Source organism: Oryctolagus cuniculus, chromosome 1 (genome assembly GCF_051225735.1).
Source record: "Oryctolagus cuniculus isolate XC-2025 breed Fujian yellow rabbit chromosome 1, ASM5122573v1, whole genome shotgun sequence".
NCBI classification, from domain to species: Eukaryota; Metazoa; Chordata; class Mammalia; order Lagomorpha; family Leporidae; genus Oryctolagus; species Oryctolagus cuniculus.
In genome coordinates this window covers 157,944,591-158,088,769 of record NC_142867.1, presented here as the reverse complement: position 1 = coordinate 158,088,769, position 144,179 = coordinate 157,944,591, and the positions used below count along the sequence as shown (strand labels likewise).

Below are 144,179 nucleotides of genomic sequence, written 5' to 3'. Positions count from 1 at the left end.
AGGAGACATTTTTCATGAAAGAACTCACAGTATAGTACTGAAAGTCTGAATCTTAGCATCAGGTATCACCCAGACAGCTTTCAAAATGTGAGTATTATGAGTTTAAACTCTCTACTTCCACCGAGAAACCACTGGTATGGTGAGACTGACACGTGTGAGCAGATGTTTAGGTTTGGTGTTCTGTGGTGGAAGTGGCTATACGGTTGTGGGAATAGCAAGGCAGGCACTCAATCCGGCTTGAGGCTGGGAAGAAGATTCACAAAGAATCTTGTGTGAGTCAAGCCAAGCAGGGTATTGAGTTCAGTGTTCCAGGTAGATAAGAGCACCTGGGAAAATGCTCAGAAGTTTCCTTTATTTTTTTTTCTTTTCATCTGCCATCCTCCTCATTTCCTATCACCATTGGTAACATGACCTTAACACATACCCGCTACGCTAATTTGAACATGGTTTGGGTTCCCAACTGATGCAGACATTTAAACTCCAAAGTCTTATGTTAATAGTTAATGGATTTGTTGTGAATGGTTGATGGCTTCAGGGTGGAGGCTTGGTCCAGTTATGGTATCTGGAAGGTGGGCCCAGTAGGAGGTCCTCGAGTCACTAGTAGTTGAAGGACAGTTCTTGAGGGCAGTTCTCATGAGAGGGTTTGCTATATGAGCCTTCAGCCCAGGCATTCTCTTCTCTACTTGCTGGCTCACCATGTGATCCTCCCTCTGCATATATTCTGCCATCCACCACCCTCATCAGATGCCAGACCAATGGGGCCTTCTGGACTTGGACTGTGAACCTCCAAAACTGTGAGCTGAAATAGACCTTCCTTCTTTAGTAGTTAAAGTAATGAAAAGTTGACTAATGCAACCCGCAACTCACTGCATCCATGGCTTAATGAACTGTGTGTTGTAGCTTTGTTAATCCACTTACCATTCCTAACTTCATCATGTATGTCTCTGCTATTATGAATTTATTAATGCATTTCCCTTTGCTGAAATTCCCTTCATATATAGCTCTAATAAGATCTTATTCACCCTTAGAGGCCTATCTCTATTTGTACACTTTAAACCAGGAGTCAGAAAATTATGGTCTATGAGGCAAAGCTGACTCACTATGCTTTCATAAACAAAATTTTATTGGAAAATAGCCAGGATCATTAACTTAAGTACTTTCTATGGTTACTTTCACAGCTAAAATGAGTTGTTTCAGTGATTACACGGCTTTCAAAACTGTGTGTCCTTGAGATAATAGCTATTTGACCCCTTTATACTTCAGTTTCCTTATGAGAAGCCTGGTAATAGTGTAAAAGCTGCAGCATGTGTTTATACTTAGTAACTGAGATATTGTGTATTTGATCAATGTCATGATGTGCCATGCTGGTCCCTCTTCAGAATGACGTTTTATTCCCTAAGTAGTCAAAAGATAATGCTTAGCTGTCAGCCTTCTGATTTGTTGGGAGACAACTTTACCTCTGGTCACAGCTCTTTCCTCGGGCATCCCCCATTTGAGGACTAATTACCCTGAAGTGTGAATAGACCAGACTCCTGACCCTCAGCTTGGGTCTACTCCACAGCATCCTCTGAGCACCAAGGCTCCCAGCAATCAGGCAACCCAGGCTTCTTCTGTGCTCACTCATGCCTCGCTCCCCATCCTTCCACAGAGCACTCCCTGGTAAATGACCTGCGCAGTCAACTTCTTCTCAGGGTCTGTATCTAACAGTCTTCACCTGTTGATAGTAGCCGTCAGGATTGTGGACACTAAGATGGGAATTCAGAGTTGATCTTCATCCTTTGGCTACCAACAAGGATTCTATTGCCAGTAGGTGGAAAACAGAAAGCCCAAGCATCTGTGCAATTGTTAACACTTTCAACAGTGTGGCCTGGATGGGATGAAATGTTCTAGCTGTTGCCATGTGCCAGGCATTTAAGAAACAAGAGGACAATAGTAATCACAAGGACAGTGGAGCTGGTTGGCTATTGATGCTTTTTGAGAAAAGGTATCAAAGCATTGAGGTTTATTAATCAGCAATTAAATAATCAGGCGTGATAGCTGAAGGGCTTGCCTGGAAACATACCAAAAGGCTTTCATCTCTTGAATTGGGAATAGAAGTTCTGATGTGAGGATAAAGGCTAAATTTAATTGTAACAGTAGCTGAAATAGGTCTGCTATTCAAAGATTGCAAAAAATGGATGCTATGAGCCAGTGTCTTGGTGTAGCAGGTAAAGCCACCACCTGTAACTCCTGGCATCTCATATGGCACCAGTTCAAGTCCCAGCTTTTCTACTTCTGATCCAACTCCCTGCTAATGTGCCTGGGAAAGTAGCAGAAGATGGCCAAAGTCCTTGGGCCCCAGCAACCCACATGGGAGACCCAGAATAAGTTCCAGCTCTTGATTTTGGACTGGCCTAGCTCCAGCCATTGTGGCCATTTAGGAAGTGAACCAGTAGATGGAAGATTGACCTCTCTCTCTCTGACTTTCAAATAAATGCATAAATATTAAAAATGGATTCTAGACACAAAGGATGAGTACATCTATGTTGATTCACCACCCACCCTCCCAGGAATCTTGAATTTCCAGATTACCCTGGACCCTCATGCATGATCCACTCCTCTTCTCTAATGAGGGATAAGTTTCTCTCTCTCTCTCTCTCACACACACACACACGCACATTAGTGCAGTGGTCTCTTGTTTAAAAATATCATGCACTCACTTCAGAATTTTCCCCATTTTCCTACCCAACCACCAGGCCAACAACTAGGGTTAACAGAATAACTCTGCCAAAGATATGTAGAAATTTCTAAGAGAGGCAAATAAATATGCCCCTGTTGTAAAATTTCAATACAAGCCAACTGGGAAAATATTCATTGGAATGGATTCTGAGATTGCCTCCAATGTAGGTGGAAGATAAATTTGGATACAAGAGAGTCTATGATATGAAACTCTCTTCTACCACACAGGATGTAATCACACTCTGGCAGGGACCTGAGAGAAGGTGTGAGCATACTGCTGGTTGGCTCCTAGAAGCATGGAGAAACCAACGCCTCATACAAAGTGATGTAGAAATGACAAAATTGCTGTGACAGACAGCATTACACAATAGAGAGAGAGAAGAGTATGTTTGGCATCTTTTCTTTGTCCAATTTGATAGTAAATGATAAGTGCAGCAATCTTGGCCTATTTTATTATTGATTTATTCTGAAAATCTCCAGGTCAGTCAAGAGGATGCACATCTGCGTCAATACTAATCCTCTAGGCTGGCGCCACGGCTCACTAGGCTAATCTTCCACCTAGTGGCGCCGGCACACTGGGTTCTAGTCCTGGTCGGGGCTCCGGATTCTGTCCCAGTTGCCCCTCTTCCAGGCCAGCTCTCTGCTGTGGCCCAGGAAGGCAGTGGAGGATGGCCCAAGTGCTTGGGCCCTGCACCCCATGGGAGACCAGGAGAAGCACCTGGCTCCTGCCTTCGGATCAGCGCGGTGCGCCAGCCGCAGCACGACAGCCATGGCGGCCATTGGAGGGTGAACCAACGGCAAAGGAAGACCTTTCTCTCTGTCTCTCTCTCTCACTATCCACTATGCCTGTCAAAAAAAAAATACTAATCCTCTAATATTGACCCACAGGGCACTAGAAAAGAATTCCAGAGGCACTTAGAGACTTCCATCTAGAATGTTACAGTTCTTGTGTATCCCTCACCTAGCACTGTCAAAACCCCAGTTGAAACAACATCTCTGTACCCAACTGAGTTGTCCAGATCTGTGGCTGACTTTCAGGAGACCCATTGTGTGGGCAGCTTGTATATTTGTAGCTGACTGTGAGATGGATTCACTTATCTCCGAGGATAAGCGAGGAGAAGGCAAGGAGGAAGCTAGCTACCCTCTCCCACTCCCTGTGGTAATCAACTTCAGGAGAATTATTCTCCAAAAACAAGAAGTGATTTTTGCTTAGGAAGCAATCTCTGAGCTTTCATTTTTGGCTTCCATCTATGTTATCTATTGATTTGTAGGCTCCAGCATATTGGCTATTGTATTACACGTTCCATTTTAAAAAATCAGCAATGTGTATTGTTTTGATTCTACTTGGACTTCCCTTGTCTGTGTGAACGTTGTTCTTTGGGAGCATTAAGCTGAGAGTGTCTGCTTTTAGATTAGTGGACTGACCTTAACCTATATGGGAATTACTTGCTGATCATTTAGCTTTTTTGTTTGTTTCTTTTTTCCCCCAGAAACCCTTTATTTAAGGAATACAAACTTTATACATTTCATAAATGCAACTGTAAAACATGTTTCATATTATTTTTTAACTGTTTACATAGTATAATCATATGTGTATAAAGTTAATTGAAGTTAAATTGACACTTTGAGATACAATGACTTAGAACAGCTGTTGTCTCACTTCTTTAGATTACCATTTAGGTGCTCTTATTTATCACAGATCAGAGAGAACATATGGTATTTGTCCTTTAGGACTGACTTATTTCACTAAGTATGATGTTTTCCAGTTTCATCCATTTTGTTGCAAATGACCAGGCTTCATTTTTTTACTGCTATGTAGTATTCCATGGAGTACATATCCCATAATTTCTTTATCCAGTCTTGAGTTGACAGGCATTTGGGTTGATTCTATATCTTTGCTATTGTGAATTGAGCTGAAATAAACATAGGGGTACATTTAGTTTTCATTCATTTCCAGAATTTTTTTTTCTCTTGATTTCTTAAATGACCCAGTGTTCATTCAGGAGCTTCTTGTTCAGTCTCCATGTGTTTGCATATGTTCTAGAGATTCTTGAGTTGTTGATTTCCAGCTTCATTCCATGATGGTCACAGAAGATGCATGGTATGATTTTGATTTTTTTTTAAATTTGATGAGAGTTGCTTTATGGCCTATCATGTGGTCCATCCTAGAGAAAGTTCCAAGCACTGATGAAAAGCATGTGTATTCTGCAACTGTAGGATGAAAAGTTCTGTAGCAATCTGCCTCACTAGGTCTGTTAAGGCTGTCCACTAAATTCTTAATTGACCTATTGAATTTCCAATATTTCATTTTGATTTTTATTTTTTAAAATATTTATTTATTTATTTGAAAGTCAGAGTTACACAGAGAGAGAAGGAGAGGCAGAGAGAGAGAGAGGTCGTCCATCTGCTGGTTCACTCCTCAATTGGCCGCAATGGCCAGAGCTGCACCAATCCGAAGCCAGGAGCGAGGAGCTTCTTCTGGGTCTCCCACATGGGTGCAGGGATCCAAGGAGTTGGGCCATCCTCTTCTGCTTTCCCAGGCCAAAGCAGGGAGCTGGGTTGGAAGTAGAGCAGCCAGGTCTCAAACTGGCGCCCATATGGGATGCCAGCACTGCTCTGCCACAGCACCGGCCCCTGATTTTTCTTTAAGATCTCAAGTTTATGGGAAAAATTTGCATTCATGTCATGCATTGATTTCTTTAATTTGTGGATTTTCTTCTGATTACTTCTAAGTAGTCCTATGATCAATTTTTGAATTCCATTTTCAGCATTTCTTCAATTTCTTCATCTTCACATTCTAGTGTTGAAGAGTTGTGTTCTTTTGGGGCACCATGTTGTCTCCCTTTTTCTTGTTTCTTGAATTGCTGCATTTATTTTTAGGCATTTCTGGAAATACTTATTTTTTTTTTTCCCTGTGTTGGCTTTTATCTTTGGACTATGCCTCTGTAGCTTAGTGCGGTGTCTTCTCTTTCAGTGAATACCCAGAGGTGTGTGCTGGGTGTAGCCAGAGAGTTTTGTTCAGTGCTCCAGGGTGAAGGGAGTGTACAAGGTGACACCCAGGTTAGGAGTGGTAAATCTCTCTCTCTCTCTTTTTTTTTTAATCAGAGGGGAGGATTTGATCAGCTCTGTTGGTGTGGTCTCACACTCACCTCATTTCCTCCAGGGAGACCAATGGCCAGGTGCTAGCCTCAGTGGGTACAGTATTCATCTGAGTTGCCACAGAACCATACAAAGGATCTGTCCATTCCTCAGTGAGAATATGGATCACATAGCAGTGACCCTTACCAGGGAATCAGGGAGCCCTGAGCATGTAGAGTCACCTGCAGTGACTGCTCAGAGAGCTGGCTATACCGTACGCCCTCCCATGCAGCCACAGTGTTTTCACAGTTCCAGCATACAAGCCTTCCACATCCAGGAGCACCCAGCAGCCTGTCAGTTCTCCCAGCCAGATTCAGGTGTCTCCCTCAGGTGGTTGCTGTGCACACCACCACAAGCTGAAGCAGCTGTTACATATGTCCAAAATGGTGCCCGCCCTCTCTCAGCTTGATGCTAGTGCTCAGGGAGAGAGAAATGTGCGCCTTTTTTCCCTATAGGTTGGCTGGTACACTGTCCCCCACAGAGCTCCAATCCAGACTCAGGCCAGGCTCTTTCCATGGCTTTATCATCAGTGACGTGGGCTGTTGCAGTCTGGTCTCACCTCACTCTCCAGAGCTGGTGCTGAGGCTCTCAGCTGCTGGTGTCCTGACTTGCGTGAGTCCACAGCCTCCATGTAGATCTACGACATTCCTCTAATTTGTGTGGTGCTTCATTTGCAGTTTTCTCTCTAACTCTTTCCTGAGATTGCACTTTCTCCACTTTTTTTTTAAACTATCTTCCCCTAGACTAGAGCAGTAAGCTCTCTCTCTATTCTACCATCTTGGAATCTCCTGATCATTTGTTTTTAAACTCTGTGGCCTTCTAACATCCTAATTTTCCATGGGCAGAATAGATGTTCATTCTGGTTACAATTTAAGAGGAATTAGGAATGTTCCCTCATTTTTTTAATACTGGTCCCTTAAAGACATTATCCCAAATGATGCCAGAATTCTGCTATAATAAAACAGTGCTGTAATACTGTAAGTGAGGTCCAAACTACTCTAACACAATGCTGCTTTAGTAAAAGATTCTAGAGTGAGCTGAGAGAGCCTGCTGTAAGGACTGAAGCCAGCCTTCAATCCCATTATAGTAATTTGAGCTATCACAGAGTGTTCTGTTATCTACTTGCAGTGTTTGGTAATCCAGCTCTTTGTATTACAAATTGTTTTTCAGTTACTGCGTAAGAATCTAATATATTCCCTATTTCTTGTCAAAGGAGTGGAAACCATTTGTATAGCACAAAGCAGGAAGACCATGAATAAAAGAATAAGTGGAGGAATGAATATCAGTTTGGAGTTGAAACAGTTTTATCAAACAGAAAATCAAGTCTGGTAGTGAAAAGAACCTTCCACTACTTGGCAAAGGTTGGTGGATTTTAGAGAATTTGTATTTTGATCTTGGAGATGGCATTTAATGTTTGTTTACCTAAATCACTTCTTTTGTAAAGTGCAATGTATTATGACTACCCCGCCTGGCTCTCTGAGTATATATGAGGCTTAAATTTATATTTCTGAAGGTTTTCTTTGGAAACCCTTGGTTGTTGTTACGGTATTGTAAGCATTTCTATAATCCTGCCTTATACGATAGAGTTGGTAGAATGGAATTCACATTTATGAGTCATACCAAGAAGCAGAAGAGCTTCCACTTGACTATTTTGTCCAGTAGCAATCCTGGCCCTGTTATTTTTGTGCTGAAGATATCATAATCAACCAGACTCCTGTGGGGACCATAGGACTGGACAAGGAGGTGGTTGGTACAGATCATATCTGCATATGATGTACAGTAACTCTTGAACTTACTATTGGTTACTTCTCTGTTAGCAATACTTCTTTATAACCACACATTCTGCAGTTCAGGGAAGACAGTGTCAGGTAAATACAGCCTTCTCCACTCATTTTATTTTTTCCTACATCAATATCCACAGTTAGCCTTTCACTGGCAAAACTAATCCACCATAAAAATACTCTTTCAAATAAGTACTTTATTTTTTAGCCAAGAATGAATTAAGGTATGGTCCTGGACATCCTGACCTGTGTGTGTGTGTGCTTGTTTTCAAATTTAGTAAGCAAAAGTAATCATATGGAGGACCGGCTCTGTGGCATACTGGGTAAGGGACCACCTGTGGCACTGGCATCCCATATGGATACCAGTTCATGTCCCAGCTGCTCTATTCCTATCCAGTCCTTGTTAACGCACCTGGGAAAGCAGTGGAAGATGTCCCAGGTCTCTGGGCCCCTGCAACTCACATAGACCCAAAAGAAGCTCCTGGTTCCTGGCTTCAGACCAACGCAGCTCCGGCCGATGTGAACCAGCAGATGGAAGATCTCTCTCTCTCTCTCTCTCTCTCTCTCTCTCTCTCTCCTCTCTCTATAACTCTGCCTTTCAAAAAAATAAAAATAAATCTTTATTTAAAAAGTTATCATATGACCAAATAATGAAAATAGCAATGATGTGAGAATTTTCTATACTTCAAACACTATGCTGAAATTATATGTGTATTATTTCACCTAATTTTGATAGTGAAATAGAGTAGATATTTGCATTCCCATTTTGAGAAAATGAGGTTTAAGATGAAACCACCTGACAAGATTGCATGATCAGAAATGGAAGATCCAGGATTCAACCATCATTGTCTGATTCTGAATCCCAGGCTTTTAATTGCTTTGATCTCCAATCCTCACCTTAAGGGCATCTACTTTGAAGGAGATGTACTGTGTACAGCAATAGAAGGATGTATAAATTAGTATTCCTGTCCTGCCAGCTGGACCTCCATTTAACATTTAGATGAGCATTATAAAAGCTTTTATTAAGAGGCACACAAGAACAAAACTAAATGTATACTATGGCTTTATCATAGAAATAATAAATTCTGCAATTTCAAAGGAATGCTATTTTTAAAACATTATTTATTTATTTGTTTGAAAGTAAGAGTTACAGAGAGAGAACGAGAGAGAGAGAGAGAGAGAGAGAGAGAGATCTTCCATCTGCTTGTTCACTCCCCAACCAGTCGCAATGGCTGGAGCTGGGCTAATCTGAAGCCAGGAGCCAGGAGATTCTTCTGGGTCTCCCACATGGGTGGCAGGAGCCCAAGCACTTGGGCCATCTTCTGATGCTTTTCCCAGGCCATTACCAGGGAGCTAGATTGGAAGTGGAGCAACTGGGATGTGAATGGTGTTGATATGGGATACTAGCATTGCAGGCAGCAGCTTTATCTGCTATGCTCAAACATTGGTCCCAAAATACTATTTTAAGTGATGAAAATGATAACAGAATGCATGATATATCTTGATTTCTGCAAGGCATCAGTTTCATAAAATCTTTGAGGGAGCATTATAAAAATATCATGCAAATGATAATAACTCTTGGGGAATTCAGAGCTGATCAACTCCCCCTATCAAAATATGTGGACTAAAAGTCAAAATCAGGATGGAATGAGGTATCTACAAGTGAGCTGTTGGGCTCTGTCTCAGCCCCTGGACTCTTTTAACAATGTCTTCAGTCATTAATTTTTTTAGCATAGAGCACATCTGTGAATGGAATAAAACTTTCACATAGGAAAATCACATACCTGACATAGGATTTGAAACTAGCAAGGTGATCATCACTAAAAATAAAGTAAAGCTTTGGATTTAGGCTCAATAAGTCATTTAAATTCGCATAGAATTTATATAATAGCAGTTTATATAAGAAAAAATCATTTAACAATACAGTTGTCCAAATAACATGGTATGGCTACTAATGGAGCAGATGTAGTATTAGGCTGCATTAACAGAAGCATGTTGTCATAATAAGGAAGACAAACCCCATTACATTCAGCATGGGTTGTACTTAAAAAAAAAAAAATCCAACATTTCCAGGTGTCTTCCTTTAAATGAGATACTGACCAAGCAATGATAGTCAACAGAGACAATATTCATTGAGGATCTATTTTATGTGCTAGGCAATTTCACATATAAGTCATCCAAATCTCATACTTGCAACAATTAAAATCCAAAGAGGTTAAGAAGTTGGATGTGGGCCTCAGAATCAGCCCTTAAGGCATTCGGATCTGGATAAAATACCCATGAGAGTTTCACAGACATGGAAAGCCAAGACACTGTGGCAAAAACGGCCTGAATGAAAGATCTCGGTGAGTGAGATCCCAGCGGAAAGAACGGGCCATCGGAGGAGGTACCTTTCTCTGAAGGGAGGAGAGAACTTCCACTTTGATATGGCCTTGTCTAAATAAGATCAGAGTTGGTGAACTCAAAAGGCTCCCATAGCCTTGGCAACTCATGACAAGAGCCTCAGGTGATTACTGAGTGTCAATTGTTAAATCAACAACAGGAGTCCCTGTGCACTTGCTCCCCATGTAGGATCTCTGTCCTTAATGTGTTGTACTATGAGAATTAACGGTAAAGCTACTACTTGAACAGTACTTTATATTTTGTGTGGCTGTGTGGGTGCAGTCTGTTGAAAACTTTACTTAGTATATACTAAGTTGATCTTCTGTATATAAAGATAATAGAAAATGAATTGATGTGAATGGGATGGGAGATGGAGTGGGGGATAGGATGGTTGTGGGTGGGAGGGAGGTTATGGAGGAAAAAGCTGCAACAATTCAAAAGTTGTACTTTGGAAATTTATATTTATTAAATAAAAAAAGAAGATGGATGTGATGAAACTGCTATTCCATCTCCAGTTACCGTAACATCCAGGTTTATGGTCATGTCACTACATCAGGCCCCAGAGAGCACTAAACACTGAAGGGAATGATCTGCAGGTGAAGAGTGGGGAAGAAGTGACCTGACATCTATGAGGTGTTTGCTATTTACTAGATATTTTATATACATAGTTGTAGTTAATACAACAAATTAGTGAAATAGGTAATATCAACATACCCATTTTAATAGGAGAAAACTGAGGTTCGAAGTGCAAATAACTGACCTGAGATACCACCAATAAATTTTGGAATCAGGATCAACTACTCATCTGACTCTATGAACACGTTCTGCCATTATTTTCGGAGCATGGCACCTATGTTAATTTTGCCCTTTCTCTAAATTTGTACTAGTTTGTCTTTAAATATTACATTTGGAAACTTAAACTCAATTATTTAAGTTAAAAACTAAACAAAACCATAAATGAGAAACCATTTCTGCCAAATTTATAAAAAGGCAAGCTAGTGCCCCTTGCCATAAATAGAAAAGAATCACACACATAAATATGTTATACACAAAACAACATTACTCTAGCCAGAGACTGTTGCCTACAGAAGACTCCAACTATGAATCTTCAGTCTTAAATAGGGAAATTAACAAGGTTACAGAACTGTCAAAGACATTTTAGTACCCTAACTGAGCCAGTGTCTTTGATTTAAGTATTTAAATATTTAAATGGAAATAATGTTTACCATATGATTATATATAATTCCATGTGGCTTAATGTGTAGTCTGTATGATAGCTAAAATCATCTCCCAAACCACCTAAAGTCATCTGACAATCCACTATTCACAGCCAATCATTTGTTTTTCTTTTTTTAAATATTTATTTGAAAGGCAGAGCTACAGAGACAGAGGGAGAGACAGACAGAAAAAGATCTTCTATCTGTTTGCTCATTCCCCAAAAGGCCACAACAGCCAGGGATGGGCCAGACTGAAGCCAGGAGCCAGGAGCTTCTTCTAGGTCTCTCACATGGGTGCAGGGGCACTAGTACTTAGGCCATCCTCTGCTGCTTTCCCAAGCGTATTAGCATGGAGCTGTATTGGAAGTGGAGCAGCCAGGACTCGAAGTGGCATCCACATGGTATGTTGGCATCATAGACAGCGGTTTTACCTGCTCTGCCACAGCACTAGACCCCACAGCCAATCATTTCTTTTATTTTTTTATTTGGCAGGTAGAGTTATAGACAGTGAGAGAGAGAGAGAGAGAGAGAAAGGTCTTCCTTCCGTTGGTTTACTCCCCAAATGGCCGCTACGGCCGGCGCTACGCCGATCTGAAGCCAGGAGCCAGGTGCTTCTTCCTGGTCTCCCATGTGGGTGCAGGGGCCCAAGCACTTGGGCCATCCTCCACTGCCCTCCCGGGCCACAGCAGGGAGCTGGACTGGAAGAGGAGCAACCGGGACTAGAACTTGATGCCCATATGGGATGCTGGTGCTGCAGGCAGAGGATTAATCAAGTGAGCCATGGCGCCGGCCCCCACAGCCAATCATTTCTAATATACTATGTACCATTATTTTTAGTGCTCTTGAAGAATGGTGGGAGGGTGAGTATGCTGGGGGATAAAAGACTTAGGGCAATTATCATTTTCGAGTTCTGAAAGACATATTAAAACAAAGCCCCTATCCCTACTGCATTGAAGCAGATTTTATCAGGTCCAAGTTTCTCTCCCTCAGTTCATGGGTCTTCTGCCTTCATTTTGACAATTACAAGTCAGCTCCGCACTAAAGACTAACTCACTAAATTAAGGGAATGGCACAAGGTTAAGGCAGTCTTCATGAGATCTGGAATCACATATACTCAGAATTCAATTATCACCTCTAAAGTTAACATTCCCAACGCTAGACTATTTTGAGAGCTTCACAGTAACTCCAAGCCTTGATAAAGCAAAGTTAATATTTGACCTACCATGAAGCCCAGACAGACTGCAGCCCACTTTGCCATCACGAAGGGAGATCCTAACCTCTTATCACTGACCAATCAAAGGAAGCCCACAAGCACTGTGGGACAACCAGAAACCCGGACACAAGCTGATCACACATTGTACAACTCCAACTTTAATGTATCAGACTCACCACCTTTAATTCCTTGAGGAGTTTGGGAATTGAGTAATAGTCACTGAACTCCTTATTCTGTGCATTGCAAATAAACTCCTACTTTCTTCCACCACTCTAGTGCCACTAACTTGCTTATTGTGCATCAGGTAATCAAAACTAGATTTATCAGGGTTCTATAACAATATGATAAAAATACTGACTTATTCTTTTTTGCTGAAGAATGTCAAACTAGGACAAATTATGTGACATTTTGAAATACAGCTTTCAGCTGAATATAATATATAATATAAATATTAAAACTAAGAAAATTGTTATTGCTCAAAGAGCTGAGTTCTCTGCCCCGGAAAATTAATCATCTTCCAAGAATAATATAAAAGAAATGAACTTATTAGTTGAAGGATTGGAGTCAATTTAAGACCCTTAAATATTTTGAGATCTTTTTCAACTCTGTACTTCTCTAAGACTATGCTACTTCTAGTAACTCAAATATTTGTGAGGGGCCGACACTGTGGCGCAGTGGGTTAACGCCCTGGCCTAAAGCGCCAGCATCCCATATGGGCGACGGTTCAAGACCTGGCTGCTTCACTTCCCATCCAGCTCTCTGTTATGGCCTGGGAAAGCAGTAAGAAGATAGCCCAAATCCTTGGGCCCCTGCACCCACGTGGGAAACCTAGAAGAAGCTCCTGGCTCCTGGCTTCGGATTGGCGCAGCTCCGGCCATTGTGGCCAATTTGGGGAGTGAACCATCGGATGGAAGACCTCTCTCTCTCTCTGCTTTTCCTCTCTCTGTGTAACTCTGACTTTCAAATAAATAAATAAATAAATAAATAAATCTTTTTAAAAAAGATTTATGAATGTTTAAGACCCTGTAAATGAAGATCTAACTCCATACAAAAGTTTTTCAACCTCAAATCTCAGCTCTACTAATACTTTGGACTGGATAACTCTTGGTTGAGGGGATGGTGTTGTGCATCACAGATGTTAAGCAGCATCCTGGCCTACTCACTAGGTACCAGTTATCTTATTGAGTAGTGACAACCAAAAATAATTTCAGATATTGTCAGTGTCTCCTTGGGAGCAAAACCACTCTTAATTATGAATCACTGCCCTGGACCCACTTTTCTCTCTGCTTCTCTTCCAAGGCAGGAATCAGCCTGCCTTTCTTCTGAGGCGGGAATCAGCAAGATGTTTCTTTTGTTTTTCAAATATTTTTGCTTATTTTATTTGAGAGGCAGAGGAGGAAGAGAGATATGGAGAGGGGACTGGTGGAGAGAGAGAGAGAGAGAGAGAGAGAGATAATCTTCCATCTAATTCACCTCTCAAATGCCCACAACAGCTGGGACTGGGCCAGGTTGAAGCAAGGTGCTGAGAACTCGGTCTGGATCTCCAGTGTAGGTGGCAGGGACCCAGCTACTGGACCCATCACTGTTGTCTCGCAGGGTACACATTAGCAGGAAGCTGGAACCAGGAACAGAGCTAGGACTGGAACTCAGGAACCCTGATAGGCGATGTCAGCATCCCAAGTAGCACACATGCCACATCACCACTCCCCAGGTCAATAACTTTGAATCAAGAGATCTGTACACTGTCTTCTCATTTGTGCAGGGAACCACCCTTTCCCCACTGTGAGCGCCTGTGCTTCAGCCCTCAGCCACACCCATTCCAGATTAAGAGGTGGAAAGTGTGAACCAGGTCAGGGTATCACATTTCACTCTGCCCCAACTGTAATGATTTTTATTTTTTGGACTGGGCATATGGTCCAACAAGAGCAAATAAGGTGACAGTCTTTTTGTTCTTGTTTTTCCTGGAACTGTTGAGAAGGCCCAGAACAATAGTTGTTTCATTTTTCCTTCAGTAGAACTCGAGATAGTATAAAATGACCTTTCTTTGTGACCATGAAGAGAGAGATGCCAGAAAAAACAGGCCACGTGGAGAGATGAAAAGAGAGAAGAGAGGGAAGAAAGAGGGGAGAAGAAGGAAGAAGGAAGAGGGAAGGAGAAGGGCACAGGGAGAGAGAAGCCAGGTGCTGCAGACGTTGACTGAACCTGCAGCAAACCTGTGCTGCCAGAAGACAATGTGATCACAGCTAATTATCTGAGACAGCATATTCACATTACATTTGGCCTAAGAGTTTGGGTTGATTTTTTTTATTACTTATGGCTCCTAGTGCATACTTAGACATTCCTAAAACCCAGTTATGCGTTCTCAATCTCATAGCATATTGTGGTATTATATATACCATGACAATGTTAATGCTCTGGAGGGGGGATTATGAATAATTCTCAATTGGAATTTTACTGTATATAACATAACATGAATACATGTTAAGTTTCACTGAATTCATATTCCACAAAGAATTTTGAAAATACAAACTTATAAAGGCAACAACAAAAATTCCTTATCAGAATTGTTTTTTTTCCATTCTATTAGTGTTAGATTTTTGGTCACAAATGTAATTATTGGCTTTTGCATTTCATATGGAAACCTTACATAAATGGTAAATTCCTTCACTTGTACATAATAATAAAATAATCCCTTTAGAAATATGAGAGTACTTTAAAAAGTTCATGGAAAATGGAATTAGAAATAAGTTTATTTTGGTGCAAAAAATTTTGGAAATCCATGCATAATTTTTGTGTAATGTTCATTTTCCATGAACTCTTTGAAGGCTCCTTGTATTCAGAAAGGAAGAGAATTTTGACATTCATCTTTAGATCTCCTTGTGACTGTGAGAATTCTTCAAAATTGTTTCTTTAAAAACATTGTTTTGTCATTTAACTTTAATTTCAATTGGTCTTTACTCTCTATATGAAATTTATACCTATTCAAAAGTGGCATTAGTTATGTAGTCTCAAGATACTGATAATGTTTGTTTTCTGCTAAGGTAGAGTGCAACTTGGCATATTTTTAGAAGCGTGGAATCTGGAAACATGCATGCTTTAAGCATGTCAACCACCATGTGTTGTTTGCTGGGGTAAACATCTGTCCACTGTCATCTCAAACCAATTGGGCTGTGATTGATATCCTTGAACAAATCAACCCTTCACTGTGGTCTCAGGAACTATCCACCTAATAGGATTCATTTCCACCTCTAGGTCTTAGTTGTCAATATGGTGTGTTAGAGATGAGTAAATTCTAGTTCAAAGCAGAAAAATTGATTACTAGTTCCCCAGAATGTATAAAATTTTGGCTTCCCTACCTACCTCAATATTTATCATCCTAGAGTACCAGATGCCAAGGGGGATTTTTGAACACATTCAAGTTCAATATTCCAATTTATTTTTTATTTATATTTTTTGACAGGCAGAGTTAGACAGTGAGAGAGAGAGACAGAGAGAAAGGTCTTCCTTCCGTTGGTTCACCCCCTAAATGGCCGCTACGGCTAATGCGCTGCCCCGATCCGAGGCCAGGAGCCAGGTGCTTCCTCCTGGTCTCCCATGTGGGTGCAGGGCCCAAGCACTTGGGCCACCCTCCACTGCCTTCCCAGGCCACAGCAGAGAGCTGGACTGGAAGAGGAGTAACCGGGACAAAACCGGCGCCCCAACCGGGACTAGAACCTGGAATGCTGGTGCCGCAGGCAGAGGATTAGCCTAGTGAGCCGCGGCGCCGGCCTCAATATTCCAATTTAAATTATATATATATATATATATATTTTTTTTTTTTGACAGGCTGAGTGGACAGTGAAAGAGAGAGACAGAGAGAAAGGTCTTCCTTTTGCCGTTGGTTCACCCTCCAATGGCCGCCGTGGCCGGCGCACCACGCTGATACGAAGGCAGGAGCCAGGTGCTTCTCCTGGTCTCCCATGGGGTGCAGGGCCCAAGCACTTGGGCCATCCTCCACTGCACTCCTGGGCCACAGCAGAGAGTTGGCCTGGAAGAGGAGCAACGGGGACAGAATCCGGCGCCCCGACCGGGACTAGAACCCGGTGTGCCGGCGCCGCTAGGTGGAGGATTAGCCTATTGAGCCGCGGCACCGACCTTAAATTATATTTCTTAAACTACTATTAACATTCCACAAAGCATTAATAGAAGTTGTCCAACTTGAGATAGATTGGGTGGGCTAAATAAATTGTTAGATCTGCTTTTGATTTGAATTGTATGAATACAATGTGATTACACTAGATAGTTCATGATGACAGTTTATGTGTGGTTGGTAGCTATTTTGGTCTTTAATGAAAAATAGGAAAATCATTCATTCAACTGATTTGTCAAATGCCTATTTTGTACTAGTTTCCTTGGGAGAGAAAATGTTTAAAACTTAAGATCTAAGCAGGAGAAATAAGAAAATGAGTCACTGGACATAGCGTATGGAACTGGTGATAGCATGTGACCTCTCATCTTAAAGATGAGGAAACTGGAGTCTGAAGATTTATTTTTCCAAGGTTTCATTGGTTAGAGGCTGAGCTAGAATGGGGACTCAAATACCGATTCTGTCTATTGCTTGTCCTCAGATAGTAAAAGTATAGTGTCTTTATAATTAATGTTAGGGCAGAAAGATAACCTAAGTAGCACCAGGACAATAGTATTTGTCTTGAGCTTGCTGTCATGCTGGAAAAGTGACCTAAGCTGAACTCCACTAAGGAGCCATCTGATTCTAGGGATTAGTAATATGAGTAGATGATGGAGACAGCTGCTTGCATGGTACTTAAAACCTTCAGCCAGGGAAAAATTATCTCCTTGTACCTGTCTAGCATAAAACATAATTTAAGCTGCAGTTTAGCTCTCTCATTTTGAAGTTTTTCTTTCTTCATTAAAAATTCAGATAAAAACATGTATTTTCCCAAATGGAATTGCTGTTCTACACATTAGAGGTAACTTTTCTCTAGCTTAATTTCCCCTTCTGCAAACATGTAGAACTGTTTATTATCGTTTGTGTTTTCCAGATTCAGACTTTCCTAAGAGAACCATAGGTGCTAATGGTAATGATGTATCTGGACATTGAGACAGTAGGCTTTTTTTAAAAAAAGATTTATTTATTTATTCAAAACTCAGAGTTACACAGAGAGAGGAGAGGCAGAGAGAGAGAGAGAGAGAGAAAGAAGAGAAAGAGAAAGAGGTCTTCCGTCCAATGGTTCACTCCCCAATTGGCCACTATGGCCGGAGCTGCGCCGATCCGAAGCCAGGAGCCAGGAGCTTCTTCTGGGTCTCCCACAAGGGTGCAGGGGCCCAAGGACTTGGGCCATCTTCTACTGCTTCCCCAGGCCACATCAGAGAGCCGATTGGAAGTGGGTCGTGAATGGGCACCCATATGGGAATGCCAGCGCTTCAGGCCAGGGCATTAACCTGCTGCACCACAGCGCCAGTCCCGATAGTAAGTTTTAAAAAATGTATAAATTAACACCTATCAATTTTACAAAAGCAATAAGATAATTAAAAATAACAGACTATCTAAAAGCAGTAATGTTTAAAAATAATAGTCTATATCATTATTAACAAGTATCATTTCATTATCAGTCTTAAATGCATTTTTGCATTTCTTATTTAAAATTGGATATGTTATATATATGATAATGCACCATTCTCCAAACATGCTAGGGAGGTGCTATGGTACTACCATGAAAGCTATTAATCCCCACTCCTAGAAGTTGCAGAGAGAAAGATTAGTGTAAGTTCCATATGGGCAGAGAACAGTATCTGTTTCATACAGAGTCACATGCACAATATTTAGCATAGTGCCTATTAAAATGCAGATGTCCAATAAATACTTGCTGATTGAACAGAAGAACACTACATAGAGGGACTAATGTTATATTCCCATAAAATTTGACAATTAGAGTTTGTATTCCTTTTGCTTCTTTGGGCTGTCTCCCTCCACTTTTCCACCTGTCATGGATCTGCATTGCTCAAGCTCTTTGTTTTGCCTTCGGCACACTTGGACCATTTCACACTGAACCTGCTTCATTTTCCCAGGCACTCCCCTGGCCTAAATCTCATGTGAACCACCCACTACACCCTAAGCTTCATCCAGGAAATATTTACACTTCTGCTGTCTCTTAGGTATTAAGTTTGACAGTTAATTTGATTAGTAGAGTCATTCCTCTATTGTCTCACAGAAGTGAGTTAGCCAGAGACATGACTACTGCCACACAGGTCAAGTAATTTATGGGGTCCAAGGGTGCTACTCTGATGGATAGACAAGCCTGTGTTCTCACTAAAGCACTGCAAATTGAGCTTATCATGATTTGCTATCCCTCAAGGCTTCCCACTCAGGAGAACACAGTTTTAAAAGGAATGCGTTTATCCCATCTCAAATTTTTCCCCCTTAAAGCATAACGAGCTTGTCAGAGTTTCCATGGTGAACACGGGGCACCATGGAAACTGATAGATTTAGCTGCACAAAAAGAATAAATAAAATAGGCAGGCATTTATTTCACAGTGCAATGACAACTGCTCTCCTAGGTATGAGAGGAGAAGTGGTTTCTCATTTAACCTGCTTGCCCTTCAATCTCTGTGCCTCATGAAAAACATGTTCCATTCTACTGACCTGTGCCAACTGGATCGTTCTTCTCAAGATCCAAGGAAGGCCACTGAACCAAGATCCATTATTCCCTTTGGTTTCACTATAGACTAGATTCATGGATCACCAGGAACTGTTGGAGAACCATGAACAATGTAAAAGTTGTAGATGACTATGACTATGACAGTGACCAAGTGAGTTATGGCAAAAATTGAGTGGACAATTCCTTACAGTCAACTGTGTTGAGACAATGTTGGAGGATAACTGGAATCAAGACCGAGGTCCATCCTATATGAACTAGGTAGGCAAACCAACCTCCATGAACCCCAGTTTCTCCATGAACCCCAGTTTCTCCATTTGTGAAATGGTTAACCTACCACCTTGTCTTCCTGTTTCATATGGTTGTTATGATGCACAAAATGAGATTGTAAAAAAGAAAGCTTTTTTAAATAGGGTCTTTCTAGCAGGAGGGATTGATTAACTGCAGGTCCAATTACACTAATTGTACAAAATGTCAAAACTGATCATGCTATGGAGCAATCCATTGCCTCAGGCAATTAGATGTTTAGAAATCCTGGTTCTATCCAATAACTAGGGAATTTGGGGAACATTTAGCTCCATCTGAAATAGGAAAAAAAATGTGATATTGAGAAACAGAGCATTATATTTAAAATTTTTCATAATGCGGCGCCGGCACACGGGGTTCTAGTCCCAGTTGGGGCGCCGGATTCTGTCCCGGTTGCCCCACTTCCAGGCCAGCTCTCTGCTGTGGCCAGGGAGTGCAGTGGAGGATGGCCCAAGTGCTTGGGCCCTGCACCCCATGGGAGACCAGGAAGAAGCACCTGGCTCCTGCCATCGGATCAGCGCGGTGCGCCGGCCATAGCGTGCTGGCCGTGGCGGCCATTGGAGGGTGAACCAACAGCAAAAAGGAAGACCTTTCTCTCTGTCTCTCTCTCTCACTGTCCACTCTGCCTGTCAAAAAAAAAAAAAAAGATAAAATATTGGAAAACTAAATAAATGAAAAAATGTGCCTTAAGTTCTAGTCTCATTGAATTGCTCACCATTAGCAAACCCACTATAGCCTCTTGGTTTTAGCACTAAAACACAGGCAATATAGTCATCTTTCACAATTCAGTATTCCTACAGTGAGCAGCTGGTATTGACCAGGCATTGTGTAAAGGAGATATACAGAAAGGCAGGAGAGAGGAAGACAAGGTTCTTTGGGAGACACAATCTTCTGGAGGAGACAGACAAGCAAAGAAGCAATTGGAGCACTCTGTGAACTCAGAGGAGGAACATCTAACACCAGGGAGAGGGCAGAGGTATAAAGATTTCCTTGTTGAAGCTCAGGGTATAGTGGGTGATTCAGTTGAGGTTTTAGCCAGAGGAGTGGCTGGGAAAATGAGACAGGTGTGGTGTGAATAGGTCAAAGTGGGCTACAGGCAAAGTGAAGAGCTGGAGCAAAGCAGATCCATGGCATGTGGAAGAGAAACAGCCCAAAGAAGGAGGCAGCAGCTACCTCAGGAACACTCGCTGCCCAAGAAGGACTCTCTTCGCCTGAAGGAGGTGACAGTGGATGTAGGGCACTGAAGGTGTTGGGGCTATATTTTGAAGATAATTTTGAGAGCTTTGTACTCCTTTTGCTATACTTTGAAAACGATTCATTCCTTCTCCCATCCCAACTCATACAGATCTTTAAGATCTAAAGTCATGGATTGATGGTACTTAGAGTGGAGCCTTGATCCAATTGTGGTGCTTGGGGGTGGGGCTTTTAGAATGTGATCGGAGTCGTCGCCGCGGCTCAATAGGCTAATCCTCCACCTAGCGGCGCCGGCACACAGGGTTCTAGTCCCAGTCGGGGTGCCGGATTCTGTCCTGGTTGCCCCACTTCCAGGCCAGCTCTCTGCTGTGGCCAGGGAGTGCAGTGGAGGATGGCCCAAGTGCTTGGGCCCTGCACCCCATGGGAGACCAGGAGAAGCACCTGGCTCCTGCTATCGGATCAGCGCGGTGTGCTGGCCGCGGCGGCCAATGGAGGATGAACCAATGGCAAAGGAAGACCTTTCTCTCTGTCTCTCTCTCTCTCTCACTGTCCACTCTGCCTGTAAAAAAAAAAATGTGATTGGATTGGATTGGGTTCCTAACTTTAGAAGAAGATATTGTTCTCCCTGTTCCTCTGCTTCCTGGGAGACCCTGAGATTCTCCCTTCACACAAGCCCTGCCATTGGTAGCCTCTGCCTCATCAGATGCCAGACCAGAGGTGCCCCGATCTTGGGCTGTGAACCCCCAAAACCATGAGATGAAATAACATTTCTTCCTTTGTAATTCCTCTCAGTTGTTTGTTTTAGTAATGAAAGGCTTACTAAAACATCTTTCTTTATTCAAAACTCATAGTCTGAAGAACATTTTATAGGGGATATGAGGATGAGACTCAAAATTGCAAGTTGAAGGGGTTACCAAATCTGCCAGGAGAGAACTGGCTGGAATAGTACAAGACTTCCTGACTGTAGCTGAGCTGGGCTGCCAGGCAACACTGCCCCTGGGGTTCGGGATCCTGAACTCAGGTGTCTTCAACTGAACTGGAGCTGGTTCTGAAGCTGTATATTGCTCAAAAGAGCTAGCACTTGCCTAAGGAGTGCTAATACCTGCAGCCATTCATGTGTTTAAGATTAAGTTTATCTGCCATTCTATGAGTCTGCTGTTCATAGAATGGCAGATGTCCTAAACAGCTCTCTGGCCTCAGAATCAGCCCTTAAGGCATGCGGATCTGGCTGAAGAGCCCATGAGAGTATTTTAGGCATGGAAAGCCAAGACACTCTGGCAAAAGAAAAAAAAAAAAACAACAGCAACAACAACAACAACCCTAAATGAAAGATCTCTGCAAGTGAGATCCCAGTAGAAACAATGGGCCATCAAAGAAGGGGGTACCTTTCTCTGAAGGGAGGAGAGAACTTGCACTTTGACTATGTTTTTTTTTTAATTTTTTGACAGGCAGAGTGGACAGTGAGAGAGAGAGAGAGAGAGAGAGAAAGAAAGAGAGAGAGAAAGGTCTTCCTTTGCTGTTGGTTCACCCTCCAATGGCCACCGCGGCCGGTACACCGCGCTGATCCGATGGCAGGAGCCAGGTGCTTCTCCTGGTCTCCCATGGGGTGCGGGGCCCAAGCACTTGGGCCATCCTCCACTGCCTTCCCAGGCCACAGCAGAGAGCTGGCCTGGAAGAGGGGCAACTGGGACAGAATCCGGTGCGCAGACCGGGACTAGAACCTGGTGTGCCGGCGCCGCAAGGCAGAGGATTAGCCTAGTGAGCCGCGGCACCGGCCTTGACTATGACCTTGTCGAAATAAGATCGAAGTCAGCGAACTCAAAAGGCTTCCATAGCCTTGGCAACTCATGACTAGAGCCTAGGGAGATTACTGACGCCATAAACAAGAGTGTCAAATTGTTAAGTCAACAACAGGAGTCACTGTGTACTTACTCCTCATGTAGGATCTCTGTCCTTAATGTGTTGTCCAATGTGAATTAATGCTATAACTAGTACTGAAACAGTATTTTACACTTTATGTTCTGTGTGGGTGCAAACTGATGAAATCTTTACTTAATATATACTAAATTGATCTTCTGTATATAAAGATAATTGAAAATGAGAAAAAAAGATTAAGTTTATCTAAAATTACATACTTGTAAAGCAAGTAGTAACAATGTTTATAAACATCAAACCCAAATTCTGTAGCAATTCCACTATCTCAGCACAGCAATATTCATTTAGTGCATATTTTTAATTCTAGTCAGTATGCTATAACTTTTTATTTCTGGAAGCATGGCTTACCCAGCTGTAGTGGGGGCCCCAACCTCTGTAGGTTCATCTGGACTCCAAAATTGTTCTTTTTATGCTGAAGCCAGTGTTTTGGTTCTTGTGTCTATGCACAAGCAATTACAATACCACTTTTTCTCATACTTAAAAATAAGTGAATCTCTTTGATTTGCTTCTAGTTCTGGTTTATTCTACAAATGTGTGCAATAGCCAGGGCTGGGTCAGGCTGAAGCCAAGAGCCTGAAATTCAGTGCAGGTCTCTCAGACAGATGGCAGGGACCCAAGTACTTGAACCATTGCTGCTACCTCCCAGGGTGTGCAGTAGCAGGAAGCTGGGTTGGAAGTGCAGATGGGAGTTGAACCCAGGCACTCAGAAATAAGATGGAGACATCCCAAATCGGTGGCTTAGCTACTGTGCCAAATGCCTGCCCCATCACTTAGGGGTTTTAATAACTATTAGTCTACTAGGTAGATATATTCTGATTCACAAAACTAGTCTCAATTGTGGGATATTTATGTTGTTTTCATTAAACAAACTGATTAGCTGTAGCTGTATCTACTTTAGAGAGTCCATATATATGTTTTCTCCACCTTTCTTTCTGAGCTTTGAGCGGGTACAAGCGCAGGTGAACAGAATGTCTTCATTGTCCTGGCTGTTGGGACTGTGTGCAAGGAATGTAGTCTGCAGAGTCAGGAGAAAGTAGACTGGAGAAAGGGCTGAAGTCTGTGAGAGGTAAGAGTGTAAAAACCTCAGCTTCAGGGAATCCTAATTCAAAGTCCTTGGGGGGATAACCAACCACCTCCTTGAGCCTGGAGCTTTGGATTTCTTGGATAGCCAGACTTCCAGAAAATTCCACAGGAAGCAGTATGAGTTGGTCACTGGAGACTTTGGGATTGGACAGGTGAAGGAACCAAGAAGGGAATGAATTACTTACATAAGCCAGCTGTGTGTCATAAAAGCAACAGTTCAGAGACCGTCTGCTCACACACTGCAATGAGACCCTCACCCTTTATGGAGGAGTCATAGTAGGTATATATCTCAGGTTATTGCTTTGCTTACAGAAAAACAAGTCATTCATTTATTTAACAAATATGTATGGAACATCAAGCCCTGTTCTAGGCATAAAACATGTTCCATTCTCTTACTGTTACTGGTGAGTGTGTGTGTTTGGGGGGAAAGGAAGCAGGAATAAATGAATAAAGGCAAAATGAGTAAGGATGAATAGGATACAGTGGCAGAAGCGAAACAGGTTAATGGAATAAAAATGTAATTTGGTGGTCTCAGAGGTTACTCCAAAGAGCTGGCTTTGAGGTGACCGAGTGATGAGAAGAGAGCAATGTCGAGCCACAGGAAACATCAGGGAATCTGTTGGTTTTCCTGCAGGAACTTAGTAAGGGAGCCAGGAGCAGTTTTTGTAGAGGGGATTCTGAGCTAGAAGTAGCAACCCAGTCTCAGCTCCATTTCCACAAAGGAGATCAATGAAGATGCCAAGACCCACCTGCCTTGTCCCTAGTCTCAACTGAATCCAGGCCTCCACACCCAGCGATCATTCCCAGCGATGTAAGAATTTAATTTTCTCTCCTTGAACACCTGGAAGCAAATCAAAGAGAGTCATTTATTTTAAGCATGAGAAAAACTAACATTGAAATTGTTTGTGGACAGGCACAAAACACTGGCTTTAAGGTAAAAAGAACAGCTTTGGGGTCCAAATGAATCCCCAGTTCATTTCCATTAAGGTTGGGAAAGCTACTCTCCCAGAACCTCAGGTGGGGACGGAGACATATTCCGCAGCCCCCAAGAGCTGAAAACGAAACTGGTCAGCCCTAGCTGACTTTCCTGGATGCCGCAGGTGGAAGAAATAAGTGACCCTTAAGAGTTTAGGGGGCAGAAAAGGCGGGCAGACGCAACTCTACAGGTGCCAATTAAAGAAAGGTAGACGAGGTTGATTTTGATAACTCAAAGAGTTAACACATCACAAACTAACGCAGAGGTGGGGAGAAAACCACACCCCACAGGAGCGAGGAGCCAACTCGCTGGAGAAAAATCCTATTGGCATTGAGGCGGCAGGGAGCCAGCCCCTGGGCGCGGCCTGCAGGGGGCAGGCGATCGCCGGGGGAAGCGGGGGTAGTACGAGGCCGGAGTGCGCGCCGGCTCCGCAGCCACCCGCAGCCGCAGGGAACCCCGGCCGCGCCTCTGCCCGGTGCGCCCTGCTTGGCCCGCGGACCCCGCGCTGCGTTGCGCTGCCGACATGTGTGCCGCCCGGATGCCGCCGCTGGCGCACATCTTCCGAGGGACTTTCGTCCACTCCACCTGGACCTGCCCCATGGAGGTGCTGCGGGACCACCTCCTCGGCGTGAGTGACAGCGGCAAAGTAAGTGGGCACGGGGTCTTGTGTCCCCGGACGCGCGGGCAGAAAGGTGGACGGAACCTGGCGCTTTGCAGAGCGAGCGCCCTGGCCCCGGAGTTGAACTTGAATGTTTGGCTGTTGGAGAATGCAGAGAACCCTGGCTGGCGCCAGGCTCCTGGGCTGATGGGCGTATGGTGCTCCCAGAGCCGGCAGCAGCGAGGGTATCCACACCACTCCTGGTCTGACAGCCCCCCTACCCCAAATTTTGAGAGAGATTCCTAACAAACCAGAACGTGGCTTCATTCATCTTGGTGTCTCTGGCGCCTGGCAGTGCCTGGCACAGGATAGCGCTCCATAAATTTGGTTGAATTTATTGTGAAAGAACTAAAAAGGGAGTATTTGAACCATGCTGTTTAGTCCATTCCACACACAGAATAAACAATTGCTTTCATTTATCTGATCATTCAACAGAGATAATGTACTAATGATTCAGGCTAGACAACTTGTAATATTAGAAAGGATGGTCCCGAGAAATTCTCTGTCTCTATTTCTTTCTCTCTCTCTCTCTCTCTCTCTCTCTCTCTCTCTCACACACACACACACACACACACACACACACACGTTTGCATCAAAACGAACAGTTCCATTTTAAGGTTCAAAATGTCTTCTATGAGTGTGTCCTCTACACTTTTCTTCTCACCAGGTTTTCTACAAACCATACAGATGACTATGACTAGTGTGCACTGCTTCATACACACGGATGGTGACTGTATTGGCAATAGTCTGGGCAGTTTGATAGTAAAGCCATTTGATTTCTAAAAGAAAAAAAAATGAATAAAATAAATACGGCAATGGGGTATTTTTGAGCTATTTCCCACTGCCATGTGGTTAGCAAAAGCCCTGTATTTGTAACTTCTCTAGTGAAAGGTAACTATCCTTAATGAAAGCTGCTATCCAATCAGTCGCAGTTTTATAACACATTTCTTATATTTAGGGGTAACTAAGCTCTGTTTTCCTATGGTGCTTAAAAAATACTCTTTGTGCATATTCAAGGAGCCTGTTTTCATGTTTCCAAGGTGATTAAAAACTCTCAGAGATCACCTGAATGTAGACTCCAGTAAAACCCCAAGACTGATGAACAATCTCATGGGGATTTGGCCCACAAGTTTCAGGAAGCAAAGGTGCAGGAGCTGCAGTTGGTGGACTAATTGTGGTGTCAGTGCAGCTCTCAGGTTTCGTTTTAAAATTAATTTCCCATATCCAGACTTTTAAGGGTAGCAGGCAAGGTGATGGATTTGAGGACCTGCTTTGACAATGGAAAGGAGTAAGAAAAGGAAGTAATTTATCTTTAAAAAAAAAAAAAAAGAAAAGAAAAAAAAGAAAGAAGGCCTTTTCTGGAGGTTTGGAGAAGAATGAAAGAGTGACCTGAATTTGCAATTAGGAGTTGAGTCAGAGAATCTATCCCTAAGTAAGGAACATGCTGAGATTATAAAGTTAGAAAATGTGCCCTTCCCTCACCAGGTGGGATTAACTTGGAGTTGAATACAAAGATGTGCCAACTGAGTGGTTCTGAGACACAATACAAAACTTCTCATCAAGGATTTAGTGACTGGGACTCCCCACCTGGGTGAACGAGTTGATTCCTGACTGGATTTAAAGAAGGGCGTGCATATGTTTTTCAAGATGTTATTTCCCCCATTTTGAAATGGAGACTGTCTCATCTTAAGGGCTGATGGGATGTTTTAGTTAATCCCATATTCATTTAAAAAGTTTCGTAGTTTACTGGGAGGTAGGGATGCTGATTGCCTGGCCTGATGAGTTCACACTGTCCATCTGTTGAAATGTTTTGCTGGGCCCCACAAAGATGTACAGGTATTACATGTTAATAAAAAATTTAGAAAAATAAAAAATTAAATAGCACACTAAGAATGTTTCAAGGTTCAGAAAAAATAAAATCTCCTTGAAGTAAATAAATATGCCAAATCATCACAATCATAATTTTACAGATCTTCTAACGCTGTTCTCCTGCTTGGGATGAGTCAGAAGTGTCTAGGGATGCTTGTTAAAATGCTGATTCCTGGGCACCATTCTCAGAGAATGGTGGGCCCTGGGAAGTAGGATTCCAACAGGTATTCCAGGATATTGCAACACAGGCAGTGGGTGGATTTGGGTATCTGGTGTGTCAGTTGTTTGAGATGTCAGAAGCCCAGTTCTCCATCTCAAACCTGGAGCTGGGGCATCATCTCAGAGACAGAGGACACAGCTTTCTTTGCCATTGTCCTCCTCTCTTCAAGACCTCATCCCTAATTCTGTGTAACTTCATTTAGGCCCATAGAATGGTGATGATGAAGTGCCCACTTAATTTTAACTCACTAAATGAAAGCTAATTCAAGATTAGATGAGTTAAAAATTCACTAGCCAATATTTTGGCATTAGGCAATTTTTAATTCAGAATTGGTTTTCTACCCCAGTGGCAGGCAGCTTTTTAATATGAAGACTCCAATATGTGTACCTTATTTGCAAATGTTTATTTATCTTGAGATGCTGCGTTGTCAAACATTACTAAGTTACCTGATTCTTCCACATGTACCAGAGCCAGGTTGGCTTTAAAGACACCTCAGGATGCCTTGGGACTCTTAGTGCACACTGACCCAGAAACAGGAGTGAGGAAGAGAATGATTTTGGAAGTAGCACCCTGGAGAGAGTCCTAGAGACCTGGGCTCAGATTGGAGTTTCTGCTACTTACCTATTCTAGACTGTGTGTGAGCCTCAATGTCCTCATTTATACAATTAATTTCATTTTGCTAAGAGTTAAATGTGATAATGTATGAAAATGCCTGGTACTTAATGGATCCTTAACATGTATCATGTTCCTTTTATCACTTTCATTTCCTGTATGCATAACAAATTCTTAAACTCATGCTCACTGAAACATTTTTGCAGGTTTCCACATGGTGGCACCCATGCAGACCAAGTGATAGAAAAGGATGCTATGGCCTGGGAAGAATCCTGTAGGTAGAGAGGAGTGGTTATCAGTTTTAGCTCTGCATTCTCATTATTTTGTAATTGATACCCTGAGACACAAAGACACATCTAGCATGAAAAGAATGAGGTCATATGCTGCTAGGTTCTTGGCACTTTCTTTTTCATATCACTCTTAGTCTCCACAATGTCATTATTCCATTTTACAGATGAATTGGAACTTGAGAAATTGGGCATGCCTCAGCTTGGTGGTAGTGTAATTGGATTTTGAAATAGGGACTTAAGGCCATGTTCTCTTTGCTATAGCAAGCCTCTTTTCTAAGGCACAGTACTTGACCTCAAAGAACTTCCACCTGAGCAAAGGAGCTAAGCCTTGCTGCTGTGGTAATGTGCATTGGTTCCCAAGTCACGCTGGTCTTACTGCTGGAGATGAATTGATGAACAAAGCATAAAAACTCTGCCTTCATGAGGTTGATAATCTAGTGATTCTTTGACAGCATCCGCCATGCCTTATCAGAACTTGGATTAATCTAGAGGTGGAGAAAGCTTTCCCAAGTGTGAAGTGACATTTAATTGTGACCTGAGGGATATGTAGACATTAAGTAAGTAAGGCAGATGGGAGTGGAAGCAGAGAAAAATCTTGCAGCTTAGGTGGATAGAATGCACAAAGATCCTGTGGTGCAAAGGAATGAGAGGGTCACGGTGCTTAGAGTTCAGAAGCTGAGGAAAAGGATAACAAAGTAAGGCAGGAAAAGGCACATTGGACAAGATGGTGGAGTAAATGTGGAGTTGTGGAGGGATTATGCCATAATCACATCTTGCAATTTTTAAAAAGATTTATTCTATTTATTTGAAAGACAGAGTGATGGAAGGATAGGCAGGAAGAGAGAAAGAGATCCTCCAACCTCCAGTTCATTCCCCAAATGGCTACAAAAACCAAAGTTGAGCCAAGTCAAGCCAGGAGGCTGGAACGCCATCTGGGTTTCTCACATGGGTGACAGGGGCCCAAGTACTTGACTCATCTTTCACTGCTTTCTCAGGTGCATTATCAGGGAGCTGGATTAGAAGCAAAGCAGCCAGGACTTGAACCAGGCACTTAACCGGGTTTAAATCAAACCAAGCTTAAACTGCTGCAGCACAATGCCAACCCCCTTATCTTGCAACTTTTGAAGATCATTTTGTCTTCTGGATAAGTCATGCTTTGGAAGTGAGTTGAATCTAGGTAAGGAGGTTGGAGAGGGGTCTGTTGCGTTAGTTCAGATGAAGTGATATGTGGTTTAGATGAGAGAAGCAGTGTAGTAGATTAAAGACAGAAATTCTCCAGAGTACCTCTGTTACTTATGGCCTATGTGATTTTTTTTTTCAAATTATATTTATTTGAAAAACAATGTGACAGAGAAGGAGAGAGATATCCTTCTATCTGCTGGTTCATTCTCCAGTGCCTGCAGTGACCAAGACTGGGCCAGGCCAAAGCCAGGAGATAGGAGCTCCATTTGGGTTTAATGCATGGATGGCAGGTACTCAAGAACTTGAGCCATCACCTGCTGCATCCCAGGGGCATTAATAGGCAGCTGGATTAGAAGAAGAGGTGGGACTCATTCTCAGGCTCTCTGTGATAGGATGTGTGCAACATAAGTGATGGTGTAACCTGCATTCCACCATACCCATACCATTGCTTTTGTGAATTTGATCAACTACTTAACATTGCTATTTCCGCGTTTCATTATGTATATAATAACTGTAATCCACCTCATAGGATTATTTGAAGGATACAATGAATTAATAAATGTAATATATAGAATAATGCTTCTTGGGGCCAGCGCTGTGACGTAGTGGATAAAGCCTCCGCCTGCAGTGCCAGCATCCCATATGGACGCCGGTTCGGGTCCCAGCTGCTCCACTTCCAACACAGCTCTCTGCTATAGCCTGGGAAAGCAGTAGAGGATGGCCCAAGCCCTTGAGTCCCTGCACTCACGTGGAAGTCCCGGAAGAAGCTCCTGGCTCCTAGCTTCGGATTGGTGTAGCTCTGGCCATTGTGGCCAACTGGGGAGTGAACCAGCTGATGAAAGACCTCTCTCTCTGTCTCTGCCTCTCCCTGTTTGATCAGCTAGTCATTTATTCAGCTCACAGGCACACCATGGGGAAAGACCATCATGGCAATCCTATTCCCATTTACCATATACTTACTTTCCCACTTTCTGGTGGCTAAGCACGGCCAATGGTGACATTCTGGCACAAAGAAAGTCTGCTCAGAAGGTTCTGGGATGTGGGAAGACAGGCTCTTTTCTGGAAGCTTTCAAATGAGGATCTGGAGCTGCTGCTACTACTGTTTGGGACTATGAGAAAAACCTCAAAAGAATTTCAGGGACACCAGCGCAATTTCTGACACTGGACAGTTTAACTGCTCCTTTCAAACTTCTTGTCTTGGGACTGGTGCTGTGGAGTAGCAGAGAAAGCTACTGAAGTGCCGGCATCCTATTTGGGTGCCGGTTCAAGTCCTGGCTGCTCCACTTCCAATCCAGCTCTCTGCTATGGCCTGGGAAAACAGCAGCAGATGACCCAAGTCCTTGGGCCCCTGCACCTGTGTGGAGGACCCGGAAGAAGCTCCTGGCGCCTGGCTTTGGATCAGCCCAGCTCCAGCCCTTGCGGCCATTTGGGGAGTGAACCAGCAGATGGAAGACTTTCTCTCTCTCCCCCTCCATCCCTCACTCTCTCTCTTTTTCCCTCTTTCCCTCTCCCCCTTTCTCTCCCTCTCTCTCATTCTCTCTGCTTCTGCCTCTCTGTAACTCTCTGCCTTTCAAATAAATGAATACATCTTAAAAAATCCAGACATTGTCTTTATTTTCTAAATCTGTGATAGTTGTACACGATGTTCATTGTAGTTCAGTGCACCCCTATTACCACACTATCTGCAAAGGTCATATTTTTCAAAGGACTATAAGCTACCTTCACTTTCTTCTCTTTCTGTCTTTTCATTATTGGCCAAAAATGCCAGGATCTTTTCAAGCACCCATATCAGTAGTCAGCCCGGCCAGTTTTCCTCTGGGACATCTTTGTACTCTTTTCCATGGCATAGGCCTCTGCTCAGCCCTTCATTATCTCTTGGCTAAAATATTTGGGCAGCCTTCTCTTTTGTCTCCTCATTCTAATATTTCCTCCGCACTATTGACAGTTATTTTCTTGGAACAAGACTAGTGCCATGTATCTCCTCTTCTATAGCCTCTAAAGTCCAATTTTCCCTGGAAGGCAGTCTAGGCGTGGCATTATTTGGACCCAACCTCTTTTCTTATCCTTTGCCCTGCTCGAGCTGCCTGGCATATGGGGATAAGGTTACCATTTCTGGTTCACACCATGATGTGTCCCTGAGTCTAGGGATGTTCCATGCAAATTTCCTACTCTCTTCCAGTACATCATGGCTTCCTATTGTTGACACCAATCTCTCGGCCTAGAATAGCTCCCCCTTTTTTTTTTATCCCATTTTCCTTTCTACTTCTTTCAAAATGAAATCCTACTATTTCTTCAAAACCTGTATGTGTCCATTTCTCCAAAGCTTCCCTGGTCACCATCCTATTCTTGGAATAAATTGACCCTTCTTCTGTTCTCCCATGAAATTTTGGATATTTCAAATCAGCATTCTCCCAGTGGTTAAGAGTATGGCTTCTGGAGTCAGACTATCTGAATTCAAAGCTCAACTCTGCACTTAACTTGGACAAATTTCCCATTATATCTGAACCTTGTCACCCTCCTTCACTAACTATGGACAACAATTTTATTCTGATAGCATTGTGAGGCGAATGAGACAGTGTATGTAAAGTTCTTGGCATATAATACTTGCTCAATAAATGTTTGCCTTGTGTTCATTCTTTTCTTTCATTGCAATCATTATTTCATTTTATTTTTGCCTTTCCTTGTACTTAGCTTTACAGAATGTTCTCATTGAATTGATTTAATGTTGGTTGGCAAAAGGAAAGTAGACTGGAGAGAAAGTAACATTTATTCAGTCACATTGTGTGTCACATACACTGCTATATTTGCATGTCAACAATCCTGAGATGAGATAGTGGCATTGCAATCTTTGCTCTACACATGAGAAAAGTGGAGGCTGAGACAGTGTGTGCCCTACTGACCATAAATGTTGGAAAGTCCAGTACTGGGTCCTTTGGAAGACTTATTTCTTTTCTTTCCACTTGGCAAGGATCCCTGGAGTAATTGAATGATTCAGACAGTCCTTCCTTCCCAGATAAGAACTGAGTATTTATGATATCCCAGAGACTGTTCCTCTTCTGCAGCTTCAGCTGTGAACAAGACAAAGCCACTGCCCTCACAGAACATTCTCTTGGTTTAAAAAAGGAATCTTCCAGGCGTTCAGTTTTTAAGTGAGCACTTACCTCTAAGTTCGTGATAGCCAATGCCTTTATTCCTTGTGATCATGTGATACTGTGCATGGATGCTGACTCCAGTCATTCGTCTGGCATTATCCTATTTTGTCTAGAAAGGGCCTTCTACAAGGACACTTCAGTGGCTGCCCAACACACTGTGCTCAGTTCCAGAGCAACTCATACACACCACTGTGGTCACACTGAACTCAATATTTATGTTCCTCTTTATTTTCTTAGTGTTGTCCTCCTTAAAGTAAAATATACATTGTCAGTTGGTCACCCAAATACAATGATAAATTTTTGTTTTAAGATTTATTTATTTATTTGAAAGACAGAGTTACAGTGACAGGGGAGAGACAAAGAGAGAAAGAGAGAGAGAGAGAGAGAGAATGAATATGAAAATCTTCTATCCACTGGTTTACTCCCAAAATGTCTGCAATGGCCAGGGCTGGGCCAGGCCAAATCCAGGAGCCAGAAGCTTCTTCCAGGCCTCCTGCATGGGAGGCAAGGGCTCAAGCACTTGGGCCTTCTTTTCCAGGTACATTAGCAGACTAGATTGGAAGTAGAGCAGCTGGGATTCAAACTGGAACCATATGGGATACTGGCATCACAAGCTGCTACACTACATGCCAGCCCCTAATGGTAATTTTGTAAAGTAAGAGCTCCATGGTGCATTGAAAATATCATTTAAAAAGCTGGGGCCTGGGGCTGGCATTGTGATACAATGGGTTAAGCTATTTCTTGTGATATCACATATCAGAGTGCCAGTTCAAGTCCTTTAAAATCCCAGCTACCCTGCTTCCAATCCAGCTTCCTGCTAATGTGCCTAGGAAGGCAGTGGATAGTGGCCCAATTGCTTGAGCTCCTGCCATCTGAGAGAAGCCCAGGATGGAATTCCTGGCTCATGGATTCAGCATGATCCAGCCCTAGCTGTTGCAACCAATTAGAGAGTGGACTTCTTTCTTTCTCTCTTGTTCTCTCTTTCTTATTCTGTCTTGCAAATAAATAAGTTATCTTTTTTTAAAAAAAGTTGGTACAATAAAACATTAGTAGCACATCTCATATTAAGTAGTTATAAATTTAAATATTATAACATGGTTAGAAGGGGACAAACTGTGTGTTCATCATCTTCTTACTTTTTATTTGGTTTCTTCCCTGTGACAGTGGATTACAAAACAGTAGACAAAAGGCCATTGATGATGGATGGGTCCCTGCCTCCCAAGTGGGGAACTGGATTGAGTTATCAGCTCTTGGCTTCAGCCTGGCCCAGCTGCAGCTGTTTCAGGCATTTGGGAGTGAATTAGCTGATGGAAGACCTCTGTTTCTCTGCTTTTCAAGTAAATAAAAAATAAATTTCAAAAGCTATTTTATTTTAGAATTTGTATTTTTTTTAGGATTTTTATTTATTTATTTGAGAGGTAGAGTTACAGACAGAGAGATGGGGAGACAGAGAGAAATATCTTCATCTCCTGGTCCATATGGCTGCAACCTCCAGAGCTGGGCCATTCTGAAGCGAGGAACCAGGAGCTTCTTCCAGGTCTCCCACATGGGTGCAGGGGCCCAAGGACTTGGGCCATCTTCCACTGCTTTTCCAGGCCATAGCAGAAAGCTGGATCAGAAGAAGAGAAGCCAGGACTAGAACATGTGCCCATATGGGATGCTGGCACCACAGGAAGAGGTTTAGCCCACTATACCACAGTGCTGGCCCAGTAGAATTTGTATTTTTTTCTTAATTGTGATAAAACATACATAACATAAAATTCATAATTTTGAAGTACACAATTCAGTGTCATTGAATGTATTCACATGGTATGCAATCACCACCGTGACCTCCATCTAGTTCTAGAATATGTTCATCATCCAAAGAAAAATATATTACCTATTAAGTGGCTATTTCATATCACTACCTTCCCTCTACTAGCAACTATGAGTCTACTATCTCTGTAGATTTGCCTATTTTGGATGTTTCACACAAATGGGCACAGGTTATGCATGAACTTTTGTGTTCGTTTTTCCACTTTTCGTGTTGTCCAGGTTCCTGCATTCTGTGGCAAATGTCAACATGCATTCTTTTATATGGTTGAATACTATTCCATTTCATGGATTTTCCACATTTTATTTATCCATTATCAGCTGATGGAAGTTTTAATTGTTTCTGCCCTTTAGCTATTGTCAACAATCTGCTTTAAACATTTCCTGCCCAGGTTTTTAAAGCCAGCTTCTTTTTAAGATCTTTTTAAGACTCTTTGTTGTCTAACCATGGGATAAATCAAGGCCTGGGTCAAGTTGAAGTGGGTTGCTGACTGTTTACCCAGCCTTCCATATTGTTTAATACTTTTATGTCTTTGTCCATGCTCCTTCACTTTCCATCTGTTGGATGAATGCATCTTTCAAGACTCAGTGTAAGTGTCACCTCCTCAATGAGGCCATTGCTAACACGACTCCCATCCTTTTGTTGACAGACGGGACTGAATCTTGGCTTCTTTGTGCCCCAATTTCTACTCAGCACCTCTCTGTGGCTCTTACTTGATCTCAGAGTCTCCCCTATAGCCTAATCTTGAAGGCAGGACTATAACTGTATCATCTTTGTATTTGCAGCACAACATGTAGTAACACTCTGATGAATTCTTTTTGTAATGTGAAATGCTTAGATTTTTTTCACCACAAGTTAACCTGATCAGAAAAGTTCATTTTTAGGAGTTAGCTAAATGTATAGTCATATAAGAATGTCTTCATGGGACCAGCGTTGTAGTGCAGTGGGTTAAACTACTGCTTGTGACACCAGCATCTCATGACAGAGAGATGGTTGGAATCACAGCTGCCCTGCTTCCCATTCAGATCCCTACTAATGTGCTTGGTAAAGGCAGTGGAAGATGGCCCCAGGACTTCAGCCTCTGTCACCTATGTGGGAGTCTGTGATGGAGTTCCTAAATCCTGCCTGTAGCCAGGCCCAGTCCTGGCCATAGAGATCATTTGGGAGTGAGCCAGTGGATGGAAGATCTCTCTCCCTCTCTTCCTCTCTCTCTCTCTCCCGCCTCCTCCTCCCTCTCCCTCTCCCTCTCCCCCTCTCCCCCTCTTCCCCTCTCCCCCTCTCCCCCTCTCTCCCCCTCTCCCCCTCTCTCCCTCTCCCCCTCTCTCCTTCCCTTCCCTCCTCCTCCCTGTCTTTCTCATTCTGCCTTTCAAATAAATAAATATCTTTGTAAAAAATCTTCCAAACAACCAATTGTTTGAATAAGAACTCTGGATTTTTCTAATCTAGATGCTTGATAACAGTGTGTTTGGCCACTTAGAGTTGTAATTAGTTTCATGTTCTGGTGAATAATTAAGGACCCTGGAAGAGTAGATTTTAATTAGAACTCTCAGACCTCATAAAGTTCTCAAATTCCTTTAATTTGGACTGTATTAAAGACTTGGAATAATGTAGATTATAAAGGCTTGCTTATTCCCTTTGGTTTTCTATTATGGTTTGTTAAGTGTTTGCTTCTTCATAAGATGGTAATTTACTTGAAATGTTACTTGTAAATTGCCACTTACAATTTACACTCCTGGAACATGGCAGACCTTCCATAAACAATAGCTCTTTATTATCCATTTCCTGTTCCTCCCAGTGCTTTATATAGTGCTTTCGCACAAAATTGGCATTTATTAAATGCTTTTGAATGAAAGAATGAATAAAAAGGACTGCTCTTCTCTGAATGGTGTAGATAAGAAATAGTTAATCAATCTTCACAGCCGGTTATAGCCAATGTGCTTGAGGGCACAACACAAAAAGTGCTATTGTTAATGCTTTCCACACAATGGGGCAGGTTTTTCCCCCTGCTACTAGTTAACCTAGAGATTGTATTCTTCTTGCAAGTAGAGGAGAGTGGTCTCATGCAATTGTTAATCATTTTTTGAAGTGCAGAACACAGAAGGAAGCTATTCCAGATCCCTAGCTCAGTGGGACCACTTGAACATCCTCACCTTCCAGCAGAGCCTGAATTCAATGACCCTCTGCATCTAGTATACTTGGAACTCTTAAGAGCCAATAATTGCTGATGAAGAGGGAGGATTTCAAAGTGTTAGGATAAAATGGTGGGTAAAAGAGATACAATTTCTACATCATTTGCATTTAGAGTCAGTTATCAAATGAGCATGAATAAGAATGAAATTTGTAAATTTAAAATGCAGAATGCACTGGAGACATAAGTTCAGAGGACTCTGCTTATGGCCTGGGAAAGCAGTGGGAAGATGGCCCAAGTGCGTGGACCCCTGCATCCACATGGGAGACCTGGAAGAAGGTCCTGGCTCCTGACTCCTGGCTTCAGATCGGCTCAGCTCCAGCTGTTGTGACCATTTAGGAAGTGAACCAGTGGATTCAGGACCTTTCTCTGTCCCTCCCTCTTTCTCTCTATAACTCTACCTCGCAAATAAATAAATAAAATATTGAAAAAGAAAAAAAAAATCCAGAGGACTTGGCTTATTTTGAGGAGATGCTTCAAGAATGCATTCCTTAGGAAGTGACATTTGAGCTGAGTCTGAAGGTAAATGAGAGAGGGAGGGGAAAGAATGTGCAAAGACCCAGGGAGAGGAGGAAGCAGGAACTACAGTGTTGGAGAAGTAGGAGGTGGTAGAAATAGATGAGACCAGAGAGAGAAACAAAGCCACACTCTGTGCCCTTGCAGGTCTTTACCTTTATTCCAAAGGCTGTCATAAGCCAATGAAAATGTTAGAAGGATACTAGATCAGATTTGCCATTTAAACATATATGAAAAACAATTGCCTGTGTGTGGGTATATGGCCTAGGAGTTAAGATGCACACTCCCGTATCGGAGTACCTATTTTTGATACCTGGTGCTAGCTCCTGTCTCCAGCTTCTGCTAATACACACCCTGCGAAGCTATGGTAATGTCTCCTATGCTTGGGTTCCTGCTGCCCACGTGGGAGACCTGGATTGAGTTTCCCCACTCCCAACTTCAGTCTGGCCATGCTCTACCATTGAGGACATTTGGCAAGTGAACCCATGGATGGGAGCTCTCTCTCTCTTTGTCATATGCCTCTCAAATAAAATTTAAAAAGCGATTATAAAGTGGTCAGTAGACTGAAGCAGGGCAAGAGTAGTTGAGGAGCTAAGTTAGAAGGTGATTGCAGTGGACCATGAAGGAAATAGAGAGGTGGAAATAGTGATGGAGAGAATCAGGTGGGTCCCTGAGAAAATAAGGAGGCAAAGCCAGTCAGATTTGGTGACCAGTGGATAGGAAGGGAGAAGCATAAGCTTCCCCTGGGATTAGGGTTGCAGGCATGGATGGATGTGGTGGCTGTCAAAGAATTTGAAAGCAGAAGAGGCGCAGCCAGGAAGGAGGATTCAGAGGGCTGTTTCAGCTGTGCTGAACTGAGGTACTTTTGTGATATCCATGTAGAGATGTCAAGTAGGTGTTGATTTGTAGGTATGGGGCTCAGAAGAGACATAATATGAGAGAGAGAGAGAGAGAGAGAGATCAGGCATCTTCCAGAAGTTCATGGAAAATGGAATAAAAATTATTTTGGCACAAATTTTTTTTGAAATTCATGCATAGTTGTGTTTTTTTATAATATACATTTTCTATGACCTTTTTGAAGATCCCTGTATATAACATTTGGAGTAAGGGTCTGGAGAAGAGAACAGGAACTAGATTGAGTTTAGTGATTGCATTTGAAGTAAAAAGGACTGAGTGGACTGAGTGGAAGACCTGAGAGTCAGAGGAAGACCACAGGGGATATTGTCATGGGAGGCAGGGATGGGGATGCTTCAAGGTGGAGGGAGCTGGGTAGATGATCCACGTTCCTAACAAGGAGAAGTAACAGAAACATTAAGAAAATGTCCACTGGACTGAGGTATTTGTTGACCCTAGAAAGCTTATTTTGTTGGCAAAAGAAGGTAGCAATCAGCTTGGGTGAAGTTTTGGAATAGGTGAAAGGTAAAGAAATGAAGCCAGTAATTATAGACAACCTTTCTCAGCTAATAAATGTGTAATTTTTACTCATTACATGAGGAGTGATGGAGTGCCCCCAACAGTAGTGTTAACACTTGTTTTATTCTCCCAGTGCTTAAGTTATTAGAAGACTTATAGACAAGGCTTTGCACTTGAAGTGCTCTGAAGTCTGAATGTTCTGGTTGTCATCAATGTGACTTCAGTATACACATTCAAGCTGTGGTCTCAGAATTTACTTGGGCTCATATTCTTGTATTCATAGGAAGTTTCCCAGCATTCCCATATTGGATAATGATTTACTTTTCTCCAAGTATATTTAAAAAGTTAGGCAGGCACGCTGCTTTTATAGTCACAAGTACTTCATTTGAGTGGGTGTTAGGGCATTGACAAATATATATATGACAGAGTTTAAAATTAGTTGCAACCCTTAATCATTTTACTAATGTATCTCCAAAATCTATTTTAGCATTTCACAAATTTTTATATGCAATCAATGTTTTTTGAAGTCAGGAAGCCCACAGTGAAATCCTTCATTTTATTAAGGCCAAACAGATATTGATTCTTTTTCTACAATTTGAGATTGTTTGAAATTGAAACAAATGAAACAAGTACAACTATAGAAGTAGATAGTTCCTGTAATCAGAAATGCCTCTAGGTCCCAGGAAAGCATTTCTGGATTTCTCCCTTCTTTAAGGGAACGAGAACAACTTCACTCCTTCCTCCTTCCTTTCTGAGAGAATGACTGTACAAAGAAGGTTTAATCCAGCTGAGAAAAATAGCACATAAATGACTCACATTACAAATGAAAATGACCATATTTCTAGGTATGAATGGAGGCTTGTTTCATCATTTTTCCCTCTGTGCAGACAATCAAGTGGGAAAAAGAAAAAAACATGATTTATGAATTTAAATTAGAATAAGGAAAAATATCTTTGTTATCCAGACAGGATAGTATAGAACGTATAGCAAAGAAATGATGTAGCAATGACAATATAAACACATAGGCATCAATTTACATTTTCTAGGTCTTTGGACTTCCCCATCTTTTTGTCTATACCCATAATGTCCACTGTTACTCCTTCTCTCCCCTGTGCACACCTAACCCATAACCTGCTCCCCCCAAAAAATCCCTTTGCACACTGATTTCTCTTTTCTCTGATGTTTCTCTTATCAGCTCAGGCTGCAATACCAGTTTGGCTTTTAGAAACACATCACCCTGTATTCTTGATTTCTTGTAGGCTTATAAACTATTTCCTCCACAAGAAAGTAAACTTTTTTTTTTTTCAAAAAAAATATTTCGGAGTCAGGCTTACAGAGAGGGAGGGAGAGACAGAAAGAGAGAGGAAGAGAGAGAGTTCTTCCATTCAGTGGTTCACTCTACAAAGGGGCTGAGCCACGCAGAAGCCAGGAACCTAGAACTTCATTCAGGTCTCCCACATGGTTGGCAGGGGCCCAAGTACTTTGATTCATCTATGGCTGCTTTCTTAGGCACATTAGCAAGCAGCTGGATTGGAATTGGAGCAGCCAGGTCTCAAACTGGCACCTATATGGGATACTGGTGTTGCCTTAACCCACTGTGCCACAATGCCAATTGGAAGGTCAACTCCTAGCCATTTGATGGGCAAATGGTGTCCTTTTATTTATTTTTTTTCCAGATCAAATCTTTTTTTAAAAGATTTTTTTTAACTTTTATTTAATGAATATAAATTTCCAAAGTACAGCTTATGGATTACAATGGCTTCCCCCCCCCATAACTCCCACCAGCAACCCTCCCCTTTCCCTCTCCCTCCCCCCTTCCATTCACATCAAGATTCATTTTCAATTCTCTTTATATATAGAAGATCAGTTTAGCATACATTAAGTAAAGATTTCAACAGTTTGCACCCACATAGAAACACAAAGTGAAGAATACTGTTTGAGTACTAGTTATAGCATTAAATCACAATGTATAGCACATTAAGGACAGAGATCCTACATGAAGAGTAAGTGCACAGTGACTCCTGTTGTTGACTTAACAAATTGACACTCTTGTTTAAGGCCTCAGTAATCACCCTAGGCTCTTGTCATGAGTTGCCAAGGCTATGGAAGCCTTTTGAGTTCACTGACTCTGATCATATTTATTTATTTATTTATTTATTTTTACAGGCAGAGTGGACAGTGAGAGAGAGACAGAGAGAAAGATCTTCCTTTGCCGTTGGTTCACCCTCCAATGGTCGCCGCGGCCAGCACGCTGCGGCTGGCGCACCGCGCTGATCCGAAGGCAGGAGCCAGGTGCTTCTCCTGGTCTCCCATGCGGTGCAGGGCCCAAGAACTTGGGCCATCCTCCACTGCACTCCCTGGCCACAGCAGAGAGCTGGCCTGGAAGAGGGGCAACCGGGACAGAATCCAGCACCCCGACCGGGACTAGAACCCAGTGTGCCGGCACCGCAAGGCAGAGGATTAGCCTAGTGAGCCGCGGCACCAGCCTCTGATCATATTTAGACAAGGTCGTAGTCAATAATTCTCTCCTCCCTTCAGAGAAAGGTACCTCCTCCTTTGATGACCTGTTCTTTTCACTGGGATCTCACTCGTGGAGATCTTTCATTTAGGTGTGTGTTTGTTTGTTTTTTTTTTTTTTTTTTTTTTTTTTTTTTGCCAGGGTGTCTTGGCTTTCCATGCCTGTAATACTCTCATGGGCTTTTCAGCCAGATCCACGTGCCTTAAGGGCTGATTCTGAGGCCAGAGTGCTGTTAGGACATCTGCCATTCTATGGGTCTGCTGTGTATCTCGCGTCCCATGTTGGATCGTTCTCTCCCTTTTTTATTCTATCAGCTAGTATTTGCAGACACTAGTCTTGTTTATGTGCTCCCTTTGGCTCTTAGTCCTATCATTATGATTAATTGTAAATAGAAATTGATCACTGGGACTAGTGAGATGGTATTGGTACATGCTACCTTGATGGGATTGAATTGGAATCACCTGGTATGTTTCTGACTCTACCGTTTGAGGTAAGTCAGCTTGAGCATGTCCCAAATTGCACATCTCTTCCCTCTCTTATTCCCACTCTTATATTTAACAGTGATCACTTTTCAGTTAAGTTTCAACACTTAAGAATAACTGTGTATTGATTACAGTATTCAACCAAAATTATTAAGTAGAACAAACAAACAAAAATATTAAGAGGGATAATGTATTAAGTTGTTCATCAACAGTCAGGGCAAGGGCTGATCAAGTCACCGTTTCTCATAGTGTCCATTTCACTTTAACAGGTTTCCTTTTTGGTGCTCAGTTAGTTGTCACTGATCAGGGAGAACATATGATATTTGTCCCTTTGGGACTGGCTTATTTCACTCGGCATAATATTTTCAAATTCCTAACAGGGATCATTTTTCAGTTAAAATTTAAACACCTAAGAATAATTGTGTGTTAATTACAGAGTTCAACCAATAGTACTAGAACAAAAAAAAAAAAAACTAAAATGGATAAAGTATTACATTGTACATCAACTGTCAGGACAAGCGCTGATCAAGTCACTGTTTCTCATAGTGTCCATTTCACTTCAACAGCTTTCCCCTTTGGTGCTCAGTTAGTTGTCACCGATCAGGGAGAACATATGATATTTGTCCCTATGGGACTGGCTTAATTCACTCAGCATGATGTTTTCCAAATTCTTCCATCTTGTTGCAAATGACTGGGTTTCATTGTTTTTGATTGCTGTATAATATTCTATAGAGTACATGTCCCATAATTTCTTTATCCAGTCCACTGTTGATGGGCATTTGGGTTGGTTCCAGGTCTTAGCTATTGTGAATTGAGCTGCAATAAACATTAATGTGCAGACAGCTTTTTTGTTTGCCAATTGAAATACCACGGCTGAGAAAGAACTTCTAAGATCAATCCCATTCACAATAGCTACAAAAACAATCAAATACCTTGGAATAAACTTAACCAAGGACATTAAAGATCTCTACGATGAAAATTACAAAACCTTAAAGAAAGAAATAGAAGAGGATACCAAAAAATGGAAAAATCTTCCATGCTCATGGATTGGAAGAATCAATATCATCAAAATGTCCATTCTCCCAAAAGCAATTTATAGATTCAATGCGATACCAATCAAAATACCGAAGACATTCTTCTCAGATCTGGAAAAATGATGCTGAAATTCATATGGAGATACAGGAGACCTTGAATAGCTAAAACAATCTTGTACAACAAAAACAAAGTTGGAGGCATCACAATACCAGATTTCAGGACATACTACAGGGCAGTTGTTATCAAAACAGCATGGTACTGGTACAGAAACAGATGGATAGACCAATGGAACAGAATTGAAACACCAGAAATCAATCCAAACATCTACAGCCAACTCATATTTGATCAAGGATCCAAAACCAATCCCTGGAATAAGGACAGTCTATTCAATAAATGGTGCTGGGAAAATTGGATTTCCACGTGCAGAAGCATGAAACAAGACCCCTACCTTTCACCTTACACAAAAATCCACTCAACATGGATTAAAGACTTAAATGTACGACCCGACACCATCAAATTTTAGAGAGCATTGGAAAAACCCTGCAAGATATAGGTACCGGCAAAGACTTCTTGGAAAAGACCCCAGAAGCACAGGCAGTCAAAAACCAAAATTAACATTTGGGATTGCATCAAATTGAGAAGTTTCTGTACTTCAAAAGAAACAGTCAGGAAAGTGAAGAGGCAACCGACAGAATGGGAAAAAATATTTGCAAACTATGCTACAAATAAAGGGTTAATAACCAGAATCTACAAAGAGATCTAGAAACTCCACAAAAACAAAACAAACAACCCACTTAAGAGATGGGCCAAGGACCTCAACAGACATTTTTCAAAAGAAGAAATCCAAATGGCCTACAGACACATGAAAAAATGTTCAAGATCACTAGCCATCAGGGAAATGCAAATCAAAACCACAATGAGGTTTCACCTCACCCCGGTTAGAATGGCTCACATTCAGAAATCTACCAACAATAGATGCTGGAGAGGATGCAGGGGAAAAGGGACACTAACCCACTGTTGGTGGGAATGCAAACTGGTTAAGCCACTATGGAAGTCAGTCTGGAGATTCCTCAGAAACCTGATAACCCTACCATTCAACCCAGCCATACCACTTCTTGGAATTTACCCAATGGTGTCCTTTTAAATAATATCAAATTTTTTGTCAGTTCATTCTTTAAATTTTTTAAAATGTTGAATTGTGAACTTATTTGTTTTTATTTGAAAGGTGGGGAGACTGAAACAGAGACAGACATATAGACAGAGATCTTCCATCCAGTGGTTCACTCCCCAAGTACACACAACAACTGCGAGTGGACCAGATTGAAGCCAGGAGCTCAGAACTCAATCCAGGGCCCTCATGTGGGTGGCAGGGATACAACTACTTGAGTTATCACCTGCTGAGGTCCAGAGTGTGCATTAGCAGGAAGCTGGCATTGGGAGTGGAACTGGGACTCGAATCTAGGCATCTGATATGGGATATGGACATCCTAAGTGGCATCTTCACCTCTAGGCCAAATGCTCACCCCTTCTATGAACTTTTTGAAGTGCTCTAGTGTGTGCCAGGCACTGCTCTGAGTCTTACACATATTTTGATTCATTTCATTGTCGCAGGACTGCTGTCCCAATTTACAGGTGAGGAAACTGAATTATTGATAGTTTGAGTTCAAGGTCACACAGCTAGTAATTGGCGAAGTTAGGACTTAGACCGCACAATCTCATTTTAAAGTCTGTACTTTTAGCAGTCCTGCTATGAAAGAAATTAAATGCTCAATTGGTACTCAGGTGTTTGTAGATTCACACAAAAGCTAGGATACAGTCACTGAACTCTATGGTTTTTGTTTTCTTTGGCTTTTTGTCTTGATAAGAAGGCAAACTCCTAAGGGATACTGGCAGTTTGTCAGTGAAGTTTCTAAAGAAATTATGTGTCCTTTACAAATCACCAAATTACTAATTCTTTTTTCTTTTAAAAATTTTTATTAATTTACTTTAGAGACAGAGAGAGTCAAAAAAGACAGAGCTCCCATTTGTTGGTTTGCTCCCCCAAAAGCCTGCAACTCAATCTAGGTCTTCCTGGTGGGTGACAGAAAGAAAAATACTTCAGCCATTACCTGCTGCCTCCCAGGCTGCACATTAGGAGGAAGCTGGAGTGCGTCAGAAGCTGGAACCAGAAGTTGAATTCGGGTACTGCAGTGTGGGATGTGGATGTGCTGACCTGCACCTTAATTGCTAGGTCAATTGTCTGTCCCCAAATAGCTAATTTTTAATCAGTTTCCAGTGGTAACGTGTCTGTTGTGTGTCAGGGCTTTAAAAGCAGGTGAGGTAGGCATTGCCCTTTGGAAGCAGGGAAAGTAAACTATTATTGGTGCATGCTAGTGTCTTTAGACAGGAGAAGAATGTGCAAGGCCAGTAACTGAGCTTGTTCTGTGTTTCTTTTAATAGCTCCAGGAGTTGAGTATGTTGATCTAAGCAGGAAATTCAATAAAGCTCACAGTATATTTATCAGGTGAAACCTAATGCTAAGACTATAATTGAACCACCATGAATGGAACCTATATCAACAAGAAGGAGGAAGTACCAAGTCACATGGAATAATTATTGCTGGAGTCAGATTGTATTTTTTAAGACAATTCTTTTGGAAACAGAGCCATGATCTGACCTAATTTGGCTGTTCTTGGTGCACGCTTTCTAAATGGCTTCCGTCATGTCTTTGCATGTTCATATCAACTTTGTCAAAGGCATTATTAGTCAAACCACAGTGTGAGTATCCAGTTGACTCATTTAAACAACTCCCCTGCATCACAGGTATGAAATTCTGTTTGGAAGAAACAAACTGGATTAACCTTTGGCTTTTCTGCTGTCATCAAACTCTCTGTGTGGTCAACCTGATTTATTAAAAAAAGAAGGCTATTGGATTGACAGTAGAATTAGAAATTATAAAACATTTGGTTTTCCGGGAGGCACTGGGCTGGCTTTGTAATTAATGTTACAGAGGAAAAATGGAAACAAAGATGTTTCCAATTTCACTGTGTATGTTAGGCAAAAAAAATCTTTTTAAAAAATGAAAGCTCCACTATGAGCACAACAAAGGGGCCCCTGTGTCTGAACTTCCAGAGGAGGTGTCTTATTATTCGAGGCATCTGTATCCCACTGACCAAAGAGGCTGAGGAAAATTGCAGTAGAACAAAGGGGACATGAGGATTTCTCTCCCTTTAAAATTAGGAGATACGACACCAAAGAGCATTTCTTGGTTGCCATAAAAGTACAATAGGAAAGTTGGATTAGACCCACAGTCTTGACTAATGAATGCTGCACTCATGAATATGCATGACTACGAACTAATATACAGTGTTCTTAATTATCCCTAAACTCCTGGACTGAACTGACTGCAGTAGCTTCTGGGGGTATCACTACATATTAATTTTAAAGAATCCTGGTGAGAAACAAAGACTCCTAGCACCATACAACAGCATGAAGCAGGGATGGTGGATAAAGACCATGAGAAAAATAAGGCTGTCTTCATACCAGGACAGATTTTCCTTAGTACATGACACTGGATTTTTGTGGAATTGCATATAAAAGATATTTTTAAAAATTATATTATGTATAAAAAATATTTGACCACAAGTGGGGATAGTTAAGCTACAGAAGGGATTGCATAATTGAAGGGATACTGTGATCATGGATTGGTCAGTGTCCTTGTTTGTCTGCCTTCCCCATATATAAAAGGGGTCAGGGGAGGCTTCCTCACTAGCTACTTCAATTTTTATTTCAGTTGATCTCTTTCTTTGTGTTTTAAGAAATCCTTTCCAACCATGAGGAAATCAAGGAAATCTTCAAGTCCTTTATTGAGTGCTTATGGTGTGTGAGGCCATGACTGATGATAGGGGTTAAGAAGATGAAGGTGCAATGTTGACTCTTGAGACCGGTGAATTGTACCTGCCTATCTGTTACAAAGCATAACTGTGATAGGTGATCAAAGGCAACCTACTTGAAAAAGGCAGTGTACTTGAAAGTGTTTCGCCAACCTTAAATATAGAAATAACAAAAACAAAAAGTAACATTACATGTATACTCCCTCCATTAATTACCTCCCTTACTGCTATGAAGAATTATTAGTTTTATTTTTAAAGTGAGAAACCGAGCCTTAAATAAGTTGAGTAGGTTGTTCAAGGAATTGCAAAGTGGCCAAAGCAGGATACAATCCCAGATGTTTGTGGTCTTGAGCCTGCACACTTTGAATTTTCAGAGAGCTGACTCAGAGTTGACTCCGCACCTCTTCTTCATTAGGTTATGGAAGGATTAAATGTAGGGTTTGCCTTAGGATCTCCTTTCTGTCACATGTGCCCTGCCAGGATATGCGCTGCCCAAATTTGTTTTGGGATTGCTGACTCCTAAGGAGTAGAATGGCATGGGATATGATAGGGTCGGGGGTATCAAAGCTCAGCCCTGCCTAGGTTTTCTTCATCCACAGTGTTAGTTTCCTGTGTTTAAGCATAAGCCTTCGTCAGCAGCTTCCTCTATTTTGAAACTGCCTCATCTCTTTCTGATTTTCTTCCTTCCCTCCTTCCAACCTTCTAGCAAACATTTATTTGACTGCCCTCGTGTGCCTCACACTCCATTTTGGTACTAGAAAGAACAAGGGAAGGAGCATCGCTGTCTGTTGAGGCAGTTAGACTTGGGTGAGGAGCCATATCTCCTAGCTGTGGATTACAGTGCACGGAGATAAGGGTTCCTTTGGTTTCCTGTGACTGCAGCATCAAATAACCGCAATCTTGATAGCTTAAGACAACACACATTTCTCTCACATTGCTGGAGTCCAGAAGTCTGAAATCAGTTTCACTTAGTCAAATTCAAGGTGTCAGCAGGGCTACACTCCCTCTGCAGGCTCTCATGGAGAATTTCTATCCTGCCTTTCCTGGTTTCTGAAGCTATGTTCCCGGCACCCTTTGTTCTGGGACGCTCCGTCTACCTTCAGAGCCTTCAGTGCAGCATTCTGCTTCCAGGGTCGCTTTGCCTGCTTCTTCTATGCCACATCTCCCTCTGACACCCTCTTCCGAGGGCACCTGTGATTACATTTATCCCCCCCCCCCAATAATCTGGGATAATCTTCTGATATCACTGTTCTTGAGAAAAGTTCTCTTTTGCCACTTAAATGTCCATAGACAGGTTCCAGGAATTAAGAGCTGCTTATATTTGGGGGCCATTGCGCAGCCTGATCCAGTACCATTGGCAAATGCAGGCAAACAGTGCTGGAAGGACACTCTAGTTAGCCTAAGGGGGCAGGTCAAGGAGGTCTCCAGAGAAAGAGCATGGCTCCCCCGCTGAATGCTTCAGGTTAGGGGCACTGAATACTAAGTATTTATATATTTGGGTTGAGACTCTCTTGTGAGAAATGCTGGGGATAAGAAGTGCTTTAGATTTCAAATTTTGGAATATTTGTGTATACATAATGAGATAGGAATGGGATACAAGTCTAAACATGAAACTTCCTTATATTCACATGCACATAGCTTTTTTAGTGCACCTGTTTTTTGACTAGGACCTGTCATGTGAGATCAGATACAATTTTCCATTTGTGTCATCACATTGGTGCTAAAAATTTGGGGAGTTTGGAGTATTTCACATTTTAGATTTTTGGATTAGGGATGCTCAACAAAGATCCATACAAAGAAAAGGTTCATGGAAAATGCATAGTATGGAAAACTATGCATGGGCTTTAAATTTTTTTGCAGCCAAATAGATTTATCATTTATTTGTTCATTTATTTTGTTTTATTTGAAAGGAAGAGGGAGAAGAGAGAGAGAGAGAGAGACAGATGATGAGAGATCTTCCACCCACTATTTCATACCCCCAAATACCCACAACTGCTGAAGCACGCTGAAGCCAGGATTCAGGAACTCAATCTGAGTCTCCCATGTGGGTGGCAGGAAGCCATCATCTGCCACCTCCCAGGGTGACAATAGCAGGAAGCTGGATGGGAATCAGAGCCAATACTCAAACCCAGCACTGATGAGGGATGTGGGCATCTCAAACAGCAACTTAAGAACATCAAATACCCATCCTGGATTTACATTTTGCTTGCATTTTCCATGAGCTTTTTGAAGTGCCCTCATTACACACATACACACACACACACACACACACACAGCCTAAACACTTCTCTCCAGTTATATGCCATGTTATAGGGGTCCTTGCTCAACGTTCTGTCCAGTGACACCTTTTTCGTTCTCTGTATTCCTTGCTGTACTGGCTGTCACCTCTATACAGATTAACGAGCCTGATGACCAGCTAAGAGTTCTCCCTGTCTATAAGCTTTCTGCCCAACTTATCTTAGAACACTGCTCCAGGGCCGGCACTGTGGTGTAGCGTGTAAGGCCACCGCCTGCAATGCTGACATCCCACATGGGCACTGGTTCAAGTCCTGGCTGCTCCACTTCTGATCCAGCTCTCTGCTATGGCCAGGGAAAGCAGTAGAAGATGGCCCAAGTCCTTGGGCCTCTGCACCCTTGTGGGAGACCTGGAAGAAGCTCCTGTCTCCTGGCTTTGGATCAGCACAGCTCCAGCTATTGCAGCCAATTGAAGAGTGAACCAGCAAATGGAAGACTTTCTCTCTCTCTCTCTATCAAATAAATAAATAAATCTTAAAAAAAAAAAAAAAAAAACCACTGCTCCATTCATTTCCAAAAGGGACTCTTGCTTTAAAACTTCTAGGCCGGCGTTGCGGCTCAATAGGCTAATCCTCCGCCTGTGGTGCTGGCATACCGGGTTCTAGTCCCGGTCGGGGTGCCGGATTCTGTCCCAGTTGCCCCTCTTCCAGGCCAGCTCTCTGCTGTGGCCTGGGAAGGCAGTGGAGGATGGCCCTAGTGCTTGGGCCCTGTACCCCATGGGAGACCAGGAGAAGCACCTGGCTCCTGGCTGCGGATCAGTGCGGTGCGCTGGCCGCAACGGCCATTGGAGGGTGAACCAATGGTAAAGGAAGACCTTTCTCTCTGTCTCTGTCTCTCACTGTCTACCTGTCAAAAAAATTTTAAAAAAATAGAAAAAAAAACTTCTAGACAGAGGCCAGTGCTGTGGTACAGTGGTTTAAAGCCCTGGCCTGCAGTGCCTGCATCCTATATGGGCACCAATTCAAGTCTGGGCTGTTCCATTTCCAATCCAGCTCCCTGCTAGTGTGCCTGGGAAAGTAGTGGAAGATGGCCCAGGTCTTTGCATCCCTGCACCTACATGGGAGACCCAGAAGCTCCTGGCTCCTGGCTTTGGATCAGCTTCGTTGCGGCCATTTGGGGAGCAAATCAGTGGATGGAAGACCTCTCTCTCTCTCTCTCTCTCTCACTCTTTCTTTCTCTCTCTCTGTGTCTCTGTCTCTCTCCCTATAACTGTCTTTCAAATAAATAAAATACATTTTTAGAAAAGAAAAAAACTTCTAGACAACAAATCCTAAACTCCTTAGTGTGATAGTTCAAGGCTTTGCAGAATCTAGGCCCTATGTCACATTCATGTATTCATTTACCACATGTTCGTTTGAATTTCTCATGTACCTAGACTGAGCCAAGCACTGGGAGTACTACAGTGAGTAAAAATAGGTGTCTCTACCCTCGTGGAATTTGCCATCTAATGGGAAGGAAAGATTTCAATAAAATGATAATTATGAGCAAATGTAAAATTGCCACTACAATAAAACAACAGCTCACATTTGTATTGTTTCTGCCATGTTCAGCACCATGCTGAGGATTTTACATACGTTGTCTCATTTAAACCCCACAGTTGCTCACGATTATTACTTCCACTTTATAGACAAGAAATAAACACTCAGAGTTAAGTGACTTGCCCGAATTCACACGGCTAGAAAGGTTTTAAGCCAGACGGGCTGTTTCCAGATTTGTGCACAGAACCACAGTCTCATTCCCTTAAGGGAGAAGTGGCTGGTGCTGTGAGAAGTGTTCATGGAAGTGGGAGTATGAATTGGGGTTGAGGTTGGAGAATTTGACCTAGTCAGGAGGGGCTTCCTTAGGAAGGAACAGGAAAGAAGAGTTGAGGCAACTTGGGCAGGAGGAAAGGAAAGATGTTCCATCTAGAGGGAAGGGCATTTGTTAAGGCCTTGGCTGGTAGGGGCAGGGTCCTTATGGGGGTGTGAAATGGGACCGATGTGTTGCAACAGAGGGAGGGGAAGGAATTGGGTTTAGGCAAGGGAGGGAGGTAGACGCCAAATAACCAAGGACTCTGTAGGCTGTGTTATGAAGGTTTTTTCTTTATCCTGAATGTAGTGGGAAACTGTTGATTTTTATGCAGGGTGTAAGAAGAGATATGTCAAGGGTTTCTGCATTGTGCCTGAATTATTGTGGTATCATTCCATAGAACAGGAAACTCTGAAAAGCAGTTTGCTTCAGGAAAGTTGTGGATTGTACTTTAGATGAGTTGGCTTTGAAGTGCCTTGTGGGAAACACAAATGAGAAATTTAGAAAAATGTCAGATATATGATCCTGGAGTTCATAGGAGAAGTCTGGGCTGAACAGATGGTGCCCTACTGAATGTTCCTTTAACATGACAGGTAGAAGGGAGCAGCTCTTGTTTAATCAGTGGTTTGCAAATGAAACATGAACCTGTTGAAGCCCTTCTCTGCTGCTAAAGGGAACTTTACGGCTGGTTTGTGATGTCTGCATTATTATTTTACAGCAGATTTGAATGTGGTGTGAAAATCAGGCAGAATGGGTGGATTAATTTTAGACTCCTTCTCTACTTTCTGCTTTTCACAATAATGCCATTGGGCAATCATTTGTCCTTCAATGTTAGGAACTAAGCTTTGGACGTTGTGATTTGAATCTATTAAAAGGAAATTGGCAAAAAAAAAAAAAAAACACAAAAATTTGTGTGAGTTTCATAGACAAAAATGTAACCTCAGTGTTCAGGTCAAAACGGGTTGTACTTGTTAGCTATTGTTGCATAACAACTTACCCCAAAATTTAGGGGCTTAAAACAAAATAAGCATAGGGGATGATGCTCTGGCGTGGTGGGTAAAACCACTGCCTACAGTACCGGCATCCCATATGGGTGCCAGTTTGAGTCCTGACTGCTCCACTTCCGATCCAACTCTCTGCTATGGCCTGGGAAAGCAAAGGAAGATGGCCCAAGTGCTTGGGCCTCTGTAACAGTGTGGGATACCTGGAAGAAGCTCCAGGCTCCTGGTCAGGTCAGCCCAGCTCCGGTGGTTGCAGCCATTTGTGGAATGGACCAGCAGACGGAAGACCTCTCTCCCTCTTTCTCTGTCTTTATCTTTCTGCCTCTGCCTCTATGTGACTCTGCCTTTCAAATAAATAAATCTTTTTAAAAAATAGACATTTATTATTTTCATGAAATGCCTGTGAGTCAGGAATTTTTGGAGCAGTTTATCTGAGTGTTTTAGGTTCAGGATTTCTCATGAGGTCTCAGTCAAGACGTCAGGTCAGGTTGTAATCATCCGAAGGTTTGACTGGGGTGAAGGATCCACTTCCAAAGGTTATGTTGATCCATACAGCTGTGAGCTGGTGTTGGCTGCTGGCAGGAATCCCAGAAGAGCTTGTCTGAATGTCCTTACCCTGACCACAGGCTGGTCCCAGAACTACAACCCAAGAGAGAAAGAGCCAGGTGAAAGCTGTTCTTTCATATGCTAGCCTTAGAAGCCACGCAGAAGCAAACTTCCAAGTCACTAGGTAGTGTGAGTCCTTCATTCCGTGCTTTTCACTGTGGTTTTGCAAAGCTGAGGGTGGGAACTATGCGTCATCTTTTAAAACAAGGACTATCGAGGAATTTGTGGACATATTTTAAAACCACTACATGGTGTTTAGAATCTGAGCTGTGGTTGGAGCCTCCCCTCTCACCCTGTGTAGGAATTAATTTCTGCTACAACATCCCTGACAGATGGTCCCTCAGCTTCTGCTTGACACTCCCAACTCTGAGGAGTTCACTGCATTGTTGAGTCAGGGATTCTATTTATACCCTGTTTTAATTATTAGAAACTTCTTCTATTCATGATACTGAAAGCTCCATTGCTAGATAGTCCATTATTGTCTGCATTATTACCTGTTGTTCTACAATGCCACTTTTAGGTGACGCCTTTTCCAATTTTTGCTGTGATGATAATCTTCTTGACTTCTCTCTGCTCTGTACAAAATGTTGTCCATTCCACTCAGAACTTTTCTCATGATTCAATTTCAGGGTTCTTCCACATTCTGATCATCTTCTTATAAAAACATTCCAATCAATCTGCCCCTCCCAAACTGAAGCCAGAGGACTAGTTCCATGGCCCAAGATAAGCACAAAAGACAACAAGGCATTCTTCATTTCGCATATGGTGCAGGCTGAAGAAAACGACCATGCAAGCTGCAGTCATACAAACTGATCTTAATAATCAATGGGGGGGAAATTATACTTACTCAATGGCCTTTTAAACACTTGTTAAAACATTAAAAACTTTCAGATTTAAAGACAAGATAGGAAAACGTGTTTATTGAGTATACTGTAACTTAAAACATTAGAAACATAGAGAATTAAAATATTTTCATTGCAAACAACCACACCAAGAGTAGTTTGTACAGTCTTCTGTATCTTCACATCACGTGACTAATACTATAGAGGGAGCACCTTTTCTTTGCCATGGCAAATTGTTATCCTGCTTTATAAATTTGAGTCAGTTTCCAATTTTATATCTTTTGAGCTCTCAATGTTGTGAAATACCTCTGAGATATTTTTGTGAGAGTTCCTGTAATGTGATCATTTTGCTAATGTCACTTCTTCAATCAGTACCCCAGTGTAGATTGATAATGTCATATTAGCCAAGTTCCTCTGCCTGTAGACCTAGAGTTTCAGAGAGAAGCAGTGGCAAGACGACCATGGTAAGCTATTTCTTCTATAACTCCATTTCTGTCTGCTTCAAATTCACTTTCTGTGCTATCATGTATCATTTATTTGCTTACCTTTTATATTTATTGGCCAATTCAATCTTTTGATTTTCCATTATTGTAAAATGCCACCTCAGTTTATTACTGGGAGACAAATAAGCAACATGATTAAATGCTAGGATGTCTGTGTGTGAACTGACAAGCACTCAGCTACCAATCACCAGATACTTGGGGAGAAGAGAAGTAATTGGTCGATTGTGATGCTCATCTGTTACAGATGTAGCGAATTGTGTAGTGCAGAGCTACAAGCCAAGTGTGTGCTGTGTGCAGTCTCTCACACTAAATATTCCAAAAGTAACTAGTATTTGAACCTCTTTGTTAAGTGACTGATGTCATCTAATGAAACCATGTTAATGAAAATTTATTTCAAAACTATACAAGTGAGATCTGCTTGAATTTTCTTTTACTTTTATTTAATGAATATAAATTTCCAGCTTATGGATTACAATGGCTTCCCCCCCATAACTTCCCTCCCACCTGCAACCCTCCCCTTTCCCGCTCCCTCCCCCCTTCCATTCACATCAAAGTTCATTTTCAATTCTCTTTATATACAGAAGATCAGTTTAGCATATATTAAGTAAAGATTTCAACAGTTTGCACCCACATAGAAACACATAGTGAACAATACTGTTTGAGTACTAGTTATAGCATTAAATCACAATGTACAGCACATTAAGGACAGAGATCCTACATGAGGAGTAAGTGCACAGTGACTCCTGTTGTTGACTTAACAAATTGACACTCTTGTTTATGGCCTCAGTAATCACCCTAGGCTCTTGTCATGAGTTGCCAAGGCTATGGAAGCCTTTTGAGTTCATCGACTCTGATCATATTTAGACAAGGTCATAGTCAAAGTGGAAGTTCTCTCCTCCCTTCAGAGAAAGGTACCTCCTTCTTTGATGACCCATTCTTTCCACTGGGATCTCACTCGCGGAGATCTTTCATTTAGGTTTTGTTTGTTTGTTTGTTTTGTTTTGCCAGAGTGTCTTGGCTTTCCATGCCTGAAATACTCTCATGGGCTTTTCAGCCAGATCCGCATGCCTTAAGGGCTGATTCTGAGGCCAGAGTGCTGTTTAGGACATCCGCCATTCTATGAGTCTGCTGTGTATCTCGCTTCCCATGTTGGATCGTTCTCTCCCTTTTTTATTCTGTTAGTATTTGCAGACACTAGTCTTGTTTATGTGATCCGTTTGACTCTTTGTCCTATCATTATGATCAATTGTGAACAGAAATTGGAGATCTGCTTGAATTCTCACAAAGTTGACTTTGTTTGGAATCCATTTTTATGGTAACTATCCTACACTTCCTCTTATCAAGTCTCATTTGTTTTTACCTTGTGAACCTGAATCTTATAAAGTATAATTGTAGGATTTTACTTATATTCATATTAAGTTCTCTCTTAGTAGATTTAGTTTGTGGCCGCCTTTTAAAAACTAGATTGTGTTATCTAGGGAACAAACTGTCCCTTCCAAATTGTTGTCCTTTCTACGTCTAAGCTGTTAACAAGCACATGACTAGAACAGAGCTCAGTGACATGTTTCTAGAGCTCTCCAAAAGCTCTCCAGCCATACTTACCTTGTCCTATTAATCAACCATTGAGCAGCAATATTCCTCCAGACATGCGTTTCTCCAACTCTGCTGTTATTCAGCCTGCCTTTTTTGAACTTGTCCAATAAAATTATCTGGTACCATCAGATGCCTTTCTGAAATCAGTGCACACACATGTCAGCACTTACCTCTTGAAAGATCACTCTGGTTACCTTATCAAAGATTAACACTACCGATAATACCTACTTTTCATTTCCAGAGAACTTTTGCAGTGCATGGAGTATTTTAAGCATTCCATTTAAAGATGTTTATTTTTACAGAATAAAAAGACACAGGTAACATTGCCAGATTTTTAAATGCTAATTCAGAAAGGGTAAGGGAGTTTCATAGAGCTTGTAAATCATGCAGTTTTGATGCTTCTGTAAATACAGAATGTTTTGGGGGCTGGCACTGTGGCGTAGCAGGTAAAGCTGTCACCTGCAGTGCCGGCATCCCATATGGGTGCCTGTTGAAGCGCCAGCTGCTCCTCTTCCGATCCAGCTCTCTGCTGTGGCCTAGGAAAGCAGTAGAAGATGGCCCAGGTCTTTGGTCCCCTGCACTCACATGGGAGGCCCGGAAGATGCTCCTGGCTCCTGGCTTCGGATTGGCACAGCTCCAGCCGTTGCAGCCATCTGGGGAGTGAACCAGCAGATGGAGGACCTCCCTCCCTCTCTTTCTCTCTCTCTCTGTCTCTCTCTGTCTCTGCTTCTCTCTCTGTGTAACTCTGAGTTTCAAATAAATAAATAAATCTTTAACAAAACAAAGAATGTTTTTACCCCAAACAATCTCAGATGAAGGCAAGAAAAAAGGGGATTTCTATGGTATTTTCCCCTTTTGTTGACTGATTAGAATGGGCATCCTTGTAACCCTCTCTTCTAGGGTCTGTCTGAATTTTTCCAGGTCTGCTCTCACAGTCCTTAAAAAACAGAAGCTTGAGGTCTCACAGTTCTGGAGGCAGAAAGATTGGTTTCTTCTAAGGAATATGAGGGGAGAGTCTGCTCCAGGCCTCTCTCTTTGGCTTGTAGATAACCTTCCTCTATGTCTCCTCATACTTTCTCTCTGTGTCAGAAAGATACCAAGCATATTGGATTTAGGTGCACACTAAGGAGCTCACTTTAAATATATTTCCTCTGTAAAGACCTTATCTCCAAATAAAGTCATGTTCTGAATTACTGGAGGGTTAAAACTTGAACGTGTGAATTTGGTTTTGGTAGGGGTACACAAATCAGTCCATAAAAGGTTTGTTTTTTGTTTTGTTTTCTTTCCCAGAAACCTTTTATTTAAGGTATACAAACTTTATACATTTCATAAATATAATTATAGGGACATAGGGATAGTGATTCTTCCCACCATACCCACCTTCCCACCTATTCACCCACTCTTCTTCCTCCTCCCTCTCCTATTCCCATTCTTATTTTTTTACAAAGATCTTTTTTCAATTAATTTTACACATGGATTAACTGTATACTAAGTAAAGATTTCAACAAACTTATGAAAAAACAAAACTGTTCCTAAACAGTTTTTTGATTTCTCTTTTGATTTTTTTATGACCCACTGTTCATTCAGGTGCATACTGTTTAGTCTCTGTGTGTTTGCATATGTTCTAGAGATGCCGGAGTTGTTGATTTGCAGCTTTATTCCATTGTGATCAGAGAAGATGCATGGTATGATTTCAATTTCTTCAGTTTGCTGAGACTTGCTTTATGGCCTGGCTTGTGATCTATCCTAGGGAAATTTCCATGCACTGGTGAGAAGACTATGTATTCCGCACCTGTAAGATGAAAAGTTCTGTAGATTTCCGTTAGGTCCATTTGGTCTATAGTGTCTATTATCTCTGTTGTTTCCTTGCTGATTTCTCTCTGGTTTATCTGTCCATTGCTGAACGTGGGGTACTGAAGTCCCCTGTTCCTATTGTATGGGAGTCTATGTCTCCCTTTAGATCCATCTACATTTCTTTTAAATAGCTAGGTGCCCCGTGATTAGGTGCATATACATCTATTATAGTTACATCTTCCTGTTTAATCAATCCCTTAATCATTACATAGTGCCCTTCTTTGTCTCTTTTAATAGTTTTGTGATAAAGTCTATTTTGTCTGCTAATAGGATGGCTACACCAGCTCTTTTTTGGTTTCTGTTAGCATGGAATATCTCTTTCCATCCTTTTACTTTTAGTCTGCATCTTTCTTGATGAGATATGTTTCTTGTAGGCAGCAAATAGATGGGTTTTGTTTTTAATCCATTCTGGCAGTCTGTATCTTTTAACTGGAAAGTTGAAGCCATTTAGATTCAAGGTTACTATTGATAAGTAATGACTGTGCCCTACCATTTTCCCATAAATATTCCTATTGTTTACTTTGGATTTCTTTTGTGCTTTTACTGGGAGATTTTCTGCCTTCACTTTCTTTCATAGTGATGACTGTGTTTCTGTGTTTCTGGGTGTAGCATACCCTCAAGCGTCTTTTGTAAGGCTGGATGGTTGGTAACAAATTCTTTCAATTTCTGTTTGTTATGGAAGATCTTTATTTCACCTTCATTCATAAATGAAAGTTTTGCAGGGTACAGTATTCTGGGTTGACAGGCTTTTTATCTTAAGACTTGGAATATATCTCGCCATTCTCTTCTAGCATGTAGGGTTTTTGTTGAGACGTCTGCTGTGAGTCTAATTGGAGATCCTCTGGAAGTAATCTGGGGTTTCTCTCACGCACATTATAAAATCTTGCCTTTACGTTCTACTGTGGAGAGTTTGAATACAATGTGTCATGGTGAGGTTCTTTTCTGGTCATGTCTATTAGGAATTCTATGTACTTTCTATATTTGGGCATCCCTTTCTCCAAATGAAAGAAGTTTTCTCTAATTATTTCAGTAAAAGGGCTTTATAATCCATTCTGTCTTTCCCTGCCTTCAGGAATGCTTAAGACCCATATGTTGAGTTGTTTGATAGGATTTCATAGATCTCTGACATTGTTTTTTAAAGTTTTCTAATTTCATCTTATTTGTGGGGGGTATGACTGTAAAATTTCCAGAGATTTGTCTTCTTTTTTTAAGATTTATTTATTTATTTATTTGAAAGTAAGAATTACACAGAGAAAGGAGAGGCAGAGAGAGAGGGGGAGAGAGAGTTCTTTCATCTGATGGTTCACTTCCCAATTGGCCAATATGGCTGGAGATGCACTGATCCAAAGCCAGGAGCCAGGAGCTTCTTCCCAGTTTCCCACACAAGTGCAGGGGCCCAAGCACTTGGGCCACCTTCTGCTTTCCCCGGGCCATAGCAGAGAGCTTGATGGGAAGTAGAGCAGATGGCTCTAGAACCAGCACACATATGGGATGCCCGCGCTTCAGGCCAGGGTGTTAACCTACTGCGCCACAGCGCCTGCCCTGAGAGATTTGTCTTCTAACTCAGATACTCTTTATTCTGCTCACTGTGTCTGTTGCTAAGGTTTTCCATCAGATTTTTTATTTGTTCTATTGAATTCTTCATATCTAAGATTTCATTTTGATTTCTCTTTAAGATTTCAATTTCATGATAGAAATTTTCTATGATGTCATGTACAGATTTCATTAGTTCATGGATTAACTTCTGATTACTTCTAAGTAATCCTACGGTAATTTTTTTGAATTCTATTTCTGGCATTTCTTCAATCTCCTCATCTTCACATTCTAGTATTAAAGTGTTGTGTTCTTTAGTGGTGTCATGTTGTCTTCCTTACTCTTGTTTCTTGAATTGCTGCACTTATTATTCAGCATTTGTGGAGATAACTGTTGGCTTCTTTTTGTTTTGTTTTGTTTTTCCCTCTGATGTCTTTTATCTTTGGACTATGCCTCTGTGGCTTAGTGCAGTATCTGCTCTCTCATGAATACCCAGAGGTGTGTGGTTGGTGTGGCCAGGGAGCATTGTTCAGTGCCCCAGGGTGAAGGGAGTATCCAAGTTAACACCCAAGTTGGGCATGGTAAATCTCCTATTTTTAAAATCAGAGTGGAGGTTTGTTTTGTTCTGTTGGTGTAGTCTCACACTCACCTCCTCTCCTCAAAGGAGACCAGTGCCTGGGCGCTAGCCCTAGTGGGTACAATATTCATCTGCACTGCCTCAAGAACCGCACAAAAGATCCATGCAGTCCTTGGTATAAGCACAGATTTTGCAGCAAGACCCTCAGCAGGGAATCAGGGAGCCTCGAGCATGTGAAGCCTCCCACAGTGACTGCCCAAAGACCCAGGCACACCCTGCACCCTCCCATGCAGCCACAGTGTTTTCACAGTCCTGGCACACAAGGGTCCTACAGTTGTGAACACCTAATCTCCAGTCAATTCTCCCAGCCAGACTCGGGCATCTCTGTTCAGCTGGTTGGTTGGCATATGGACACGAGCTAGCACAGCTGTTACCTATGTCCTAAATGGCCCCTGCCCTCTAGGCTTCTTACAGGCCCCTGGTGCAGGGTGGTCAGGGAGAGAGAAACGTGCTCCCTTTTTTTTCTCCTCTAGTTTGGCAGGTACACTGCCCCCTACAGGGCTCCAAGTCAAACTCATGCCAGGCTCTTCCTGCAGCTTTATTGCCAGTGGCTTTGGGCTTCTGCATCTGGTCTCACCTCACTCTCCAAAACTGGTGCTGGGGCTCTCAGCTGCGGGGGTCCTGAATTGCATGTGTCTACACCCTCTACGTAGGTCCACAGTGTCCCTCTAATTTGTGCGGAGTTTCCTTGGCCATTTTCTCCCTAACTCTTCTCTGAGACTGCACTCTCTCTACTTTTTAAAAACTATCTTCCCCTGGGCTAAAGCAGTAAGGTCTCTCTCTATTCTGCTATCTTGGATCTAGGCATATTTCTTATTTTTATAAGTGACCCAAGGAATAGTGAGTTTTTTAGTGAGTTTTTCTTGAATAGCTGCAGGAATAGCACAGGTAACTCATATAGCCTTATGCACATTCCCCAGTGTTAACACTTTACACAATTTATTTCATTCTTCCTTACTCTCTGCAGATGCAATGAATGTATATAGACACAATATTTTTCAGAACTATTAAGAAAAAGTTATTCCAGTCAAAATATTTCAATATGTACTTGCTAAAAATTGTGGATATTTTCTTACATAATCAACTACAATCATCTGGACCAAGAGATTAACACAGATAGACACTTTCCAACATTTCCCAGAGGCCCAACAATGTCCTTGTTGGCTATTCCCTCTTGTAGATCAGAATCTATTCTAGAATCACTAGTTACATTTACTTGTACCATTTCTATAGTTGCCTTCCACTTGGAACAGGTGCTTAGTTCTGGATAGTTCTCTGTGCTTTACAACCTGGGTAACTTTCAAGAATACAAAGCAATTTTAAGAATAAGAATGGGCCAGTGCCACGGCTCACTAGGCTAATCCTCCGCCTTGCGGCGCCAGCACACCGGGTTCTAGTCCCGGTCGGGGCACGGGATTCTGTCCCGGTTGCCTCTCTTCTAGGCCAGCTCTCTGCTGTGGCCAGGGAGTGCAGTGGAGGATGGCCCAAGTGCTTAGGCCCTGCACCCCATGGGAGACCAGGATAAGTACCCGGCTCCTGCCTTCGGATCAGCGCAGTGCCCTGGCCGCAGCGGCCATTGGAGGGTGAACCAATGGCAAAAGGAAGACCTTTCTCTCTGTCTCTCTTTCTCATTGTCCACTCTGCCTGTCAAAAAAAAAAAAAAAAAAAAAAAGAAGAAGAAGAATAAGAATGTCCTGGGGCTGGTACTGTGGCATAGTGGGTAAAGCTACTGCCTGTAGTGCCTACCTCCTATATGAGTGCCGGTTCAAGTCCTGGGTGCTCCACTTCTAATCCGACTCTCTGCTGTGGCCTGGGAAAGCAGTAGAAGATGGCACAAGACCTTGGGACCCTGAATCCACGTGGGAGACCTGGAAGAGGCTCCTGGCTCATGGCTTTGGATTGGCACAGTTCTCTGGCCATTGCAGCCATCTGGGGAATGAGCGAGTGCATGGAAGACCTCTCTCTCTCTCTGTAATTCTGCCTTTTAATTAAATAAATCTTTAAAAATAATTTAAAAAAGAATGTCCTTCAATTTGTCTCTTGTTTTCTCATGAATAGGTTCAGGTTGTGTGTTTTGAGCAGGAATATTACAGAAGTAATGGCATGTTCTTCTCAGTGCATCACATCAGGAGGCACTTGATGCTGATTAGTCTTATTATTGCTGATCTTAAATTTGGCCACTTGGTTAAAGGAATGTTTACCAGATTTCTCCACTGCAAAGTTACTGCTTTTTCTCTGAAAAATAAACTTTATGGAGACATACTTTGAAAATTATATAAATATTCTGTTCCATTGCAAATTTTCACCCACCAATTCTAACATTCATTGATGACTTGTACATGAATCATTTATTATTTTATAGTTACCAAATGCTCATTTTAAAATTCTATCATTTCTTCCACATATATCAGTGTTCTGCTGTAAGGAAGAACTGTTCCTGTTTACTCACTCATTAATTCATCAGTGTGGATTTAGATACCATTTTTATTCATTGGATTTCAATGTTGCTACCATTTATTTTAATTCTCAAAATGGTCCAGATTTGGCTAGTGGGAGTTTGTTCAAGGTAGCTCCTGGGTCATTTTGACCATCCTGCAACTACATTTTGAACATTTCCTTACCTTAGGCACAAAATTTTGTTCCAGATTTATCTGGTATTTTCATTGCTCCAGCCCCAGAATGACCTCTGTAATTACCTGGTTCTTTTAGAGAAGAATGGTATCTAAGAACCAAGACTGGAGCAGTAGGGGTACTGATTGCAGCTGAGTGTCCTTGGTTCTAGATTCTGGCAGCAGTTATGTCTAGGAAGTGTGTGTTACTGTGTGTGAGTGTGTGTGTGTGCATATAATATTATATACTTAAATTATGAACTAGGAGTTGGTTACAACCCAACATCTCCAATTCAGATACCACAGTTCTAATGCCTTCACCATTTCTGTATTGGTGATTCCCTTCTGAGAAGGATAAATCTCATGTCTACAATATATTGATGTACTTGCTTATTTTCACTGATTATATGTGATCTCCTGACCCAAATGGCTGTCTCTGCAGTCACAGCCCCATCCTCTCTACCTTCTTCCTTGACTCTCTACTTCTCCAGTCCCAGTTTGCTGGCCCTGAGAGCCTTCCTAGCCTTGGCTGCCAAAAGTTAGTCCCTTAGGCCCATGTTTCTCTACATTTCTGGTTCTACCACACCCTCCTGCCTAGGCTGCTTTAAGGGAAGGAGGAAAAAAAGGAATGGTATCAAGGATTATTATATCAAGAAAATAGGAAGGGAAGTGAGAAATATCTTATTTGTTATTACATAAATTTTTTAAAAAATACAAATCATAGTGTTAAACAGCCCTTAGCCTATAGGCAGATCATGGGCCAAATCATATTTACTCTCTACCAGCTGTATTACTTTGGGTGAGGCACTTAATATCTCTGTGTCTCAGTTTACTCATCTGTAAAACAGGGTTAGTAATAGTTTCTCATAGCATCCTTATGAACTTCATACAAGTTAATGCATATAAACTGTGTAGGATAGTGTCTAGCATATGATAAATGCATTAAGGTATTTTTATTATTAGCACATGTACTATCATTTTGGAGTGTGTTGTTTTATTTTCTAGTAAAATGTTGTTAAAAATCAATGACTCGGCCGGCGCCGCGGCTCACTAGGCTAATCCTCCGCCTAGCGGCGCCGGCACACCGGGTTCTAGTCCCGGTCGGGGCGCCGGATTCTGTCCCGGTTGCCCCTCTTCCAGGCCAGCCCTCTGCTGTGGCCAGGGAGTGCAGTGGAGGATGGCCCAGGTGCTTGGGCCCTGCACCCCATGGGAGACCAGGAAAAGCACCTGGCTCCTGGCTCCTGCCATCGGATCAGCGCAGTGCGCTGGCCGCAGTGCGCCGGCCGCGGCGGCCATTGGAGGGTGAACCAACGGCAAAGGAAGACCTTTCTCTCTGTCTCTCTCTCTCACTGTCCACTCTGCCTGTCAAAAAAAAAAAAAAAAAATCAATGACTCACTAGTGGTAGCTTCTGTAGAAAGAAGAATGACTAAAGGTACTCCCCCCCAAACCCGCCCCTTGAAAATGACTTCCTTTACTCAGATTTGACTGTCTATACCTTATATCACTTTGCAACACAGGGTGTATATGAAGTTCCTATTACAGATCTTGATTCTTTGAACTTACCATTCTTTTCCTCAAGATTTTATTTTTTAGAGCAGTTTTTTTTTTTTTTTTTTTGACAGGCAGAGTGGACAGTGAGAGAGAGAGACAGAGAGAAAGGTCTTCCTTTTGCCGTTGGTTCACCCTCCAATGGCCACTGCGGCCGGCATGCTGCGGCCAGCGCACCGTGCTGATCCGAAGGCAGGAGCCAGGTGCTTCTCCTGGTCTTCCATGCAGGTGCAGGGCCCAAGGACTTGGGCCATCCTCCACTGCACTCCCGGGCCATAGCAGAGAGCTGGCCTGGAAGAGGGGCAACCGGCAAAGATTCCGGTGCCCCGACCAGGACTAGAACCCGGTGTGCCGGCACCACAAGGCAGAGGATTAGCCTAGTGAGCCACGGCGCCGGCCATGCATTTAATTTTCCTTCATGTGTTTTGATGGCTTGATAGCTTCATTCTTTTAGTGCTCAATGATACCCCATTGCAGGAATGCACCACAGTTTATTTATCCATTGCCTACTGAAATGTATCTTGATTTCTCCCTGATGTTATTTTTTTAAATCAACCAAGAGATGTGTTATTTCTACAGCAAAATGGGACTTGGTAAGCAAGTGGAATCGGTACTCTTCCAAGGACACTTGATCAGGCCCTACAGTTAAGTTATAAACAATTGAAAACCAGACATAAAGATAAAGCTTCATAGAAATGCTAGTGTAAGCCTCTAGGATGGTTTTCAAGTAACATGATTTTAATTTCCTTGCATCGTTTTAGGAGTCTGCATCAGCAATTGGCAACTATCACCCACAGGCCAAATCCAGCCCACTGCTGAATATTATATGGCCTGTGAGCCAACTGTACAGAGTTTTAAAAAATGTTTTCTAAAATCAGATTTATAACAAGAAAAGTTATATAAAATGCAAATTTTAGTTTCAAAGTGTAATGTTTTCTTGGAATATAGTCACACCTATTTGTTTATAAATTCTCTGGTTGCCTTTGCACTACCATGGCAGAGTTAAGTGGTACAAAAGAGGTTATATGGCCCCCAAAACCTAAAATATGAGCTATCTGGCCCTTTTGAGAAATTTTCTTGAACTTTGGTTTATACTATCAGGGAAGCAGTTACAGAGATGTGGAACCATCTCTAGAAATATAGATCTGCTTTGGCAGATACTCCCTGCTTTCTCTGTACTCTGGGCATTTCACATAATCTGGTGAAGGAGAATGTTGAACTAAAAGATCTAAGTCCCTAATGCTACTGCTTGGAGCTTTCATTACATTATTTGCTCCATCCTACCTTTATAGGTTGACTTAAAAAAAAAAAAAAAGACAATCTCATTTCATCTTTCTTTTCCATCAATCTATTTGACTTGGTTTGAGCTCATATGGCAATTTTAATTACTGCCCAAAAGCTTCAGAAATCTTTGAGATGTTATATTTTTATCTGTTTTTTTTTTCTCTCAATACAGTGACTTGACAGTGGATTTTGTGTGATGGGTTGAGATATGTGTTACCTTACTTCATTGGATAATGAGCTATTTCATAATGACCCCAAGAGCAATTTACCGTGTTCCATAGCAACATGTCTCTTGCCCAGATTTGCCGTCTGGTGTTTGAAGCCTCTATCTTGAAGAGATCTGTTTCATTAGCTGACAGTCATTACTCATCCACTTTTGGCGTCAGTATGCCTGACATTCTCATTATTGCTCATCCTAAATAGTCCCAGTTTCAAGTCAGAAAGCACTTGGGGTTGTTTTGCTCAACAGAAGGGACTCAATTTCCTCATCTGGAAAACAAGGGATTTAGATGAGAAGGTCCCTGCCAGCTGGAACCATCTATGATTTTATGAAATGTGGTTTTTTAATGATCATGCATGTGCTTGACAGCCCACCTAGATCGTGGGCCTGTGAAGAAGGCTGTGGGTCACAACAGGCACTCAATAGTGAATGAGTGCATGGCCACATAAACCCAGGGAACCGTGGGATAAAAAAGCCACTGCTCTATGAAGCAAATATCAACCTTATTTTATAATTTTCCACATTCATTTTTGTTTTTAAAAATATTTATTTGAAAGGCAGAATGGTTGGGTGGAGATAGATAGGTAGAGGTAGGGGTAGGGAGAGGGAGAGGAGGGAAAAGGAGAGGGAGAGGGAGAGAGAGAGGAGAGGGAAGGAGAGGGAAAGGGAGAAGGAGAGGGAGAGGGAGAGGTCTTCTATCTGCTGGTTCACTCCCCATATGGCTGCAACAGCTGAAGTAAGGAACCAGGAACTCCATCTGGATTTTTGGATGGCAGTTTCCAAGTACTTGGGGCCATGATTTGCTATACCAATGAAATTAGCAGGGAGCTGGATCAGAAGCAGAGAAGCCAGAACTTGAACCCACACTCCAATATGGGCTGCCATTGTTGCAAGTGGCAGCTTACCCACAATGCTGGCCCTGCTACCTTTGTTTTCCAAAGCATTTTTAGAGCTTTTCTTAAAATAAATCTGAAGGCCGAATCATGACCTAAAGCTTTTTTCAACCTCCTTGAACTGATTAACCATCACTGTTTCTTCTTGTCCTTCTCCTATATCCCCACTGGCATCTATAGCATTTCAAAACATGCGAAGCACTGTCCCATCTTGGGTCCCTTGCACTAAATAATCCCCCTGCATGGAATGTTCTTCCCAGAATATTTATTTAATTGGTTCACTCCCTCCCTTCATGTACATCTATGCTCAAACATCATCTCTCATAAAGACCATCATACCCTACATTTTAGCCCATCCATTTACCTCCATTTATTTTTTATCATAGCACTTCTGCCATATCCAATGCATCTTATAGATGTCTATTGATTTCTTGTTTCCAGTTTCAGAAATAATGCTACTTGCACAGGGGACACTCAAAGTATTTTCTGAGTGAATACATGAACAAGAACAAGAGAAAAATCTGTTCAATGGCTGATTTGTGTGGTGTGTATTTGGATTGGAAGTTAAGATGCCCATGTCCCACATCAGAGTGCCTGGGTTCGATAATTCGCTCTGGCTGTTGATTTCGACTTCTTGCTAATGTAAGCCTTAGGAGACAGCAGAAGTGGTTCAAGTACTTGGGCCCCTGCCACCCATAAGGAAAACCTGAATGGAGTTCCTGGCTCCCATCTTTGGCTTGGACCAGTCCCAGTTGTTGTGAGCATTTAGGAAGTGGACCAGAAGTGCCAGTACTTTCCCTTGCTTGCTTGCTTGCTTGCTCGCTCGCTCTCTCTGCCTTTCAAATAAATACATATTTAAAAGTACTTGATTTATGAAAGTTTCAATATTATTTATAGTGACTCCTGTCTATAACACATCTTGTAGCATTTTGCCTTGATGCCTCTGCATCTGTCCCTATTACTCCTTCTGTCCCTTCCTCCCCAACACTGGGGACTGATCAGGTACCACATCCTACCTATCATGTTTAACATTCTCCCTGTTCTTTGAAATCTTCATCTACCAGACCTCTATCTCTTCATCTGAGAGTGCCCATTGCACTCTCTCACCATCCCCTCCCTCATCTAATTCATTCTTTCCCCAACTATAAGCTCGACAAGTAGAAGCTATACTGAATGCATTTCTATTCTAAATATATTACATTATCATAAACATTTAAATGAAATTATTTTGACTAGAATAAGATACTTGTTAAGAATTTTAAATCTAAAATGGTATAATGATAAAAGTGGAATGATTCCCAGTTTCTTGCATAGAGAGAGAGTCAAATTCAGGCACAGTAGCCCTTTAACACAAGCGTGTGCATGCATGCGCGCTCGCACACACACACACACACACACAGAGCATACTCTTATCACAAATGTGAATACACCATGCATATTATCTAGCAACCTGTGTTTTAGAAGTCTGAACATTGTACCAAGGACAATCTTCTACTGGGTGAATATAAATTGTCACTCTTATTTACTACACTGTTTAGTTGTATTTAACCAATCCCATACTGAGTGACTTTGGGATTGCTTGCAATTTTTCCAGATGGCATGTGTGTGATGTACACTTTAGGGATAGATGAGGTGAGAGATTTGGAGAGTAGACAGATTTAAAATCATCATTGTGAAATGAGTATAATGGAAAGGTACTCTCACACTTTTATGCTAATATGCTTGCTCCCTAAAAGAATTTTGAAGAAATTTTTAAGTTTCTGTACTTTTAAAAGCTGGTATGTATAATTTTATTAAATTTTAATGTTAAAAGCTCACAATTTGTGGAAAATTTTAAATATACATGTTAAAACTAAGCCATGTCATTATTTTTCAAAATATTTCTGGTTAAATTAAAACACAGTGATTTGACATGCATCTTAATCTGCCTTTTAAAACCATGAACTAGCTCTACTTTAATTCTATGAAACACTACATAGTTCTTTTCTTTCTCTTCTTCTTTAGTTACAAATTCTGTTTTACTTGCTCAGTTTTTGTTATTGGAATGTAATTTTATCCTTAAAGGTCTTTTTCTGTTGAAAAAAATTTTTAATTGAGGGGTAGAGACACAGACAGACAAACAGAGAGGGAAAGAGAGCTTCTATTGGCTGTTCACATCAAATACCATCAAAAGCCCTTGGGTGGAAACAAAGCCAGGAGGGGGAACTTGATCAAGGTCTCCCAAGAGGTGGCAGGAGCTAAATTATTTGAGCCATCACCACTGCCTCCCAGGGTCTGCATTAATAGGAAGCTACAGTCAGGAACCTGAGATAGGAATTGAACCCACACACTCTGATGTGGTAAGTGGGCATATTAATCACTAGGCTAAATGTGTGCTCCATAGAAATCATTCATTGATTAACAATTGCAGTATCATAATTGTACATAAGTCGAAACACTTAAAATTTCCTAAGAGCATAAAGTAATTAAAGATAATTTAATTAAATAAAATTTAAAGGTTATTTTTTAAATGTAAAATAGATGGCTGGGCCGGCGCTGCGGCTCAATAGGCTAATCCTCTGCCTGCAGCGCCGGCACACCAGGTTCTAGTCCCGGTCGGGGCGCCAGATTCTGTCCTGGTTGCCCCTCTTGCAGGCCAGCTCTCTGCTGTGGCCCAGGAGTGCAGTGGAGGATGGCCCAAGTTCTTGGGCCTGCACCCGCATGGGAGACCAGGAGAAGCACCTGGCTCCTGCCTGCAGATCAGTGTGGTGTGCCGGCCACATTGTGCCAGCCGCAGCGGCCATTGGAGGGTGAACCAACGGCAAAGGAAGACCTTTCTCTCTCTCTCTCTCACTGTCCACTCTGCCTGTCAAAAAAAAAAAAATAGATGGGCTGTTATTTTCTCCCATTGGATTATATATATGAATGTGTGTTGTTTGTTGAATACAATTGGGGCAGCAGCATTTCTGTCTTATTTTTTATTTTTATATATGTGAGCGCTAAGAAAAATTTTCACATAAATCAAGTAGATAGAAATGAAGAGTTTTGGGGCCAGCACTGTGGCACAGTGAGTTAAAGCCCTGGCGTGAAGCGCCGGCATCCCATATGGGCACCGGTTCCAGTCCTGGCTGCTCCTCTTCTGGTGGTGCTAGCATCCCACATGGGCACAGGTTCAGGTCCTGGCTGCTCCTGTTCTGATCCAGCTCTCTGCTAAGGCCTGGGGTAGCAGTAGAAGATGGCCCAAGTCCTTGGGCCCCTACACCCTTGTGGGAGACCTGGAAGAAGCTCCTGGCTCCTGGCTTCAGACTGGCCTAGCTCTGGCCGTTGCAGCTACCTGGGAAGTGAGTCAGCAGATGGAAGGCCTCTCTCTGTCTCTACTTCTCTCTGTAACTCTGTCTTTCAAATAAATAAAATAAATCTTAAAAAAAAAAGAAATGAAGAGTTTTGCTATAGCTACACTTTTCAGTGCTTTGAACTCTTGCTGAAATATTTCATAAAAAATTGTATATTCATCTAAAACTAAAAATATCTCTAATGATTTGTCAGTTGATAAGCAATCAATCTTCAATTAGTTTCATTAGCAATAAAATTATAGTGCTAAAGAAATGTCATAGGGTGCCAGGCACAGATATTTGTAGGAACACATTTGAGCCTGGTGCCAATGGATTTCCTTTATCCATATTGTTGCCTTATTTCAACACTGCTTGGCTTCTCAAGTACATTTTGGTTAGGTTCAGTCAGTGGTGAAGTTTTAGCACACATTGGTTAACTAAAAGACAATGTAAATATAAATTAATAGATGGAGGACTGGGAAAAGATAGAAAGAAGAAAGTAAAGGGAGGGCTCATTAGGATAGTAGTAGTTGCAGTGGCAAACTGGGAGGTGGTTCAGATGTGTGGAACGGTGGTTTGTATTGTGAAACAGTTGTAGGTCATGAATCCATCCAAGATGTGGTCTTGGGTTGTTGTCTGAAGCGAAGTAGAACAAATCATTGAAGATGAGTTCACAGAAATAGTGGCTGTGGTCTTCAGAAGGGTTGAAATCATAATGGACAGAGGCAAAACTTGTGGGAAGAGTGAGGATTAGGTAAGGGTCGACATATTTGAAGAACAGGGGAAAGGCTGATAAGAGAGAACATCAGTGAGAGGGGAAAGATGGTCTTGAAACTGCAAGACGAGAGACTTGAAAAACAGATTTGATTGTCTACAAGAAGCCGGAGGAAATTGGTTTATACATGACCCTGAAGGGTACAGAAGATACCAAATTGCTTGACCCTGACGTGTGAGAATGTTACAGGAGTTCAGACTAGGTTCTTTGTCTCATGGCGATGAAGAGTTACAATGTAGACAATAAAGAAGGGTAAACAAAGCAAGTGAAAGTAGATTTTATTCAGAAACAAAGACTCCTGCTTGCCAGGAGGGTTCTCCAAGTGAGAGGTCCATCAAGGTCTGGGTATTGAGAGTATATCAATTGATCAGTTCTTCTACCTAGTTTCCATATTTCAGAGTCTGCTTTGTCTTATCTATAGCAGTAACTGCATAGCAGTTATGGTTCCTGACTAGTTCAAATATTACCATGTCAACCGCTTGGGAGATGTGACAGTTGAGAAATATTATTTACCTGACCAATTAAAGTAGGTTATTCCTACCTGATCAGTTGCTCAGCACTCAACACATGCTGCCTTGTGTGTTCTGGTATGAAGCCAGAACCTTGTTTCTCATGTGGTTGCCTAAGGGCAGGGGACCCATTGCATTCCCTATCAATCTTTTCCTTTTTGTGAGCAATGCCTTTTGTCTAATCAGCAGATGGCAGCTTTAACCATCAATAAGAAATAAGGAATCTGATTCCTTATTACCACAGGAAACTTTCCTAGCTACCTATTAACCCTTCTAACTTCACAAGAACATACTATTTTGAGAAGTATAGCATAAGCCATGTACTGAGGAGAGAGCACTGTTAAAAGGGAGAAATGGGCGCCACGGTTTACTTGGCTAATCCTCTGCCTGTGGCGCTGGCACCCTGGGTTCTAGTCCCAGTTGGGGCACTGGATTCTGTCCCAGTTGCTCCTCTTCCAGTCCAGCTCTCTGCTGTGGCCCAGGAGTGCAGTGGAGGATGGTCCAAGTGCTTGGGCCCTGCACCTGCATGGGAGACCAGGAGGAAGCACCTGGCTCCTGGCTTCAGATCGACGCAGTGCGCCAGCTGTAGCGGCCATTTTGGAGGTGAACCAATGGAAGGGAGACCTTTCTGTCTGTCTCTCTCTCTAAAAAGAAAGAGAGAGAGAGAGAGAGAGAGAGAGAGAGAGAAATGAGCACCATTATTGAAGACACAGGGGAATTTATTACCTACAGAGAGACAGGAAGACGAGGTCATAGTGCAGGACTTTGGAAGTGTGGTGTGGTAGGAGCCTTTACAGGGACAAGGATGTCCTAGACTGGCCTTTATGGTGTTAATGATAGAAATCAGGATCCCTAGTTTGTACAGGAAGAAGACGTGAATTCATGTTTGAGCGTTGACTGAGGAGAGTGTAAAGGAGGATAGGTGGTTTTATTCCAGGAGGCTTTGAAGAGTTCAGCCCTTGCCTAATGAGTAACCACCTGCTGTAAATTGGTAGCTCTGTCTCGCTTGTTAGAACAGTGGAGGCTTACTTGCTGCTGACGTGCTGACTTACTAGTAGTTTTGATTTTTATTGTCAGTTTTCTGGGGGATTTTTTTTTTTTTGCACCTGTATTATTAAATAACTAATGCCATTGGCTTGTCATTTTCTCCTTTTGCTTCTCTGTATTTGTATGTGTATATATGCATTGTAGGTTCTGAAAGCAGGATCATGCTAGCTTGTGGAAATAGAGAGGTTCCACTTTTCTACATACTCCAGAGCCCTCTACCTAACACATAATTTCCTATCTTTGCTATGAAATTCTCTGAACTTCTGAGATCCGATATAGTAGATTTATGCTCATATTGAGCACCTGAAATGTGGGTGCTGCAACTGGGGAAATGGATTTTAAAATGTTATCTGTAATTTTCATTAACTTGATCTATAATTACACTTATAAATTAATATTCATTTCAGTTTTAGAAAGCTTTTAAGTGTGTTTGGAACCATCTGGATATGTGAGAGTATGTTTTGTAAATTATATACAATCTAAATATACAGAAGTATTTTGGATGAAAGCTTTGCAATTTGATTGAAATATATTTTAAATGCAACATGAAATTTGAAAGGTTAAGTATCCAAAAGAAGATAAAACTAATTTTTATATTGATTTCATGATAGAATGATAATCTTTTATATATATTGAAACATATTAAAACTAATGTTACCTGTTCCTTTTTATACTTTTGGTATTGCTTAGAAAATTTAAAATTGCGTGCATGGCTCATGTTTGTTGACAGGGCATTATATTTCTGCTAGCACTGTTCTAAACCATAAACTTCCCTAAAGTTGAAAACTCTGTTTCTTCCAGATTTATGGGTTGTTCAGTTTTTCTGTATCTTCTTAATAAAGCTTGTTAATTTATATTTCACTCAAAAATTTTACTTCAAATATTACTTCAAAAATTACTTCAAATTTTACTTCAAATGTATAAATATAGAACTTTGTAGATATTATCTTTAATTATTCATGAGGTTCACAGTAAATCAGCTTTGAGATATACATTCTGTTTTATGGGTTTTGATGAATTATGTATCTGATGTTTATCGATTGCTCTTTTTTGAAGTTTATTGATTCTAACATATTTTTAGAATTAGCCAGTTACTACTTTTTTAATTTAAGAATTTAAGAATTGTATTTTTAGGCTGGCGCCGCGGCTCAATAGGCTATTCCTCCGCCTAGGGGTGCCGGCACCCTGGGTTCTAGTCCCAGTTGGGGCACTGGATTCTGTCCCGGTTGCCCCTCTTCCAGGCCAGCTCTCTGCTGTGGCCCAGGAGTGCAGTGGAGGATGGCCCAAGTGCTTGGGCCCTGGACCCCATGGGGGACCAGGATAAGTACCTGGCTCCTGCCATCGGATCAGCGCCAGCCGCGGCGGCCATTGGAGGGTGAACCAACGGCAAAAGGAAGACCTTTCTCTCTGTCTCTCTCTCTCACTGTCCACTCTGCCTGTCAAAAAAAAAAATTGTATTTTTAATTTCTCTTCTGATCAAAATTTCATTTTTTTACAAAAGAGTATACCAATGAATAAAGATGCCAGCATTTATTTTCTTATAACACAAATTATTTTTCCTGAGGTATATTGCCTTTTAATTGATTAGACACATTTTAATCCAGCAAGGTTTTTTCAACATATTCCAGGAAACTTTTTTCTTACAATATTACATTTAAAAATATTTACTGCATATAAATTTCATTCTTTCATTCCTTTCTTGCTTTATAGAGAGAACAATCACACTGTACTTAAAAAATAGTCAATAACAGAAACAACACTTAACATGTTCCAGGTATGTGCTAACCTCATCACCAGAATGATCATATTTAGGTCTCACCATTGATCTGTGAAGCCTGCACTCTTATTACCTGAGTTTGTAGATGGGGAAACCAGGCCACAAAAGATGAACACATACATGGTTGTCCAGCTGTCGACCTTGATCTTCAGTCTTCATAAGCCTAACTTGAGAGATCAACCTTTTATCTAACCCACAATAATGTGTCTCTTACACATTATTAGAAAAACATAATAATAAAGCTCTTCATATAACATCATGACATCAACATAGTTTATACCATGACTCAGTTGCCAGGCATTTATCATGTGCAGATACATTTAGTGTTAATAAATTGTCTATGCTATCACTATGTCCTCTGGACTTGGGTTTCCCATAGCAAAATCTTTTATTCATCTGAGGAGAGGTATTCTTTTTAAAACAATTGTTTCCCTTCATCATTTTCAGTGACAGGGGAAGAATAGATGCCATTAGGCCATTTTTTATACATTATATCTTCAGACTGGGATTTTTTGGAACCTCACTTAGATAAATGTAAGTGGCAGAAAAGGAGAATTGAATGACCAAAGGCAAATCTCTGTCTTCCTGTCTCTGCACTCAATCTCATTTGATATTAAATAACTTTTCAAATGAACTCAACTGCAATATTAGCTCTTTAAAAAATGTAGGTATTTAATGACAATGTTCCATTACTGTGTGATTCTTTTCTTTCTTTTAAAGATAGTGTTTTTAGAAGAAGCATCTCAACAAGAAAGGCTGGCCAAGGAATGGTGCTTCAAGCCGTGTGAAATAAGAGAACTGAGTCACCAGTAAGTCATCACCAACTTCTTCTTTATTGCTGGGTGCCATTAATGAGACTTAAATGATAGGGAAACTGCCTTGGGAGACAGACAGTGTCACAAGAAGTCGGGGGATGGAAACTGAGAACAAGACTGCCATCATTATTTCATTTCTTCAGCAGGTATTTGTGCAGCCTACTATGTGTAGCACTATAATCTGGAGTGGAAAAGATATTCAAGGTCCTTGTTCTCAATAGATTGGCAGCTCATGGGTTATGCAGACAATCAAGTCTACAGATACATACACGTGACAGTGATAGACTGAAGTCTTCTATAAAGGAAGTCAGAGGGAGGGCTGTGGCACAGATGAGCTATTGGGAAGTGGGAGGGGGAGAGAATTTGTAGAGCAGTTACTCAGGGAATAGGGAAGACCTATTCTAGAAGTATATTTGAGCTGCGATTTTAGTGTTTTTTAATATTTGCCTAAAGGATGTTTCCTGTGATTGGCTCACTGTCTTCATAGCCTGATTGGTAAAATTGGTACCATTTTCCTTCTGGAAATACAATTTTCATAGAAAACTTTTATTTAATAAATTTCAAAAGTACAACTTTTGGATTATAATGGTTCTTCCCCCCACAACCACCCTCCCACCCGCAAACTGTCCCATCATTTGGAAATTAATTTTAGGGTAATGTAGTGAGAGGAGCATTGAGCTGGGGATTAAAACACCCAGTTTGAACCATAATACTAAACTTTATTGCAGTAAGGTGTAAAGCATGCCATTTCTGTTCCTTGAGTTCATTTGGCTGTAAAGCTCGTGTCTGGTCACAGCCCAGAGAGGCAGGATGACTGTTTCTGAAGTTTCATTGCACTTGCAGCAGGCTCTCACCTTCTCCCTCCTCCTCGCTTCCCAGCAAGATGTTGCTTATTTCACAGCCTTGCATTTCTTGTTCAAAGGGCCAGTCCTGAGGTCCTCAGATCAATGGGAGCATGACGTGCCATCAGGGCAGGTTGACAAGGATAACCTTGGTGTGCAAAGAGACTGGGCATTGCAGGCCTGTCTGTAATCTTACATTGCGAGTGTCAGTGCATGTTCTGATAGATCTATTTGGGTTATGCATTGTTCTCTTTTGCCAAATTATGATAGGACTTGCCTAGCATTGCAGGTTTTGGATGTGAAGTTGATGATTTTACCTGGAGGACCAAGATTTTCTAAGGAAATTCTGATGGTGATTAAGTAAGGTGTCGAGGGGAAAGCTGAAGTCAGAGGGAGGAAGAAAAACTTCCCTTCTGCTGCATCCTCCAGACCTTCTCTGCTTTGCCTGAAACTTGGTTTTTGATAGCTGTGATTTAGCCATAAGTGGTGCTGTGGGTGAATGGAGAACAGAGCTCTAATCCCAGCTGGGTCTCTAACACATTGCAAGTCTGAAAATGACCTTGCCATTCTCAAACAGCCATGTGCTCTCGCTGCAAAATGAGGAAGTGAGCCCTCTGACCTCTGATCTCCCATGCTGCTTCCACAGCTCATGGCCTCTGCACGTACTGATAGCTGCGATAAATCCTGCACTATAACCTTGATGATGTGAAGTTTTCTATTTAGAGGCATTTTACAATGTGTCCTATCTCCTAAAAGGAGTTGCAGCTTTTCTGGGTGAAAGTTGAATGACAGGTTCAATAAACCTCTGCCCTCTGTTGCCTCTGAACACTTTGTACCTGAGTTATCTCCTTTGCTTTCATTTCTGCTGCTGGGTGAGCAGTGACTTGCTATCTTCCACCTCCTAACTTTCACTAGCGATTTGGAATGGAACTTTCCATCTGCCCATGATTTCTGTAACACCTGTCTTTCAGGTCATCACTTTCTCCCCAGCACTATGCTAGAGACTCAATGGGTACTTTTTAAATTAAAGACCTAATTGCTCTGTAATCAAGGGTCTCCCAGTCATTGCACTGGTGTCCAGGTTCTTTCCTGAGGTTACACATCTTTGACCCTTATGGTTTTGCCCTGTCCCTTCTTGAAACTCTCCCTTCCTTACTGTCCTTGATGAGCTGTGCCCTGGGTACCCTCATCCTCCTAACAGTCCGCCAAGACCAGTCATGACCTTCTCTTCCTTGAAGTTACTCCTGGAGTCTGGAGTGCTGTGCAAGGTTTAGTTTCGTTCTTTCTTCTCCACAAATCTCTAGTACAACTATTTTGTAAGGTTGTTTACATAAAGAAGATTCTTAAATCTGAATCCCATCTTTAATTCCCATATGACCTCTTATCCCACATCTCCACTTACTCCTTGGACACATGAATATCACACTTTGATGCTAAGCTTAGAATGACATCACATACAACCCCTCCAAAACAGACTTTCCTTCTAAATTCTCTGTGGTTTATGTCATATGTTCAGCTCACTGTTCAAAACCTTACACTGACTCATTTCTCTCCTTCCCTTCCTAGATCTAATAAAAGATTGAGTTCTTTATCTCATATTCATACTTTCCCTTTCTGTTCTATAATTTTTATTCAGAATCTCATGTTTGGGAGGTTGCAGGAGTCTCCCAACACGTGCGCACCACCACCAGATTCATCATCCTAAACCCAAGATGCAATATGTCACAGCCTGCCAACTAAAACAAGAAACAGAAACAAATATTCTCTCAATCCCCTCCTCCTTGACTACAAAATACCCTATGTGTGTTAAATCAGTAAATCAAGTAATTAAGACCCTCTTTAAGAAAAACTTTCCTGTTGTTTTCTTAGGAAAACTTTCTATATACTGAAATGCATAAATCTCAAGTATATAATTTGATATGTTTTGAGATACACACACACACACACACACACACACACCCCTATTTAATTGAAACACCAGTCAAAATGGAACATGCTTATCTTAGAAAGTTCCCTTGAGTTTCTTCTGGTAACTCCCTAGCCTCTGATTCCTGTCACATGGATGTCTTTTGCCTGTTTTTGGATGTCACATAAATAGAATGACACAGTGTATACCCATATTCTTTGTGTCTGGATTCTCCCATTCAACAGCATGTTTTTGAGATTCATCTATATTGTTACATGCATCAATAGTTTAGTCTTTTTAATGCTTAGTAGTATTATATTGTACCATAGGTTTTTAAAAATTTCTGTTTTCTGTGATGGGTATTTAAGTGATTTCTACTTTAAGGTTCATATAAATAAAGCTGCTGTAAACATTTTTGTGCAACCCCTTTTTAAAAAAAAATGTATGTCTTGTTTTACTTGTATAAATATTCAGGAGTGAGATGATGGTACCTTAAGACCCTTTATGTTTAATCAGATTCATTCTCTCTCTCTCTGTCTCTCTCACACACACACACACACGTGCACGCTGTCAGTCAACCATACTCTAAACCGCATTATAAAGTGTTTGAGGACAAGAATTTGCTACAAGAAGTTGCCTTATTCTTCTTTGGACTCCCCACAGGCTTAGCAGAGTTCCTTAAACATAGCAAGATACTTGGGAAATACCTATTACTTGCTGGCACAGTTCAGCCACGTGAAGAAGTCACACTGCCTTTTCACTGTATGCAATGGGGAAAGCAAAAGAAAAGGACTGTCAGGTCGTGGAGAGCAGTGACTGACTCTGAACACCTACTCATCTTCCCTCTCTGTGTTCCACTTGCACCATAGGCCTGCTTAACACTGCCTCCCTGCCACACTTACAAGGTGTCACAGCGCTTCACTTCCATAGGGAATTGTCACCCTGAAGTATAGTCACCGAGAGTACTGAGCCTACAGACAATGTACCTGGCTTGGACTTTCAGCTCCAGAGCCGACTAATGATTTCTTTTTTCCAAGCTACTTAACTGTCTGAAACTTTACCGTACCCTGTATAAATGAAGGTAACAATACTCTCTGTGTCAAAAGTTTTATGTGAGCATTACCTCATCACCAGCGACATTTATTGATGCTTTCCATTATCTAGGCAATATTCTTAAACTAACTGGTCCTCAGAGTAGCCCCTTGTGCTACTACCATCTCCATTTTTATATAAGGGAAACTAAGTCACAGACAGAGAAAATAACATGTGGAATATCCATCTGCTGGTGTATAGTGAGGCTTCATGTCCAGGCAGTCTGAGCCCAGAGTGCATACCCTCCAGCTCTGTGATAATCTGTCTCCCTCTACTGAGATAGTACACATAGAATGCAGTACCCAGAGTACCCAGTGACTAGTATGTGTAGTTATTCTGTAAATCCTAACTGCTGTCACTGTCATCATGCTCATCTCACCATCACCACCATTCCTAGCTCTGTTTTTAAAACAAAACATTGAGGGCTGCCCATAACTTTATTTGCCATACATTTGGCAACATAGGGAGTCTTGTCAGTATCTACTTTCAAGTTCAAATTCTTTATGCAATGTAATATTTTCTCAGGCTGATGGTGGTGGTGGTGCACACCTTTGTTCAGCATATGTCTATCTGGATAAGGTTAGGCACTTAAGAGACACTAGTGAATTCGATTAGTTCTTTACAAAAGCTTTAAGTTTTTGCTAGTAATGAGCTATCTCAATTCTGTGAATAATGTCTCTGAAGACTTAAAAATGTCTTTCCAGAACTTGGTAGTATAGGAATTAGTAGAAATGAGAATATTAATTGGTGGATCAGAATAACAGAAGGAGTGATCGAAACATCAAGAGATGCTTGTCACAGCATCACTACTGCCACTTCACCTAGGTATACCACTGACCCATTTGTGTTCCTGTCTCCTAAGACTGAGTGTCTGTACCCAGCTGCTTCTATTTCAGAACTCAGTCCCTTCAGCAGAAGGAGAACTAAATTTCTTGCCAAGGTCAAGATAGCTGCTGAATCTAAAACTGCAGCCAGTCTGTTTCTCACCTTCTGCCTCCCTTAGTGACTTGTGTGTACCATCCTTGACCTGGCTTTGAAGACTCCCCAGCTCCCAATCCCATCTTTGTTCTCTCCTACAGCCACTGGTTCAGAGAACGAAGTCATGGAGTAAGTCATAGCTTCCCTGTTTCTTAGGCCTTGCTCCTATTTGGTGCTGTATTTTCCACCCCTCACCATGTTTATTTAGCCTCACAGCCACCATGTAAACTTAGCAGCTGTACCCTCCCTAGCAGAGCTTTATTTTGGTTTCCTGATCCCTAAATATCAGAAGAATTTAGTTATTTGGTTGCATCAGTTTTAATCCTGTGTGAGATGAACAATTAAATCATTGTCAAGAGAAAATGTGATTTAAAGACATGGGAAATGACTAAAGATGTTATTAACTACTTCTCTCCTTATCTTAATTTCCAGTGAGTTCTTCATGCCTGGGCTGGTTGACACTCACATCCACGCCCCTCAGTATTTCTTTGCTGGAAGTAACGTAGATCTACCACTTTTGGAGTGGTTGGCCAAGTACACATTTCCTTCAGAACACAAGTTCAGGAACATCGACTTTGCTGAAGAAGTCTACACCAGAGTTGTTGTAAGTATCCCGTGCGTGAGTATTGAGTTATGGTTGGTCATCCATAGCAACATCCATGTCTTCAGACAGATTTCAGTTATAAATTATAGGTACTTAAGACGAAGAAAGACCAAAGAGAATTTTCCACTCCTTTGTGACCATCTCACTTACATAGCTGGTCAGTGGTAAAGAGAATTTGAATCCAAGTTCCTGAATACCCATTCTGGTTGGCTCTATGTTACTCTCTTTTTCTTATTATGTTTCACATTATCAAATTTGACTTAAATGCATATGTGTGTTTCCTGCCCCTGCCAATTCATAATTCTGTTCTTAGGACCATATGGATTAGATAGAGACCTTTGGAAGGTTATGTGACACACTTTTCCCATCTGTAAAAAATACAAATAATGATAATACCTACTTCCTAGAATTATTATGGTAATTCAAGTTAATATTTGTGAGGTTCTTAAAATGGTGTCTAACACGTGATAAAAACTATATAGTTTTTTTTAAAAAAAATACCCAAGGAAATCTAAAATTAAAATAGTCAATTACTTTTGGAAAGATAGCATGTTGTTTTTGTAGCTCTGCAGGGAAGGAAAAAAGGATAGTGCCTTACCACAGAGCACATGGGACTGACGAGCGTTAGCACCACTAGAGGGAACTCTGGGGCTAGTTCAGTCATTGAACAGTGGTTCCAGTGTATGTGCCAACTGAACCAAGTCACTTCAAGAAGTTCGTGGAAAATGGAATTAAAAGATGAGTTTAGTTTGATGTGAAAAATGTGGAGTTCTAACCTTTTTTTAGAATGTGAATTTTCATGAACATTTTGAAGACTCCTTTTATGCATGGATTTCAAAATTATTTTACATCAAAATAAACATTTTAATTCTATATTCTCTGAACTTTTTGAAGTCTCCTCATATTTTGAAAGTTCTGAAAATGTTTTCCCTTCTACTTTCAAGGAAATTACTTCCTTTTTTTCTGTTCTAAGCCTATGCCCTGTACCAGAATACACGTAGCAACCAGAAGCAACTTCTGCAACAGTGAAATCAAAACTACAAATGCCTTTTGGTCTGGCCACTGCCTGCTGTTGTTCAGCACATATGGTCTGAATACTGCTGGGTTTTTGTGGGGTCCGCTGAGGGTTTTTCTCCTAAGGTCTTGACTATTTGGTGGGACAGTATTTCAGGCCTCCTGGTTATTGGCCTAGTCAGCCTGCCAGTTTGCCTTGTCTTACATCATTCCACCCTTAGACTAAAAGCAAGCACAAACATTTACACACTTGCCTCACTTAATTATAAATTCAGTGTAATTGCGGAACCCACGTATTTAACTTGCATCCACATGACACCAGAAAAACTGAGGACAAAAGTTATGAATGAAACTGCTGCTGCAATGTGTTAATGAACTGTGCTAACCATACCAAATCTTTATCATCAAAACTTATTTATACCTTGCACTGGTCTGAAGGGGATTTGAGTTGGTTAAAATTGCACAGTCTGCAATAAAATGAAATAAATAACTGAAAAGGAAAAAAAAAGATGGGAGAAAAAAAAAAAAAAAGAAAACAAGAAGTAAATCCATGCCATTGAGTATGCACCTGTTAGGGTTAGTCACAAATTTGGCTTTAAGTCTTCTAGTGCCTGACCCAGGGAGGTAAAAAATTAAATTTACACTCTGCATATGATAAAAGAACACATTTGTTAAGATAAAGCCTATCTAGTTCCCATATCAAAACTTAAGAAAATTAGTCTCAATATTTCTTAATGTGGATAGATGCTGTTTTCTCAAAACATATGAGTCTACTTCAGAAAATTCCTGACAAAATAGAATAAAAAGTTAAGTTATGTTGGTGCAAAATTTTGAATTCCATGTGTAGGGTTTTTCATAATAAACATTTCTGTGAACACTTTGAAGTACCTTCTTACATTATGAAGATGCTCAGTATCAGAAAGTTCAAATGTAGCAATCTTTGTGTTTTTTTTGTTGTTGTTGTTCAGAGAGATACAGTGTCAAGGACTGAATATACTTCAGGCAATACTCCATAAACATTATTTCTTACACCAGAGATTTAAGCATTTGATGTCAATGAATACAAACTAGGTTTTATTTCTAACAAGCATTTGCAATGCATATATCACATGTTTCCGGTTATTTGCAAGCCCACACATTTTGACACATGGATGAGCTGATGGTTAACATCTGTTTCATAGATTTGAACCTGTCTCTAAGCTGAAGGATTTCCGAGATAATGCAAAGGGATATGAAAGAAGTACACATGAATAAAACTAAAAATTCTTTTGTTTTCTATTTCCTCCCCCAGAAAACAGGTATAGATATATTTCAGCAAACTCACACCATACATTGTGGCAGAGATAATTTAATCTGCCAATAATTTAACACATATTTTAGTAAATATCTCTTAAGTGAAACCTAGAATATCTCCAGTTAACCACTGCAAACTGGATGAGAGATTTTAATTTCAAATGGAACTGGAATAAGCTAAAAAAGTCTAGAAAGTTCAAGAATCTTCCCAAATTATAGTTAAGGAACAGGAAAGTAAGTATACTAAGACAACCAGTTGCAAGTATTCTCCTGGATAACAGAATGAATGGTTATCTTATGGAGTTGTCAATCACTGGGCAGATGAATAAGGAATCCAACGAATTCCAAAGACATATGGTGAGTCAGACCACCTATTTTAGCTACTGGAAATCACCCAACCTATTAAAAGTCCATTGCTACTGGCCTAGAAGTTCATGGTCATCTTAACTTTGGAATCCATTTTGAGCTCACAAAACTTGATCTCAAAACACTTTCTGTCAAAAATTGTAGGTCAGGGAAAGGTTGAGAAACACAGCCAGAAGTTTGCTGACGTTCTTGATAGACTTATTTACAAGTTAGAAAACTCCATATTTGTTATTAGTTCTCTCTAACACTTGTGAGGAACTAGAGTAGGATAGTGGCTTGGGGGAAACCCACACAGAAAGTGTGAATAAAGAAAGTAGCTCATTTTAGAGTAAAATTTTTAATCCAAACTCCTTTTTTTTTCTAACTATGTAAGTAACAAATGTGTAGCTTGGGTATTTAAATAAATGAACTCAAATGAAAGCAAACAGGAGTAGTTTCTGGATTCTTTCCCCCATCTCTCTCTCCCTTCCATCTTCTTTTCTTCTTTTTTCTTTTCTCTGTGGGCTCTTGCTGTCCTCTTCTTTGACTATAATTTGGGAAGATTCTTGAACTTTCTTAACTTTTTAGTTCATTCCATTACAATTTGAAACCACAATTTCCCAAGCAGTTAAACTTTTCCTCCTCTAAGCCACACATTCCCTCGCTCAGTCTTGACCTCCAGACAGGGATTAAATTCCCAGCCTCTGTGTGGTGCTTCCATTGTATTCATTGCTAGATGGCCACATTTTTGTTTCATCTTCAAGCCAAGATTGTAGACAGGTTCTTATTGATTTTGAGAGTTTAGAAAAATTTGGATTATGTTTTTGTTTTAATTTTATTTTATTCTAGTTGGTTAGTCACTTTAACCTGTATCATTTTGGGTGGTGGGAAGGATAGTAGAAACTTACTTTGTGATCTAATCCAAGGTTAACTTTTATGATTCTATTCTTCTGTTTAAAGATAGATGTTTTTCCTGTTGATATGGCATTATTTGTATCTCTGATATGAAGTCTTACATTATTTACTCTAAATTGCCCCATATAACAAGATAAGAACATTCATGTTCTCTTCCCTTCTTTATCACTTCCTACTTTGCCATGTCCTATGTTTTATCATCTGAGATTTTAGTTCCAGTGTATTTTTTCACCATGTATGCTTAATTTAAGATGTTTTAATTTTAATTTTAAAATCAGGTTTAGTTTAATCAAAATTTATTTTTTTTAAATGTTTATTTTTTCATCTACTTAAAAGGCATACCAGAGAGAGACAGAGACAGAGAGCCAGATAGAGATCTTCCATCTGCTGGTTCACTCCCCAAATGCCCATAACAGCTAGGGCTAGGCCAGGCTAAAATCAGGAGCCCAAAACTACATCTGGGTCTCCCACAGAGGTGACAGGGGCCCAAGTAGCTGAGCCATTATTTGCTGCCTCCAAGGACACGTTGGCAAGAAGCTCAATCAGAAGTGACTTGAACTGGGATTCCAGTACAGAATGAGAGCATTTGAAGCTGCAGCCAAAGCCACCACAACACAATACCTGCCCCCAGTTTCCTTTTTAACATCTGTACTTTAATGATGGGCTTTATTTTTTCTTTTACTACTGGGATCCCTGTTTTTGAATGCATTCTTCATTTTGTTAGGACACAAGTTGTGACAATCCTTTCCAATAAACTTGGGTGACAAACATTCCAAATCCTTGAATTACATAAAGGTTTATTTTCCTCTTACTCTTGAATGGTATTATATTTGAAAGGATTTGCCTACCAGCATTGAATAAGCAGATGATAATCTGATTCTCATTCCTTTTCCACTAATTTGCTGGCCTTCAGGATATTTTTGTTTATTCTTCATATTCTGAAATTTCAATTGTAGATTAATTTTCCAGTTCATTTTCTTGATTACATAGACCTCTGCATTCTCTCCAATCCATTTTTCTTTTGATGTTTTCTAGAAAAATATTGAAACTTCTGGATCTATTTTTGTGTCTCTGAAGTTCGTCCTTAGAGAAAGCATGGCCCGATTTTGGAAAGCATTAATTCAATCTTACTGTTACAATAGCCTGTTCCCTTTTTCAAGGAGACAATATCTTGTTCATATAAAGAAGCCACTTGTATATGTCTCTTATTTTAGTAATTTTGCTTCCTCACATGTTCATTCAATAAACACTTAGCTCACGCAGGGGTCCAGATACTTCTCTAATTGCTGGAGATTAAATTTGATGCCTCTGTCATGGTGAGAGCTTTTCTATGGGACTTGCCATGTTAAGGGAGATTGTGAGAGCATCTGTGTTTATAGTTTAGGATCTAAACACCCTCTACAGGTAGCTAAATGTACTTTATTTATGTGCAACATTTCTTAAGATTTGGACAGGTTGATATAAAACTTCAGATACAAATGCTCTTGACCTTTGGGATTAGTTAACATCATTGTTCAACAATGACTAGAAAGCTGAGTAGAGCATGCACTTCCTGTGATATTCACTCCAAACCTCGTCTCTCCTGCTGACACCTGAGCTTCTGACTGCTGTTCCAGTCAAGTCTTTTTATTTCACAAAGGAGGAAATGGATGCTGAGAAAGTAGTTTTCTCAGGTCTTATAGCTAAAAATGGGCAAAAGACAAGAAAGAACCCCATTCAGGGAATTTTCCTCTGCACTTACAGAATCTTCTGCTAAAGACTGAACCGTAAGTAGTCAGGTCAACCAGGCCTTCTCCCAGGGGCTCCAACAGGTCAGACATTACCAATCCTGTCTTCTTCCTTGAAGATCCTCCCATGTCCTGTCAGTCTCTTGTTTCCTTCTTGATATTACTGGGCATTCCCTTATCCTCTGTCATGTTTAGTCCCTATTCCCTGGATCCAGGAATTCCTTTTCTTTCTATCTCTCTCTCATTTTGCCATAGCACATCTACTAGGTGCTTCCGAAAACAGTGTTCATGGAGGGTAAAATTTTCACATCTTTCAAATGCACTCCACCTTCACATATCTTTACTCTGTGTATTCTCTATTCTGCCTTCACATACCTCTGTTTGTGTCTGTTCACACTTGATTGATAATTTACCAGGGTATAAAACTCTACCTTAAAAATAACTTCGCCAGAATTTTGAAGGTGTTCTGCCTCCAGTATGTTGGTAAAAAAGCAAAAAATCCAGCACCACTGTGATTTCTGTCATTTGTCTATGACTGGTTTTCTTTTTCTGGGAGCTTTTGGTGTCTTGTCTTTACTCAAAGACTTAATATCTCACAGTTATATGAATTTCTTTGCATTCTGTTTTCACTTGCTGTGCTGAGAATTCTGTGAAAATTTTTAGTTTGGAGACTAATATCATATCTCAGGTAATTTTGTTACCTCTATTTAAACAAAAAAAATTTTAAATACTAATTCTAAATATTGTACCTCCCAGATTAAGCCAATTTTCTTATCATTTGACCCCTAACTTCCAAGTTGCCTTTTTTCTGAGAGATTCTGTACTGATTTAACCCATTTAACAGCTTCTAAACTTCACTTTTAATATTTTTACTTTTGGAGAGCTCTTGTTCTCCAGTTTTCATAGCATTCTGTCCTTGCTTTGTGGATGTAATGTCCTATTTTATTTTTTTGAGGATGTTAATCAGTTTTGTGTTTTTTTTTATAAACTGAGCTTCCTTTTGACTTTGTACATTATGTGTCCTTTAAGGTTTTTCCAGATTCTCCCTCCACTCTCCACATGTCTGCATTTTAAGGTTGCTTTCCTCTAGTGTCTGTTAAAGCTTCAACGTGCATTCATCTTTAAATGTGATATTCTGAGATGCTGATTGGAAGATCTGGGAAGAGGCAGCTCCTGTGACTTGGTGAACTTTATTATAGGATGGACAGTGAAGCCACTGAACAGCCCTTACAGTTGTGGGTTCCCAGTGTCGCTCTGAGGACAGCTGTCTTCTAGAGCCTTTGATTTTCTTGAGGAATGAGTGCCCCAGTTTCCTACCGGCAGTGGTAAGGGCAGTGCACATGGCCTTCTGAGGAATGGGTCAGCTGGATCTCCATTGAAACCTCTTCTTCACCTTGACTTTCTGGGCTTGCCCCTCTAAACAGTAACTAGTTTTTACAAATTTCTCCTACAAGGTCTAGGTTGGGAATGATCAGTTGATTGCAACAGGGAAAAGCAAGAATCTTGTAGGGTTTATCATCTGTACACAGACTTCCAGATAATCCCCCATCAGCACCTGCTTGCTTCTCTTTCTCTTTCCAAATTGCTCTTGGGCTCTTCTTCATGTTTTTTGTCTTCCAAAAAGATGTTGACATGTTTCCTTGCTCATGTCTCCTCTCAAATTCTCCTTTTAGGTTCTTAAATTTTCTACTGTTATGCTAGTGGAACTTTGCTAAGGAAAGGAGATAGATATACATGATCTGTTCAGTTAAACTAGAAATCTGCCTGACTGATTTTACACAGCAATAGATATAAAAATATTATTACATACTGCAAGATGCAATAAAATTTGGATATCCTGAAATAGTCCTAAGAATAAAGAATTAATTAGTATCACATTTTATGAATTCTGGAACCCAGAACTGTGTGAATCTAGGAAATCAAAAGTATCAAGTTCTCCTCCAGCTAACACTTTCGGAATATAAATACTTTTGCCATTTACTTAACTACATTCCATATCAAGATGGCATACCTTTAAATAAAAACATTTTAAAATTAAAAACTAGAACTCTATTTTCATCCCTACATGCCATGTGACTTTGAGCACACACGATTCAGAGTTTTTGTGATTTATTTTTAGAGGAGAACACTAAAGAATGGAACAACCACAGCCTGTTACTTTGGAACAATTCACACTGACTCATCTCTGCTCCTTGCGGAAATTACAGGTGAGCAGATGAAAACAGGATTCATGGGCACATCAAGCTAAGAGAGCTAGACCATGCCTGGCACCAACTCATACTTGTGGGCAGTCTTGCCTTTTCATTGCTAGAATTGCATATTTTTACAGGTAATTAAGTGTGTATAACCGTGGTCCAGGAATGTTCTTTATTGTTTAAGTACTTTGATTAGTTGCTTATGATTTCTGGTTTAAAAAGGTTGTACTGGGATCTGAATTTTATATATTAAGTTAGGATTTTATAGGACAAGTTTACTAATCCTAGCCTTGGCAACAATGTTTATTTCCAAATCAACAGATGCATTTTGGCTATTGACTAGACCCAGAACACTATGCTAGATGCTGGGAACACAGTGAAATAGAAAATAGTTTCTGCCCTTGGGGAACCAGACAGAATACCTACACACATTGATTAATAACTCCGGTAACATTTGTGATACTGTTACTAGACATCTAGCACTGTGCAAGTCACTCTGTATGGATTGGCTTAGCAGCTATCAGCCTTCTTTTATTTTAAGATTTTATTTATTTATTTGACAGGTAGAGTCACAGACAATGAGAAAGAGACAGAGAGAGTCAGAGAGAAAGGTCTTTCTTCCGTTGGTTCATTTCCCAACTGGCCGCAGTGGCCGGAGCTGCGTCAATCCGAAGCCAGGAGTCAGGTGCTTCCTCCTGGTCTCCCATGTGAGTGCAGGGGCCCAAGCACCCGGGCCTTCCTATACTGCCTTCCCAGGCCACAGCAGAGAGCTGGACTGGAAGAGGAACAACCGGGACTAGAACCGGCTCCCATATGGGATACCAGCGCCACAGGCAGAGGATTAACCTAGTGTGCCATGGCGCCAGCCCCATCTAACAGCCTTCTAAGATAGTTATTGGTGTCCTCATGTTACAGATGGATGAAATGATCACAGAGATCATGCCAAAGTTTCACAGCTACTAAAGAGAGCTGAGACTGGGTTCAGGTTGGTAATTCTAAAACTTGTACCCAGCACAGTGTGTGGCACATTACAAGAGCTCAGTACATGCTGTTGACTGATACACTGATACCATTGCTTGTTGGCTAAGGTAGTTTATACCAAAGGCCTTGATGTGTGATGCTAAAAGTTAGTATTATAGTTTTCAGAAGAGGCTAAGAAGAATCAAGACCAGGTCATCTGGGAAGACACCATGGAGAGGACCTTTATTCTGGGCTTTGGGGGGAAGATAAAATCAGGAGAGAGTAACATATCTTCTAGGCACAGGAAATTACATGAGCAGAGGGCTAGAGAAAGGAGTATCTACGGTGGATATGGCAACAGGAAGCAGAACAGTTTAACTGGAGGAGGGGTTCCATTCCATGGTGGGCTGGGAGAGGGGCCTGGGCAGATGGGATGGTTCTGATTTTGGAGGAGCTTGAATGTGTGCATCAAAGACTCAAAGAAGGTTTGAATCAGGTGAGTGAAATAATGAAGGCGATATTTTAAGCAATACTAATCTAATGGCCTGATATTAAAATAAATTACAGGGAAAAGAGAGAGGCAAATACTTTAGAAAGATTCTTATGACTGGGTGGTGATATTACAAAAATAATCACATTGACCTAGGTAGCTTCAGCCTCTTAGTGGAAACAAGAGTTCTTGCTAATAAGGACTAGGTTTTCCAGGGCTGAGAGATGCTAGTAGCACTCAGCAAAAATGCCTCCCATATAACAATAGTGGCATTGCTACCCTTTTATATACAGTACTGCATATATTCCTCATACCCTGCACGTAGTAGAAGACCCTGGGCACATATAGATCTCAGCAAATAATATCCTACACCCTTGGAGTAATCAGAGACATAAGGAATCCAGCCCATGTCTATTGAAACCCAGGAGCCATGTTCTACACCCTGCTGTGTTTTGTGTAAGAAAGGACCATCACAAAAAGAGAGAGACTCAATCCAAGGGGTGATGGTAGAGTAGAAGAATGGAGACTGTGATTCAGTTGGGTTTGGAGGGGGGATGGAAAAGAGAGAAGGAGAAGAAACAAAGTATAGCTATGTCAAGGACTGTTCAAGTGTTTTTCTGAAGTCTGTGACTGTCCCTCCTTTACCAAGTGCTCAAATGAGAGCAAAGCTATTTATGACTTTAGGAAACATACTGGCCAAAAGGACAACAGAGAAAGAGGACAATAGACCAATATCCCTGATGAACATAGATGCAAAAATCCTCAACAAAATACTAACTAATCAAATCCAACAATACATCAGAAAGATCATTCACCCAGACCAATTGGGATTTATCCCTGGTATGCCGGGATGGTTCAACATTCACAACTCAATAAATGTGACACATCACATTGACAAAACTGAAAAATAGAAACCATATGGTTATCTCAATAGATGCAGAGAAAGCATTTGATAAAATACAACATCCTTTCATGATGAAAACCTTACGCAAATTGGGTATAGAAGGAACATTCCTCAACACAATCAAGGCAATTTATGACAAACGCATGGCTAGCATCGTACTGAATGGGGATAAGTTGGAAGCAATCCGACTAAGATCTGGAATCAGACAAGGATGCCTACTCTCACCATTGCTAATTAATGTAGTCCTGGAAGTTTTAGCCAGAGCTATTAGACAAGAAAAAGAAATCAAAGAGATACGAATTGGAAAGGAGGAAGTCAAACTATCCCATTTGCAGATGACATGATTCTATATATAGGAGATACAAATGACTCTACTGAGACACTATTGGAACTCATAGAAGAGTTTGGCGAAGTGGCAGGATATAAAATCAACACACAAAAATCAATAACCTTTGCATACACAGATAATGCATGGCTGAGAAAGAACTTTTAAGATCAATCTCACTCACAATAGCTCCAAAAAGAATCAAATACCTTGGAATGAATTTCACCAAGGATATCAAAGATCTCTGCAATGAAAATTACAAACATTAAAGAACGAAATAGAAGAAGGCATTAAAAAATGGAAAAATCTTCCATGTTCATGGATTGGAAGAGTCCCAATCCAACCACATTCTTCACAGATCTAGAAAATGATGCTAAAATTCAGATGGAAACACAGGAGACCCCAAATAGCTAAAGCAATCCTATACAACAAAAACAAAGCTGAAGGCGTCACATTAGCTGATTTTAAGACATGGTACATGGGCCGGCGCCACAGCTCACTAAGCTAATCCTCTGCCTTGCGGCGCTGGCACACCGGGTTCTAGTCCCAGTCGGGGCGCCGGATTCTGTCCCGGTTGCCCCTCTTCCAGTCCAGCTCTCTGCTGTGGCCCGGGAGTGCAGTGGAGGATGGCCCAAGTCCTTGGACCCTGCACCCCATGGGAGACCAGGAGAAGCACCTGGCTCCTGCCATCAGATCAGTGTGGTGCGCCGGCTGCAGTGCACCAGCCATGGTGGCCATTGGAGGGTGAACCAACGGCAAAGGAAGACCTTTCTCTCTGTCTCTCTCTCTCTCACTGTCCACTCTGCCTGTCAAAAAAAAAAGAAAAAAAGAAAAAAAAAAAGACATGGTACAGGGCAGTTATAACCAAAACAACCTGTACTGGCATAAAAACAGATGGGTAGACCAGTGGAACAGAATGGAAATTACGGAAATCAATCCATGCATCTACAATTAGCTTATCTTCCACAAAGGAGCTAAAATCAATCCCTGGAGCAAAGACTATCTCTTCAACAAATGGTGCTGGAAAAACTGGATCTCTACATGCAGAAGTATGAAACTAGACCCCTACTTTACACCTGATACAAAAATCCACTCAAAATGGATCAAAGACCTAAATCTATGACTCAATACCAATAAACTACTAGAGAACATTGGGGAAACCCTGCAAGATATTGGCATAGGCATAGACTCCATGGAAAAGACCCCAGAAGCATAGGCTACTAAAGCCAAAATTGACAAATGGGATTACATCAAGCTGAAGAACTTCTGCACTACAAAATAAACACTCAGCAAAATGAAGAAGAAACTGACAGAATGGGAGAAATTATTTGCAAACTATGCAACAGATAAAGGATTAACATCCAGAATCTATGAAGAGCTTAAGAAATTCAACAATAAAAAAATAAACATTCCAGTTAAGAAATGGGCAAAGGATTTAAGCAGGTATCTTCCAAGAGAGGAAATTCAAATGGCCAACAGACACTTAAAATATGCTCAGGATCACTAGCCATCAGGGAAATGCAAATCAAAACCACAAGGAGGTTTCACCTCACTCCAGTTAGAAATCAACAAACAACAAATGCTGGTGAGGATGTGGGAAAAAAAAGGTACTCTAATCCACTGTTGGTGGGAATGTAAACTGGTACAGCCACTGTGGAAGACAGTATATTGATACCTCAGAAATTAGAATACAGACCCACCTTATGATCCAACCACCCCACCCTTGGGAATTACTCAAACCACAAGAGATCAGCATATGAAAGAGTGATCTGTACCCCCCCTGTTCATTGCAGTACAAATCATAGTAACTAAGATGTAAAGTCAGCCCAGATGTATATCAACTTTTGACTAGATAAAGAAATTGTGGTATATATACACTATGGAGTACTACTCATCTGTAAAAAAAAAAAATGCAATCCTATCTTTTATAATAAGATGGACACAACTGGAAATTTTATACTTAGTAAAATAAATCAGTCCCCAAACGACAGATAAGTTATGTTTTCTCTGTTCCGAGGTAATAGAGTACCAAAAATGTAGTGTATTAGAGTGAAAAGAACATTCTGAGATTTGATGATTGTTTACAGCTCTTGACTCTTCTGTTGAAGAACAGTGTTTTCTTCTTCATACTGTTTGTTGAACTCTTTTACTTAGTGTAGGGTTAACTTTGTGATTATTAAGTAAGCTGAAAATAAATCTTTGTAAAAATCAAGAGTGGGAATGTGAGAGGGAGGAAGAAGAAGGGTTGGAGCATGGTGGGGAGGGATGGTAGGGTGGGAAGTATCACTGTGATCCTAAATCTATAATATGAAATACATGAAACTTGTATAACTTTAATAAAATTTGAAAAAGAAAAAAAAATTCCAACTAGCAAAGGGAAAAGTGGAGTAATGAGTAAAACCCTCTCAATTATTACCTGGCCAGCCTAGGAGTGGGATGGAGGAGGTGGTGGGTTAAAATTTTGAATGACAGAAGTTTCACTATGTGCCGAATTTAATGGGGTTTTGTTGTTGCCTTTGTTCTTAAGTGGTAGGATAGTGGGCAATCTTTTCTACTCTCACTTAGGTTTTTCATAAGGATTTGAATTTCAAAATGCCTGTTAAAGGGTCACAAAAAGTACTGTTTAAGAAAGAAATGTGTCTTTAAGTTGTTTTATTCTTTCACAGATAAATTTGGGCAGAGGGCATTTGTGGGCAAAGTATGCATGGATTTGAATGACACTGTTCCAGAATACAAAGAAACTACTGAGGAATCCATCAAGGAAACAGAGAGGTAACACCCTCATTTGTCATGATTTGCCTTGAGGATGGGTACCTTTGCAGCACACAGGGAGTCTGGGATGGAGAGAGGAAACAAGATGCTGTTGTAATGCAATTGGGAAAGGTATGTAGTGATTCAGCCATTCTATTTAATGAAATGGGTCCAATGGTCTATAGTAAAACTGCTCAGTTGTTAATCATAATGATTTACAAAGAGCATTTCTCTGCAGTGCACATTTGATGCCCATTTAAATCTCTTGTCTTCTATAAGGAAACTGAATCTGACATAGGCTAAGTGACTTGCTTATGGTCATGCAGCTCTTAAGTGATGGAGCCAGGACTGAAAACCAGGCTCTGTGACTTTAAATCCAGAGTTCTTTCTACCATGGCATAGAGCCCACCTCACGTTTAATGGAGAGCAAGAGAAAGAAACTGTGCAACAGTGTTTGCTGTGATATATATCTTAAAATGTGGTAGAAGTGAGGAGTCAGCTATGAAATAAAATATTTTATAAAAAATCCAGAAATTTGAATTATACAGATTTATGAAAGAATCTCACTTAAAAAAGATTTTTTAAAAGTAGCAAATAGTGGGGGATCAGCATTGTGGCATAGCAGGTAAAGCTGGTAAAGCATCCCACATGGGTGCCAGCTGAGACCCTGCTGCTCCACTTCTCATCCAGCTCCCTGCTGTGGCCTGAAAAAACAGTGGAAGATGGCCCATGTCCATGTGTTACCGGGAATGGCAGGGTTCTTGTCTTTGCGCAAGAAAGAATTCAGGCATGAGACAGAGAGTAATGGAAAGTAAAATAGCAAGGTTTATTAGGGTAGGGACATCCGTAAGAACTGATGGGCACCTCTCCAGACAGAACCTGAGAGAGCCTCATCTACATTTAGGCCAGCAGTTTTTAAGGAGGTAGGTCTTTGTCTTCTCACATCTCCTTCTCCTGAAACAAAAGACTTTTTGGATGTAAATACAAAAAATTCCTATCTGAGTTTTCCCCTGAAGTTATCAGACAGGAGGAAGCCTGGCTGGTGCTGCCCTGGGTTAGAGGAGGGAATGAGCAGGACCCCTTGGAGGATCAGGATCCGGAGCAGGATACTGAAATACAGATATATTGAAATGCGGATTCTGGGCTGCACCTGGAAGATTATCAGGCAGAAGGGGCGGGTACCCCCACCTGGCAGGCTATGGGGCAGGAGGGGCAGGGCAGGATGTAGATAAGGTCATTGGGATGATCTTGAGATGCATATGCTGGACATAGACCTTTGTCACACACACAGAAGCTCATATCTGACTTCCTACCTAACACTTGGACCCCTGTTCCCACGTGGGAGACCTGGCTCCAGGCTTTGGATGGGCTCAACTCTGGCCATTGTGGCCATTTAGGGATTGAACCAATGGATGGAAGACTTCTCTCTCTGCCTCTTCCTCTCTGTAGCTCTGTTTTTCTTTTTCTTTTTTTTTTTTTTTTAAGATTTATTTATTTATTTGAAAGAGTTACACAGAGAGAGGAGAGGTAGAAAGAGAGAGAGAGGTCTCCCATCCGATGGTTCACTCCCCCAATTGGCTGCAACAGGTGGAGCTGTGCTGATCCCAAGCCAGGAGCCAGGAGCTTCTTCCAGGTCTCTCATGCAGGTACAGGGGCCCAAGGACTTGGGCCATCTTCCACTGCTTTCCCAGGCCATAGCAGAGAGCTGGATTGGAAGAGGAGCAGCCGGGACTAGAACCAGCACCCATATGGGATGCGGTGCTTCAAGCCAGGGCGTTAACCTGCTGTGCCCCAGCGCTGGCCCCTGTAGCTCTGTTTTTCAAATAAATAAATAACTGTTTTAAAGAAAAATAGCAAATAGTATGTACTCTCTCAGAACAAAACTTGGAGAAGAGTGAAAAGGAGTGAAAAGGAAAAATGTTCTCTGAAATTAAACCACTGGAAGTTCCTAGGATAGGAATTTTACTCGATACCTAAGGTGTTTGTTCAAGGTGGTATATGTCTCCGTTACTAGTATTTTGTACTACTGTGCCAAGAAAAAAGTTGTTCTAGATAATCTAGATTGTTTATAACATGCTCACATAGAGTGCATGAGTACACCCTCTCCAAAAACGTGGCTGAAAGGACAGCTTCCCGAGGTGAGGTGAGACAGACAGGAGCAAAGGCCCTGGCTTCTTTCCTGGCCTTGGTTCCATGTCTGTGTACTCCCAGAGCATGGGCCAGCACAAAGGTTCTGAGGATTTCTGTGGTGACGTAGAAGCTAGTGAGTGGCCATGCCCTGCTGCTGCTGCCAGATTAGAGCAGGGTTCAGCAGAGGCTGCTGATAGCCTGCTCTGGGGAGATCTCCACCTCAAAAAGTGGGGTGCTGATGCAGACAGAACGCTAAAACATAGGTGTGGACTGGGCGGATAAAACACAGGCCCATGTGCAGACTTGCAGCTGAATATTCATAACAGCTTACACACAGAAGCCAAATGTGAAGCAAGGTCACTGTGTCCCAGTATCAGTCCCAGAGGAGGACTGTAAACACCTCACCAATACACGTCCCCAGTGTCAGTCCACTTGCACGCACCCAGGGAGACAGAACACTCACATGACAAGTTACATGAAACAACTTTATTCCTCAGAGATATGAAGCAAAGGGCAATGGAAGCCCAGGATTCTTGGTGAGCTGGTTCCTGTGGCTCAGCGAAGTTGTCCAGGATGGGCCAACTGTCATCTGTACATGCCCCATGTCCTGCTGCAGCCTACAGAAAGAACTCTGAACTTAGAGTACTAAACCCTGGCTCTGCCACTGAAAAGCTGTGTGACTGTGAATAACTACTTAGCCTATGTCACATTCAGTGTTCTTATCATAAAAGACAGATGCCATTTGGACATTTCTATGAGGACCACTAGTGCACTGCGGAGAAATACTCTTTGTAAATCATTGGTGGTTAGCAACTGTTCGAGCAAATTCCACCTTGAGTTTCATTTCTAAAATGTTGCAGGATATCTATTCTGGGAGGAACAGAGACCAGGCTGATCTGGCTAGTTCTTCTTTGTTTCAGGATGTTGCATTTCCAGTACATTCTACAGTTATTCTGAGAACTACAAGGGAAAAAGGGGAGATCTGGGTCACCAAGGGCATCTTGAAACTTGTCTTGCACCAAACAGTACAAACAATTTAAATGTCCATCAACTGGTGAAAGGTTAAATACAATGTAATATACAACGGATTTAGCCCTAAAAAGAATGAAGTACTGCTGTATGCTACCACACGGATGAACTTCACAAAAATTAAACTAAGAGTAAGCAACCAAACATGGAAGTCCTTGTACTGTACGATTCTATTTAAGTAAGATATATAGAAAAGAAAAATCCATAAAACAGAAAGTTGAATTAGAGATAGCCTGGAGATAGTGGTGGGAATAGTTGTTAACTGTATATGTGCCCCAAATATGATCTGAGGAACGAAAACATTAAAATGCGTATTGGGATAATGGTTATGCAACACAGCAGATTTATTAAAATTAGTAAATTGTACACTTCAGAGAGATTAATTTTCTTGTTTGTAAATTATACTTCAATAAAATAGTTTTCAAAAATAAGTCTGTGGGATGTATGTTCCTGTATATTTGTGTTTTCTAACGCACATCCCCTTTAGATAAGTGTTAAGTAGACAGTGGTTATGCCTTGAAAAGTTTGCAAGGGACTTTTTTTTTAATGAACACTTTATCAAGTATAAATACTTGTGGAGACACTTTCAAAGACTTGAACTACCTATGATTTTCTCCTGTGGTATACTAGAGCTTCTTCTAGCCATCTTTCCTGTCCCCTGATATCATTTATTACAGCAACAATCAAAAAAAAAAAAAGGATTGGGAGTGGGGCCAGTGTTGCAGCACAGCAGGTTAAGCTGCCACCTTTGACACTGGCCTCCCCTAGCAGAGTGCCAGTTGGAGTCTCCTGGTTTCTCTGCTTCTAGTCCAGCTCCCTGATGATGCACCTGGGAAAGCAGTAGAAGATGGCCCAAGTGCTTAGGTCCTTGGCCCCCATGTGGGAGACCTGATGGCATTCCTGACTCCTGCCTTTGGTCTGGCCCAGCCCTGGTTGTTATGGCCATTTTGGGAAGTGAACCATTGAATGAAAGATCTTTCTCTCTCTCAAATAATTCTTTAAAATAATTGACTGAGAAGCTCAAGATGTATTAACACACTCTGGAGTCTCCCAGTGCTGTATAGTCAAAGTGAAAGATGAACCAATGCATTAAATCATGCTCTCCATTTGCCTAGTCACTGTGCATTTACCCAGCTTGATGAAATTGATTTGTTCCTACAAAAAAATTTTGCATGACATGCTATTTTTGTTTATCATTATATTTTGATGCCTCCAAGAACTTGACACAGGTATCCTAGGATAAATCCTGTAAAATGAAGGATTCTTTTTTAAATTAAATGATTTTGCCCTCTCTGTCTCTGCATTATATATAGGACTTCTCTTGTAGACTGGATTTGCTTATCAGTATATGTGACCTATTCATTAAATTGCTTTTGCTTGGGTTGGGGGTTCATAATATTATTTGATATCATGAGCTTTCATTAGGTCATTTTTCATATAACATTGAAATATTCTGATCATTTAAGTACTTTTCTTACATTTTTACATGATTTATACATAATACCTTGAGGATTTTGAGAGAGCAAGAGAAAGGCAGAGAGACAAAATTGCCATCTACTGGTTCACTTGTCAAGTGCTTACAATGGCCAGAATGGGCTAGGCTGAAGTCAGGAGTCTGGAACTAGGTCTCCCACATGGGTGATAGGAACCTAATTATTTGAGCCATCACCACTGCCTCCCAGGGTCTGCATTAGCAAGAAGCTGGACGCAGGAACCAGAACTGGATATAGAACCCAGATACTCTGATGTGGGATGTAGTTGTTTTTAACTGGCATTTTAACCACAAGGTTAAACACCCACCCCACACCTTCACAATTTAACAGCAGCTTTAATGTATTATGCTTAACATCTGAGAGATATAGGAGAAATAATTTAGATATAAATCTTTCGCAAGACCAAACCTTTCCTGATGCAAGGTTTTGAAGTCCAACTTTTTCCTCTGTCCCCAGTCCTCCTTTATCTCCTCTGTAAGGGCTCGGGGAGTGAGAAGATGGTGGGGCTGCTACACACACGCTCATGAAGAGGAGGAAAGTACCCACCTTCCTGTTAGCATTGGGATATACCTGGCCATCCATTTTTGTGTGTGTGGTAATAATTGTGGCAATAGTTCATTGCATTTTATTCCAAAAACAAAGGAATGCCAGAAAGCAGGAAGCTATAGCTAGAAAGCCTTCCCACTCAGGGCGGAAGTAGCCATTTCATGGGTTTCAGAGTTGTCACCAACCCCACAGGCAGAACTTCTAAGATCACCCATTCGCCCTTGTGCTTTGGGCTTACTCTGCCTTACTCTAATGCCCATCCCTCGTAGGACTCTGCCTTTGAAAATAAATGGTGATGCCACATGAATGAGTAGCTTGCACTTTAGAATCATTAGAAGTATAGAGGCCCATGGCTTCTAAATGCTTCCAGGTGCTTTAGGCTCCATGACTGTAATATCCACAGAGCATAACATATTGCAACATTCCCCTAAACAGAGCTAGAGCTAGTAGAACAGCTTGATTGCTGTGGGAATACTTGTAAACAGCCCAACTGATGCTAGATGATAACATGGCATTTCTCTCTGATTTTGCTCTCCATCTTTGGCTGCAAATGAAAAAGCAAAGTAATTACTACTTGTTAATCTTTAATTAGTGTTAGATGAAACATGTGCAGCTTAGAAATGTCTGCATGGAAATTAGGACATGTAAGGATCATGTTTTTACCCTTTATAAGCATTTATTAGAAATGCTTAAATTTCCTAACTCCCTTTTGTTTCTTTCTTACAGATTTGTGTCAGAGATGTTTCAAAGGAATGTAAGTATATCTGTCCAGAGCTTGCATTTGGATTGCATTTGTATTTGTTGTAGCATTCATTATTAAGTGTGATAGCAATTATTCTCTGTATACTGACTTACCTCATGTATGAAGAACTATTTTTCTAGAGCCTTAAATTGCTTTAAGAGTGGATCCATCAACTCAGCTTAGCAAAGTCATCCACACCAATAATTGTATATGTTAAAGGCATCCCATGTAATGATTTGATATATATATGTATGTGTATATATATATACACACACACACACACATGCATACATTGTTTCATGGTTATCAACATCAAATCAATTAACACATCCATCAGAACTCATACTATACATTAGACCCCAGAACTTGTTCATCTTATAACCGGCAATTTGCAGCTTTTGATCAACATCTCCGCATATAATCTAGCAGTCTCCCTTCTGGGCATGTAGCCAAGGAAATGAAATTGTTATCTTGATGAGATTCCTGCACCCCAATGTTCACTGCAGCACTAAAGCCAAGATGTGGAAATAAACTAAGTGCCCACTGGTGAATGAATGAATAAAGAAAATGCATGTATATACTCACCAAGTGGGATATTATTCAGCCATAAAAAAGAAAATCCTGCCATTTGCAATAACTTGGCTGAATCTGGAGGACATTATGCTAAGTGAAATAAGCCAAACACAGAAGCACAAAAAGTGTGTGATCTCACTTCTCTGTGGAATCAAAAATGCCAGACTTACAAAAACAGAGGTCAGGCATTTTTTGTTTTCCGTTGCAATATGGTGCAACTCTATACCTAGTCCTCTGTGTTTTATTTGGAACTCAGTTTGAAATCAGATATATGTAAATACGACATTTGTTTTACTTTTATTATTGCATGCACTTTCTTGGCCCCTTTCTAGGCCCTCCTTGCCTATAGGCAGCAAGAAACCTGAATTAAGTCACACAGGTAAACTTGGTCCTAAGTTCATTAAGTTTTCAGTTGATCTATGAAAATCAGTTATTGCCCAATGTGGAGTCAACATTTTCAAGGTAGCTTTCCTCAGTGGTTTTCCTCCCTCTCCACTAGGACCTTTTAAATCACAAGACTGTCTCTGGGGCAGGGGAGAAGTCTGCATGGATGTGGAGTCTGAAAGCTGTAGGACTGTTCGGTGGCTGCCTCACCCATGGCTCTGCTCCTTGAGCTCCTGCCCTGTGATCTGGTCTGAAACGCAGGCAGTGCCCAGCCCTGATATCCAGGCCAGTGGCTGGCTTCCCTGGTCCTCATTCATACAGTTCATCAGAATCCTGCAGGCTCATGGCAAGGTCCTCCCCTTTGCAGTGCCCTTTTGGGGAACCCATGGGGGCAATGCTCTTCCCTGCCTCCACCCCCAGCAGGCTGGACTGTGACTGCATTGCATAATCTCTTACGGTGGCATTGCTGACCCTTTCCCTCCCTTCTTCTGAGGTCTGCATAAAAGCACACTAAACCTCAGAAGTCTTTGCATCTCATGTGGGAAGACTTAGTGGAATTTTGTAGTTCCTTATGCTCACCACCCCTCCATGAGTCCTCCTCTCCTGCCTGGCTACTCACTGAAGGTGACACAGATCTGATTCTGCAATGATGTAATTCTCAGTCCGTGCCAGTGCCTCCACGAGATGCAGAAAGGGGAGCAGGCCATCCCTCCCTTCTGACCGCCCCAGCATTCTCCTTTAAACTTCTCCTCTGCTTCCAAGTCTCTTCACATAGGTCACTTAGTCTAGGCTTCATATAAGCTTTGATGTAGAGAGAGGAGTATCTGTCACTTGGACTGCTTCTTTGGTGGAACTTAGTGTTGTAAGATATACTCTCCCTTATTCTCAGCTGTGAGCTGCTTCCATGAAATCCGGCATTTCTGTTGACTCTTACACTAGGGGTTGCCCCTCAAAATGAAGACAGAAAGTCATCCTGCTATGTGAAATGCATTTTGGGGTATGCTACACATTCATGATATCCAGTTTCTTTATCAATTGTTTTTGGTTATCTCCAGTATCCTAGAGTGAAACCCATAGTGACACCACGTTTTTCCCTTTCCTGCTCTGAGACTTTGTTGGTTGAACTTGGCAATATCGCTAAGACCCATGATTTGCACATTCAGGTGGGTATAATGCTTTGTTTGTGTCTGTATCTAGACCCACAATGTTTCTCTGTACCCTAAATCATAATCTCCAAGTCTTCTGCTGAGTAATCCATAATTATTCTACTGAGATCTCTGACAGTCATAGTATTACAGGACTGGAAGGCCCTTAAAAATGTCACCTAATTCAGTTCTTCAATTTTGCAGGTTAAAAATCTGAAGTTCCTTTTACCTTCAGTGTTCTCTGATCAATCTTTAAGAGATGAAGGCATCTTCATAAGTAATAATACTATTGACAATTTATTTTTTTTAATATTTATTTATTTGAAAGTCAGAGTTACACAGAGAGAGAAGAGGCAGAGAGAGAGAGAGATCTTCCATCCGCTGGTTCACTCCCCAGATGGCCGCTACGGCCGATGCAAAGCCGGGAGCCAGGAGCCTCCTCCAGGTCTCCCATGTGGGTGCAGGGACCCAAGGACTTGGGCCATTTTCCACTGCTTTCCCAGGCCATAGCAGAGAGCTGGATTGGAAGAGGAGCAGCCAGGACTAGAACCGGTGCCCATATGGGATGCCGGCACTTCAGGCCAGGGCGTTAACCTGCTGCTCCACAGCGCCGGTAGTATACATCTAATTTATCTCTTTTCCCATTTCTCTTTAATTTATTATTTTCTTGGTACTTCATACCTTCATTCTGAGAGGAACCAGCTATTATTTGAAAAACAAAAAACTCTAATTTCCACCTTACAGGAATACATTTAAAAGCCTCTTTGTTCTGAGTTTCTTAATTTAAAATTAGGAACAAAAAAGTACGTCTTACTTTGTCATTAAATGGTTGCAATTTAGGAATAAAAAAATTTAAAGCTTACAGCTGGGTTAAAATTGGGAGCTCCCCTTCCCCCACCTAAGCTTAATTGCACAGTGTATTAAATTTCTCCTCCTAAGAGTTGGCTATCTTATATGAACAGGCAAGCTGAGACAAAAGCAACACATTGATTCTTCACTATGTTATAGAGGTGTTTTTTAAAGCTTAGGGCTCATTAACTATTCAAATACTCCCTATTATTATGTTTCCCCGTTGGTCTATGAAATTTGAATTCTCTCCAGGAGATCAAATTCAAAACTTAAAAAATGTTTGTACTTTGGAAATAGAATACTTTTGTTCCTCAAAAAATAAAATAAAAAATTAAAAATATATGAAAAATACAATAGAAAGCACACACAGCAAAATCAAGTCTGCACTTGCGAGGCGGATCTGTGTGGATCTATGTGTATTTACCCGTATTTATCAACAGGAGATGAGTCATCGAGGTGTCCTTTCTCTTCCTGAGTGCATGCATTTCATCAGTGGTCTAGGATAGAGCTCATTGTTTCAGTGGAACACCTGTTTTTTAGAATATTACTGTTTTTTTTTAATTTATTTGTCTATGCATAAGAGTATTCTATCTTATGGAGAGAGAAAAATGGCATTGCAGTTCTTAGAAGTATTCATTTGTTCATGCATTGTTTCCTACGATATATACTCACACCAAGTGATTTGAAAAGTTTTTGTGTAGGCAAGGGATAAGTATGATTACTCTTTAGTGATACACACACACACACACACACACACACACCCCACAATGGATGTGGGGGTGGGTGCTTAGTGTCCTAGTTAGGACACAACTGGGACGCTCGCTTCCCAATCAGAGTGGGTTGGAGTGTTGGCTCAGCTTCTGATTTTGGCTTCCTGCTAATGCACACCTTGGGAGGTAGCAGATTATGGCTCAAGTACTTGGGTCTTTGCAACCCATGTGGGACACCTGAATTGAGTTCCAAGTTCCTGGCTTCAACCTGACCCAGCCTTGCTTTGTTGGCATTTGAGGAATGAAAGATCCCTCCGTATCCATCTCTCTGCCTTTCAAATAAACAAAAATTTACAAACAAATAAATAAAACTCATGCTTTATCTTCATTGTCCTTCTGTATGGTACTTACACCAGAGAGCAGAAGCCAGTCATATCATTTTGAGGCAGGAAGTAAAAATTCTAATGATATTTTTCAGAAAAAAAATATTATTTCTTTTCTTGCAGAGCCACATCAGTGAAAATCGTGATGAAATTGAAGCTGTGAAAAATTTATACCCCAGTTATAAAAACTACACAGATGTGTATGATAAAAACAAACTTTTGACAAATAAGGTAAATTGTATATGATTATATAATCTATATAAAGCAGGGCATATATACCTAATTTTTAAATTTCAGTAATAATCTTCAGATTATATGACATTACATGCATTTCTCAAAGTGGAAAATAGCCCAGAGTGTGTGTGTCTTTGTGTGTGTGTGTGTGTATATCCTCCCAGGGTAAATGTGTGTGTGTGTGTGCATGTGTTTGTGTCAGTGTCCTTAGTACTGGACTTAAGTTTCATCCCAGTCACTAAGCCTGAAGGCTCATTGAGGGCGGGAATGTCCAAGAGCATTTTGACAGTGCCATGTGAATGGACATTCCCCTGAGTCAGCAGATACATTTCTAAGGATCCATTCTATAAGGAATGTGAGTAGAGCTGTTATTTACATAAGAAAAATACCATCAATAGGAAATTAGTTAAATTATACAGCATATATAATTAGAATTGTGCCCAGCATTCACAAAGAATGAGGTGTAGCATGCTTACAAGAAGAGTGTGCAGTATTTTTTTTAAATGCACCTGATTTATTAGTGAATGTTACACTCAAAGATTATAAAGATTCATTTCCAAAGGAATTTTAAAAACACAAAAATTCAGAAAATTTAAACCATTATATCCAAGTTCTGAAGAAATGTATTTACATAATTACTTGTGCAGTATTGTTTAATGTGTGTGTAATATATGTATAGGGCGTGCTCACTTAGGAAAAAGTATTCTGGAAAACACACACTGTATATTGAAAATGACTCTTCCTAAGGGAGAAAGCAGAACTCTCTATTTTTATTTTAAATATGCTGAGAGTGCTGAAAATGAATATGTATTACTTTTATAATTGATTAAAATTAATATGAGTGAATAGAGACCTCATTACAATAATGTACCCTTTGCCCTTGGTCTTCGATGAAATGTACATAGTGCATGGAAAGTTCACTACAGCAAATAATTTCTTAGGGACTATGTGAATGGAGATATTAATGTAGCTGATTTGAAAGGTTAATACTCCGCATGAATCCTGTAAATGGTACATCATAATTTTCATCTCTGTATGCATATATTTCCATATAATTAATATATTAACCTTCAATTTGTGTGTTAATTTTATTTGCGTAAAAGTTGGAAAAGTTTTATTCCCAAAGGAGAAAGGTATTTAGATACAGGCTTTGCATTGAAGAAAAAGGGTATTATAAAGGGTAAAGTCTTATTCAAGAAAACCCAAAAATGTTACCAAGATTAAAAATTTAGCAGCCTTTCATATGCATGCAGTGTGTGCTATATTGGATCAGTTATACATTCTGAACTAGTGGTAATACAATCTTATATTTCCTAATTTTCATGAAAATGTAAACTTGGATTTATTGTGTTGTATATGTCAAGACCTTTGTTGCCTATTCTGTTAAAAGTAGGAGCAAGAATAAAGAACAACTCTTGACAGGATCACTCTTGTATCTTCCATGTATACTGCAAAGAGAAGCTTGCTACTAGAAAGTTGTAATTAGAACGAGAATAAACACAACCCGACCAACAGGTCACCATGTAGATTCAAAAAAGGAAGTAAACTTGACAATTTTCTAGAGTAGAAATAACAGAATCATAAGATCTTCAAACTAAAAGGATATCCTATGCTGTAGAATACCTACACTAAGCTTCATTATTTTATAGAGCAACAGAAAGAAGAAAAGCAAAATACACCAATTTGTTGAGACTTTGGTAAAATGATGTTTTTAAAAGACTTTTCTGATATATAATTTGCACCCAGAAATCTTGTTCATACAGCTAACCATGAATGGTCTTGTAAAGATGGTGATAGCCAAGTCACAGCTTTTGTCTTTCTGGGATATCTCGTTGCAAATATGAGCTTAACTGTTTATAAGTGGTAAACCCCATGTCGATGCTCTTCTCTCTAGACCGTGATGGCGCATGGCTGCTACCTCTCTGCAGAGGAACTCAACACGTTCAGCGAACGAGGAGCATCAATCTCACATTGTCCCAATTCTAACTTATCGTAAGTAGGCAATAATTGGTTGGTTGATTGTGAATGTTTTGTATTGCAGATTAACAGCTAGATACCTCTATTTTCAGAGGCATTTTTTCTAGGGTTTCTCTTTTATACTTATTAACACCAGCAGTGGCCAATTTCCCTAGGTCCTTTTTCACCAAGAGAGTAATGAATTATAGTTCAAAGATATGAAATAGGGATAGTAAAGCAAAGCTTATTAAGGTGCGTCCGGAGGGAAGAACAGGCTAGTCAAGAAACCACATAGCACACTTTCTTCCTCGTTTGAGGCTTTTAATCCCTAAGGTATAAGCAGTATTGACTGGTGACATGACCATGATCCCATGATGGGCATTTTGATTGACATCTGAGAGCAGGGTATCTTTGGGCCCTCTGTGCATTCGGATATAGACCAGACTTTTCTGTTTGGCTTAATTCCCATTATATCAGGATACTTCAACCACACGTTAAACTGCCAAGTGAACAGTCTTGGGTGGGTCCTGGCAGAGAGCAAGGTCTTGGTTTCACACCCAAAAGAGGGTTTTGTGGTCCCTTCCTAGTCACCTATATCTAGTTATCTGTCTGAGAGTTATTGATTGGAACTACATAGAATTTTGTGATGTCATGGAGAAAGTAAGAGCACTTTAAAAAAAGACATTTTTGCAGAGTATGTATTTGAAGAGCACCATATCCCCCCAAATCTGTGAGTTTGTACAAAATAAAGGACAATAGGAAATATACCAGAAAGGGTCTAAAACAAATAACATTCATAACTATGGACAAGGACTGAAAGAATGTTTGTGGCAGCCAGATGTTCCGGGAAGAAGGTGCTGGCTCTTGTTATTGTTTGTGCTGTGGTGTTAGAAGGAAGTGCAGTGCTGTTAGAAGCCAGTGCCCCATGACTTATGTGACACTGCTGGATCTGGTGGGGTGCCAGCTCACACAGGGGAGTCCTAATGTTATTTCCATGAATACAAAAGCTTTATTTATAACCAGTTTTTAAATTTATGGATCTGTGATTGGATCAGATGAAAGTTATGGCCTGTAATCTTTAGAAGACAAGCCCGTCAATATAACACATTGTATTTAATATCAGAAAATTCATAGATCCTATGGAGCCAGTCCCTGGATGCTAGGTTAAAAACCTGTGCTTACACAAGGCCTTATTTGGGAGGAAGTCACAGAAAGTATCTTAAGGGAAGCAAGGCAAAGAAGGAGAGGAAGCTAATTAAGACTCACGTGTTGCTACTGTGTACTCCAGGAGTCTACCCCTTCTGAACAACTGAGGAAGCCACTGTACAAGAAAGACCTCAATGTTACCCTGCCCAAGGAACAAGGGGGCTGGGGTGGTTATACCCCAACACTCATCAGTTTTAATGGAGGCTGCTGGGGAAGCAAGAGAAGCCCTGATTCCCTGCAACTTCTGGCCCTCCTCAAAGAAGGGCAGAGAAGGCTTGAGCAGCCTCTGGGCCCAAAGTCGGGGACTTGGCGATTCACAAAGTTGCATGTCAGTGGGAGCATGGGAAGGGCATCTAGAGTCACTGTGATATATTTCTGGGTATTTTGAGAGTCCCCAGAAGCTCTGAGTTTTCAGACATAAAGTGACCACACAGGACAGGGAATTCTGCCTACATACAACTTAGCGATCCTAAGTATGTTCTACTTTACCCAAAGAGAAGGACTTACTATCCCTTCGGTGAGTTGTACAGCATTCTCTAAATTAAAATCTAATCCAGGGAGCCATTGCTGTGACACAGTGGGTAAAGCCGCTGCCTGCAGTGCCAGCATCACATATGGGCGCTGATTTGAGACCCGGCTGCTCCGCTTCCGATCCAGCTCTCTGCTATGGCCTGGGAAAGCAGTAGAAGATGGCCCAAGTCCTTGGACCCCTGCACCCACATGGGAGACCCAGAAGAAGCTCCTGGCTCCTGGCTTTGGTTCAGCACAGCTCCAGCCATTGCAGTCATCTGGGGAGTGAACTAGTGGATGAAAGACCTCTCTCTCTCTCTCTCTCTCTCTCTCTTTCGGTCTCTCTGTCTCTGCCTCTCTGTAACTCTGCCTTTCAAATGAACAGATAAATCTTTTAAAAAAAATCTAATCCAGTTGCAAATTGAAATTTGAAGTTAGCCGGCGCCGTGGCTCAATAGGCTAATCCTCCACCTTGCGGCGCCGGCACACCGGGTTCTAGTCCCGGTTGGGGCGCCGGATTCTGTCCCGGTTGCCCCTCTTCCAGGCCAGCTCTCTGCTATGGCCAGGGAGTGCAGTGGAGGATGGCCCAGGTGCTTGGGCCCTGCACCCCATGGGAGACCAGGAAAAGCACCTGGCTCCTGGCTCCTGCCAGGATCAGCGCGGTGCGCCGGCTGCAGCGGCGGCCATTGGAGGGTGAACCAACGGCAAAGGAAGACCTTTCTCTCTGTCTCTCTCTCTCACTGTCCACTCTGCCTGTCAAAAAAAAAAAAAAAAAAAAAAAAAAAAAAAAAAAAAAAAAAAAAGAAATTTGAAGTTAAATTTCTTTTTTTGAAAGATTTATTTATTTATTTAAAAGACAGAGTTACAGAGAGGCAGAGAGAAAGAGAGAGGTCTTCCATCCACTGGTTCACTCCCTAAATGGCTGCAACAGCCAGAGCTACACCAATCCAAAGCCAGGAGTCAGGAGCTTCTTGGTTCTCCCACTTAAGTTCAAGGGCCCAAGAAGTTGGGCTGTCTTCTACTGCTTTCCCAGGCCATAGCAGAGAGCTAGATCAGAAGTAGAGCAGTCAGGACTGGAACCAGCACCCATATGGGATGATGGCACAGCAGGTGGCGGCTTTACTCACACCCTGGAAGTTAAATTTCTTAAGGACACATATCTGTTAAAGTGGTCACTGCTTGTGTTTCTTGAACAGCATTCAGAGATTTACTGTTTGTGTATTGGGGTTTTGGAAATTATAGTTATTTGTGCCTTGGAGCAAACCTCTTTGACCTTTGCATCTTCTTGGACTTCTAAAATCAAGTTAGTTTTCCTTTGTCTTTTTAGAAAGGCAGCACAACCATTAAGCTTAGGGTCGTGAGATTTGGAACTCAGCCTAGGAAGCGTCTGTCCTGGTCACTGCTGGTCTCAGAAGCAGAACTTGAACTGTCAGGTCCTAATCCACCAGCCTGCACCCGCTTTTCTAGGTGTACCCTCATCTTTGATTTTGCAAGTGTAGTCAAGGAAAGGAGTGATATCTTTCCTCGCCTATCACAAGAATCATGACCAACCCTCTAGAACAAAAGATAGATTAATAAAATAAGAAAAAAACATAATGAATTTATTTGATTGAAGTTTTACATGCAAGGGGGGCTTTAGAACAAAGACACAGAGAAAAGAGATATCTCCCTATTTGTATGCTGAGTTTCGAGGAAGCTTGGACGACCACGTAGAAATGTAACTGGACAAAAGATGAAATCTATTGTTGATAGACTGAGTCAGGGCACCCTGTAAGGCCTTTCTGTCCTGAATTCTCTTGGCCTTTCCATGTAGCATTTGTACCCTCTGGGTACCCCTTCTGAAGTGGGAGTCTTGGGCTTTCCTCTCAGGCAAGTTAGGTCCCAGAATTTGTTTATGGCCAGCTCTAGGGAAGAAAGGCAGGGGGCTATCAGTATTATAGCTTTAGGCTTTATATCTTGATTTGGTAGCAATGAGGGGTTCTGATGTCTGTGAGCTGCCTTGGGAAGAGAAATTCTAGTTTTTATGGCTTGCCTTGAGGTGCAGGGTTTAGGGCAAGGAGGAGGAATGGGAACAGGAATGGGAGGATATGCAGGTCAGAGAGACCCGCTTCCGAGCCCAAAGTGCCATACTTTTAGGATGATTTTTCCTAACACAAATCACTGGTCATTTAAGATAACAGATTATTCCAGATATGGAGGAAAGATAATGCTTTATAATTTTCACTTCCTAATACCAAAGGATGGATTGGTTTAAAAACTGTTCAAGCCAAATAAGGCTCTTATACTAATTGCAAGGTTTAATTGCTCATTTATTTTTCCATCCAAATGATGCCATGCTTTCCCTTCTGGCTCCTGCTCCATTGTAGCCTCCTGAGATCAATGTGGGCCAAGGATTACAATTTTTATGATCAGTTTTATTCCCAAATCTTGGATGGTCTGATTTGATATGTTTGTGTTGGTATTGGAGCTGATAAGATAGGAAATAAAATTTTCATTGTTACTAGTGTCCTTCTCTTTTTTTAAAAAAAAAATATTTTAAAAGTCAGAGTTACAGAGAGAAGGAGAGACAAAGAGAGATTTTCTGTTCACTGATTCAGTCCCCAGATAGCCACAGTGGCCAGTGGTAGGCCAGGCCAAAGCCAGGAGCATCTTCCAGGTCCCCATGTGGCTGGCAGGAGCCCAAACACTGGGTCCATCTTCTGCTGCTTTTCCCAGGCCTTTAGCAGAGAGATGGATCAGATGTGGAACAGCCAGGACACGAACTGGTATGCATATGGGATGCCAGTGTTGCAGGCTGCAGCATTACCTACTGTGCCACAACAGTGGCCCTGCTGGTGCCCTTCTTTTGCTAGAAGCACATGGATCTCTTCATTCTGACATCTCCTCTCTCCACAGGCTCAGCAGTGGCTTTCTAAATGTGCTCGAAGTCCTGAAGCATGAAGTGAAGATAGGGCTGGGAACAGGTCAGTGGTCCACCCTTTGGAACTCCTGCAAAGTTGTCAATGTGTGCATCCATTTCTTATGTGACCCATGTGCAGGTTCTAGGCTTTTTTGGGAAACAGTTTTGTTACCTGGTAGTGAGTCTTCATAATAGGTAATAAACAAAATAATGCTGTTGCAAGCAGTAAGAGATGATATGCAAAGGGAGAAGTTCTCATAGCACTAACCACCTGAAAGCCATGATCCCTTGTTAATGTTCATAGGTTGGAAAGGATCATTCCTTCTGAAGTGTTGGAGAGATTGTTTTGAAAAAGCCCTTGATTGTTGCTCCTTTTGTTTTATCCTTCCGGCTAGATTTTAATGGTTTAGATTTGTACGCTTTCAGTAACTTTGTCATCAAAAATACTGTTTCAGAAAAGAATTATTTGACCTTGCCAAAGTGATCACAAATCAAATCTGTGCTAGCCTTGAGAACTCTGAGAAAGGCTAAGAAGTGACTTTGCTTTCAGACAGTGTTTAGCCAAATGAGACTGCGATTTCCATGGGCAGTTGATGTTTGCTAGGCTGAAGGACGTCCTAGGTGGCTGATGAATTAGTGATGCCTCCTTTCTTCATGGTCCATTGTAACTGTCTTCCCTGGGTGTGCATGGCGTTGCTTGCTTTGAAAGCAAGTGTGAGTCAAATGTCCAGGCGTCTCCTGTGAAACTTTCTTTTTATTACTGTGTGTGATGGAGCTGAAATTTTTTTTTTAATGGGCTTAGGTCTTGAGAGCTTCTTTTCTGTTCTTGGTGCCTTTGTCTTCCTGATATTTAAGAGCATTAGATGGTGTGTCTCTGACACGCATGGCTTTGATCATTTTCTGAAATAACTCTCAGAATGTTACAATGGCACATTTTATTCCAAAGTATAAATTATAAGAAATACAATAATATATGTAATACTTTCATTCATGTTTTAAAAAGTTATGTTAAATTGGAGGGTTTTTGCTCAATTTTACATGAATCAAAATGAGTTAGGGTTTGAAAATCTAATTTAGAATCTGGAATCATTGAGAATGTGGTAATGTCTTGATACGTCATAGGTGTTAAGGCAGGAAACCAGTTTCTTTAGCTTTACAGAGAAGTGTTGCAGGATAAGAAAATAAAATGGACATACTGTAATCAGCTAATATGATAAATTTGACATTAAAAACTGGTTAATATTATTTTCAAATTTTCTAGGATTTTGGTCTCCATGATTTAAATTCATTACATAATTTCCAATTCTTGATTTTGGATTATATAACACTCTCCTAAAGAAAAATCTCTAGCTATTACTCATTAATCGTAAGACCTTGAGAAAATCACTGAATTTTTTTAAGGGTTCATTTTCTGATTACTGCTATGACAATAACAGCAGCATTATAATAGTTAGCTCTCAGGCTTGTATTAAGAGAAAATACGTGCAAAGTGGTTAATACAGTGCTTGGCACATAGTACCAGTTGATAATATTGGTCTAAGAAGAAAAGAGCAAGATTGGTGTATTGACTAAATGTTTGATCACATATGACGTATAAGCTTATTAATTTGTAGAATGCTGTTTCATTTTTTCTTTTTCTTTTTTTCTGTTTCTGTTTCATTTTTTATAGTTTCCAATGTAGTAACTGCCCTATGCCCTGCTATTCCCAAACATGACTTGTATTTATCAATTTTCCCTTCATTTGTGGACTTTAAATGAGTATTTAACCTTGTACTATGGATTCATAGCTGGTCCAAGAGCAGTTTATTTTCCTTGTCTTCAACAAATGTGGGCAGATCTTGACCCACTCTGGTATGAGGTAGGAGAAACCCACATGAAACTTACCAAAAACATTGCAAAACAAAAGACAGAAAAATCAAAAAGAGTAGCAGTGTGAGCAAACATCTCAAATAATGTACTTTAGAATACAGAAGAAAGGTTCAGAACATTCCCATCATCCTTGGAGTACAAAAAGACATGGCACTATGGAAAGACCCAAAATTGTGATGGAAATAGAAATTTTATAAATGAAAGAAAAAACTGAAAAAAAAAATCAGGATAAAAGGCATATAGACTCTTGTACACTGCTGGAAAGATAATAAATAATACAAGCATGGAAGAACTGTTTGATTTTTTTTATTCTGAACTCTGTAGCTCAGTAAACATTTTCCTTTTGGAGGATATTGAAAATTAGTTTTCTTTTAAAAATTTTTATTAATACAAGGAGAAGCAGTTTCCTGTATTTCATTTTTTTTTAAACTTATTTGAAAGGCAGAGCTACAGAGAGAGGTAGAGGTAGAGACAGCAGTCTTCCATCTACTGGTTCACTCCCCAAGTGGCTGTAATGATCAGGGATGGGCCAGGCCGAAGCCAGAGCCAGGAGTTTTATCAGGGTCTCCCACATGGGTACAGGGCCCCAAGTACTTGAGCTGTCTTCCACTGCTTTCCCAGGCACATTGGCAAGGAGCTGGATTGGAAGTAGAGCAGACAGAATTGGTGCCCATATGGGAAGCCAGCATTGTAGGCATTGGCTTAACCCAATATGTCATGACATGTTAACCCCTCATAGTACAATTCTAAGATAACCATATTTCCCTCCCTCAATCTCTCTCTTTCCTTCCTTTCTTTTTTTTTTCTTTAAGTTTTGTAAAAACATAAAAAATATATATCTACATAGGACCCAACAATGCCATTCTTAGGTGTCTACCCTAAAGAAATGAACATATATATTTGCCAAAGGAGTTGTACAAGAATATTTCTACAGTTTTATTCATAATAGTCCCAAACTACTGGGGACCAATCCAAATAGTTGTCAGTAGGAGGATGGATAAGCAAACTGTTGTACATTCATATAATGGAATACTACTCAGCAATAGGAAGGGAAAAAGGAAAGAAGGAAGGAAGGAAGGAAGGGAGGGAGGGAGGGAGGGAGGAAGGAAAGGGGGTGGCACAGAGTGGAGGGAAGGGGGAAGGAAGGAAGAGAAAGAAAGAAAATACATTACTGATTATGCAAAATATGGATAAATCTCAAAAAGTATTTTTCTAAGTTAAAAAAAAAAATCTATGTGAAAATGGCATGCTCTCTCTCATTTCATATGCCTGAAGCCTAAATAGTTAACTAAGTAGAAAGTAGATGATCAACTGGAAAAGGCCATGGGACAACTTGCTGAAGTGATGGAAAAGTTTGATATCCTGTTCTTTAGAGGTTGGTAAATCTATATATAATTGTTCATATTCATGAAACTGAATGAGTTCTGTGCATTTTATGCTATCTTAATTATAACTCAATTTAAACATGATGAACAAATCCTATAGGAAACTATAAGAAATAGAAGTACTATTACAGAAAATCAAGTCAGTGACATGGAGAACAAAGTCGACCAAGTGTTTGCAGATGACCCATGGGGAGGGCAGAAAGCCTAGCACCAACCCAGGGGGCTTTCTGATGGAGGACCCAGAACACATGGAACAGAAACAGCAGTCTGAGCTCTGACAGACTGCTGAATTTAAGAGATAACTGTAGAAACTACTTTGCCTGTTCTCCACTAACTCGTGAACACGAACATGTTGTGGCAAAATATTTTAATTGGAAGAAGAATTACAAAAAGAAAAAAAATACTTCCTAAAGCACATGGAGGAAAAGTCAATTATCAACAAAACAATTAAAAGCAAGTTTACTTTCAAATGTTTTTCTTATCCCACAAAATACCAAAAGGCAAGGAAGAATTTAGAGGCGATGTTTAGTTGTTAGTCAAGAATATTCTGTCTAGACAAATTTTCCTGCATGTGGGAAGGCAACAAATTCTCAGATATACAAAGGCTGGGAAAACATTCTCCCTATGAAAAAATTACTTGAAAACCCACACCATCCAGTGAGCATTAAGGCAAAATGAAGAGCTATCATAGAGGGAAGTTATAGTTCAATAGGATGTCAGGAAAAGCTCAAATCAAAATACAATCAAAGATTCCAAAGCAGTCTAAAAATGAAAGCCAAAACCAAATTATAGACAGGTTGTACAATGTTGAACGTTATGTGTGTGTGTATTTTTTTAACTGTCAGAATTACAACACAGATCAGGAAGGTATTTTCCTTCAGGCTCAGAAGAGCCTCCTGGGATCTAAATACATGATACTTATTTTTGAGACTGAGTGTCAGGACCTTAACAAAAATCAGTAAGCTGTAGTTTATGTTTAAAGTTGAAATAATAACAGTATTTGGAAAATGGGTGCAAAATCTCAATTCTTTGTCTCAGAAAAAAAGGAGACTTTATATTTCATATTTGTCTTTGCAATATGAAAATATTAAAGATGATTACTTGAATAATTTTAAGAGCAGGCTACCTCCTATGTAAAATATGAAAAGAGCACACAAAGGAAACATAGCAAATAAGCAAAACCCAATAATCTGAAGGGAAAATGTTTATATAAATGAGACTTGCACATTCATTAAATCCAACATACATGGAGCCAATGTCTCACTTTTCACTGACAGTTCCCTATCCTAACTTTTTTGTTCCATGACACCAAAGCACAATTCTTTGATCTCCTGGTAGATTCCAATCCAGTGATTCAATGTTTTCTCAAAAACCATTATTCTCTGCCTAATTTACCCATTTTTGAAGCCAGGGTACATCACTATAATCATTCCCTTAAAAACATCTTTGCTTTTCAAATCCTTCTCATTTTCCTTGCATTCGCTTTGCAAAAACCAAACCCTAGGTTATTTCCGTGATTCCCCATCTCAATGCCTGCAGCTGAACATCTGGAAGTGGCTGGAAGCCATCCTCCAGTGGGGGCTTCATTTTTAAAAGAAAGCTTGTATTTAATGAATACAAATTTCATAAGTACAGCTTTAGGAATACAGTGGTTCTTCCCCCCATATCCGCCCTCCCACCCCCACTCCCACCCCATCTCCTACTCCCTCTCTCATCCCGTTCTTCATTAAGATTCATTTTTAATTATCTTTATGTACAGAAGACCAACTCTATACTAAGTAAAGATTTCAGCAGTTTGTACCCAGACAGACACACAAAGTATAAAGTACTGTTTGAAGACTAGTTTTACCGTTAATTCTCATAGTACAACTCATTAAGGACAGAGGTCCTACGTGGGGAGCAAGTACACAGTGACTCCTGTTGTTGATTTAACAATTGACACTCTTATTTACGGCGTCAGGGACCACCCAAGGCTCTTACCATGAGCTGTCAAGACTATGGAAGCCTTTTGAGTCCACAAACTCCATCAGTATTTAGATAAGGCCATAAGCAAAGTGGAAGTTCTCTCCTCCCTCCAGAGAAAAGTACATCCTTCTTTGATGGAGGGGCATAATTTTAAGTTTTGTCCTCAAATCTCAAAGGGCCCTCAGCATAGATGACACAGATAACTGTATTCCTCTAATAAGTATATGTGTCCTTATTCCAAGACAGCCTTTTCTTATTTCTCCTTGAACTTTCTACCCCAGTTCATACCCTACTGACTTCCAGAAGACAGCTTCCTCTCGTAAGTTCATTGAGAAGACAGAAACAGGAGCAGGGATTCAGTACAGTGGTTAAGATGCCACTTGGGTTGCCTGCATCCCATGTTGGAGTGCCTTGATTCCGGTTCCAGCCCCACTCCCTGTTCCACCTTCCTATTGATGTGCAACCTAGGAGCAGCAGCTGATGATTCAAGTGGCTGGGTCCCATCCTCCCATAAGAGAGACCAAATTGAGTTCCTAGCTCTCATCTTTGACCTGGCCCAGTCCAGGGTGTTTTTGGGTGCATTTGGGAATGACCTAACAGATGGGAGCTATCCTTCTCCCTTTCAAATGAACCAAATAAATAATAAGTTTTTTAAAAAAAGAAAATAGAAACAGAAATCCTTCCTTCAACCAAATTATCAACTTCCTGCCTCTGCTGGCATTTTTTCTTCTTTCTTTCTGCTACAGCTAAAAAGCCAAAACCAACCAGGCAAAAGAAGCCCTTTTCTAATCCAAGGCAAAAGAGCAGGACATTCTGAAGTGTGCTGTCTACCTTTCGCTCTCCCAGGATCTTGAGAAATAAAACTGCTGTGTCATCACCTCTTGACTCCTGGACCATTCCAACCAGCACACCAGCATCACCAGTGTCTTCTGAGCTTTTAGAGAAACAGAACCTTTCTCTCTCTCTCTCTCTCTCTCTCTCTCTCTCTTTAAAAAGATTTATTTATTTCTTTGAAAGGCACAGTTACAGAGAGGCAGAGAGAGAGAGAGAGAGAGAGGTCTTCCATCCGCTGGTTCACTCCCCAGTTGGCCGCAACGGCCGGAGCTGCGCTAATCCAAAGCCAGGAGCCAGGAGCTTCTTCCAGGTCTCCCATGTGGGTGCAGGGGCCAAAGGACTTGGGCCATCCTCCACTGCTTTCCCAGGCCATAGCAGAGAGCTGGATCGGAGGTGGAGCAGCCGGGACTCGAACCGGCACCCATATGGGATGCTGGCATTGCAGGCAGCTGCTTTACCCACCATGCCACAGCAACAGCCCCCAAAACTTTCTCTTAATCAGGCACCCCACCCCCAGGCTCCTGCCATATCTCCCTGCTCCGCTTTAAAGCACAACCTCTTCAAGAGTGATTGCACACACTGCCAATTCCTAGGTACTCTGCCGTTCATCCACTCACTGCAGTCTGGCTCCTGCCCCACCCACCACAGCCACTGCTTTTGTCTTTTCTCCCATGGCCACACTAATCTCTTGATGTCTCGTTGCAGTGGGTTTCTCAGCAGTATCTGCCGTGATAACTTCTATCACTTTTGTCTAGAGAATCTGATTTTGCATTTATTCTGGTTTTCCTTCTTCTCTTGGCAGCCCTTCTCTGAAAGCCATTCTCCTCAAGGCTGACTAAAAGCTTCCTTCAAAGCTCAGTCTTAGGCTCTCCCCTCTTTTTACTTCACATTTTCTTCTAGGAGATCTGCACAACCAGAGCTTCTCATGGCGACACAGAAGCAGGTGACTCACAGATTTTTTTTAAAAGATTAGTTATTTATTTGAAAGTCAGAGTTACACAGAGAGAGGAGAGGCAGAAAACCCATCTGATTGATCACTCCCCAGTTGGCATTAATGACTGGAGCTGTGCCAATTCAAAGCCAGGAGCCAGGAGCTTCTTCTGGGTCTCCCACATGGGTGCAGGGGCCCAAGGATTTGGCCCATCCTCTACTGCTTTCCCAGGCCATAGCAGAGAGCTGTATCAGAAGTGGAGTAGCTGGGTCTCGAACCGACACCCATATGGGATGCCAGTGCTTCAGGCCAGGGCATTAATCCACTGAGCCACAGCGCCGGCCCCTGACTCACAGATTTTTACATCCAGTGCAGACTTTTCCTTTGACTTCCAAACTTGCATTTTCAACTGCTTACACTCTTCTTCTCTTAGGCCTCTCCAGAAGGAATGTCTACACTTCATTATACCCCAAACCACATTTAAGCCTAGTTCCTTTTAGAGAATTCAGTTTCACAAACTAGAAACTTAAGATGCTACCTCTAGGTTCCTCTTTTTCCCGCCTCTCTCCACCAGGTCTAACCTGGGACAATGTCCACCCTTGTGTCTCCTTTAAAAAATATTTAAATGCTTATTCATTTGAAAGACATAGTGACAGAGAGAGGGAGGGAGGGAGAGACCACGATCTAACATCTGCTGGCTCATTCCCCATATCCCCCAAATACCTGTAACAGCCAGGGCTGGGCCAGGCAAAAGTCTGGAGCCTAGAACTCCATCCGGTCTCCCACATGGCTGGCAGGGAGGCAAGAACCTGAGCCGTCCTTTGTGCCTCTCAAGATACACGTTAGCAGAAAGCTGGAAAGGAATTGGAGTAGCTGAGACTCAAACCAGGCACTCTGATATGGGATGCAGGCATCCTAAGTGGAGGCTTAACCTGCTGCATCACAGCAGTCACCCTCATGGCTCTCTCTCTTTTTTTTTTTTTTTTTTTGACAGGCAGAGCGGACAGTGAGAGAGAGAGACAGAGAGAAAGGTCTTCCTTTGCCATTGGTTCTCCCTTCAATGGCTGTTGCAGCCGGCGCACTGTGGCCGGCGCACCACGCTGATCCGAAGGCAGGAGCCAGGTTCTTCTCCTGGTCTCCCATGGGGTGCAGGGCCCAAGCACTTGGGCCATCCTCCACTGCACTCCCGGACCACAGCAGAGAGCTGGCCTGGAAGAGGGGCAACCGGGACAGAATCTGGCACCCCGACCGGGACTAGAACCTGGTGTGCCGGCGCCGCAGGTGGAGGATTAGCCTATTGAGCTGCGGCGCCGGCCTCTCTTGGCTCCTTAATATCTGAAACCATCCTGTTTTTCCACAGCTTCCACCACCACCAGATGCAAGCTGACGTCATCTCTTGCTGAACTACTACCTCAGCTTCTTAACAGGTCTCATATGCATCCAGGACCCTTCAATCCACTCTTAAAAAAAAAAAAATCACAATGAGGATCTGATCATTTCATCCTCCTGTGCTTACCACCCTTCAGAGGGATCTGAATATGCAACCCTTGCTATAAGGGCCACAAATCTCTGTGTGGTGTAACACCCATCTCCCACTCCTCTGTCCTCCCTACGTTGGTATTCCCTTAAACCTCTCCATGAACCACAGCTGCCTCTTACAAAAACATTTGTATATTCTGCTTTTCTGCTTGCCATGCCCTTTAGGCTTCTCTTTCTATGGCTATGTTCTTCTCATTCCTGCCTTAGTTTAAATGTAATTACCTTGAGTGGCCTTCGCTCACCATCTGTGAAAAGAGGCCCTTCATTTTCATTTTCCCGTCACTAAACTGAACACAATCCATTGTCAATGCATGTTTGTGTATTTGTCTCTTTTCTTTCTCCTCCACTAGATAGTTAGCTCATGTGAGGAGCACACAAGTTATATTTATGAGCATATAAATAAACTGAGCACATAGCAGGTGCTCAGAAAATGATTGTTCAATAAATGAATGAGTGCTTGAGAAATGAACATACACACATAAATCACTCACTTTTTTTTTTTTTCATTTCTCTTTATCTTGTCCTCTGGATCAATTTTTCACTCCTGCATAGCATATTTATCTCTTGTAAATAACAATGTCCTCAGGCTGACTCTGATAAGCAGGTTGACTCTGATAAGCAACTGATGATGCCATTCTTTATCATGTGATAGTAGGGGAAGGGAGCTTTGAGAACTAGGTTTTCTGGGGAAATGTATCCATTTGTTTTCTCCCTTCATCCACATAATTTTCACCCTTTGATCCTTATTCTCTAGTACTTAGGTTATGTAATTGCAATTTCTCAGCAACTGTTAAGATAGATGATGTTGTTTTGAGATAATTGAGGTTCACTTGCACTCAATAGCTGACCAAAGGTCAACAAAGCAAAACTGCTGCTCCATACTTCAAAACCAAGTCTGAGGGCTGGCACTGTGGTGTAGTGGGTAAAGCTACTGCCTGCAATGCCAGCATCCCATATGGGCTCCAGTTCAAGTCTTGGCTGCTCCACTTCAGATCCAGCTCCCTGCTAATGGCCTGGGAAAGCAGCAGAAGATGGCTCAAGTGCTTGGGCCCCTACCACCCATATGGGAGACCTGAAATATCTCCTGGCCCCTGGCTTTGGCCTGGCCCAGCCCCAGCCATTGTGGCCATTTAGGGAGTGAACCAGCAAATGGAACACCTCTCTTTCTGTCTTTCCTTCTCTCTCTCTCTCTCTTAACTCTGACTTTCAAATAAACAAATAAATCTCTTTTTTCTATTTATTTATTTGACAGGTAGAGTTATAGACAGTGAGAGAGAGAGACAGAGAGAAAGGTCTTCCTTCCGTTGGTTCACTCCCCAAATGGCATCCTCCACTGCCCTCCCAGGCCACAGCAGAGAGCTGGACTGGAAGAGGAGCAACTGTGACTAGAACCCGGCGCCCATATGGTATGCTGGTACTGCAGGCGGAGGATTAACCAAGTGAGCCATGGCGCCAGCCCACAAATAAATCTTTTTTTAAAAAGTCTATAAAATGTGGATATTCATTATTTCTCTGTTCAACAACATTGCCTCTTGTTATAAAAATAAAGTAGTAACTCCCCTGCAATAAATGTATCCTGCATGATAGAGGAGGCTACCACAACAACACAGGAGGGCCAATATCAGCAAGTTACTATCACAGTGGAACCTCCTGGCAGAAAAGCTTGATTTGTACACAAATGGTCCTGTATTAGAGTTACTTAGAAAGAACTGATAGGATAGATATAGATATAGGTAGATAGATAGATATAGATATAGATATAGATAGATATAGATAGATATATGAGTGTAGATATAGATATGAGGGTATTTCAAAACACTTGTGGAAAAATACAATTAAAAAATTTATTTTGGTGCAAAATTCTTTTCAATTCAGTCAGTTTTTTTCCATAGTATACATTTTCCACAAATTCTTTAAAGTACCCTCATATGGGAGTAGATGTGTGTGTGTGTCTATGTGTGTGAGATAGAGAGAGAGGTTTGAGAAGGAATTTATTATGAAATTGACTTGCCATGATTATGAACCTAGGAAGTTCCATGACAGGCCATCTGCCAAGTGACAACCCTGGGTAGCTTGGCTGAGTCTAACTCTGAAGGCCTCAGAAGCAGAGATGCTGTTAGTGTAACTTTCAGTTCAAGGCCAAAGACCTAAGAATGTTGGGGTCTACAGGTGTAAGTCTTGGAGTCCAAAGATAGGAGAGAGCTGGGAGTTCTGATGTCCAAGGTTAGTATAAGGGTACCCTAAAATGTTCATGGAAAATGAAATAAATAAGTTTCTTTTCATGCAAAAAATTCTGAAATCCATACATATGAGTAGAAGAGGAGAGCATCCCAGTTTCAGAGAGGAGAGGGAGAGAGGTTGACCTCCTTGCCTACTTGTCTTTTCTCTGTTTTTGTATCTGGACCCCAATCCATTGGATGGTACCCACCCATGTTGAGGGTTAATCTTCTCCTCTTAGTGCACTGAAACCCATACACCAGTCTTCTCTAAAGACACCCTCAAAATAATGCGTTAGCAGTTCCCTAAGTATTCCTTAATCTAGCCAATCTAAAATCAACCATTGTGGATCCTGACTAAATCCTGTGATTTGTATGGTCCAGAATTCTTTGCTTGATCAGCACATACTGTTTCTTATTTTATAAGGTTAAATTGGGGGCCAGCGCCGTGGCTCACTTGGTTAATTCTCCGCCTGCGGCACCGGCATCCCATATGGGCGCCGGGTTCTAGTCTATGTTGCTCTTCTTCCAGTCCAACTCTCTGCTATGGCCCGGGAGTGCAGTGGAGAATGGCCCAAGTGCTTGGGCCCTGCACCCACATGGGAGACCATCAGGAAGCACCTGGCTTCTGGTTTCGGATTGGCGCAGCGCGCTGGCCATGGTGGCCATTTGGGGGGGTGAACTAATGGAAGGAAGACCTTTCTCTCACTGTCTAACTCTGCCTGTCAAATACATATAAGGCTACATTGGTAGCCAAAAGAATATAAGATGATTAAATATCCTAAGGCATCTCTCAAATGCTTTCCAGCAAATTGTATACTATTATTTCCTAACCTACCCTTATTCTTTCTACAGGTTAATTTTTATTAGATATTGAGGAAAATCTATTTTTGGTAATTTTTACAAAACATTTTAATAGCTGAAAATATTTAAATCTTGTATATTCACACTAAGCTAATTGTGCTGCTTTGGCTTTTCTGTTTATGTCTCATCTTTATCCTTATATCATGAGATATATTTAGTCCCTACCTGTTTCCCTACCACAGCTTTTATTCTGCTTTTACATTTAGTATTTTATTTGTTTTAGAAAAAAAAAAGAAAGCAGTAGACAAAATATTTGAAAGCTCATATGTGTTATTTATTCATACATTCTATTTGTGTTTTGGATTTCATGCTGTGGTAAAAGTGAAGGTTTAATGACTGGTTACTGTCTGTTAACACAGACTCATAACTGAAGTAGATATACAACCCTTCAGGAACTAGATGATTGCTGGTTAGAAAAGCATTTTTCTAAAAAAATTCCATATAAGTTTGCTTAAGGACATGTAAGATAGTTGAACATAAAATTGAGCTGCAATCTAGAATTAGTATTAAACAAGCAATTACTTTTAATTTTTGTAGTGTATATAGGTACTAGCAATTACCTATGTTTACCCACAAATGACAGAAGGAATCCTTAAAATATGAAGTATATTTTATTAGCTACAAATATATTTTACACTAATAAAACATGTTAACTTACTTGACATTTACTTATAGAAGCTCATTTAATAATATCTATTTTTTTCTGTCAAAGCTAGTAATTCCAATTGCATGATGACTAGGGACTTTATTTAAGTAACTAAAAATCTCATTCCTCATTTAATGATGCCAACAAACATATATATTTTTCTACATGAGAATTTCTTATTTATTATACTAGTTCCTGAAAACATGTAAGTTCATTCTTCCTGAACAGTTATCATAAAGAAGTGGCTTTTTAATTTCCCAAAGTTATCTGTATTAGAGTCAAGTTAGAGGGTTTTAGAATATAGAACTGTGAGCTTATTTTATTTTAATTTTTTAAGATTTATTTTATTTACTTGAAAGACAGAGTTATAGAGAGAGGTAGAGACAGAGAGAGAGGTCTTCCTTCCGTTGGTTCACTCCCTAGGCCGGAGCTGCGCCAATCCGAAGCCAGTAGCCAGAGGCTTCTTCTGGGTCTCCCACATGGGTGCAGGAGCCCAAAGACTTGGGCCATCTTCCACTGCTTTCCCAGGCCATAGCAGAGAGCTGGATTGGAAGAGGAGCAACCAGGACTAGAACCGCTGCCCATATGAGATGTCTGCGCTTCAGGCCAAGGCTATAACCTGCTGCGCCACAGCACTGACACCTGTCAGCTTATTTTAAACCACATGTTATGTGATATAAATTATCTCTATAACTAAGGGAGTTTCTTCTCTTAGCTTTATTAACTGTTTGAGTTTGTACAGGGTTGAATTGTGGCCCTCAAAAGACATCTACCTGAATCTGGAATATGATCCTCTTTGAAATACAGATCTTTGTACATGTAATTAAAGAATCTCAAAGTGAGATCATTTTGAAATAGGATAGGTCTATGGCCTATATCCTTAAAAGAGACAGAAAAGCGGAGATGAATAAAGACACAGAGGGAAGAGGCTATCTATCGGAAGACAGCGGTGGAGATTGGAGTTAACCGCCACCAGCCAAGGAAAGCCAGGAGCCATTGGAAGTTGCAAGAAGCAAGGGACGATTCTTCCCCCAGAGCTTTTGTAGGGATCATGACCCTGCAAACACTTGGATTTCAGAATTCTGATTTCCAAAATGTGAGAGAAGAAATTTCTGCTGTTTAAAGCTTCAAAAGGGCTGGGCATATTGGTGCAGCAGTTTAAGATGTCACTTGGTATGCCCACATCCCGTACTGGAGTGCCAATTTCAGTCTTGGTTACTTCTCTTCCAACTCAGTTTCCTTATAATGTCCCTGGGAAGACATGGAAGACCTGTTCCATCTGGGCTACTGGATTCTACCTGGCCCAGTCCTCCTAGCTGTTATTGGCATTTGGGGGAGTAAAGCAGTAGATGAAAGATTCTCTCTTTCTCTCTCTCTCTCCACCATTATTTCTTTCTCTGTCACTCTCTCTTTCAAATACATATATAAATCTTTAAAAATAAAAAAGTCACAAAATTTGTGATTTGTTGCAGTGACACTATGAAACAAGTCCAGCTATACATTTGATACTAAATACAGATTTTCAATTATTTTAAATGTTATCCTGTGGCTATGCTGTGTTTATAAATAAGAGCTTTTCTTTAAGTGTATGAAAGACTAAGTATTTGTCACCAAAAACAAAAAAGGGTAATTGCATATATTGATGATTCCATTTAGCCTCATAAAGTTCCTGTTTTGCCTTTATTTTACCTACCATAGATATAGCTGGTGGCTATTCATCTTCCATGCTCGACGCAATCAGAAGAGCAGTGATGGTTTCTAATATCCTTTTAATTAATAAGGTAAATGAGAAAAGTCTCACCCTCAAAGAAGTCTTCAGACTAGCTACTCTTGGAGGAAGCCAAGGTAATGACTGTTTTCTTTCTCTCTCAATGTGCAACCCTGCCAATCTGTGTGGATCAGTGCACAGAGTATATTGCGCAAATAGCACACGTGGATGCAGTGTGAAGGCACGTGAGGGTGGTACCAGGGAGATCCAGTATCCATGACTCATATCTTATGTAACATAACTAAGAAATACATACTCAGAAAGTATATATTCAGGCACATGGTGCAGGACTTTTTGTTTGTTTTTTGACAAACTCACTGTTTTGGCAGAATAAAAAATCAGATATGTAATTATCATGTGAATTGCTTCAATAAATGTTCACATTGGTCACAAGCTTATGAATTCTTTAAAATAATGCATTCTTCTATTGAGTCAAGTAACTTGTTCTCTGTTGAACAGAGTGATAACAGTAATAGTAAAATTAATAGCCAAGACTCTTACTGAGTTCTTACCATGTGATAAACACTATGTAGCACACTTTACATGTTATTTGATTCCCACAGCCACTGTTTTCAATTCCATTTGACTAACAAGGAGCCTGAATGAAGGTTACACAGCTATCAAGTTACATTGTATTATGATTTGAATACAGAAAATATGATACAAATAGAGGTTCTTCCTTTCTGCCCTGCATTTACCTTTCTACATAAATCCCTGCCTAGGCCATGTGTTTGGTTTATATGTTTAAATACACCAGTGATTCAAACCTGCTTAAAAGAAGAAAGATGTAAAAATATAGCTGGTTGATCTGAAAATACTGCTTCGCAGTTTTTCCTAGTTTTCATGTATAACTGTATTTTCATGAAAAAAATAGAAATTCGTAATTGTATGGCTTTAAGTCACTTTAGAATTATAGTGCAATCTGAATAGATGATAGTAAAAAATAGCATGAGACCATATGCAACTGGTGGGAAATTAAAGTAAGATACAGATATATCTGCATATATGGGTGCAGATTTGTTACAGGTGTCCTGGGTCTTAGAAATAGAGGGTGATTGAAGCCAAGAATATCCTGGGAAGAAAAATTTGGAGTGTTTTGGGCTTTGATGAACACCATAAAGGACATTTCAAGAAGAACAAGTAGCAGTTATGTTCTTTACATTCCCTGAAGTCTTAGGGTTTCATTTTCTACAGTTCTGTGTGTGACGCCCCCTCTCGCCTCTACACAGCCACCATTGTATTTGCACATCTGAATGTAAATTCAAGTAGCTGTTCTACCATCAATTTTCATGGTGAAAACAAGTGGCATTTAAATAGTGCTTTTTGTATTCTAGGCTCTCTGTGAATTGCTTCATCAGGATGCTGTTTCTGATCAAGCCGGCATGGGGTGCCTACCAAGTCATTTCTACCTTGCTGTGTAGCTCTTAAATCTATTTCTGGGCCCACTGGGCTTACCACTGTGGAATTTCTTCTCCTTAACTTATATTTCTGCTATAGTCTAAGTGAAATGAGATGAATGGATTTGTGTTTAAAGTGTGGCCTTTCCATTTTCCATCAGAAAGATCAAGATATGTAGAAATCAGCTACACAGAGCCAACATTTGCTCTGAAAACAGTAAAACTGCTTTTCGTGAAATTCATTTGAGTCACTTTGACCCCAGGAGGGCCCATTTGTAACCATTTGGATTTACATCAGTTTACAAATTCACTGAAAGCAATTGTATTTTGGGGGGGCATTTATTCCTGAACACTTCAGGCTCTAACAAATAGCCCAATAAGTTTATAGACCTTCCAACTTGCCTGGATCCTGGGAAATAAGTGTACCTGATGATCTGGCCAATTTTATGCTGAATATAGACATTAAACTCATGCTTGTCCTGCTTCTTTGTCAAGGGTAAGAAGAAGTAGAGTGTGATCAGTGAAGGAGGAGAGAATTTCCAGTCATTTTCTATGACATTCAATCCTCACCCATTAGTAAAAATCACCTAACAGCTTTTAACATTTCTAATAATTTTCATATCCCTGTCTTGCTATGAGAATTCTTTAACTAAAAAAAAAACCTTGTTCTTTTCTGAGAATAAAAGAGTTGCCCCTTAAATCATCTTTTAAGAATAAGTAAGGTTTCTAAGTCAGTTATTAGAAAACAGCCATGTCTTCTGGATACCTATGCATAGGAATAAAATGCTTCAGATACTGCCCTACAGGGATAATTGTTCCAGTATTTCCATATTGGACTATACCCTGACAGTGACAGAATACAACACACACACATAAGAACTGGAATACCTAGTGTTGCACCCAAGTTAGCCTTCCTTTTATGTAGGCTGCCGCTTACAGCCTCATTGTACACCTTGCTCAGGGTACAGGTTTTAAGGAGCTTTAGACTCAACATTTTCATTGACCAGGAAAGCCAACTGCCCCCAACTTCCACAACTAAATCATAGGAATGAGACATGTTCTTCCTTGACTTCCAGTAATCATGGAACATGAATTCTAGTTATGAGATTAGTCAAGTCCATAGCCATTATTAACCTATGCCTATTTTAGAAAACCATTCTGCAGCCACCTTTGAGGTTGCATAGATTGATCTTCTTTCAAAAACATTGAGATTCTTGAGTTATGAGTGCCTGTTACTGAGAAGTGAGCTTTTTTTTCTGTTGAAAGATTTTAACTAAATAATTTATAATTGATATTGATGAATATGCAAAAGAGTAGTTTTCTTATTTATTTGAAATTCACTTCAATATCATTCATTTAAGCTCCTCATGGAACAAAAAAGACAAGGAAAGAAGCTGAAGTATTGGGAGCAGAATAGGAGGGAAAAAGAAAAAAGGTGTTATGTCAATCATCGTGTTTGTGAGAGTGAGAAAAAAAATGCATAGACCATCTGGGCTATGCAGTACAAGGACAGAGCTGAAATAGACAGCATCAGAACTCTGATCATGGTGATGAAGGGAACTGTTTTTATTCTCAGATTACGCTTTGCTGTGCTTACTGTGCTTTCTATAAGCAGAAGTCTCATAATCTCTTGGGATTGGAGCATATTTCTACCTCACCATAAACATACTAATTTTTTTTTTCTAGTGGCATACATGTTGGCAGATTCTGTCCTTGCAAACTGAGACCTTAGCATGGTCTGGTTGTTTGCAATTCTGACTGTTGATCTACTTGTTCCCCTTTGTAGCCCTGGGGCTGGATAATGAGATTGGAAACTTTGAAGTGGGCAAGGAATTTGATGCCCTCTTGATCAACCCCAAAGCATCTGACTCTCCCATCGACTTGTTTTATGGGGATTTTGTTGGTGATATTTCTGAGGTAAGAATAAGAGAATTATTCTAAAGGTATGTGTTTTATGAAGTAGTCATAATCACTTTATAGAAAACAAAATCAAAACTAAAACATTTTAATGGAATGCAAGAGAATCTTAAAGGGGAGCGAGGTCTCTTTAATAATGATAATAAAAAATACTCATATTTTGAATGTATTTGTCTATTTGAATGTATTTGGCTATAAATAGCCATAATATAACTAGCACATATTTAACACTTGCTACATAGTAGGTACACATGGGATTAAAACACTTTCATACATAATTTTATTTAATTTCAGGACAACTCTTAAAAGAGCTATTAATATTGCCATTACTATTAATATTGCCATGATAATTACAGGGACATTGAAACTTAAGGAATGTTAAGTGTTTTGCCTAAGGACTTATGGCTAGTATTTAGCAGATGGAGTTTGGATTCAAATGCAGGACTTTTTGACTACTGGAGGCTGGGCTCTTGACCATTATGCTATGTTGATTTTCTTAATTTTATAAGAAAATGAATTTTGTTCCTCTTATTAGAAAATGTTTTCCTATGTATGAAATAAACTAATTCATCTTACTTTAATAATATTTATCCTTAGGTCAAGGCTGAGGTCCCTATAACAAAAGAGAGATTAACAACAGAGAAGCATACAAGTTTATTTAATAAAGTTTTATGTAACACAGGGGCTTCATACAATAATGAAAATATTAAGAAATGGACGAACCTGAATAGTTTTTAAAAATTTATTTATAGGGCTAGCATTGTGGTGCAGTGGATTAAGCCACCCGCTGCAATGCCAGCATCCCATATGAGCACTTGTTTAGGTTCTAACTGCTCCCTTCTCATCCAGATGCCTGCAAATGCACCTGGAAGAGCAGCAGAACATGTCTTAAGTACTTGGGCCCCCCACACATGTGGAAAATCTGGTTGGAGTTCCAGGCTCCTGGCTTCTATCTGGCCCAGCCCTGGGTGTTGCTGCCATTTGGAGAGTGAGCCAGCAGATAGAAGTTCGTTCTGTCTCTGTCTTTGTCTCTCCCACTGTCTGTGACTATTTTTCTTTTTCTTTTTTTTTAAGATTTATTTATTGATTTGAAAGTCAAGAGTTACACAGAGAGAGGAGAGGCAGAGAGAGAGAGAAAGAGATCTTCCATCCACTGGTTCACTCCCCAAAATTGGCCGCAACAGCCAGAGCTGCACCGATCTGAAGCCAGGAGCCAGGAGCTTCTTCCAGGTCTCCCACATGGGTGCAGAGGCCCATCTTCTACTGCTTTCCCAGGCCATAGCAGAGAGCTTGATTGGAAGTGGAGCAGCCGGGACTTGAACTGGCACCCATATGGAATGCCGGCACTGCAGGCAGCAGCTTTACCCGTTATGCTACAGCGCCGGCCCCGACTCTTTCAAATAAATTAAAAATATATATTTTAAAAAATTAAAAAAGTTATTTGAGAGGCAGACAGAGACAGATTCAGTTTCCTTCCTCTGGTTCACTCACCAAATGCCTGTGGCCCCGGATGAAGTTAGGAACTGGAAATTCAGTCCCCATGGGTGGCAGGAATCCAAGCACCTGAGCCATCAGCACTGTCTCCCAGGGTCTGCACCAGAGCTGGGTATTGAACCCAAGCACTCTGATCTAGAATGTGGATGTTTTAGCTAACTTGCTTAGTTAGCCAAATCTACCCCACTTGAGTATTTTTATGGTAGGTTTGATCAAGAGTGAAGCCTCATGGAGCAATAGAATAGTACAAAGAGCCTAACTGGTGGTCATGGCCAGGGGGAGGCTAGCGAGGCCTGTTTGCTCAGAGTCTCCTCTGTGACCCTTTGTCCTCAGAGATAAGGATGCTCTTTCCCTCCAGGTATATGAAGGGAGCCTCTCACATGAGGGTCTGTGTCTGCTTCAGGGAAGAAGAGGGAAGAGGCAGGTCGTAGTGAAATTCCTGCTCTTGATTTTAGGGCAGCCTGTTATGACTCCATCATTATTTTCATGGTATTCTTTTACTTTTATTAGAGTGAATTTCTGGGAATAGGACTCCGACTTGTTCATGTAAATTCTAGGACATTCTTCTTACATAATATACCTCTTGAAATAATTGAATTGTTATATTAAATTAATTTGATTTGTATAATACTTTACCTCTCAAGGTTAAATACCAAAAAGTTTTAGATAATAAATAAACATTCATTACTAGCCAGTAGTTTATTTCTTTGTTTTTGTTTTTTAAGCAAAAGACCACTTCATTTTAATTAATAAAAGTTGATTTTGCCATTGAGAAATAAATTTCAGTTTCTGGGCTTTGACAATCAGGATTGTCTATGAATGTCATTTTCGAAGTGTACAAAATAATGATTCTTATTACTTTTATTTTTCATTGTAGGCTGTTATCCAGAAATTTCTCTATCTAGGTAGGTAATTGTATGATCCCTATACTAAATAAAATCTTTGTCCTTTTCTTGGCTATCTCTGTATTAATAGTATTATATATTACCATTACAGTGATAATTTGCTTTGGTTGATTTTTTTTTAACACTCGCAAGCATCACTTTTTAAAGGTACTACCTGAAAAACACATGACCCTCTAGGATATCCTAAGTTGAGAAATGGAAAGCCAAATAGGAAGAAATCTTTATGTTCAGTCTTCTTACATTCCTTCTATCCCCACAGTCTGTCCTACCTTATTGTGTATGTGATAAGTATTTAGTGAAGTCTTTCTACACACGCTTTTCATGTACTTAGATTCAAGTATATGCACACAGAAAAAGAGAGAGGGAAGAGAGAGAGAGAGAGGGAGAGAGAGGGAACTATTAAATAGTTCACAAGATTCTACTTGGCCTTCCATTCTGTTGAGTGAGCTCAATACTGAGTGACTTTTTTATTTTTATTTTTTATTTTTTGACAGGCAGAGTGGACAGTGAGAGAGAGACAGAGAGAAAGGTCTTCCTTTGCCGTTGGTTCACCCTCCAATGGCCGCCGCGGTCGGCGCGCTGCGGCCAGCGCACCGCGCTGATCCGATGGCAGGAGCCAGGAACCAGGTGCTTTTCCTGGTCTCCCATGGGGTGCAGGGCCCAAGCACCTGGGCCATCCTCCACTGCACTCCCTGGCCACAGCAGAGGGCTGGCCTGGAAGAGGGGCAACCGGGACAGAATCCGGCGCCCCAACCGGGACTAGAACCCGGTGTGCCGGTGCCGCTAGGTGGAGGATTAGCCTAGTGAGCCGCGGCGCCGGCCTAATACTGAGTGACTTTTAAAAAAAAATCACTAAAAATAAAAATTTTATATGGGATACTGTGTAATATTTCATTACCTGTATACATCATATACTATCCAATCAGGGTTAATGTATGTATCCTTTGAAGCATTTAACACTTCTTTATAGTAAACATATCCAAAATCCTATCCTGTAGTTTTTCTCTTTTTATAGCAAGGTATATAATACATTAACATTATCTATAGTCACCCTACTGTGTAATAGAACCGTAGACTTCTTACTCCTATTTTGCTATAACCTAGTACCTATCAATCCACCTTCCGCAATCCTCCCTGCCCATTTCCCTCCCCAGCTTCTGTTAGCCAACATTATATTCTTAACTTCTATGAATTCACCCATTTTTATACGTCACATATGAATGAGATAATGTGATACTTGTCTTTCTATGCTTGGGTTATTTCACTTAACATAATACTATCCAGTTCCATCCATGTTTTTGCAAATGAAAAAATTTCATCCTTTTTAAATGAATGAGTAATAGTCCATTGTGGATGTATACCATATTTTCTTTATTTATGGATACTTACTTATTTCCATCTCTTGGCTACTATGAATAGTGCTGTAATAAACATGAGAGTGTACTTATCTCTTCAACATGGATTTCATTTCCCCGAGATTGCTGGATCCTATGGTAATTCTGTTTTCAGGTTTTTTTGAGGAAACTCTGCAGTGTTTTCCCAATGGACCTATTAGTTAACAGTCCCTCCGAGAGTGTGGAAAGGTTCCCTTTTCTCCACATTCTCACCAATAATTGTTATCTTTTGTCTTTTCGATAATAGCAAATCTTGATGATTGGTGATGTTTAACTTTTTTTTTTTCACATACCTGTTGTATTTTTGTATGTCTTCCTTTGAGAAATGTCTGTTTAGACATACTGCCATCTTTTAAATTGGATTGTTTTTTGCTATTGAGTTGTGTTCCTTATATAGTTTGGACACATGCTATTTTTTTTTTCAGAGCTCAGGTTCTGTAGATGATTCATTTCACTGTGTTGAATGTGATTCTGGAGTAAGGATAACTGTTCCACTTCCAATGGGGGCTGAGAACAGAACCAAAACAATTCAACTGAAAAGACAGGGACAGGGAGTCGATTTAACTTTGTATGATTTCTGCCTTAGGTTCAGAATTCAGACTGTAATCCCGAAATTCACCATGGCACCTTCTGTTGATACCACCTTCCTTTCTAGATTATAAATAATCCAAGAGGAAAAAAAAAAAAGGCAGCATTTTGTGTTCCCTCTCTGAGAAGTGAATTTTTTAAAGTTAAATTTCTCTTGAAGGCACTTAAAATAGTTAATGACACAAAAGTACTTTGTAAATGATTCCTTGATTTTTCTTTCAGGAGATGATCGAAATATTGAGGAGGTTTATGTGGGCGGAAAGCAAGTGGTCCCATTTTCCAGCTCGGTGTAAGACCTCCTGGCTCTGTGAAGATCTTCTGGGATCACCTGGTTCCATATCTGTCTTGTGCTCAGGAGGAGGTAGAAAGTCAAGAAATAAATCCTTGCTTTGGGGATGACGATCTCTTAGCTACAGTATTCACCTGACTAACTGTACAAAGGAAGTTACATTAATTCCCGGCTCTTGGTTGCAATGTTCATAATTTGGTGAACTGTTCAGATTTACTTTAAACTCAAATAGAAGGGAATGCAATTGCTAGTGATGTTCTTATTATAAGACTTCAGTAAAGTGTTTTTTATATGTGGAAATGTGGAGAGAAAAGATATTTCCATGGATAGGTATTTTGAGCTAATCAATGTAAAACTTAGGAAACTAAAAATGAACCCTTGAGTATATTTTTATGAGGGAGCAAAAGTGAGATAGTGAACAAATGTTGGAAAATCATTCCTGATTTTGTTGGAAAAGCATATACTGAGCATACCCATTTATGAAGAGCACTCATTGAATTTTAAAACGTGTTTCCAGATTGACTTTGTGTTTTGGAAACTTGCACTTAATGGAATTTGCATTTCAGAGACGTGTTATTGTTGTGTTTTGCCTTCTTTCAGGATGAATGTCAGAAACTGAATGCCTGTGCTTTCTTAATATAGTTCTGTGCTTAAAAGTGTTTGACAGAAGTTGGGTATTAAAGATTTAAATTCTCTTAGGAATTTTATTTGTAGAACCACATGGCATAAATAGTTGTATTTTTGTGTACTTTGAAATCACCCTGACTTGTATCTATGTGATGTTGTAACTGCTCTGTTTTACTAGAAAAGAAACAAACTCCGTACTCCACTGTTGTGTGGACTGGAGTCTTTATAAACCAGGCCAACAACTGGGCACCTGGGACCTGCTGATAGTATCGGAAACGCCTCCCCTGCAATGGCTTGTTCCACCAAACACTGTGCCATAGTTGCTGGAAACTTCACACTCAGATATCTGTCTGCTAGAATTTTAAATGAGGGACAAATTTTGTTTAAAAAAAATCATTAAAAATCTTTAAACTGTATATTGAAAGCATCCTATTTTCTAATTTTATCCAACTGTCTGTTTAATGCTTTGTAATTTTTAGGATATTAGAATTTTAATATAATTAAAAATACATGTCCCACTTAATGTTACATTAATAGGACTTAATCTGTACTAGCCATCTAGAAACACTAAATAAAGCAGAGTGTTTTGTGCTTCCCAATATAGTGTCCTTTCTCATAATCTTGAATTAAAACCAAATTTTGACCTTATTATAAATCCTTAAAAAGTATTCATGTGAATATGATTTAAATCTTACTCTTCTTATTAAATTCTAAATACTATAATGAACAAGGAAATGGAACAGATTTTTCTTAATATATACTTAATATATATTTCTTAATATATATTTGTCCCCAGAGTTTAGCTATGAGTCTTTGATACTACCTTATAGTAAAAACTTTATGTAATCTAGCTAATTCCATATTTATATAACTAAGTGCACAATTCATCTCTGTAGTATAAATTTTCACGTATTCATGCTAAATTATTAGTAATTTGACCTCTCCCTTATACCAAGTAGAAACACTTTTAGATTTGATTATAGATACACTATACCTAAAGATGGAACAATTTTTTGTCTTTTTTTTAACAAAACAAAAGAGCTTATTTTGTGGGATATTGAGTAACTTGGTAAGCCCCATTTTCAGTCTTGGTATGAATTTCCAGTGTTTCTATTTCGTGATCCATGCCAAAGATGACCTGCCAAATTTTTTCCCATTTCTCTCCAGTGCTGGCAAATGTCTTCTATTCTCTCTCAGCTCCTGCGAAAGGAATTCAGTTAAATGGTGTCTAACCCCAATGAGTAGGCTTGGAATTTATATGAGATGCGTAAGACCCATTAATAGGCAGTAGATGCTTTTAACCTTTGAAAGATCCCACAATTTTACCTTCCTTAAGGATGTATATTTTAATGTTGAACATCAATTTTCATTTAGATTTAGGATTTACATGCAGTAAATATAAATAAGTGTAGCCATCAGAACCAAGAAGAATGGCCATGTATAACCATTCAGGCATACATTAAATTTAGCCCTGATAGTATGTTAAGACATGAATATGTTTTCTAGTGAAAATAGAACGTGTTGAAATGTTTACGTGTACTTGATCTCTCTGCATCCTTTATAACTTATGTGTTTTATTTCTTTGAGTGCAGTGTTCCTAATGTTACATATGCTTTTTCCAGTGCTACAGGCATTAGTCACACATGGGGCCAGATGTTCTGCACTTTGAAATGTTGCCTTTGCCTAATGTAGGTTGACGTTCTAACTTGTGGAGAGGCACCATGCCAAGCCAATCCTATCTGTCGCTGTGTGTCTGAACACTTTGCTCTCTGACAGGAACAAGGAGATTAAAACTTCCCATCAGATTCCGCTCCAAACCCTGCACCAGTTGCCTCATGTTCCATAATATTTTCACCAGAAAACACTTTAAAATGTAAAAAATGTAGTCTCAAGAATCAAATAATATAAATATGCAGACTGATTATCTAAGGTGAATTTCTTTTCTGTAAGAGAGGGACACATGAGAAATGAAAGATTAGGATGGACAAGGCTGTTGTGACCCTCATGAACTGAGGCCAAGGAGTCTCTGCTCCTTTGTTTATCCTCCCAGCTTCCCTAATTGAATTGCCAAAAGTTTTAGATTCCAAGAGATTGTCTTGGAAGAAGCCCCCTTCTCACCAGGAGGAAGTCCTTGTAAGTCAGTGCCCTGAGCTTTGAATCACCTGGAATCTCTCTTTTACTTCAGGGAGAATTCTGAAGTTTAAAGAAGAAGGGTAGGAAATATGCCTCTTCATGCTTAGCTGATTTTGAGGGTGCTCTTGAATACCCTACTTGGCAACTGCACTTGACATCATAGAGAGGAAACACAATTGGTGTGAGATGTAGCAGTGTATTTTGAATCTTCACTCCCTACCAGACTCTTCCTATTTTTAATCTTTTCACCTCAAAACTAGGCATATGGGAAGATTTAAAGACAAGCTAGAAGGCACAGTGTATAAATTCTGCCCTGTGCTATGTGTGGAAGGTGTCCAGAATTGAATGCTTCTGGAACCTACTGGATATCTTTCCATTGTTGTCCTTTTTTTTTTTTTTTTTTAGTTGATAATGCTTCTGGACCTTCACACATTTAAAAAGTATTATTCTGAGTTATTATAGGGTGGGCTGAGAGTGCGTCATGGGCAATGCCTTGACATTACTTTTTAGTTCTGTGCATTGGTAAGAGTTTTTAAGGTTTTTGTTTTTCAGAAGGCATAAAGGACACTTTTGCTATTTTAGATCTCTTAGGTATGACTTTGGACCATCACATCTTAAAATGTCTCTAAGTACATTAAAGAAGTATGCAAATAAATGACATTAAAAAATGTTGAATGGCATGAGAGGCAGCACTTGTGAAAGGCCACTATTAGAAAGCCTAGCATTGTTCTCCATGCAGGGTCCCTTTCCCTCCCATAGCCCTTAGCGTGCAAGGTGGGGAGTTGAAGGGATGGTTTCTAGTGAAATGCTAAACTCAAACAGGCCAATGATGAAATTCAGTATAAATTCGAGAGGACTTTCATAGCCCAAGAGATTTGCATGGCTTGAGTATCAAATGTTATTCTTAGCTCATCTGTTATGTGCCTCTAATTTATTTGCCATTTCCTACCCCAAAGCCTGTCAGAAAGCATTCTTTAGAGAAAACTGCCTTGCATTATTGTTAAACTCCTGATTGCTGCTCCTAAGAATATATATGTTGTGTTCATGGGGACGTTTTTTCCAATATTGATCTGATTTGCTTATTGTTATTGTGTTGAGTGAGCTTCTTTGTGCTTCAGACAAAAATAAATGAGATTTTGTGTTTATGTTATTTTTCTGTGTGAGCTCTCTGTTCAGTTTTGTTGTGAGTTCTATCAGTCTGATAGAAAGGAATTACAACACTTTTCTTCTTTTGGCATGAATTTTTGAAAAACAGAAAAGAATATTTATCTGTGGGTCAACATGTAACAACATATATAGTGACTATGATAGTCACTATGGTATATGTAGTTTTTTAAAAAAAAAAAAAACTAAGGTATAATGTTCATAGCTTTAGAATCAGTTTGCTGGGCCTGGTGTTGTGGCATAATGAGTTAAGCTGCCACCTCCGCCACTGGCATCTCATATAAATGCTGGTTCTAGTCCCAGCTACTCTACTTCCAACCAAGCTTCCTAATAATGTGGCTGGGAAAGCAATGAAAGATGACCCAAATCTTTGGGCCCTGTACCATATGGGAGACTGGATGGAATTCTAGGCTCCTGGCTCTGGTTTGGCCTAGCCCCAGCCATTGCAACCATTTGGGTAGTGAATCAGTAGATGGAAGATCTCTTTCTCTCTCACTTTCTCTCTCTCTCTCTCTTCCTCTCTCTGTAACTCTGCCTTTCAAATAAATAAATAGTAAGTAAATCTTTTTTAAAAAAATAAGGATCAGTTTGCTCTTGCTTTCCATTTCAGCCTAGTTAATATTTTTAAACCCATAACCCAAAGTAAGAAATGTACTTTACATTAAGAATCAGTTCACACATATATATGTATGTTTAAAATAATGTGCTATAATACTTTACCACAAAATAATACTTTACCTGTCCCAAGCTATTTTCAGTAGCATTTTATTTCATTTTTGTGCTGCTGCTGATTCTTCCCGTTGGTTCCTTGCCCTCTAGTGAATCAGCACCTGCAGTTCAGAAGCAGTGTTCCAGTATCTTTCAGTTAGGTGGGAGTCTAAGCTTAGCCACTCCCTAGCTGAATGGAGGACACATTACTTTAGCTCTCCGTGGCTTTAAGTCTCTTTTTTTTCCTTTGTGACATAGGATTACATGAATGCCTGCCTTACGCTTATCCTCGGATTAAATAAAATGATACATAAACAGCACTTAAGATAGCACCTGGAACACATGAATGCAGGGAAGAGAAATAAAAGTGAGTTAAAAATATTTTATCAGGGGGCCAGCGCCATGGTGCAGTAGGTTAATCTTCCGCCTGCAGCACTGGCATCCCATATGGGCGCCGGTTCTAGTCCCGGCTGCTCCACTTCCAATCCAGCTCTCTGCTATAGCCTGGGAAAGCAGTTGAAGATGGCCCAAGTGCTTGGACACCTGCACCCGTATGGGAGACTGGGAGGAAATACCTGGCTCCTGGCTTTGGATCAGCACAGCTCCGGCCGTTGCAGCCATCTGGGGAGTGAACCAATGGAAGGAAGACCTTTCTTTCTCTCTCTCTCTCTCTCTCTCTCACTGTCTGTAACTCTACTTCTCAAATAAATAAAGAAAATCTTTAAAAAAAATATTTTATCAGTTTTTTTAAGGATCTAAATCAAGTGATGTTAAGGATCTCTCTACACATAAAAGCATTCTATATCTGATGTTTACTACATGTTTATTAGTGTTATTTATAACATTTAGAGTAGTAGATTTGGGCTGTAGATTCACACCCACTGTCTGAGCAACTTGCAGGATAAGTCCTGGATGACCTTAGTGATGCAGCACCCTGTCCCCAACCCCTCACTTGTTCTCAGAGTAACTGTGGAATGTACTGGAAATGTAACATTCTGAGATAAAGGGAACCTGCTCAGAACAGCTGAGATCCTGTTCCTATCTGGTGCACTGCCGTACTTTAGCCCAGAGTCCGGTTTCACTCCAATATAAAACCCAGGATGGAGTGTGCTTCTGGGGTCCCTCAGCTGTGGTGCAATGCAGGATGCAAGCAGACGAGACTCCATCAACCCCAGGCAGCTGTCCTGAGCCTTGGGCTGCCTCACCGTGAATCCTAGGCTTCCATTTTCTGTTGCTGTCTGTGAGTGATAAGAGTTGCTTCACTAAGCTTGTGTGATTGCTCTGTCTCCCCAGACATGCAAATGGTAGAAACTGTAGCCCAAGATGCAGTGGGCACAGTGAACCTGTTTCATACCACTTAATAAATAAGCACTTTTTTTTTCTCTGCTAAAGAGCAACTTAGTCAAAATGCCCAGAAGAGAAATCTCACATGCATAATTTATAATAATGAGTGCCTAATTAGCATATTGTGGATACAAGATTCTGCAATGGGTAATTATTAGACATGTGCAAATTATTGCACAGTACTCAACTGAGGATTTAAATAAGATTTGTACATAAATATTTGCCTGTAACAAAACAGGACTTGGGATAAAGTGTTTTAAGACTCCATGAAAAGGCCACTCAATAGAACAACCCAGAAGCAGCTGTCATCAATAGGAGCAGGTTTTGGGGGTTTTTTGTTTGTTTCTTTCTTTTGATCTTGTATTAAAATAAGATAAAAAGAAAATATGCTCTGTCCTTTAAAGTGATAGGACAGTATTTTAGATTTAGTTTTTTGCTAATTCAGAGTTAACCCTCTTTTAGTTCCACCCTGCTCCTAGCCTACATTTGCAACTATACAGTTACATTGATGATACATTTTGAATTTTTCGTGTTCCTAAAATTGATGGATGTATAATGTACCACAGAGATGAAAGTGTTCTCTATAGCAAAAACTTTGATAAGAAATTCCTCAGTGGTGACACATAAAATAAATATTTGTAAATATCTTTCTCCCCAGTACAAAAAGTGCTGTATATGTGTGTGTGTGTGTGTGTGTGTGTCTATACATACATACATACATACATACATATATATATGAATGGACACATTGCATGGAATTTCACAGACCACTTGGGCTCTCCTGTATTGCTGCGATTCTGCCCTGCCTCATTGAGCATAAGCAAACATTTTTTCCCCTGTCTATTGAAAGAGAATCCAAAGTCATGAACAATCAAATCAAACATAAGGAAAATAAAAGCTCTGGAAAAGTATCAGTCAGATGGCAAGAGGTTCTCAAACGCTTACATGAACATTAGAATTTGTTACTTCCCTGGAAAGTTGACTTCTGTCCTTTTAATCTTGAACAATCTCCATATCAAAGTTTATTGAACTGCTGTCAAAGCCACACCCCATTAATGAATAACCCAGAGAAGAGTTCTGTTCTTGTGTTTCTTTTTTAAAAATTTTCTAAACTTCCTATCCTGGAGCACTTGAGAGACTTTACAACAACCTTGGTAGTTTTCTTTCTTTGTTCTTTTCCTTTTCTTCATTTAGCCAAAGTTGTTTTCATCCCCACCTGAGGGAGGGAGAAATGCAGGATGGCTTTGTGCCTGTAGAGCGCTTTGTAAACCTTGACTGAAGCACATAAACAGATAAAGGCCTGAGAGGCTTTTGTTATTTCAAAGGAAAAATTAAGAGGCTCAGAGTAACCGGTACACAAGCTTCTTTCAATTTGTGAACACTTTATTCTTAGCAAAGCTATTAAAGATGAATTGGGCTTGGCAACTTACATATTTTGAACTAATTTATATAACCACAACAAGCCTTCCAGCATTATTAATATGTCCTGGCATAACACAGTGGCACATTGCGCATCCAGTAAAACCTCGTGGTAGTGACTCAGTAAAAGAAATTAGGAGGTTTAGGTAGTTTGTTTAAGATTAGTAATATATTTTAATGTCATTTGGGACAATTTTAAAGATGCATTATTGTAATTTATGGGGAAAGGCCGGCGCCGCGGCTCACTAGGCTAATCCTCCGCCTTGCGGCGCCGGCACACCGGGTTCTAGTCCCGGTCGGGGCGCCGGATACTGTCCCGGTTGCCCCTCTTCCAGGCCAGCTCTCTGCTGTGGCCCGGGAGTGCAGTGGAGGATGGCCCAAGTACTTGGCCCTGCACCCCATGGGAGACCAGGAGAAGCACCTGGCTCCTGCCTTCGGATCAGCACGGTGCGGCCATTGGAGGGTGAACCAACGGCAAAAGGAAGACCTTTCTCTCTGTCTCTCACTTTCCACTCTGCCTGTCAAAAAAAAAAAATTATGTAATTTATGGGGAAAATCATCATAGAGAAACTTACACAAAATCTTCATGTTCTCTATGAAATGACTGCTCTGATTGAAAAAGTCGGTATAAATGCAATAAAAATCACCATTTGATGGTGGTGGGGGTACTGCAGACCTTGAATATGCATAATTTATTCCAAAATAAATTATAATTAATCACTTCAGTTGCCCTGAAATGTACTTGGCTGTTCTCCTAAGGTTTTCATGCCTTGATAAGCTGTTATGCTTAAAAATAATTTGTTGCACTTTTTAAAAATAGAAATTCATACATACAGAAAGTACAAAATAATTGCTTATGAAGTCACATTCAATTTACTAATCATAAAGTTGGTTCATTTTAACTAATACCCATTCAGGCAGCATTTCATCGAATGCACACTAGATACCAGGCACAGGTCAGCTTTGAGGGTTAAAACAGCATTCACCTCATGGAGGAACTCAGAGTCTCGGATAGTCAGTGAGTAAGAATATGTAGATAAGCTAATGTATTAGGTTTATGAGAGATGCATAGAAATCTAGGGGTGCTTAAAGAGGAAGGGATGAGTTGAGCCTGTGATGTGTAGGGGTTACAGAGTCTATAAGATCGTGGTGAATATTCCGCAGAAGAAGTGAACTGGCATCTGAGCTTGGAAAAATAGTGATTTATTTTTCATATAAAGACTCATAAAAAATATTCCAAGTAGAACTTTCAGCAGAGCAATAGCAGGTTGTCACAAAGATGAGAATGAGTTGGACTAATCCAGTTATTCTAAGATTCACCAAGGATTTTAGTTCAAAATGAGTTTCCAGGCATTCTCTCTGTAGTCTCTGATTCAGTAGAATTAGATTTTTTGGACTGACACCCAAAAATCTGTATTGGGTTGAATATTCCTATCCAAAATGTTTGGGACCAGAAGTGGTTTTGGATTTCAGATTTTGGAATATGTGCAAATATATAATGATATATCTTGGGGGTGAGCCCCTGTGGGGAGCAACTGAGACTAGACTAAGTTACTGGAATTAAGACTTATTCTATGCATCTGCTCTCCCACAATATGGCGCTGAGAGAGAGACCAAACAACTTCTACACAGCTGCCTCCAGTTCGACCAATAAACTGCAGGAGCTGATCCTGCTCCTGATTGGAGGAGAGCAGTGTACTCGGCGTGTGGGTAGCAGAGTTGGGATTGGTGGAAGAGGACTATAAAGGAGGAGAGAGACAACATGCACTGGGAACATCTGAAGGAACACCTGAGCAGCCCCCGAGAGAGCCGGCCAGCGGTGTGCCGCTCCCCCGCGGAAGTGGGGAAAGTGGCAGGGGGTACTGCCCCTCCACGGAGGTGGAGGGGTCGGCAGCCAACCCAGGAAGGACCAGCAGCAAACCCGGGAAGGGCCGACCAGACAAAAGAACAGCGCAGGGTCCGGTGTCATTCCTCCACGAATTGGGGAGCGACAAGCCCCAAGTCTAAACACAGAAATATTTATGCTTCATAGGGATCTTTTGTTTTTTAAAGTTCCACTGTTGCTGAGTCTTAGTTTATTGCCTCTCTCATAGTGTTTCTAAGTTATATTTATTTATTTGAAAGATAAAGTAACAGAGAGAGATTGTTTTTCTCTCTGCTGGGTCACTCCCCAAATGCCCACAGCAGCTGGGACTGGGTCAGGCTGTAGTCAGTAACCCAGAACTTCATCTGAGTCTCCCATGTGGATGGCAGGGACCTAAGTACTTGGGACATCACCTGCTGGCTCCCAGGGTGCATTAGAAGGAAGCTAGAATCAGAAATAGAGTGGGAACTCAAACTCAGGCACTCCAATGTGATGTGGGTGTCCTATGCGGCATCTTAATTGCTGCACCAAATACCCACCCCTCATATACACCCTATACACACAGCTGAAAGTAACTTTATACAGTATTTTTCGTGTGACTATGACTTGTCACATGACATCAGGTGTGGAATTTTCAACTTGAGGGCATCATAATTGACGCTCAAGATGTTTCAAACTTTGGAGCATTCAGATTAGGGATGGTCCTGAGACTGAAGCTGAGGGAAGAAAACACAGGGGAAACACTCCAAGACATTGGTGTAGGGGACGACATCTTGGACAAGACCCCCAAAGCACAGGCAACAAAAGCAAAACTAAAATGGGACTGTATCAAAATCAGAAGCTTTTGCACAGCAAAGAAAAGGATCAATAGAGTGAAGAGGCATCCAACAGAATGGGAAAACAATATTTGCAAACCACCTACCAAAATCTGTAGATGCTGAAGTCTCATATAAAGTGATGCTATATTTCCATGTAATCTACACATGTCCCTCAGTATACTTGAAATCATCTCTAGATTACTCCCAACATCCAGGACAATGCAAATGCTATATAAATAGTTGTTATATTGTGTTGTTTAGGGGATAATGATTAGAAAACAGTCTAGATCTGATCAGTATAGACACATTTTTCCCCAAATGTTTTCCATCCATGATTGGCTGCCCCATGGATCCAAGGGGCTGGCTGGATGTCAGAAGTGAGTCCGACTGGAAGAGGGCAAGAAGAACCACTCCTCTCCATCAAAGACAAATGACCAATTATGAGGGAGAAAGCGCAAGATATTTGGTTGGCAGCTCTGTTGCTCAGTGAACTAAGGGAAAAAAAATGGGGCTGGCATTGTGGTGCAGTGGGTTAAGCTCTACCTATATTTTTGGCATGCCATATGAGCACCAGTTCGAGTTCCAGTTGCTCCTTTTCCAGTCCAGCTCCCTGCTAATGCATCTGCTAATGCACCTGGGAAAGCAGCAGATCATGGCTCAAGCTCTTGGACCCCTGCCATCCATGTGGAAGACCCGGATGAAGTTCCAGATTCCTGGATTTGGCCTGGCCCAGCCCTGGCCACTGAGGCCATATGGGGAGTAAACCAGCAGATGGAAGATTCTCTCTCTCTAATTCTGCCTTTCAAATAAATAAGTCTTAAAAACAGAAAGAAAATGATCACTGTATATATATATATATATATATATATATCACTATATATACACAACATATATATGTGTATACATGACTTGTCACATGTGACTTGAAACACACACACATATATATGTATATACATATATATATGTATATTCAACAATTTAGCTGAAGCAGTGTTTAAATTCCAGCTCTTCCCAAGTGGTGCATTCTCCACATGCAGCCCTGAGACGAGCTCCAGGGTGTCAGAACATTTCTGGATATCGCCTTGCTCCTCAGCTCCCTGAAGGAGGAGGGCTATGCTGCAAGGCCTCCGGGTGCAGGCTCCCTGCAGGTTTGACTCACGTTTATGGCAGGCAACCCCTGGACATCAACGTCCAGAGCAGAACATCAGGCTGTATTTTCCTCTCTCAGAATAGTTTTATTAACTCTTTTTTTTTTTTTTTTTTTTGACAGGCAGAGTGGACAGTGAGAGAGAGACAGAGAGAAAGGTCTTCCTTTTGCCGTTGGTTCACCCTCCAATGGCTGCCGCTGCCGGCGCATCGCGCCGATCCGAAGGCAGGAGCCAGGTACTTCTCCTGGTCTCCCATGGGGTGCAGGGCCAAGTACTTGGGCCATCCTCCACTGCACTCCCGGACCATAGCAGAGAGCTGGCCTGGAAGAGGGGCAACTGGGACAGAATCCGGCGCCCCGACCGGGACTAGAACCCTCTGTGCTGGCACCGCAAGGCGGAGGATTAGCCTATTGAGCCACGGCGCCAGCCAGTTTTATTAACTCTTTTTTGTTTAATTGTTATGTAACTGATGCTGCATTTGTTCTTATTGCCTAAGACTGTACTTTTTGAATATGGATGGTTTTAATATAATCTTTATGAACACATTATTTCCTGCAGAACTGGAATGGATAAATACTTTCTTTCGATTGAAATAAAAAATCCAGGCCGGCGCCGCAGCTCACTTGGCTAATCCTTTGCCTGCGGCGCCAGCACCCCGGGTTCTAGTCCCAGTTGGGGCGCTGGATTCTGTCCTGGTTGCTCCTCTTCCAGTCCAGCTCTCTGCTGTGGCCCAGGAAGGCAGTGGAGAATGGCCCAAGTGCTTGGGCCCTGCACCCGCATGGGAGACCAGGAGGAGGCACCCCGCTCCTGGCTTCGGATCTGCGGCCATTTTGGGGGTGAACCAACAGAAAACTCTAACTCTACCTGTCAAAAAAAATGAAATAAAACATCCTGTATATTAAAACTATCATTAAATTTGAAATGACTGAGTGAGGTGTTTAAAACAAGAAATGTCCTATACTATGAGTTTTTGTTAGAAATCCATAAAACTTGCTTAATAATAACATCAGTAAGTTTTATCAGCTTTAAAAACAATGCAAAACATAAAGCCATAATTAACATTAGGGGAGTTAATATCTTGCAAATATTTATTTCTTTTGTAATTTTTAGCTTAATTCTATTTAGAATATTCTTTTATGTTTAAACATTTCTAAATTTTGTGTATTCCAAAATGCTAACTTGGGGAAAAAACTCCCCCTTCCTAGAATTTTGATTCAGGATCCAAATAAAATGATTGTGTTTCCTGGGGGCACTGGGTCCATAGGACATTTGGGTTCAGGGGCTGAGCTGCTCATTGGAGTGTTTTAAAGCATCATTGGGCCAGATGAGTAAGCAGATTCCACCTGCAAATAAGAGGCAAAAAGGCAGACCTGTGGGACACACAGAGAGACCCACAGATTGTGAGTATGTTCAGAAGGGGGGATGCTATGCAGCAGGCATTGCTCCTGGTCCTGTGCACCATTTCTCTCATCCTCACAACAGAATCCTTTATCCTTTATCCCTCTGTTCTCCTGGGCTTGATAGCTAGGACAGTGAACTACCCTGACAACAGACAGATTAACAGAGAAAAAGGCAAACACGGTTACTAATTTTTAATAGTCTGTACCCAGGGCCACCACAGAAAAAAACCTGAATACCCACAAAAGGTAAGATTTTTTTATAGAATCTTTATATGGGAAGGGGAGGGGACATGTCAGCCACTTGCTGGAAAGTAAGTGGATTTTTAGGAAAATATAATAGGCTTTTAGAAGAATAGATGGGAAATGTAATAGCGTGGGAAAAGGAAGATGTATTTTCTTACCCATTGCTAGGTTATGGCTGTGATCTCTCTAAAAAAAAAAAAAAAAGATTCACAAAAGAAAAGCATACCAATCTATTTAGTATCAAGTTTTAGATGGCACAGGAACCCTAAGAAATAAAGACGCACAGAAACAGGTAAGTGTGTGTGTGTGTGTGTGTGTGTTTT

The 144,179-nt window shown here is 40.9% G+C and overlaps 1 protein-coding gene across 3 annotated transcripts; it reads left to right on the top strand.

Moving 5' to 3' along the window:
- Positions 1-24,965: 24,965 nt before the first annotated feature.
- Positions 24,966-132,214, top strand: GDA (guanine deaminase). Of its 3 annotated transcripts, none has more exons than XM_002708206.6 (14): positions 24,966-25,242; positions 73,763-73,851; positions 79,108-79,279; positions 86,693-86,780; positions 92,114-92,219; positions 98,123-98,150; positions 100,151-100,258; positions 102,306-102,413; positions 104,311-104,408; positions 108,984-109,051; positions 122,935-123,081; positions 126,188-126,318; positions 128,690-128,717; positions 130,922-132,214. In XM_002708206.6, the coding sequence occupies exons 1-14, from the start codon at positions 25,120-25,122 to the stop codon at positions 130,990-130,992; spliced, it is 1,365 nt and encodes a 454-aa protein (XP_002708252.1). In that variant the 5' UTR covers positions 24,966-25,119; the 3' UTR covers positions 130,993-132,214. The 3 variants fall into 3 exon arrangements, 2 of the variants coding, with proteins under 2 accessions (XP_002708252.1, XP_089172422.1); XM_089316296.1 differs by having other exon boundaries at positions 25,011-25,242; positions 73,767-73,851; XR_016223272.1 differs by lacking the exons at positions 128,690-128,717; positions 130,922-132,214 and having other exon boundaries at positions 24,978-25,242; positions 122,935-124,391; positions 126,188-126,319.
- The last annotated feature ends 11,965 nt before the right edge of the window (positions 132,215-144,179 follow it).

What these genes read in the sequence shown, in the direction of transcription:
- GDA (XM_002708206.6), top strand. Translation starts at nt 25,120, where the DNA reads ATGTGTGCCGCCCGGATGCCGCCGCTGGCGCACATCTTCCGAGGGACT. An exon ending in ATAAGAGAACTGAGTCACCA is followed by an intron (nt 73,852 to 79,107) that starts GTAAGTCATCAC and finishes CTTAATTTCCAG; the next exon opens with TGAGTTCTTCATGCCTGGGC. An exon ending in TTGTTGGTGATATTTCTGAG is followed by an intron (nt 126,319 to 128,689) that starts GTAAGAATAAGA and finishes TTTTCATTGTAG; the next exon opens with GCTGTTATCCAGAAATTTCT.